This window comes from Loxodonta africana, chromosome 9, assembly GCF_030014295.1.
Source record: "Loxodonta africana isolate mLoxAfr1 chromosome 9, mLoxAfr1.hap2, whole genome shotgun sequence".
NCBI classification, from domain to species: Eukaryota; Metazoa; Chordata; class Mammalia; order Proboscidea; family Elephantidae; genus Loxodonta; species Loxodonta africana.
The window spans coordinates 17,102,122-17,242,390 of record NC_087350.1 but is presented as its reverse complement, the minus strand read 5'-3'; the positions used below and the strand labels follow the sequence as shown (position 1 = coordinate 17,242,390).

The 140,269-nt window shown below is 39.8% G+C and overlaps 2 protein-coding genes across 20 annotated transcripts; both read left to right on the top strand.

The window, feature by feature from the left end:
• Window positions 1–51,977: 51,977 nt before the first annotated feature.
• Window positions 51,978–72,847, top strand: LOC100668705 (zinc finger protein 883-like). Its single transcript, XM_064291095.1, is given in 6 exon segments — window positions 51,978–52,601; window positions 54,242–54,300; window positions 59,345–59,471; window positions 59,744–59,839; window positions 65,966–67,578; window positions 67,580–72,847. Coding segments are annotated over 6 exon segments (2,088 nt in total). The 5' UTR covers window positions 51,978–52,597; the 3' UTR covers window positions 67,769–72,847.
• A 15,835-nt stretch (window positions 72,848–88,682) lies between these two features.
• On the top strand, window positions 88,683–118,468 carry LOC100668985 (zinc finger protein 658B). 19 transcript variants are annotated; one of them, XM_064291086.1, is made up of 8 exons: window positions 88,684–88,833; window positions 89,772–89,863; window positions 93,311–93,368; window positions 94,597–94,810; window positions 95,198–95,293; window positions 99,412–99,453; window positions 107,048–107,221; window positions 107,858–118,195. In XM_064291086.1, the coding sequence occupies exons 4-8, from the start codon at window positions 94,633–94,635 to the stop codon at window positions 110,038–110,040; spliced, it is 2,673 nt and encodes an 890-aa protein (XP_064147156.1). In that variant the 5' UTR covers window positions 88,684–88,833; window positions 89,772–89,863; window positions 93,311–93,368; window positions 94,597–94,632; the 3' UTR covers window positions 110,041–118,195. The 19 variants fall into 19 exon arrangements, with proteins under 19 accessions (XP_064147163.1, XP_064147164.1, XP_064147156.1 ...); XM_064291085.1 differs by having other exon boundaries at window positions 89,772–93,368; XM_064291087.1 differs by lacking the exon at window positions 89,772–89,863 and having other exon boundaries at window positions 88,684–88,839.
• Window positions 118,469–140,269: the final 21,801 nt, after the last annotated feature.

Genomic DNA, 140,269 nt, shown 5'->3' with positions numbered 1-140,269 from the left:
CAGAACTCCATTCTAAGTCAGTGACTACCTGTATTTTTAATGTAAAATAGTTTAACAAATCAGAGAAAGCAACTATGGAAAAATGTTAAAAATGATTAAATCTGTGTAATATGTGTATCTGATGCTAATTTTACTATTTTCTACTATTCTGAAGATTTGATTTTTTTTTTTAAATACACAATAAAAACCATAGGGTATGAAGGAGGACTGTTCTGTTTGTCCAGAAGTGTGCCTTTTAAACTCCAAGTTGCCCAGAAAAGTAAAAGTATATATAAATATATCAATAAGGCTGTAAAATGTAACAAATACTAGAAAATAGAGCCATGGTTAACCAGAAACAAAACAAAAGGCTGACATCTGTGACCACTAGTTTATCTCTTCAGGGAAAACAAAACAAGCTAGTTGTTTAAAATTACACAAGTAATATATGAAAATACATACTACTCAAAATAAGAAAATGGTTGTTATAGAAATCTTTCATTTCCTTGAGATGACCTTTCTTAAAATGTGTGCACACACCTGGTTTTGTTTTGTTCCGTTTTTACAGATTAGGACTAACTTTAGGTTAGTTAGGACACAATAACATCAATTGTTTTTATGTGGTATGAAAAGAAATTTCAAAGGATAGCAAGACTTCATCTCTTGTATTGGATATGTCATCAGGAGGAATCAGTTCCTGGAGAAGGACATCATGTTTCATAAAGTAGAGGGTCTGCAAAAAAAAAAGACCCTCAATGAGACAGATTGACACAGTGGCTGCAACAATGGGCTCAAACATAACGAGACTGTGAGGATGGTGCAGGACCAGGCAGTGTTTCTTTCTGTTGTACATAGGGTTGCTTTAAGTTGAAACTGACTTGATGGCGCCTAACAACAACAACAATAAAAACAAATTAGAAAATAAGTTTTGTTCTCTTGACACTGAAGAAAACTTTAATAAATACCTATTTCCTAGATAAGGAGTGTAAAATATTTTTGATAAAATTCCAATCAGAATGTAAAAAGGTTTTTAATGTGTGTAAAGATATGAGTCGGAATCGACTCAATGGCAATGGGTTTTTGGTTTTTTAAAAAGGTTTTTAATGTGTTTTCTTTTTGGAATTTTTATTTTTTGTTTGCTTATCTTTAGGACCTATTCCAAATTTCATTTGAATAAAAATGTGTGTCAATGATTTGAAGAAAATTAGAAATGCACAACCCTGCCTCCATGTTAACATGTATTGCTAAAATACTTTTTAAAATGGTCCTGATGCAGTAAGAGTGCAGGGCTAGGAATAAGAGAACGTCAGAATGTAGTGTGTGACAGATATGCCCTTTCTCAGTGGTGAAAAAGAGAAGTTTCAATAACCTCTTAGGACTAGAAGAAAGTAAAGACCTATACACAGTTTTCAAATAAAATAACTTTCAAGTTTTAAATGTTTCAAGGAACTTTTCTCATTTATTCAGGAAAACATACATTTTATTAAAAATCAAAAAACTAAATCTGTTGCCGTCTGAGTCGATTTTGACTCGCAGTGATGCTACAGGACAGAGTAGAACTGCCCCATAGGGTTTCCAAGGAGTGGCTGGTGGATCTGAACTGCTGGCCTTCTGGTTAGCTGCTAAATGCTTAACCGCTGCACCACCAGGGCTCATTTTTTTTAATGTTACGTTAAAAAAAAAAAAAAATCAGCTCCTTCCCCAGGAAAAGTTTGTCCCCCACCTGAGACCCACCTCAAGCCCTGTCCTAAAGTCTGGAGCCAGGCCTAGGAGTGCTGAAAGTGATGGGAGGAGCCTCAGACAGGGCATGCAGTGGGTGATTGGTATCTTCTGGGCTGGGTGCTGCCTGTGTACACACAATGGGCATGGGAGTAGATGGGCAAACAAAAGAAAGGGACCCTGGAGGTGGTGTGAAGCTCTCAAGGCAGCTCCCAAACTGCCTCTGCAACTTCCTGGGTGCCTCCCCCGAGCCCATTCTGTCGAGTCTGGGGGCATTGCACAGTCTTGGGGGGGACACTTTATTCTGCCTACAGTAACATCCAAGTGCGTGGCTAAATTTTTGTGTTTTATTCTCTTTATCGTGTTTCAAATTATATAGCTTTTAAGCAGTATGAAATGGTCTTTCTGAAGTATAGTCATACTTCACCAATGATGCTTACCTTGTGTGTGTTGCTGTAATAATTGAGGTTCCTTTTCTTAGCTTACCACATATGTTTTAAACAAAACTGTGAAGTAAGTGTATTACCATTTTATGTGAATTTCAATGTAGCTTCAACCTTTTGATGCTGTAACTGTTTCAGTAAGTGTTATTTCAAACTAATGGTAGAGAATTATTTGACCAAAAGAGCTGGTCTATGATGCCTTTTATCAAAAACGTAAATGCACAGAGGAATACCAGACATTAGTGTGAGTAGATACATTCAAGTCTGGCAGTGACAAACCAAATGTATCACTTGAAAGATAGTGAAAGCAGGTTATGCAGATGGAGGCATACCTAACGCACGGCAGGCACAGCCACTGAGCAGTCTCTGTTAAGCCTGCATGGCCCAACATCCTTCCTCAACCACAACAGACACAGAGGCTTAGCGAGGTGGAGCCAGAGGGGTCACCTGCCCCTGGGCACAAGTTCAAGGGGTGCCAGAAGGGGCACAGAATGACATTCAAAGGTGCCGCAAATATGAACAGTGCCTGACCCAGGCAGCTGGACAAGAGGGGAAGATGTTTCTGCTGACACATCATGGCTATCAACATCTATTCATCTTGAAATTGGGTGGGGGGGTGCACAACTTACCGATTGCCGGTGGGGGCTCCTTACCCTCACTAAACCCCTGCAAGGTGTGCAGTTTCAGTGCTTGTCACAGGCACTATTTTCCATAGATAAGCCTCTGTATACAGGTAACAGATTTTCACTGGGGGACCTTTGGATATAGAATTACAGCATTTGTTTGTCAGGAGTCAGTTGCGTTGATGCCTTCCACCCAGACACTCAGGGGCAGCTATCAACCCCCTGCCTTGCTCAGCACATGAACCCCTACTGCAGCCAGATACCTGTGCCTACACCAATCACCCCTATAAATGAGAACTTGGACCACACACTTGGTGATCAATGACCTGGACACTTGAGCCGAATCCACACAAGAAAAGTAAATGGACTCCCAGGTTCACATACCTAGTAATGGCTCTAACCACCTGGTGACAGGATGTGAAAGCTTCAAAGACACCAATAATCAAACTAGCTCACATGACCACCCTATCTGGGCATATCAAAACAAGAAGCTAAGATACAGTGAACAAACATAAAATAAATAAATATAATAACTGATTGATGGCTTGGAGACAACAGTCAATATCAAATCACATAAAGAGGCAGACCATGATGGCTTCAACAAGCCACTACAACAAATAACCAAGAAACCTTCCAGAGGAAGATAACTTCTTGGAATTACCTAAGGTAGAATACAACAGATTAATATACAGAACTCTTCAAGAGATCAGGAAGGAGATCAGACAAAATGCAGAGCAAGCCAAGGAACAGATAAAACAACAGAAGAACTTAAGAAGGTTAGACAAGAGAATAATGACAAATTTAACAGGCTGCAAGAATCCATAGAGCAACAGCAAACAGAAATCCAAAAGATTAACAACAAAATTTCAGAATTAGACAAATCAATAGAAAGTCATAGGAGCAGAATTGAGGCAATGGAAGTCAGAATTAGTGAGAGTGGAAATAAAGCACTTGACACCAACTTATTTGAGGAAAAATCAGAAAAGAATTAAAAAAAATAAAGAAACCCTAAGAATTACACTGTATGTTTTTGGGTATCAAGAGGCAATAACCTACGAGTGACTGGAGTACTAGAACCGGGGAGGGGGAGCGGGAGAAATAACAAAGAAAATACAGAGGGCATTGCTGAAGATTTGTTGGCAGGACATGTCTCTGATATCATGAAAGATTAGAAGACATCCACCCAACAAGCTCATCAAATTGCACACAAGGTAGATCCCAAAAGAAAGTCACCAAGACATATTATAATCAAACTTGCCAAAACAAAAGATAAAGAAAACATTTTAAGAGCAGCCAGGGATAATCGAAGAGTCATCTACAAAGAAGAGTCAATAAAACTAAGCTCTGACTACTTCGCAGAAACCAGGCAGGCAAGAAGGCAATGGAATGACGTATATAAAGCCTTGAAAGAAAAAAATAGCCAGCCAAGAATTATATATCCAGCAAAACCGTCTCAAATATGATGGCGAAATTAGGGAATTACCAGATAAACAGAAGATTAGGGAATTTTAAAAACCAAATCAAAACTACGAAAAATACTAACAGGAATCCTCCAGTTAGAAAATCAATAACATCAGATAACAACCCAAGATTAGAACACAGGACAGAGGAACCAGATATCAACCCAGATAGGGAAGTCACAAAAATAAATCAAAGCTAAAACACTGAAAATAAGGAAACAAAGACATCAATATGTAAAAGATGACAATATTAAAACAAAAAAGCGGGACTAAACAATGTAGTCATAGATCTTTCATATGGAGAGCAAGTCAAGGCGATATCGAGAAATAAAAGATTGGTTAAACTTAGAAAAATAGAGGTAAATATTAAGGTAACCACGAAGGAAACTAACAATCTTACACATCACAATAAAAAAACAAAGACTCAAAAAAAAAAAAGACTCAGCAAATACAAAATCAACAATGAAAAAGATGAAAAGAAAATAAATAAAGAAAAATTACTTGGCACAGAAAATTAAATGGAACAAAGAAACTGTCAACAACACACACGCAAAAAAAAAAAATCAAAATGACATCACTAAACTCATAAAAAAAAATTTTTTTTAAACTCATAAAAAAAAATTTTCTTAAAACTCATACCTACCAATAATTACGCTGAATGTAAATGGACTAAAAGCACCAATAAAGAGAAATGGAGTGGCAGAAGGGATAAAAAACATGATCCGTCTATATGCTGCCTACAAGAGACACACATTAGACTTAAAGACACAAAACAAACTAAAACTCAAAGAAAGAAAAAAAAATACATCAACAATCAAAAAAGAGCAGTAGTGGCAATATTAATCTCTGACAAAATAGACTTAAAAAAAATCCACCACAAAGATAAGGAAGAACACTATATAATGATTAAAGGGTCAGTACACTAAAAAAAAAAAAATTTTTTTTTTTTTACACTAGGAGGACATAACCATAATAAATATTTATGTATCCAACAATAGGGCTCCAAAATACATAAATCCTAACAGCATTGGAAAGAGAAATAGACAGTTTCCTCAATTATAACAGGAGACTTCAACACACTACTTTCAATGAAGGACAGGACATCCAGAAGTTCAATAAAGATACAGAAGATCTAAATGCCACAGTCAACCAACTTGATCTCATAGACATACATAGAACACTCCACCCAACAGAAGCCAAGTATACTTTCTTTTCAAATGCACATGAAACATTCTCTAGAATAGACAAATATTAGGCCACAAAGCAAGCCTTAACAGAATCGAAAACGCTGAAATATTGCAAAGCATCTTTTCTGACCATAAAGCCATAAAAGTAGAAATCAATAACAGAAAAAGCAAGGAAAAAAAAAATCAAACACATAGAAACCGAACAACACCTTGCTCAAAAACTACTGGGCTATAGAAGAAATTAAGTCCGGAATAAAGACATCCACAGAATCAAATGAGAATGAAAACATTTTTTGGGACCCAGCAAAAGCCGTGCTCAGAGGTCAATTTATAGCAATAAATGCACACATCCAAAAAGAACAAAGGGCCCAAATCAAAAGATTAACCCTACAACTTGAACAAATAGAAAGAGAGCAGTAAAAGAAGCCCAAAGGCACCAGAAGAAAGGAAATAATAAAAATAAAAGCAGAAATAAATGAAACAGAGAATAGAAAAACAATTGAAAGAGTTAACAAGACCGAAAGCTGGTTCTTTGAATAGATCAAAAAAATCGATAAACCATTGGCCAAACTGACACACACACACAAAAAAAAAAAAAAAAAAAAAAAACGAGAGGAGGCAAAGAACCTGAATAAGATGAGATGGGCAATATCACAACAGACCCAAATGAAATCAAAAGAATCATAACAGAATACTATGAAAAACTGTATTCCAACAAATTTGAAAACCTAGAGGAAATGGACAAATTCTAGAAACACACTACCTACCTAAACTAATACAGAGGTAGAACTAGTAAATAAACCTATAACAAAAGAAGAGATTGAAAAGATAATTTAAAAACTCCCAACAACAACAACAACAAAAAACCCTGGCCCTGATGGCTTCACTGGAGAATTCTACCAAACTTTCAGAAAAGAGATAACACCACTACTACTAAAGGTATGTCAGAGCATAGAAAAGGATTGAATACTCCCAAACTCATTCTATGAAGCCAGCATAACCTATAGCGACCCTATAGGACAGAGTAGAACTGCCCCACAGAATTTCCAAGGAGTGCCTGGTGGATTCGAACTGCCGACCCTTTGGTTAGCAGCCGTAGCACTTAACTACTACGCCACCAGGGTTTCCATAATGCATAACACAAAGCCAACAGCCAACATCATCCTAAATGGAATCAGACAAGGATACCCTTTACCACGACTTCTATTCAAGATTGTGCTGGAGGTCCTAACCAGAGCAACTGGACTTGAAAAAGAAATAAAGGGCATCCAAAATGGTAAGGAAGAAGTAAAAGTATCCCCATTTGCAGATGACATGATCTTAAACACAGAAAATTCCAAAGAATCCACAAGAAAACTACTGGAACTAATAGAAGATTTCAGCAAAATATAGGATACAAGATAAACAGAAAAAAAAATCTGTTGGATTCCTCTACACCAACAAGGAGAACTTCACAGAGGAAAACACCAAATCAATACCATTTACAATAGCCCCCAAGAAGATAAAATACTTAGGCATAAATCTAACCGGAGACATAAAAGACCTATACAAAGAAAACTACAAGACTACTGCAAGAAACCAAAAGAGACCTACATAAGTGGAAAAAAATGCTCTGATCATGGATAGGAAGACTCAACAGTGTAAAATGTGAAAATGTCAATTTTACCCAAAGTGATCTACAATGCAATTCCGATCCAAATTCCAGTGAGTTTTTTTTTTTTAAGTCAACACTCTCCCTTCTTGACCTTGGGTTCCTTATTACCAGCTTTCCTGACCCCTCCTGCATTCTAGTCCTTGCCCTGGTGCTGTTGTGCCCTTTTAGTCTCATTTCGTTTTATGGGCCTGTCTAATCTTTGGCTGGGGTGGGGGGGACTCAGGAGTGACTTCATTACTGAGCTAAAAGGGTGTCCAGGGGCCATACTCTTGGGGTTTTTCCAGTCTCTGTCAGGCCAGTAAATCTGGTCTTTTTTTGTGAGTTAGAATTTTGTTCTACATTTTTCTCCAGCTCTGTCTGGGACCCTATATTTTGATCCCTGTCAGGGCAGTCAGTGGTGGTAGCTGGACACCATCTAGCTGTATTGGACTCAGTCTGGTGGAGGCCATGGCAGATATGGTCCATTAGTCCTTTGGACTTAGCTGTCTTCATTCTTCCTTGCTCCCAAAGTGGGGAGACCAGTGGAGTACAGTAGATGGCCAGTCATGGTTTTGAAGACCCCAGATGCTACTTACCAAAGAAGAATGTAGAATATTTTCTTTATAAGTGATGTAATGCCAATTGAGCTAGTTGTTCCCAAGACCATGGTCCCCACAGTCCTCAGCCCAGCAATTCAGTCCCTCGTGAGTTTGGCTGTGTCTATGGAGTTTCCAGGATCTTGCCTTGTGCAAGTTGTGCCGGCTTCCCTAGTACTGTGTGCAGTCTTACCCTTCACCAAAGCTACCATGTATCTATTCTCTATTAAGTGTTTTTCCATCCCCACCTGTCCTCTCCCTTGTAACCATCAAAGATTGTTTCTCTTTGTGTGTTAACCTTTTCATGAGTTTTTACAGTAGTGGTCTCATACAATATTTATTCTTTTGTGATTGATTTATTTCACTCATCATAACGCCCTCCAGATTCATCTATGTTATGAGATGCTTCACAGATTCATTATTATTCTTTAATACTCCATTGTAGGTACCACAGTTTGTTTATCCATTAATCTGTTGATAGACATGTAGGTTTCCTTTTTTTGCTATTGTGAACAATGCTGCAATGAACATGGGTGTGCATATATCTGCTCGTGTGAAGGCTCTTATTTCTCTGGGATATATTCCTAGAAATGGGATTGCTGGATCACATGGTATTTAAATTGCTGGCTTTCTAAGGAAGTGCCGTATCGTTTTCCAAAATGGTTGTATCATTTTACATTCTCACCAGCAGTGCATAAGAATTCCGATCTCCCCATAGCCTCTCCAACATTTGTTATTGCCTGTTTTTTTTTTTTTTTTATTAGAGTCAGTAATGCTGGAGTGAGATGGAATCTCATTCTGGTTTTGGTTTGCATTTCTCTAATGGCTAGTGATCGTGACCATTTCCTCATGTGTCTGTTGGCCGCCTGAATGTTTGTCTTCTTGGTGAAATGTCTGTTCATTTCCTTTGCCCATTTTTGAAATGGGTTTTTTGTCTTTTTGTTGTATAGGTATTGGGTTTTCCTGTAGATTTTAGAGATTAGACCTTTGCCTGATTTGTAATAGCCAATTTTTTTTCCCCAGTCCGTAGGTTCTGTTTTTATTCTTTTGGTGAAGTCTTTTCATTAGCATAAGTGTTTCATTTTTAGAAGATCCCGGTTACCCAGCTTATCTTCTGTAGTTTGTGTGTTGTTATGGTTTGTATCCTGTTAATGCCATGTATTAGGGCCTCTAGAATTGATCCTATTTTTTCTTCTACAAACTTTATAGTTTTTGGCTTTATATTTAGGTCTTCGATTCATTTTTAATTAGTTTTTGTGTATGGTGTGAGGTATGGGTCTTGTTTCATTTTTTTTTGCAGATAGACATCCAGTTTTGCCAGCACTATTTGTTAAAAAGACTGTCTTTTCCCCATGTGATGGACTTTGGGCCCTTGTCAAAGATCAGGTGACCACAGGTGGATGGATTTACATTTGGGTTCTCAATTCTGTTCCATTGGTCAATGTATCTGTCATTGTACCAGCACCAGGCTGTTTTGAGTACTTTATCTGTATAGCAGGTTCTGAGATTAGGTAGTGCGAGTCCTCCTACTTTATTCTTCTTCTTCAATAGTGCTTTACTTATCCAGTGCTGCTTCTCTTCCCATATAAAGTTAATGATTATTTTTTCCATTTCTTAAAAGGATCTTGTTGGTATTTGGGTCAGAATTGCATTAGATTTGTCAATTGCTTTGGATAGATTTGTCATTTTCACAATGTTGAGTCTATCTGTCCACAAACATGGTATTTTTTTTTTTATGTCATTTCTTTTGGATTCTCGCAGTAGTGTTGTGTAGTTTTGTTTGTATAGGTCTTTTACATCCCTGGTTAGATTTATTCCTAAGTATTTTTTTTTTTTTTAGTGGCTATTATAAATGGTATTGTTTTCCTGATTTCCTTTTTATCATTCTCTTTATTGGTGTATAGGAATCCAACTGATTTTTGTACTTTTATCTTGTATTGTGCAACTTTGCTGAATCTTTTTATTAGTTCCAGTGGCTTTCTCATGGAGTCTTTTGGGTTTTCTGTGTATAGTATTGTATCATCTGCAGATAGGAACACTGTAACTTCTTCATTACCTCTTTGGATGCCCTTTATTTCTTTTTCTGGCGCCATTGCTCTAGCTAAGACTTCCAGCCCAATGTTAAACAAGAGTGGTGATAAATGGCATCCTTGTCTTGTTTCTGTTCTCAAGTGGACTGTTTTCAGCCTCTCTCCTTTAAGAATGATGTTGGCCGTTGGTTTTGCACAGATGCCCTTTATTATGTTGAGAAAGTTTCCTTCAATACCTATTTTATTTAGAGTTTTTATCAGAATGGGTGTTGGACTTTGATGCTTTTTCTGTGTCACTTGAGATGGTCATGTGATTCTTTTCTTTCCATTTATGTGGTAGATTACATTGATTGATTTTCTAATGTTGAACCATCCTTGCATTCCTTGTATGAATCCCACCTTGTCATAGTGTATTATTTTTTGATATGATACTGAATTTTATTGGCTAGAATTTTGTTGAGAATTTTTGCATCTATATTCATGAGAGATATTGGCCTGTAATTTTCTTTTTTGTGGTGTCTTTGCCTGGTTTTGGTATCAGGGTTATGCTGGCTTCATAGAATGAATTCGGAAGTATTGCTTCCTTTTCTATGTTCGAAATGGTTTGAGTAGTACTGGTGTATGCTCTTCTTTGAATGTTTGGTAGAATTCTCCAGTGAAGCCACCTGGGCCAGGGCTTTTTTATTGTTGTTGTTGGGAGTTTTTGTTTTTTTTTTTAATTACCCTTTCAATCTCTTGTTATGGGTCTGTTCTGATTTTCAACATCATTTTGCATTAGTTTGGGTGAATAGTCTATTTCAAGAAACTTGTCCATTTCCTCTAGGTTTTCAAATTTGTTGCAGTATAGTTTTTCATAATACTCTGTTCTGATCCTTTTTATTTCAGTTGGGTCTGTTGTAATGTCCCCCATTTCTTTTTTATTTGGGTTATTTACATGTTTTTCTTTTGTCAATTTTTTTCTCAAGTTTTTCTTTTATCAACTTGGCCAGTGGTTTGTTGATTTTGTTGAACATTTCAAAGAACCAACTTTTGGTTTTGCTGATTCTTCCTATTGTTTTTCTTCTCATTTATGTCTGCTCTGATCTTTATTTTTTCTTTCTTCTGGTGGTTGTGGGTTTTTTTTTTTTTTCTTTTGCTGTTCTCTTCCTATTTGTTCAAGTTGTGTAGCTAATGTTTTGATTTTGTCCCTTTCTTCTTTTTTGATGTGTGCATGCACTGCTATAAATTGACTTCTGAGGACTGCCTTTGCTGTGTCCCAAAGGTTTTGGTGTATGATGTATTTCCATTCTGGTTTGATTCTAGGAATTTTTTTAATTCTATCTCTTAGTTCTTCTATTACCAGTTTTTTTTTTTTTTTTTTTTTAAGCAGGGTGTTATTCAGTTTCCATGTAATTTTTTTTTCTTTTCCTGCTGTTAATTTCTACCTTGATGATATTGTGGTCGGAGAAGATACTTTGTATTATCTACATGTTTGAGATTTTGTTGAGGGCTGCTCTGTGGCATAAGATGTGGTTTATTCTGGAGAATGTCCCATGTGCATTGGAAAAGAATGTGTACTTTGCAGCTGCTGGGTGGAGTGTTGTATATGTGTCTGTGAGGTCAAGTTGCCTGGATATGCCCTTTAGGTCTTCTTTATCGAGTTTTTTCCTAGATGTTCTGTCCTTTACTGCGATTTGGGTTCTTGAAGGTTCCTAGTATTATTGCGGAACTGTCAATTTCTCTTTTCAGCGCTGTTAGAGTTTGTTTTATGTGTTTTGGAGCCTTGTCATTGGGTGTGTAGATGTTTATTACGGTTAAGACTTCTTGATGGATCATCCTTTAATCATTATTATAGTGCCCTTCTTTGTCTTTTATGGTGGATTTCGGTTTAAAATCTATTTTATCTGAGATTAGTATTGCCACTCCTGCTCTTTTTTGGTAGCTTTTTGCTTGATATGTATTTTTTCCATCCTTGATTTTTAATAAATGTACATTTTTGTTTCTAAGGCGTGTCTCTTGTAGACAGCATATTGATGGATCCTTTTTTTTTTTTTTTTTAAATCCATTCTGTCACTCTCTGTCTCTTTATGGGTGCATTTAGGCCATTTATATCCAGTGTAATTATTGATAGGTGTGAGTTTATCATTGTCATCTTGTAGTGCTTTTTTTTTTTTTTTTTTTGTGGTGCTGACTTTTTTTTGTTCCTCTTACTCTCCAGTGGTGAATTCTTTTTGTTTGTGTATTTTTTTCTTTTCCTTTTTTGTAGATTTTGTTTTTACTCAGACTTTATATTTTCCTTCTTTATTTAGATGACTAGGTTTGTTAACTGTCTTTGTGGTTACCTTGAAATTTATCCTTATCTTTCTTAGCTTGAAGCTTCTATTATTATTTGGTATCGCCTTGCCTTCCTCTCCATTAGAAAGTTCCATACCGACACCATTTATTCCCTCTTTTATTGTTCTGACGTTGTTGTCATTTACAGATTAACCTCTCTGGTTCCCTGTTGTAATTCTTTTGGTTTTGGAGAGTCCTTGAGAGTTCATTTCTTAGGTTGACATCTGGCTGGTATGATCTTGCATCCTAGATTCAGGCTGTGATCTGATGTTGTTTGTTCTCATACAATAGTTCTTGAAAATTTCGTTTCGTTTTTACATATTACCTTAATTTCTGTTTCTCTGGAAATGTCCTAACTTCACCATTATATTTTAATGAGAGTTTTGCAGGATATATTATTCTTGGTTGGCAATTTTTTTCTTTCAAGGTTTTATATATGTCTCCTATTGCCTTCTTGCCTGCATGGTTTCTGCTGAATAATCAGACCTTATTCTGAATTTTCCCCTCTGTATGTGGCTTTTCGTTTTTCTTGAGCTGTTCTCAGGATTCTTTGTTTGTCTTTGGTTTTAGTGAGTGTGATTATGACATGCCTTAGTTATTTTCTTTTGGGGTCTATCCTATATGGGGTTCACTGAGTTTCTTAGATGGTCAGCTTTTCATCTTCATGATATTAGAGAAGTTTTCTGTCTGCAATTCTTCAATGATCCTGTCTGTATTTTCTGCTTTCTTCCCCTCTTTCAGAGCTCTGATTACCTGGAAATTTTTGCTTTTGATTGTGTCCCACATAATTCTCAGGGTTTCTTTATTTTTCTTTTCTGATTTTTTTTCCCAAATAAAGTGGTATCTAAGTGTTTGTCCTCAACTTTGCTGATCCTGTCTTACATCATTTCAAACCTGCCCCTTAGCCCTTCTATGACACTGTCCATTTCTGAAAGCTTGTTGTTTTTCTTTTGGATTTCTAATTGTTGTTTTTGTATGATTTCTAGTTGTGAATTTATTTTGGCATTTTGTACCTGTATCGTTTTCCTGAATTTTTCCCATTTTTTGTCTGTATTTTCCATGACTTTGTCTGCCTTTTCCATGAATCTGTCTATTTTTTTTCCTCATTTTTGTCTGCTTTTTGCTTCAACTCTTGGATTGCTCTGAATATTAGAGATTTGAATTCCCTTTCAGGTAGTTCTAGTACCTTTTTTCTACTGGAAAGTCATCTGGTATTTTATTTGGATGCCTACTGGAACCATCCTGTCCTGTATTTTTTATATGTTTTGATATTGTCTCCTGTCTTTCAGACATTCAGTAGTTATTTTCTTTATTTTTTTTCATTCTGTTTTTTGTTTCATTCTGTGTTTTCATTGTATTTGGTTATGTCTGAGTAGGCAGGCTGTGCATTCTTTGTTGTTTGCTTGTCAGTGGGTATGATATTTTCACCTCCTTGTCCAATGGGCAGGGCCAGTCACTCGGCTGTGGTGAAGCAGGTTTGGTCCAGGTGAAGGAGCAGGGCTGGGATGGGTTGTTTTGGGCACATACTAGGGCCAACAGGGTTTTTTAGGAATCAGTGCAGGGCAGGTTCCTATAGGCCATGCTTATGCTGCTTGGAGGTGTGATGTTCAGCACATGGGGCAGGTAGGCAGGAGTGAGCAGGCAGTTTGTGATATGTGAAGCTAAGATACCTATGGTAAAGAAGAGAGGAGAGAGAAACAGGAGCAAAAAATAAACAAAAAAGAAACAACAACAACAAATAAAAGAATGCTAAGGGAGCTTGTTGGAGTGGAGAGACAAGAAACTGAGAAATGGAGAAAAACAAAAAGAAAAAGGAAAAAATAAAATAAATAAAAATTAGAAAAAGAAAAGAAAAGCCTCCAGGGATCCCACCCCGTGGCTGTGACAACCAGGGAAGTGGCTCCCAGGGCATGCAGTACAGCCTGGCTAGAAGGGGCTCCTGAGACACGAAGAGAAAAATAAAACAAACAAAACAAAATAAAAAAGCAAATGCCCCCAGGGGTCCCACCAGTGTGGCTGCACAGACCGGGGAACTGTTCCCAAGCTGGGCAGTACAGCCCGGCTAATAGGGGTTCCCAAGCTTCAAAAAGAAAAAGAAAACAAACAAACAAAATTAAACAAACAGCCTCGGTGATCCTACCAGCATGGCGGCACAGTCTGGGGAAGCGGTTCCCCAGCCAAGTGGTGGTTCACAGCCTTTCAGGAAGAAGCAAAGCTGGTACATGAAGCCAGGTGTTTCAGAGGAAGGAGAGGGAGCTGGTGAGAGGCAGGGAGGAAACCAAAAGAATTTGAAAAAAGCAACACTAGCAATATACAAATGGCACTGATGGTGCAGGCCAGTGTGGGTGGGGTGAATCCAAGCAGTACGGTGCCTCCTGGCCAAGAGACTGCAGTCAGCAGGAAGCAGTGGATGCCTGGTGAGAGGGGAAGGGTAAGGGTTGGGAAAGGGTATATTGCTGGTTACTGGGTGTTCTGTCTACTGCTGGGAGCTCCGTGAAGCTACTTCTCTGTGTTCCCTGTCTCCCAATCTCCGATGTGGGCAGGTTGAATCCAAGCAGCACAGACCCTACTGTTTCTGGCTGGCTGGCTGGCTGAGCAACCCCAGCCAGCTAGGAAGTGGTGGAGCCCAAGCAGCAGGGTGGAGAAGGATAGGGGGTGGGAAAGCATGTATCAGTGGTTACCAGTGTTCTGTCTTCTGCTGGTCGCTCTGTGAAGCTGCTTTCCCATACTCCCTGTCCGCCCACCTCCAACAGGAGTCCATGATGGCAAATCCATGCTGCGTTAGGTGATAGGGGACCTCTGCACGTATCTCTTCTCACTCTCTGTTTTCTGTCAGTTTGTTATTCCACTTGGTGGCTGGCTGAGTTCTTTAACTCTTCGTTTGACACTTAGGGTTCCAGGATTGACATTTGTCTCTGTTTTACTTAGTTTTTCAGGTCTTTGCTGTGGAAAGACAGCATAGTGCTTCTCTCTATAGTGCCATGTTGGCTCCGCCTCCCAATGACATTTTTAATGAGATAAAGAAACAAATCACCAACTTCATATGGAAAGGGAAGAGGCCCCAGATAAGTAAAGCATTACTAAAGAAGAAGAACAAAGTGCGAGGCCTCACACTGCCTGATTTTAGAACCTATTATACTGCTACAGTAGTCAAAACAGCCTGGTACTGGTACAAAAACAGATACATACATGAATGGAACAGAATTGAGAATCCAGACATCAATCCATCCACATATGAGCAGTTGATATTTGACAAAGGCCCCAAAACAGTTAAATGGGGAAAAGACAGTCTTTTTAACAAATGGTGCTGGCATAACTGGATATCCATCTGCAAAAAAATGAAACAAGACCCATACCTCACACCATGCACAAAAATGAACTCAAAATGGATCAAAAACCTAAATATAAAATCTAAAACAATAAAGATTATGGAACAAAAAATAGGGACAATGCTAGGAGCCCTAACACATAGCATAAACAGAACACAAAACATTACTTACAATGCACAAACACCAGAAGAGAAATTAGATAACTGAGAGCTCCTAAAAATTAAACACTTATGATCACCAAAAGAGTAAAAAGGAAAAAAAAATTGGCTATGACATATCTGATCAGGGTCTAATCCCTAAACCCTACAGATATTGTAAAATTTCAGCAAACAAAAAGACAAATGACCCAATTAAAAAATGGGTAAAGGATATGAACAGGCACTTCACCAAAGAAGGCATTCAGGCAGCTAACAGATACATAAATAAATGCTCACAATCATTAGCTGTAAGAGAAATGCAAATCAAAACTACAATGAGATAACATCTCACCCCCAAAAAGCTGGCATTACTTCAAAAAACACAAAATAATAAATGTTGAGAGGTTGTGGAGAGACTGGAACACTTATACACTGCTGGTGGGAATGTAAAATGGCACAACCACTTTGGAAATTGATTTGGCGCTTCCTTAAAAAGCTAGAACTAGAACTACCATATGATCCAGCAATCCCACTCATTGAAATATATCCTAGAGAAATAACAGCTGTCACACGAATAGATATATGGACATTCATGGTCATGGCAGCACTGTTCACAATAGCAAAAAGATGGAAACAACCTAGGTGCCCATCAGTGGACGAATGGATAAACAAATTATCGTATATTCACAAAATGGAATAGTAGCAATGATAAAGAACAACAATGAATCCTTGAAACATCTCATAACATGGATGAATCTGGAAGGCATTATGCTGAGTTAAATTAGTCACAAAAGGATAACTATTGTATGAGACCACTATTATAAGAACTCTAGAAAAGATTTAAACACATAAGAAAACATTCTTTGATGGTTACAAGGGTGGGAAGGGAAGGAGAGGGGAATTCACTAACTGGATATTAGACGAGAATTATCTTAGGTGAAAGGAAGGACAACACACAGTACAGGGAAGTCAGCACAACTGGACTGAACCAAAAGCTAAGAACTTTAGTGAACACAACCAAACACTTTGAGGGACAGAGTAGCAGGCGTGGGAGTCTGGGGACCGTGGTTTCAGGGAACATCTAGGTCAACTGGCATAATAAATTTTATTAAGACAATGTTCTGCATCCCACTTTGGCGTGTGGCATCTGAGGTCTTAAAACCTAGCGAGTGGCCATATAAGATGCATCAATTGGTCCCAACCCACTTGGAGCAAAAGAGAACGAAGACTACCAAGGACGCACAGAAAATATGAGTCCTATAGACAAAAAGGGCCACATAAAGCACAGACTCCATCAGCCTGAGACCAGAAGAACTAGATGGTGCCAGGGTACCACCAACGACTGCCCTCATAGGGAACATAACAAAGAGTCCCTGATAGAACAGGTGAAAAGTGGGGCACAGAACTCAAATTCTAGTAAAAAGACCAGACTAAATGCTTTGACTGAGACTGGAGAAACCCTAGAAGACACGGCCCCTGGACTCTCTTTAACCCAGATCTAAAACCGTTCCTGAAGCCAACTCTTCAGACAAAGTTTAGACTGGATTATAAGACAAAATGATACTCATGAAGAATGCATTTCTTAGTTCAAGTAGGTACACAAGACTAAACGGGTAGCTCCTGTCCAGAGGTAGGATGAGAAGGCAGAGAGGGATTGGACCTGGTTGAATGGACACGGGAAATTCGAGGTGGAAAGGAGGAGTGTGCTGTCACATTATAGGGATAGCAACTAGGATCACATAACAATGTGCATATAAATTTTTGTTTGAGAAACTAATTGAGCTATAAACTTTCACCTAAAGCACAATTAAAAAAAAAAAAAGAATCACATGTGTTGATCCTCAAGTTCTTAAGAATTTAAGGTATCAGGGTTTGGGCAGGGTAGTCTCCTGAAAGCCACTGTAAATTCCTTTTATGTTGATTACTCAGGAGACAGAGTCAGAGCCTGTGCAGGGCTTCAGGGTCAATCAGTTGTAAAAAGGGAGTCATTAAGGATATGCCATATATCAAAGAACTTCTGAAAATTTCATCATCAAGGAATTTTGCTTTAAGGGAGGTTTTATTGTTCCTGACCTGGAGTCAATGTCTTTAAGCTAGCCCAGCACAGCCTGTTTAGGATTTGGGGGTGTTTACACTTTTAAACAGTAATATAAGGCTGTTCATATGTGATCAATAACAATACTGAAGATTTTTTAATATGCAAATTGAGTGATATTACATGATTTTTTATCAGAATGGGTAAGGAAATGCAAGAAGAAGATAATGTTTTGTTGGAAACATATCCTCTGACCAGGGAAATTTTAATTGTGCAAATTGTGTCTAAGGCTGTATACTAAGTTACCTCTGATAGGTTGGTTGACTTAGCATATGTGGTGTATAATGCCGTGTGGTGTAATTTTTCCCTTTTTTACAGAGAAAAGGCTAACTTGATGGCTGTTTTCACTGTAGATAGCATAGGGGCTGGGGAGAAGGGAAAAGTGATTAAATATCTTGTCAGTGTTTGTCATGGATTGAATTGTGTCCCCCCAAAATAGGTGTCAACTTGGGTAGGCCATGATTCCCAGTATTGTGTGGTTGTCCTCCATGTTGTAATTTTAATTTTATATTAAAGAGCGTTAGGGTGGGATTGTAACACCCTTACTAAGGTCACATCCCTGATCCAATAAAAAGGGAGTTTCCCTGGGGTGTGGCCTGCACCACCTTTTATCTCTCAAGAAATAAAAAGGAAAGGGAAGTGAGCAGAGAGGGAGGACCTCATATCACCAAGAAAGCAGTTGCTGGGAGCAGAGCGCATCCTTTGGACCTGGGGTCCCTGCATGGAGAAGTTCTAGTCTAGGGGAAGATTGGTGGGAAGGCTGACAGAGATAGCCTTCTCCCGGAGCTGACACCCTGAATTTGGACTTTTAGCCTACTTTACTGTGAAGAAATAAATTTCTTTAAAGCCATTCACTTGTGGCATTTCTGTTATAGCAACACTAGATGACTAAGACACTGTTTTATGCTAATGATAGTGCTTTAGAATTAGAATTACATCCCAGAACTAGCAAACAGAAAAATGTTATGGCAAGATAATAGCAAAAGCAAAAATAAAGGATTTTTCTTCAAAAATAAACTAAAATATGAATTGACGCATAATGATTGGCTGCAGGGCCTCCTCTGGAGTCCCTGGGTGGTGCAAATGAGCTTGGCTGCTAAGTGAAAGGTTGGAGGTTTGAGTTCATCCAGGGGCACCTCAGAAGAAAGGTTTAGTGATCAATTTCTGAAAAATCAACCACTGAAAACCCTATGGAGCACAGTTCTATTCTGATACACATGGGGTTGCCATGAGTTGGAGTCAACTTGATGGCAGATGGTTTTGTTGGATTTTTTTTTTTTTTTTAACTAGGTCTCCTTTAGGTAAATTTTAAAAGAATTTTTTAAAGGTAACTGCAAGGACTAAAGTGCCAGGAAATGGCTTCGACCTTATCTCAGTGTCACATCTTGCATACTCTCTCTTTAGAACAATTAGAATGTTTATTTTTTTGTACCTTTTAATTTAGATTTACATTTTAATAAATGGACAGACAGACACACACAAATAAAGATCTGGATCCAAACTGCAAACTGTGTCAAAATTTGCATTATCAATACAAGTGTTAAATGTAAAGAAAAATCAATTCAGACACTCTGAAATTCCCAACTCAAAATTACTGGTATTTCTACTTCAGTAGTGTCTTAGTCATTGAGTTCTGCTATAACAGAAATACCAGAAGTGGATGGCCTTAACAAAGAGAAATTTATTACTTCACAGTAAAGTAGGCTAAAAGTCCAAATTCAGGGTGTCAGCTCCAGGGGAAAGCTTTCTCTCTCTGTTGGCCTTGTCATCAGTCTTCCCCCAGACTAGGAGCTTCTCTGCTCAGGGACCTCGGGTCCAAAGGATGCACTCTGTTCCCAGCACCGTTTTCTTGGTGGTATGAGGTCCCCTCCCTCTGTTCACTTCCCTTTCCTTTTTATTTCTTGAGAGATAAAAGGTGGTGCAGGCCAAACCCTAGGGAAACTCCATTTACATGGGATCAGGGATGTAACCTGAGCAAGGGTGTAACATCCCACCCTAATCCTCTTTAACCACAGGCAGAGATTATGATTTATAACACATAGGAAAATCACAAAATGGAGGACAACCACACAATACTGGGAATCATGGCCTACCCAAGTTGACACATACTTTGGGGGCACACAATTCAATCCATGACAAGTACTTAGTAGATAATTATTTATCATTAATGTTCTTTTAGTATAATACATGTGTTTTAAAACTATACTAAATTAAGGTGAATTTCAAAACCTGTACTTGTCTAGTCAGTGGTAGGTGATCACTTGTCTACCTCAAAAAATGAAAACAACACTGGATTGTATTAGCAGATTAGACACTGCAGAGTAATCAATTAGTGAATTTGAAAACATAGCAATAATAACTATCAAAAAGGGTACATGTACAGTTAAAAGGTTCAAGAAAAAAAAAAAAAAAAGTAACAGTAAACCAGTTACCAGAGAGGCAATATCGGTCAGTCTACAATAGGTGCAACGAGCATGCAGAGGGACAGGAAAGGGAGGCCAGAATTAATATGTCAAGTAATAATGGCCAAACATTTTTCAGATAATATGGAAACCATAAAGCCACATGTACAACAAGCTAAATGAACCCTAAGTAATTAATAGGCAAAGATAGTCTGACTGAAGAGAAAAGAAAGACCCAACTATAAGCTGTCTACAAGGAACCTACTTTAAATGTTTAGATACAGAGAGGTTAGAAGGATGCAAAAAATATAATATGCAAATAATAAACAAAAGGAAGCTGAAGTGGCTACATCGATGTAAAAAAAAAAGTAAAAAAACAGGCATAAAGAGAAACACTGCATAATGATAAAAGGGGGAATGCAGTAAGATTACATAACAATACCGAATATTTATGCACCAACTTACAAAGCTTCAAAATGCATTAAGGAAATCTAATAGTGTGGAAAGAAGAAACAGACAAATCCATAATTAAAGGTGAAGATTTCAACACTCTTTTTTCAATAACTGGTAGAACAAGTGGACAGAAAGGTGTAATAGAACAGCTCCACCGTACAGCCCTATGTGTCAATATCCACCTAGGACACAGAGGAAAGTCTTGAATCGCAGCTTATCTGAGTCTTCCCAGAACACCTCGTGATCCTCCTGGAAGACAAAAAGGATGGTAGGCTTGGGAGGAGCTACCACGAGGTCATCTCCAGCTCACCTCCCTGTCTCCCCTGGGAGGTTATCATGACATAGTTTTTCATCTGTGGTGGTTGATGTTATGTGTTAACTTGGCTAGGCTATAATTCTCAGTGTTTGACTGGTTAATGTTCCATGATATAATATAATGTAATCACTTTCTGTGATGTGATCTGATGTAATCAGCTGATCAGTTGAAAGCAGAGTTTCCTTGGGGGTATGGCCTGCAAATAGAATATAGATGGTTGTTCTGAGAAAGTTTGATTTCTCTTTTTGGACCCTGCATGTTTCCTACCTACAGATCTTGGGAAGTAAGCCTACAAAGTCTCTCTGGCCTGCCACCTGACCTGTGGATTTTGAACTTGCAGCCCCCACATTCCCATGAGCCAGCAGAGGTCTCCAGCCTGCCACCTGACCCTACTGATTTGGGACTTGCCCACCCCCACAATTGTATGAGCCATTTCCTTGAAGTAAACCTGCCTCTCTCTCTCTCTCTTTCTCTCTCTATATATGTCTCACTAGTTTTGCTCCATGATATCATCACTTCCTGGTTATGAGGTATGAGCGTTCTGCTCTGCCCCCAACTCAAAATTGAGTGTAGACTATAATCCTTCTTAGCTCCAGTCTAGAATTGTCTCCTCGGTCACTGGGTATCCCATAAGTTGTGTTGCAGTCATCTGATAATTTTTATTTCAGTGATGTCCTTTTCAGTGTGTGGGACAAGAGCTGGGAAGCTGGCACCTTTGGCTACTCTTCCTTTCACTGTCTGTATAAATAATTAATTGTCTGAATCTATAAGTGACTTGTATCTTTACAGACCGAATCAGTGAAGTATTGGTCTTGCATGCTGTGTGTGCTTGACAGATGTGATGGTGCCAACATGGATGGATAAAGTTTCACTTTAGAAGACATGGGGACATGCAGGCCAGGTTAGGCCATTAGAAAGATTCCCTGGGAACTGGTAGCCATGCTCTCACATACATGATGGTGGGGAGTGGGCATGGGATGGGGGTATGGCATGTAAGGGTCCTCCAGATAAGGGATTTGGCTGGCCAGGTTAGGAGAGAAAAGAATGGTAGTATACAGGATTGCGCGGGCCAGGTTAGGTGATAACAGAAAGGTTATTGGGCTCTGGTAATGCTTGGTCTGCCCTAAGTGATGGTGAGGTGGACAGGGAAGAGCAATGTTGCCCTACCTTTCCCCAGCCACCATCCAGCCTGTGCAGCCTCTACAGGGCCGAGTTAGGAGTTATGAGAGAACTCCTGGGATCTAGTAGCATAAGCTACCTGTTGAAACATGTTTGGAGGTCTAGCAGCTGAGGGTGCCTTAAGTTGCTGTTAAACGTGCTTTTGTTGAGGCCTAGCAAAGGGCCAATTTAGACTGAAAGAAAGGGCAAAGCTGTGCTTCCAGTGAAGCTGCTTCCTCTGCCTCCTCCCACCCCCTTCCCTGAGCTTCCAATGAGGAGGTGGGATGTTCTTCTGGCAGCTGGGAGTAGCTCCTGGGGTGCCAGTGTAAACTCTGTGGCCTATATTTCTGGTAAAAAACGCCCAATAATGTTTGGGCAAACTTGTAGTGAAGCGGGGACGGGGGCGAGAGTTAAAACGATGCTGTGAGTGAGGCTCTGAGCTCATTCCTTGTGTGTTCTGCTGTGAGAATGGGTAACTGGAATCGATGTATCTTTAAACCGTAAATATATTTAAAATGTTAAAAAGTCTTTTGATGCCCAAAGTTTTCACTGTACAAAAGATGATTTTTTTTTTTGTTTGGGAAGTAAAAAAAAAATCTGAGTTTTGGTGGCCTTGGCTGCCTACCAGCAGAGGAGATTGATAAGCCCCAACAAAATTCAAGGCCAGCCTAGACTCCACTTGTCAAGTGGTCGACTTCCAAGCTTGAATCCTAACAGTCAAAGAAAAAACTGCTAACTTTCACAAAGTTGCTGAAACAAGTGTAACTCTGCAAAAGTTAACCCATTTGTGCTGGAGTAAAAGCAGCCATACTACACTGGGCTTTGGCCACACCTGCTCCTGAAAGATTGACTACACCTGCTTTTTAACTCTTTCCCCCTAGAGGAATCATGCAATATCCCAACAACAGTGTCTTCCAGACAACAATTGCTCCAATGACCTCCAACAATGTTTGCTCAGTCCCCCTGGGTTGCAGGGATGTTTATGATGGGCTCTGTAATGTCAGAGAACCACCACCAGGCCTGAATACCTGTTGATCTTTACCGTACTTTATGACACACTTTACCAAAGGTGTATTTTGATAACTGGGGTGTTATTCTCCCTTTGTTTCTTGGTGAAATGTCTAGTGCTATCGTACAAACACTTTGCCAGCCAGTATGGATTCCAGAAAAACCAAACCCGTTGCTATCGAGTCGATTCTGACTCATTGCCACCCTATAGACCAAGGATAACCACCCCACAGGGTTTCCAAGGCTCTAATCTTTATGGAAGCAGACTGCCACATCTTTAGCAACCAAGTGCTTTACCTACTACGTCATCAGGGCTCCTAGTACGGGTACAATTAGTTCAAATTTCCCATCAAAACACAAAATAAAGTGCCGCACAGAAAAGCTACTGCAAAGCAAAAAATGTTTTTTCAGCACACTCTGGGGTGTGGATGGAGTGCCCATGATTCTGGGCTGGGCTAACGCTGGCCAGTGTCAGAGTCAGCCAGGCCTGCCTCATCTGCACTTGAACCATGCGGTGTGTGTGGAACTTTTAAATTCTGAGGGGCTGGTAGTTCCAACTGGGGGCATTTCAGAACTAAAATTAAGCACTGCAGTCTGTAATTAAACTGAGGTTTTAGATCTACACTCCTGATAACCATTTAGCTTCTGTTAAAGTTGCTGTTTGAGAGAGTCCCTAATGGAGCAGGAGAAAAGTGTGGAACAGGACCATGTAAAAAGACCAGACTTAATGGTCTGACTGAGACTGGAGGAACCCCCAAGACCATAGCCCCCAGACTCTCTGTTAACCCAGAACTAAAACCATTCCCGAAGCCCACTCTTCAGAAAAAGATTAGACTGGACTATAAAACATAAATAATATTCCTGAAGAGTGTGCTTCTTAGTTCAAGCAGATACACAAGACCAGATGGGCAGCTCCTGTCCACAGGCAGGATGAGAAGGCAGAAAGGGACAGGAGCTGGCTGGAGGGACACCGGAAACTCCGGGTGGAAAGGGGGACTGTGCTGTCACATTGTAGGAATTGCAACTAGTGTCACATAACAATATGTACATAAATTTTTGTATGAGAAATTAAGTCAAGCTGTAATCTTTAGTACAAAATTTTAAAAAGTTGCTGTTTTGAAAAACAAAGCTCAGTCAAGCCTGTTAAGAGGCTTCTTAAAGATGGCCTTAGAAAAACGTCATTGAGTTGTTAAAAATAAATTAGAGGCGGAGCCAAGATGGCGGACTAGGCAGACGCTACCTCGGATCCCTCTTACAACAAAGACACGGAAAAACAAGTGAATCGATCACATACATAACAATCTACGAACCCTGAACAACAAACACAGATTTAGAGACGGAGAACGAACTAATACGGGGAAGCAGCGATTGTTTCCAGAGCCTGCAGCCAGCGTACCAGTCAGGTACGGCACAAGCACAGAGAGCGGCTCCACCCCCCTGAACTAACCCCGGGAGGGGGACCAGCCGGTTCCACGGGCGGCATGGGACGCAGCCGGTAGGAGAAGTCCCCGGGAGGCAGTGACTGGTCTTGGAGCAGAAAGAGCAGCGTCCGAGCCGGGGAACCGTCCCGCAGGGATTTGGACTGGACGCAGGTACAGCATAAACACAGAGAGTTGCCCCACCCCCCTGAACTAACCCTGGGAAGGGGACCAGCTGGGTCGCGCGGGAGGTGTGGGACGCAGCCGGTAGGAGAAGTCCCTGGGAGGCAGCGACTGGTATTGGAGCAGGGAGAACAGCATCCCAGCCGGGACACTCGGTCACGGCACAAGCATGGGGACGTGCTCCACCCATCTGAACTAACCCCGGGAGGACGTTCAACTGGTTCTCGGGGGCGGCAAGGCCACGCAGCTGGAGGGACGAGAAGTCCCCAGGAGGCAGCGACTGATTTTGGAGTCGAGAGTGCACCGTCCCAGTAGGGGAGCCTTGACGCTGGGCGTGGGGCTGGAAGCAGAGGATCTGACCATGACTCCAGCGGGCCAGACCCCCCGGGGGCAATCTCCACACAGCCAGCACACATAGGCGACACGCCCGCGGGAATCTCAGATATAATAGTCATTCCAAGCAAGACAAGCAACTCTGGCTATATTCTGAGGTGCTACTCTCCTATCTCTCTGTTCCCTACCCCACCCTCCCCAGGCGGCTTCATTAACATCTGAATAGCCTGAGCCAGAGGGAGAACTCTGATAGGGATCTGACTGCATTTTTTTTTAGCGGATTTTCTGGAAAAACTAGTTTCCCAGTGATGGCTCGGAGACAACAATCCATATCAAACCACTTAAAGAAGCAGACCATGACAGCTTCTACAACCCCCCAAACAAAAGAATCAAAATCTTTCCCAAATGAAGATACAATCTTGGAATCATCAGATACAGAATATAAAAAACTAATTTACAGAATGCTTAATGATATCACAAATGAAATTAGGATAACTGCAGAAAAAGCCAAGGAACACACTGATAAAACTGTTGAAGAACTCAAAAAGATTATTCAAGAACATACTGGAAAAATTAATAAGTTGCAAGAATCCATAGAGAGACAACATGTAGAAATCCAAAAGATTAACAATAAAATAACAGAATTAGACAACGCACTAGGAAGTCAGAGGAGCAGACTTGAGCAATTAGAATGCAGACTGGGACATCTGGAGGACCAGGGAATTAACACCAACATAGCTGAAAAAAAATCAGATAAAAGAATTAAGAAAAATGAAGAAACCCTAAGAATTATGTGGGACTCTATCAAGAAGGATAACCTGCGGGTGATTGGAGTCCCAGAACAGGGAGGGGGGACAGAAAACACAGAGAAAATAGTTGAAGAACTCCTGACAGAAAACTTCCCTGACATCATGAAAGACGAAAGCATATCTATCCAAGATGCTCATCGAACCCCATTTAAGATTGATCCAAAAAGAAAAACAGCAAGACATATTATCATCAAACTCACCAAAACCAAAGATAAACAGAAAATTTTAAAAGCAGCCAGGGAGAAAAGAAAGGTTTCCTTCAAGGGAGAATCAGTAAGAATATGTTCTGACTACTCAGCAGAAACCATGCAGGCAAGAAGGGAATGGGACGACATATACAGAACACTGAAGGAGAAAAACTGCCAGCCAAGGATCATATATCCAGCAAAACTCTCTCTGAAATATGAAGGCGAAATTAAGATATTTACAGACAAACACAAGTTTAGAGAATTTGCAAAAACCAAACCAAAGCTACAAGAAATACTAAAGGATATTGTTTGGTCAGAGAACCAATAATATCAGATATCAGCACAACACAAGGTCACAAAACAGAACGTCCTGATATCAACTCAAATAGGGAAATCACAAAAACAAATTAAGATTAATTAAAAAAAAAAATACACATAACAGGGAATCATGGAAGTCAATAGGTAAAAGATCACAATAATCAAAAAGAGGGACTAAATACAGGAGGCATTGAACGGCCGTATGAAGAGTGATATAAGGCGATATAGAACAATACAAGTTAGGTTTTTACTTAGAAAAATAGGGGTAAATAATAAGGTAACCACAAAAAGGTATAACAACTCTAAAACTCAAGATAAAAACCAAGAAAAACGTAACGACTCAACTAACATAAAGTCAAGCACTATGAAAATGAGGATCTCACAATTTACTAAGAAAAATGCCTCAGCACAAAAAAGTATGAGGAAAAATGAAATTGTCAACAACACACATAAAAAGGCATCAAAATGACAGCACTAAAAACTTATTTATCTATAATTACCCTGAATGTAAATGGACTAAATGCACCAATAAAGAGACAGAGAGTCACAGACTGGATAAAGAAACACGATCCATCTGTATGCTGCCTACAAGAGACACACCTTAGACTTAGAGACACAAACAAACTAAAACTCAAAGGATGGAAAAAAGTATATCAAGCAAACAATAAGCAAAAAAGAAGAGTAGCAATATTAATTTCTGACAAAATAGACTTTAGACTTAAATCCACCACAAAGGATAAAGAAGGACACTATATAATGATAAAAGGGACAATTGATCAGGAAGACACAACCATATTAAATATTTATGCACCCAATGACAGGGCTGCAAGATACATAAATCAAATTTTAACAGAATTGAAAAGCGAGATAGATACCTCCACAATTATAGTAGGAGACTTCAACACACCACTTTCGGGGAAGGACAGGACATCCAGTAAGAAGCTCAACAGAGACACGGAAGATCTAATTACAACAATCAACCAACTTGACCTCATTGACTTATACAGAACTCTCCACCCAACTGCTGCAAAGTATACTTTTTTTTCTAGCGCACATGGAACATTCTCTAGAATAGACCACATATTAGGTCATAAAACAAACCTTTGCAGAGTCCAAAACTTCGAAATATTACAAAGCATCTTCTCAGACCACAAGGCAATAAAACTAGAGATCAATAACAGAAAAACTAGGGAAAAGAAATCAAATACTTGGACAAGGAACAACACCCTTCTGAAAAAAGACTGGGTTATAGAAGACATTAAGGAGGGAATAAGGAAATTCATAGAAAGCAACGAGAATGAAAATACTTCCTATCAAAACCTCTGGGACACAGCAAAAGCAGTGCTCAGAGGCCAATTTATATCAATAAATGCACACATACAAAAAGAAGAAAGAGCCAAAAGCAGAGAACTGTCCCTACAACTTGAACAAATAGAAACTGAGCAACAAAAGAATCCATCAGGCACCAGATGAAAACAAATAATAAAAATTAGAGCTGAACTAAATGAATTAGAGAACAGAAAAACAATTGAAAGAATTAACAAAGCCAAAAGCTGGTTCTTTGAAAAAATTAACAAAATTGATAAACCATTGGCTAGACTGACTAAAGAAATACAAGAAAGGAAGCAAATAACCCGAATAAGAAATGAGAAGGACCACATCACAACAGAACCAAATGAAATTAAAAGAATCATTTCAGATTATTATGAAAAATTGTACTCTAACAAATTTGAAAACCTAGAAGAAATGGATGAATTCCTGGAAAAACACTACCTACCTAAACTAACACATTCAGAAGTAGAACAACTAAATAGACACATAACAAAAAAAGAGATTGAAACGGTAATCAAAAAACTCCCAACAAAAAAAAAGCCCTGGCCCGGATGGCTTCACTGCAGAGTTCTACCAAACTTTCAGAGAAGAGTTAACACCACTACTACTAAAGGTATTCCAAAGCATAGAAAATGACGGAATACTACCCAACTCATTCTATGAAGCCACCATCTCCCTGATACCAAAACCAGGTAAAGACATTACAAAAAAAGAAAATTATAGACCTATATCCCTCATGAACATTGATGCAAAAATCCTCAACAAAATTCTAGCCAATAGAATCCGACAACACATCAAAAAAATAATTCACCCTGATCAAGTGGGATTTATACCAGGTATGCAAGGCTGGTTTAATATCAGAAAAACCATTAATGTAATCCATCACATAAATAAAACAAAAGACAAAAACCACATGATCTTATCAATTGATGCAGAAAAGGCATTTGACAAAGTCCAACACCCATTCATGATAAAAACTCTTACCAAAATAGGAATTGAAGGTAAATTCCTCAACATAATAAAGGGCATCTATTTTTATGCAAAGCCAACAGCCAATATCACTCTAAATGGAGAGAACCTGAAAGCATTTCCCTTGAGAACGGGAACCAGACAAGGATGCCCTTTATCACCACTCTTATTCAACATCGTGTTGGAAGTCTTAGCCAGGGCAATTAGGCTAGACAAAGAAATAAAAGGTATCCGGATTGGCAAGGAAGAAGTAAAGTTATCACTATTTGCAGATGACATGATTATATACACAGAAAACCCTAAGGAATCCTCCAGAAAACTACTGAAACTAATAGAAGAGTTTGGCAGAGTCTCAGGTTATAAAATAAACATACAAAAATCACTTGGATTCCTCTACATCAACAAAAAGAACACCGAAGAGGAAATAACCAAATCAATACCATTCACAGTAGCCCCCAAGAAGATAAGATACTTAGGAATAAATCTTACCAAGGATGTAAAAGACCTATACAAAGAAAACTACAAAGCTCTACTACAAGAAATTCAAAAGGACATACTTAAGTGGAAAAACATACCCTGCTCATGGATAGGAAGACTTAACATAGTAAAAATGTCTATTCTACCAAAAGCCATCTATACATTTAACGCACTTCCTATCCAAATTCCAATGTCATATTTTAAGGGGATAGAGAAACAAATCACCAATTTCATATGGAAGGGAAAGAAGCCCCGGATAAGCAAAGCACTACTGAAAAAGAAGAAGAAAGTGGGAGGCCTCACCTTACCTGACTTCAGAACCTATTATACAGCCACAGTAGTCAAAACAGCCTGGTATTGGTACAACAACAGACACATAGACCAATGGAACAGAATTGAGAACCCAGACATAGATCCATCCATGTATGAGCAGGTGATATTTGACAAAGGACCAGTGTCAATTAACTGGGGAAAAGATAGCCTTTTTAACAAATGGTGCTGGCATAACTGGATATCCCTTTGCAAAAAAATGAAACAGGACCCATACCTCACACCATGCACAAAAACTAACTCCAAGTGGATCAAAGACCTAAACATAAAGACTAAAACGATAAAGATCATGGAAGAAAAAATTGGGACAACCCTAGGAGCCCTAATACAAGGTATAAACAGAATACAAAACATTACCAAAAACGATGAAGAGAAACCAGATAACTGGGAGCTCCTAAAAATCAAACACCTATGCTCATCTAAAGACTTCTCCAAAAGAGTAAAAAGACCACCTACAGACTGGGAAAGAATTTTCAGCTATGACATCTCCGACCAGCACCTGATCTCTAAAATCTACATGATTCTGTCAAAACTCAACCACAAAAAGACAAACAACCCAATCAAGAAGTGGGCAAAGGATATGAACACACATTTCACTAAAGAAGATATTCAGGCAGCCAACAGATACATGAGAAAATGCTCTCGATCATTAGCCATTAGAGAAATGCAAATTAAAACTACGATGAGATTCCATCTCACACCAGCAAGGCTGGCATTAATCCAAAAAACACAAAATAATAAATGTTGGAGAGGCTGCGGAGAGATTGGAACTCTCATACACTGCTGGTGGGAATGTAAAATGGTACAACCACTTTGGAAATCTATCTGGCGTTATCTTAAACAGTTAGAAATAGAACTACCATACAACCCAGAAATCCCACTCCTAGGAATATACCCTAGAGATACAAGAGCCTTCATACAAACAGATACATGCACACCCATGTTTATTGCAGCTCTGTATACAATAGCAAAAAGTTGGAAGCAACCAAGGTGTCCATCAACGGATGAATGGGTAAATAAATTGTGGTATATTCACACAATGGAATACTACGCATCGATAAAGAACAGTGACGAATCTCTGAAACATTTCATAACATGGAGGAACCTGGAAGGCATTATGCTGAGCGAAATGAGTCAGAGGCAAAAGGACAAATATTGTATAAGACCACTATTATAAGATCTTGAGAAATAGTAAACCTGAGAAGAACACAAAAAAAAATAATAATAAAAATAAATTAGAGGCTATAGATAGTCAAAAAAACAAACAAACAAAAAACCATTGCCATCAAGTTGATTCCAACTCATAACGAGCCTACATGACAGACTAGAATTGCCCCATAGGGTTTCGAACTGGTGGATTAGAACCGCTGACCTTCTGGTGAGCAGCCGCAGCCCTTAACCTCTATAAATAAACATGTTGTTTTAACTCCCTTAAAGAAGTTCCTCAGCAAGCGCCTAGGCCTTACCTCTTCTTCTCTCAGCTAAATAAAACCAAACCAAACCCATTGCCGTGGAGTTGATTCCAACTCATAGCGACCCTATGGACAGAGTAGAGCTGCCCCATAGGGTTTCCAAGGAGCACCCGATGGATTTGAACTGCTGACCTTTTGATTAGCAGCCACAGCTCTTAACCACTACACCATCAGAGTTTCCATCTCAGCTAAATAAGCACAGTTTATTGACACTTTCTTAACTGATGTAAAGAAAGTTTCAAAGTTAATTGCCACCCTTGTAAATCTCACCTCCTTTCTTGCCGTTGCTTTGATGTGAAACTGTTATCTGTACTCACTCTACTTCGTAAATCTCTGTTTTGCCTGTAAGGCAGAGCATACCATTACCGACAAACTGAACGGCATACTCTCGCAGTTCATTCCTTCAATAAATTTTATTTGTTTTTAATATCAAATTAGAATGTTGGTCCAGTGACTTCAGTAGAATAGTGGAAAGTGGATATTAACAGTGAAATTATAATGTGTTAGTCTCCACATGTTTGGTTTTGGGTTTTGTTTTTAAATATTTCATGAAAAATGTCATAAACATCAGCACCTGATGGTGTTCTCTCAAAGGATCAGTGGAAACTGCCTTAGGAGCCAATCTCCGGCAGCTACAGTCTGAAGAGAGTCAGAAAATGTGTGAATGGCATTCCTTTACTTTTGTGCCAAATCAGCCCCTACACACATGCACCAATTGTTGTTTTCTGTGGTAATTCATTCTTAATTTTGAAGAAATAATAAAAAATATGTCATAGCTTACAGGATATTTTCACATTTCACTAACTCCAAATATGGCACTATGACCACAAAAAATTCATGCTTCCTATAAGGTAGCTATGAGTCGGAATCGACTCGACGGCACCAGGTTTGGTTTTGGTTGGTATGTAGGTGTTGATAGGAAAGCGTTGCCCACACAGGGACTACATGTCACACCTTCTTTTGTACCTAGATGGAATTGTGTAAAAAACCCTTGCCAATGGAATAGAAGTGAAAGTGATGTGGGTTACTTCTTGGCTGAATGGATAAATATTGGCTGCTCAATCCTCCATCCTTTCTCTTTACTCAACTGGCTGAATGAAGAGGAACCAGAGTAGGACCCTGAGGATCCTAAGAGATGATAAGCAAAATGTTAGCATTCTAAGCCCTTAAGTGACTACTTAGAAGAGAGCCACTCAGGAAAGATACTTGACATACTTCAGTCTATGAAATGAGTAAGAAATAAACTTCAGTTGTCTTATATCACTGATACTTTTGGACTTGTTTCTGGCAGTGTCTAGAGCAAAATCTGTTCTGACCAACTTAATGACCATGAATCCAACCTTCAGTGCCTGGTACATTGAGAACATTCAAAAAAGTTGAATAAATAGATGAGTGGATGGATGGAAAATTGGATACATGAATGACAATAGTCTTATATCCTGAGGTTTTAAATCTGGAGAATATAATCTGCCATAAACAATGCACAAGTTGGCAGTTGTCAATTTATCCAATTCATGGGCACTACAAGAAAAAAGGTTTTTGAAAGAACTGTGAATGCCATTGAAGATGGTAATGCACAACTATTGAGGGACCATCTGCCACGGCTTCTTTACCTCCCATTTGGGTGGCCCAAGTAAAGGCTGCGGGCCCAGAACATCTCTGATAAGGAGGCTGGAGATTGAGTCTCTCACTCTTTTCCAGTGTCTTCTCCATATCAGAGAAGCCTTCTCCCTGTTCTGGTTGCACAGCAACTTTCTCTGTCTCTTGCACATGTGTGGCCACTATGGCACCTGGCCAATCCCATTTCTATATTTGTTTGTGACAAGGAGGGAACGGGGTCTTTGTCGTGTACCAGCCATACACAGGGATGATCTTGTGGCCATGGGAGACCACCAGAGAAGCTGCTCTCACTGTCTCTTCTCTGTGTGAGTAATTGATAGACTGTATGCAGTCTGGTCTGTTGTTGGCAACCTCAAACCTTGGTACAACTACTGGTAAATTCCCTCCAGGAATACTAGAAATATCGAAAGTGTTATTAAGTAGAAACTAAAGAGAAGATATAAATTTATTCTCTAACAATATTCTTCATAATTTTAAGCGTAATTTCTCTTATACATCACACAACTAAGGCAGTTTTGAAGTTCTTGCTAGAGGTTGGTCTATTCCCTTTCCTGAGCAGCTGATTAAGTTCACTTTCCAATCACTCCCCCTGTGTGGTTCTCACTCCTGGGCCAGCATGCACCAGTCCTAATTTACCTGAGGCAGGTACTCAACAACAAGGGACAGCCACTATGGCCCCTGAGCCTACAGAATTATTCAAAATGTCCAATCCTCAGGAAGCCCATGAAACCTAGCTAACCCTACCCTGCTAGCCATACATAAACCCTCTCCTACAATTCCAGCTTATTGTCACCTCTTTCTTGGGCGTAGCCCCTTTGTGGCCCTGCGTTGAGGTATGCTGTGGCTTCCTCTCTGGGACCTGTGAGTAATACATTCTATTTGTGTTCTACCCTTCCTGCATGAGTCTCACTTCCTTATGCCTCACCTGACAGACCATCCAAAATATCCACAAGCCCCTTTGGGTCAAACTGATATGCATGGTTATATGAGCCATTCGTTTTATAAAGAGACATTTGTAAGTGTTTAGAGGGTTATATTACAAATTGGTACTAGTATTTACGGGTGGAATTAATGAGATTTTTAGCTGTCAACATTTGTTTGAAATTTTAGAGTGTGTATTCCTTTTACAGTTGTTTAAAAAAACCTCAATAAAGCTATTCTTAATTTATAAGGACTAAGGGACCCTACTGGTGCAGTGGTTAAAGCAATCAATTTGAAACCACCAGCGGCTCTGCAGGAGAAAGGTGGGTGGCAGTCTGCTGACACAGAGATTTACAACCTTGGAAACCCTTTAGAGTTGCTATAAGTCGGAATCAACTTGACGGCATTGGGTTTTTGGTGTTAAGTGTGTAGTCCGCGTCTGTTGTTGGCAACCTCAAACCTTGGTATGACAACTACTCGTAAATTTCCTCACAAGAATATCAGTAATATATAAAAAGGAATGTAAAAAAATGTACTCTGTTTAATAATGAGATTATTTTTTACTCTAAGATTAGATTCTTTCCTGGACAACTTATTCCTCCCAAGAGAATCTTTTAATAGTGATTTACATTAGTGCATTTGTATTTCATCAAAGATCATGTCTTTCTTGACTAAGAGTCCTAGGAGAAGACAACTCAAGATTACCATAGTGTCCACAGTGCTGCAATAGAAATAAATGTAAATTGTCTCTGAAACTGTACTATGTTAATGCAATGATGACACACTTTAAACTCATCTCTTACAAGGCAGCACCTAGTTTTCTCAAAGCATCAAGTTCTGCTGCACTGAAGCTCGTTAAGTGCCATGTGGGTCTCCTCGGAACATTAGGCTCAGCAGTCCTTGGAGTCCAGATTAGCATGGAATATCTTTAGGTGAATGACCATTTGTACACAATAAAGAGAAGTCCCTGGAACGTGCAAACAGGATAATATGCTTGGCTGTCTACTGAAAAGCTGAGGTTAGAGTCCACCCAGAGGCACCTTGGAAGAGCGGCTTGGTGATCTACTTCCAAAGAATCAGCCACAGAAAACTCTGTGGAACAATTCTCCCCCGACACATATGGGGTTGCTGTATGAATTGAGGTCAACTTGATGGCAACTGGATACACCAAAAAGAAGCTGTATGAAGAGGATATGTGGTACTAGGTAAGAAGGGCAGCAGGCACAGGAGAGAATTAGAGCAGCAAGACTGCTGGCTGATTACGCATGGTCTTTTGTGATATTTCATCATTTAATAGTTCTTTATATTTTCAAAAGTCTTTGGCATCTTCTGGATAAACTGTCACAGCTGCCAATTTTGCTCAATGAAAGCTAAGCACATGAATAATGGGGTATGTGTCATGGATTGAATTGTGTCCTCCAAAAATATCTGTCAATTTGGCTAGGTCATGATTCCCAGTACTGTGTGATTATCCACCGCTTTGTCATCTGATGTGATTTTCCTTCGTGTTGTAAATCCTATCTCTATGATGTTGATGAGATGGGATTAGCAGCAATTACGTTGATGAGGGAGACCTCCTACTACCAAGAAAAAACAGCCTGTAGTGAGCGAGTCCTTTGGACCCAGGGTTCCTGTGCTGAGAAGGTGCTAGTCCGGGGCAGATTAATGACAAGGACCTTCCTCTAGAGCCAACAGAGTGAGAAAGCCTTCCCCTGGAGGTGACAACCTGAATTCGGACTTCTAGCCTACTGGCCTGTCACAAAATAACCTTGTTCGCTAAAGCCATCCACTTGTGGTATTTCTGTTATAGTAGCACTAGATGACTAAGACAGTATGTAATGGAGAGACTGAAATCAAACATATAATTTTTAACAGCTCACAAAACAAACTGATTTTCATGTCCTTGGAAACACCTTGTTATTCCTGAAAGTGAAGAATTCCCTGAAACAGGAATCTGATCGCAGAGCAAAAAACGTTTCCTTTGACTGTATTTTACTTTCCATGAAGGACTGGAGAATTTCCCATTCCTATCCCAATCAGAGACCAATTTAAAAACAGTGTTTCTATATTGCAGTCATACTATTGGGATTCAGCCCCAAACTTTGAAAGTCATGGCCATGTTTTCTCTTTGTCCATGTAGAAACTAGTCTTGAGGCTCTCTGGCTAAGCCTGCTGCTCTAAAAACAAAAAGAGAAGACAAACACCATGTTTTCACACAGCCCAACCTGCCAGTTCATTCCTAGAGCAGTGAAGTGGTAATGCCCCAGCTGGGCCATGGTGAGATCCAAGTCCATCAGGGCACTTCAGCCTATGAACCCCAGGATGTTCTCCCACCATTCCTGAAGCCATGCAAGGGCTGTCCGATGCCCACATAAAGGGTGCATCATGTATGGAATGTCCTGGGGATGAGACTTTGGGATGAGGCTGGGAATTTCTGTTAGAACTCCAGGATTGGGGTCAGGGGACTCCACTGTCTTCCAGCATCTGCCAACAGGGAAACAGAACCTTGGGTAACTCACTCCATTGGGTGGTGCCCCGTGTTGTTAGATGTTTCCGAATCTGCTAGAGGCTCCTACTGTCTAACCAAACCAAACCCACTGCCAACTCATAGTGACCCTATAAGACAGAGTAGAACTGCCCTGTAGAGTTTCCAAGGAGCACCTGGTGGATTCAAACTGCCAACCTCTTGGTTAACAGCCATAGCACTTAACCACTACATCACCAGGGTTCCTACTGTCTAGAGACTCTAAAAGCGGAGGGTTAAGATTGCACAAGCCCCTCTGTCTTGATGCTGGACTGCAACAGCAGCTTGCCAGTCTTCTTGAGGCTCCCAGTGACTGGACATGTCTATGTGAACAAACCAAAGGCCAAGCACAAAGCAGTGGCTTTCTTTTCACTGTGACACTCTTCACATTGATTCCAAAAGGCTGACCTTACATGACATGTGGGCAATGGCAAGGCCACTTAAAAGGCTGAGAAGAAATTCAGTACAGTTCACTGGCTCTTTTAATTTATACAGATGTTCATAGGTTTTCAAATGTCCACTAAGGACAGTAGTTATGTCAAGACAACATCTTCACGTGAAGCCTCATCATAAGTAGGTTCATTGTTCTTGTCAGTGTGACCTGACAGGCTAGTATACTTAATAACACAGCGAATTTTGATATAACAGTAATTTCAGCATGTGAGAATCCTTCACATGCAAAAGCAAAATAGAAAGATTGTTTAATATATTGTCTATTTGAGATAACAATCTAGAACATCAAGCTCGAGGCAATCCACAAGGGAATGAAGTGAAATAAAAGTTTTTTGCTAGTGTTCATTTTTCTAATATTCCAGATCCGCATATTTAAAAACAGCTCAGATCCTCTAATTCAAAGATATACTGTATTTACCTCATTTAACTTAAGGAAAAGAACAGACCCAGCACAGGAGACATTTATCAACTTGGGGCATATTCATCTCTTCAATGTACCCTTTCAATTGATCAATCCCTGAAAATAAAATGAAGGCCATCAAACAGAAAACACAAGAAAAAACATTTTTAAAAGGTTTTTAAACTGTATGATTCACACAACAATTTTCACACTAAGTGAGGATAAAGCTATCTGAAACTCAAAGAATGAAAATTAAATATACCATTAAAACTTAGTACTATCTCATTTGGCCCAGATCATCAATTAAATCTAAATATTTCACTAAATTAAGTTTTGGAGAGTATTTCAAAATGGACATCACTTCAATCGTGATTGTCGCTTTACGAACAAGTATGTGTCTTTGATTTTGAATTTTATAAGATGAAATGTCTACCTTAAATAGTTTACCAGAAAGCAGCATATGTAACCAGCTTAAGGTGTGTTCCCTGGGATCTTTATTTAAAATGCTTATCTAAAGTCCTCACTACAAGATGACTTAACCCTAATGGCATATGCTCCAGGAACTACTTAGAAAGTCAGTGTATTTTATTCAGGTCTGATTCTGTTTTGATTGGTGCCTGGTTGAGAGAAAGGAGGGAGAGCACCCTGGAATGGTGCAACACGGACCTGCTGTGCACAGGGGTTTCAGGTGTTTCATCTTTATGACCACATTCCACACTCCTCAAGTCCAATCACTCTGAACTAACTGCAGTTCCCCCACAGAAGCCATGCTTCTTGCACCTCCCTGTCCTTGCCCGTGACTTTCCCTCTGTCTGGGATGCCCACAACAGCTCCACCCTCCCACACTCACCTATTCCAGGTCATATTTGGGAAAGTCCTTAGTTATCCTTGATGGTTCAAATCAAAATCTCATCCCCTTTGAAACCTCTGTGACTACTATAATCCAACCTGCAAATTTAGATCCATGTCTTCTTTGCTCCCACAACACCCTCAAACACTTCAATTACAGTACCTTCTGCATTCTAATTATTTGGTTACTGTCTGTCTGCCTTAGTCAACTCTGAGTTGATGTACTGTATTATTCATGTCTGCATCTGCAGAGTCTCACACAGGGCTCCCTCCATAGTGGGGGAATAGTCAGAGGTGCAGTAATGGACCCTTCAGTGCTAAGATTCTACGGTCTCTACCAAAACTTGCCTTGATGGTCTTCAAGATTTAGTTTTAAATGCTATTTAATAAGCAAAAAATTGGTTGTGTTTCACTTTGAACTAGGTTAATCCTTCTCATGAAATAATAAATTACTTGGAGGCTGTTTAAATGATCTGTATAAACAGGGCTCAGGAAAATGGATATAAATGGCTTATAGGTGCCATTAAGTTTTTCTCTTTCATAGAATTTTTTACTTATGTTACTGTCTTAAATACTCTTGTTTGAAAGAGACAGACACCGATTATAGGTGACTTAATCCAAAACAGGAGAGATTATTCTAATGGTAGGGATATGAAAGCTTCAAGAAGAGCTAGACAGGATGCTGGAAAGAGCCCAGCATCTGGTCCAACCACTCTCAGAAGATCTCTCCCCGGGCCCTCTCATCTGTTCTTCCAGTTTTACTTTCCACATTACTTCACTTTTTCTTTTACAGACTGGATCTATCTGCTTTTCTAAGCCGTTGGCCAATTACGGTAGCACCAGAGTTCCCAAATTTAAATACTGTTTAAGTTACATGACCTGTAAAGACAGACTAACATCTCTGAATCTCAATTATAGATCTTTCAAGAGGAAATGCAGTTGGCCCAGTTTGGGTCATCTGTCCACTTTTAAATAATCAGCTCAGACAATAATAATGATTAGATAACAAAAGTTCACCACAAGGCTAGGTCATCCTTTGAGTCCTAAGCCCCTCACCGAGTGTGCCTGCTCATATCCAATTTACTTAGTCCTCTGATAGGTCCCTTATGTATTTTATCCAGGAGTTTTAGTTGTAATCAGTAGAAGAGATGAGGAGTGTGTTTCCTCCTTTACCAAAACTGAAATTCTCCAACTGGAATATGTGGAGCTGTGTGTGTTCAATATGCCCTTGTTAAAATTCTGCAAAATCTTAGAAATATGACCAAAAAAGCATCAAAACAGTAATTCTAATGATACCACTTAGTATTCTTTTTTTGTCAGTGCTTAAAATTTCAACTTCAATTTTGATATATACATATAATACATATACATGTATTATTATATAAAAATTATAATAAGAGAATGCAGTGTTACCTAAAATCAAAGAATATATATGTGCAGCTCTTACAGTTTTAACTACCAAAAAATAATGACCTCTTCCGTCACAAAGAGCATTTGAAGTTTTCATATATTTTTTCTCTTCTGCTTGGTGACAGAAAAAGTAGGAAGCAAGCCCCAAAATTTACTTAGTAGAAGTTTGTGATGCAACTAATTGCTTATTATACAATTTAGAGTTTCAAATATCAGGAAAGATGATCACATGTCCAAATTGACTGTGAAATCTAAAGTTTTTGGTCCGAATAAGTATTTATAGAATCTACTTATTTGTATTTTTACTTTAAAAACAACCAAAAAATCGGACACATTTTCCTTTGTGAGGTTAACTTCTAAAGACAGCTTAATTATCTGTAACATCTGGAATTCCATGCAAGTATTTTATTCATAAAATTTTTAAAAGCCAGAATTTTCACTGGATGTAGGTAGACACTGATAACATTGCTATGATACTCATCTTTGGCACAACAATGAAAAGATCTGATAAATACGTGGAAAAGGAGTGAGCCAGCAGTCTTTCAAAAATTAACTAGGCTATTCCCACTCTGTTGGTGGATGAATGGAGGGAAGATCAAGGCCCTGATGGAAGTCTCTGCGATTGGTTAGAAAAGATGGGGACCTATCTTAGTTATCTAGTGCTGCTATAACAAAAATACCACAAATGGATGTCTTTAACAAACAGAAATTTTTTCTCTCAGTCTAGGAGGCTATAAGTCTGAATCCAGGGCACCAGCTGCAGAGAAAGGCTTTCTCTCTCTGTCAGTTCTGGAGGAAGGTCCTTATCAAATCTTTCCCTGGTCAAGAAGCTTCTCAGCACAGGGACCCTGGGTCAAAGGATGTGCTCTGCTCTCAGCTCTTCATGCCTAGTGGTAATGAGGACCCACTTCTCTCTGCTCGATTCTCTCTTTTATATTTCAAAAGAGACTGACTCAAGAAACAACCTAATCTTGTAGATTGAGTCCTGCATCATTAACATAACTGTTTCTAATTCTGCCTCATTAATATCATAGAAGTTAGGATTTATAACATATAGCCTAATCACATCAGATCGCAGAATGGTGGACAATCAGACAATACTGGGAGTCATAGCCTAGCCAAGGTGACATACATTTTTGGTGGATACAATTCAATTCAGAATAAGAATGAAAGATGAGGCATCACTATTAATCCATAGACATTAAAAGGATAATAAGGGAATACTGCAAAGTAACTCTATGCACATAAATTGAAAATCTTAGAGGGAAAAGACCAATTCCCTGAAACACACTAACTATAAAAACTCACTCAAGAATAGCCTAAATAGCCCCTTCTATTAAAGAAATCTAATTAGTAGATAAATTTACAACAAAACCTATGAAAGCTGGAAACTCTGTAAGGTGGAAACTTAACAGAGAAAGAAAACTCAAATATTTTTCACTAAATAGAGAGTGATAAAAAAGTGGTGACTGCACCTGGTCAAAGGCAGAAAGCTTACGCGACCTGGAAAAACAAGGTAGTCCCATTGAGTTCTAGCTTTCACAGGTTTCTCTGCAAACCACACACACACAAAAAAAACTCCAGGTCCAGATAGTTTCACTGACGAATTCTATAAACATACACAAAAGACTACCTTGTTCTATGTAATCTTTTCAGAAAATAGAAGAGAGTCCTTCCCAAATCATTTTATAAGGCCAGCATTACCCTGATATCAAAACCAGGCTGACAGTAGAAGAAACTTACAAACCAATACGCTTTATGAACTAAGACACTAAAACATACACCAAAAAAATTAACAAATCAAATCTACCAACATATAAAAGAAATAACACATCACTAATACATCAAATGGAGTTTCTCACCCAAAAGCAAGGCTAGTTTAACATTCAAAAAAAGCAATCAGTATAAAGCACCACACTGACAAAAGAAACAAGGAAACAAATGAGCATCTCGACAAATGTAGAAAAACTATCTGACAAAATCCAAAATCCATTCAAGATAAAAACTCAGAGCAAATTATGAACGCATAGAAATTTCCTCAATCAGACAAATGACATCTACGATAAATCTATAGGCTCCATCATACTTAATGGTGAAAAACTGAGTATTTTCCCCCTAAGATCAGAAACGAGGCAAGAATTTCTACTCTCAACATGTCTATTCACTATCAAAGTGGAAATTCCAGCAAGTGCAATAAAAAGAAATAAAATGCAAGGCATACAGATTGGAAAGGAAGAAATAAAATCATTACTATTTGCAGGTAACACAATGACTATGCAGAAAATTCCAAGGAATCTACAACAGAAAAATGCTCTCCGAAATAATAAATCAGTTTAGTACTGTCACAAAGAGGTCAACAGACAAATATTAATCAGATTTTTATATACCAGCAGTGAACAACTAGAAGCAGTTTTTTTTAAAGTACAATTTATAATAATATGCACCCCCAAAAGTAAAATATTAGGTATAAAACTAACAAAATACGTACAGGGTAAGTTTGCTGTAAGCTATAAACACTGATGAAACAAAAAAAGACATAAGAACCTGAGAGACATATTACATTCATAGATTGATAGACTCTTTTATTCTCCCCGTATTCACCTATAGGTTAAACAATCTTAACCAAAATTCCAGCAGAATTCTTGGTAGATATAAAACCAAACCAAACCCATTGCCATTAAGTTGATTCTGACTCATGGTGACCCTACAGGACAAGGTAAAACTGCATCATACAGTTTCCAAGGAGTGGCTGGTGGATTTGAACTGCTGACCTTTTGGTTAGCAGCTGAGCTCTTAACCACTGCACCACCAGGGCTCCTTGTATAATTGTAAGTTGATAGTTTTATTTCTTTCAGTTTGTTAGGTTCACAACCCTCTGGGATTAATGTCCTTTGTGTCTTGATGTCCAATGTATTGAAAACCATACTTTCACATATTTTAACTCTTTAGCTGAGTCGAGCAGGAGCATAAACCAAGTCTATTACTCCCTATTTCTTAGAATATAACACTTCTCATAGCTTACATTTAATTATTGACATAATTGTGTTTAATTTTATCATCTTACTATATTTTTATATTTCTCCCCTGTGTACTATTTTCCTTCTTGCATTCTTTCCTTCAGATTAATCAATTATTTTTAGTATTCATTTTATCCTTTTATCAGTATTTATGTATTACTTTTTTTTTTAAGTGGATGCTCTGGGAATTAGCATGCTTAATTTCACACATTTTACTTGAAATTAGTATCAAATCTTAGAGTAGCTGGTATATCTGAGTGTTATTGTTATTTGTTGGATTTTTAAAAATCGAAGATAATAATGGCAGCAGATCAACACAGCCTCTGGAAAGTGATAGAACTCTCAGGTATATGAGGTTGAGCTGCTCTCATGTATTCAAGCATGTAAATGTATGTATTCATGCAACATTTAATAGGAATGTATACATTTTTTACACATAGCATCAAAGACATTCTGTATTAGTATGCTGACCAAAAGGTTGGAGGTTTGAACCCACCCAGTGGCAGTGAGGGACAAAGAATGGCACCTAAAAAGAATATAATTATTTGCCCAGAGAAAATATCTTCCAAATCTTGAAAGTGAAATAAAGACATTTTCATTCACACAAAAGGTGAAAGAATGGATCTTCCACAGACCTTCTTTATAAGACATGTTACAGAATGTCCTTTGGGCAGAAGGAAAATGATACAAGATGGAAATCCAGGTCTACAAAAAAAGGAATAAAGAGCATCGGAAAGGTAACTACATGAATACATACATGTTTTTCTTATTATTTAAATCTTTTTAAAAAATTGACTGCTCAAACAGAAGTAATAACAATGAAATGTTGGGTTAGTAACACAGGTAAAAATAAAATGTATAAAAGCAATAGCACAACGGTTAGAAGGGAGAAATGGAAGTATTCTTTTGTAAGGTTCTTATGCATGAAGTAAAACAATATCACTGCAGGTAGACTATGATAAGTTAAATGTGTACACTACAAATGTAAATGTAATCACCAAACACACACACGTGCACACAGTCACAGAGTTACAGCTAATAAGACAGTAAGTTAAAAAGTAATCATTACAAATACTCAATTAATCCCCAAGAAGGCAGAAAAAGAGGAAAAGGGAAACAAGAGATAGTACAAATAAAAAACAAACAGTGGAATGATAGAATTAAACATTTCCATACCAATAAACATATTAAATTTAAATTGTTTAAAAAAAGCACCTATTAAATGTAAAGATTGTCAAATGCATTAAAAAGCAAGACCCAAATATGTGCTACCTATTTTTTTTTATACCAAATAATACCAAATAAACCAATGTGAAACCTGAACTATGAACTTAAAGGATGGCACCATGTGGAAATCCAATATTTTTGGCACTGTTTATTGAATAGATTTTTCTTTCACCATTGAATGGACTTAGCACCTTTGTCAAAATTGGTTGACCACAGATGTATGGATTTATTTCTGGACTCTGAATTCTATTTCATTGTTCTATATGTCTATCAAACCCTGGAGGCATAGTGGTTAAGAGTGTGGCTGCTAACCAAAAGGTTGGCAGTTCAAATCCATCAGGCGCTCCTTGGAAATCCTATGGGGGCAGTTCTACTCTGTCCTATAGGGTCGCTATGAGTTGCAATTGACTCAACGGCAATTTTTTTTTTTTTTTTTTGGATATGTTTATCATTATACCAGTAGCAGGCTGTTTTTCCCCATGCATCTGTCACTTGGTTGTACTGTGGTGGCTTGCCTGTTGGTGTGATGCTGGAAGCTATGCCATGGGTATTTGGTCGCCCATGGTTGACAAGTTTCAGCAGAGATTCCAGACTAAGACAGACAAGGAAGAAGGACCTGGCAATCTATTTCTGAAAGAATAGGCCAGTAAAAACCTTAAAAATAGCAGAGGAACATTGTCTGGTATTGTGCTGGAAGATGAGCCCCTCAGGTTGGAAGGCACTCAGAATGCGGCTGGCAAAGAGCTGACTCCTCAAAGTAGAGTCAGCCTTAACAATGTGGATGGAGTCAAGCTTTCCGGACTTTCATTTGCTGATGTGAAATGACTCAAAATGGGAAGAAACAGCTGCAATCATCCAGAAATAACTGGAACATGGAATGTATGAAGTATGAATCTAGGAAAATTGGGAATTGTCAAAAATGAAATGGAACACATAAAGATCTATATCCTAGGGATTAGTGAGCTGAAATAGACTGGTTTTGGGCATTTTGAATCAGACAACCATAAGGTCTACTATGCCAGGAATGACAAATTGAAGAGGAATGGTGTCACATTCACTGTCAAAAACATTTCAAGATCTATCCTGAAGAACAATGCTGTCAGTGATAGGATAATGTCTATAGGCCTACAAGGAAAACTAGTTAATATGACTATCATTAAAATTTATGCACCAACTACTAAGGCCAAAGATGAAGAAACTGAAGATTTTTACCAACTTCTGCAGTCTGAAATTGACCAAACATGCAATCAAGGTGCACTAATAATTACCGGTGACTGGAATGTGAACGCTGGAAAAAAAGAAGGGTCGGTAGTTGGAAAATATGGCGCTGGTGATAGAAACGACATATGATACAATTTTGCATGGCCAACGACTTACTCACTGCAAATACCTTTTTTCAACCACATAAACAGTGACTAGAGTCGGAATCAACTCGATGGCACTGGGGGTTATACATGTGGACCTCACCAGATGGAAAACACAAGAAACAAATCGACTCCAAGTGTGGAAAGAGATGATGGAAAAGCTCAGTATCATCAGTCAGAACAAGGCCAGGGGCTGACTACAGAACAGACCACCAACTGCTCATACGCAAGTTCAAGGTGAAGTTGAAGGAAATTTTAGACCAAGTTCACAAGAGCCAAAATACAATCTTGAGTATATCCTACCTGAATTTAGAGACCATCTCAAGAACACATTTGATGCACTGAACACTAATGACAGAACACCAGATGAGTTGTGTGATGACGTCAAGGACATCATACACGAAAAAAGCGAAAGGTCATTAAAAAGACAGGAAAGAAAGAAAAGGCCAAAATGTATGTCAGAAGAGACTCTGAAACTTGTTCTTGAATGCAGAGTAGCTAAAGTGAATGAAAGAAATAAAGAAGTAAAAGAGTGGAACAGAAGATTTCAAGGGGTGACTTCAGAAGACAAATTAAAGTGTTGTAATGACATGTGCAAAGACCTGGAGTTAGAAAACCAAAAGGGAAAACTATGCTCTGCATTTCTCAAGCTGAAGGAACTGAAGTAAAAATTCAACCCTCAAGTTGCTTTTTTGAAGGAGTCTGTGCGCAAAATATTAAATGAAGCAGGAAGCATCAAAAAAGATGGAAGGACTACACAGTCACTATACCAAAAACAGCTGGTTGATATTCAACGATTTCGGGAGGTAGCATATGGTCAAGAACTGATGGTATTGAAGGAAGAAGTCCAAGCTTCACAGAAGGCATTGGGGAAAAATGATGTTCCAGGAATTGACGGGACACCAATTGAGATGTTTCAACAAACAGATGCAGTGCTGGAGATGCTCACTCAGCTATGCCAAGAAATTTGGAAGACAACTACCTGGCTAACTGACTGGAAGACATTCATATTGTGGCCATTCCAAAGAAAGGTAATCCAACAGAATGTGGAAATGATTCAACAATATCATTAATATCACATGCAAGTAAAATTTTGCTGAAGATAATCAAAAAACGATTGCAGCAGTACATTGACATGGCAAAACATGAAATGAGGGATATTATTGCTGGTGTCAGATGGATCTTTGCTGAAAAGCAGAGAGTACTAGAAAGATATTTACCTGTACATAGAACAAGATAAAATAAAAAATTTTACCTGTACATAGAACAAGATACAGCTGTTCAAATAGAACAAGTGAATACTGCATGATTTAACGTCAGGAAAGGTGTGCGTCAGGGTTGTATCGTTTCACCATACTTACTCAATCTGTATGTTGACAAATAATCCAAGAAGCTGGACTATATGAAGAAGAATTCAGCATCAGGATTGGAGGAAGCCTCACTAACAACGTGCAATATGCGGATGACAAATCTTGCTTGCTGAAAGTGAAGGAACTTGAAGCACTTAACTGATGAAGTTCAAAGATTACACCCTTCAGTATGGAATACACCTCAACATAAAGAAAACAAAAATCCTCACAACCAGACCAATAAGCAACGTCATGATAAACAGAGAAAACACTGAAGTTGTGAAGGATTTCATTTAAGTTGGATCCACAATCAACACCCATGGGAACAGCAGTCAAGAAATCAAATGAAGTATTGTATTCAGCAAATCTGTTGCAAAAGACCCTTTTAAAATATTGAAAGACAAAGATGTCACTTGGAGGACTAAGGTGCACCTGACCCAAGACACGATATTTTCAAATGCCTCACAGACATGCAAAAGCTGGACAATGAATAAGGAAGGCTGAGGAAGAATTGATGTCTTTGAATTATGACGTTGTCCAAGAATACTGAATATTCCATGGACTGCCAGAAGAACGAACAAATCTGTCTTGGAAGAAATACAGCTAGAGTGTTCCTTGGAAGTGATAATGGCGACTTTGTCTCCCATACTTTGGATGTGTTAACCGGAGGGGCCACTTCCTGAAGAAAGACATCATGATTGGTAGGGTAGAGGGTCAGCAAAAAAGAGGAAGGCCCTTAAAGAGACGGACTGACACAGTGGCTGCAACAATAGGCTCAAACATAGTAATGATTGTGAGGATGGTGCAGGACCGAACAGTGTTTCATTCTCTTGTACATAAGGCTGCAATGAGTCAGAACTGACTTGATGGAATCTAACAACAGCCAGGCCATTTTAATTAGTGTGGCTTTATAGTGTGCTTTGAAATTAGAAAGTGTGAGTCCTCGTACTTTATTCTTCTTCTAAGATTGCTTTAGGTATTCAAGGTCCCTTACACTTTCATATAAATTTGAGGATTGGCTCTGCAAAGCAATCTTAACAGTCAACTGGAAAAGTTATGATTGGTCCATGACCTTTAAAAATTTTTGTCAAAATTTTAAAAACTTTGTTACTGTCAGTTGTATATGTATAGGAAAGAGGAAAAAAATATTAAAACCAATGTTCATTAAATAGAGTATAATTTAGAATGTTAGAAACATCAAGAATTAAAGGTTTTATTTATTTGAGAAAGGAACCCTGGAGGTGCCATGGTTGAAGTGCTAGGCTGCTAACCAAAAGTTTGAACCCACCAGTTGCTCCGCAGGAGAAAGATGTGGCGATCTTAAACCTATGGGGCAGTTCTACTTTTTCCTGTAACGTTGCTATGAGTCAGAAACAACTCAAAGGCAAAGGGTTTGGTATTTATTTATGAACAGAAGAAAAAAAAAAAACCCATTATAAAGAGTAGCTCAAACAGGGCTTGCTTCCTCTTTGTCATATAATATACAATAGATAGGAAGCATTTTTTTTCTGTTTTGGTAAATTGTCATACTCCTTTCTAAGTTTGGACCAGCATCCAACATTTTATCCTTTGAACTTTTAATCATGAAATATCTACAAGAGTTCCTTTAATATGAAGTTTTTTTTTGCCAGCATCATTTCTTCTGGGGCATCTTCATTATTTTTGTCACTATCACATTCCTCATTTATGCCATGATGTTCACCTTCACTAAGTTCTGCTGGCTGCACATCCAGAGTCTCTTCAAAAGTAACACTATTGACATTCCCACCTCCAGCTATTTCCTCTACAACTTCATTTATGTTTGATACAAATTTCACTTCTAGCATTATCACTTTTCATTTCTTTGCTGAATTTTAATCTTTGTTGAACAATTCCCTCTTTTGATTACTCACTTTTGTAAAATACCATGTGGCTCATCAACGCACTATATGTTTTGCTGTCTGTGCATGAACTGAATAAAAGATACACAGTCACCAGCTACTGACAGACTTAGAAAGAAGCGATGTTATTGGTCAGTGATTATAATGAGCAACTGTGTTTACATAGCAGTTTGTGGACTGAACAGTTATCAGTGAAGTTTCTATTCTGTGAATTTACTAGCAGTTAATCTACCACACGAAGTGAAATGTGAACTATGCTATTGTGGAACTGGCGTTATTTAACTAAATTGTGGTAACTGAAATTCATAAATATTGGAACCATGTGATGCAAAGGGTGCCAGTATATAAATGACACTGAAAACTTAATAATAAGAACATAAACAATCCAATAAAAAAATCAAGCAACTGATTTATACAAACACTTCAATAATGATGATATACTAATGGCAAATAAAGCTATGTAAAGAGTCTCAACATCATTAGACATGGAAATGGGAATTAAAACCACAACGAGAAACTACTACACACCTATTACAATGATAAAATTTTAAAAAGTGATCAAACAAAGTGTTTGTGAAGATGTGGATGAGCTGGAAATATTATAAACTGCTATTAGGATTGAGAAATAGTTAAACCAATTTGAAAAACAAATTGGTGGTTACTCAAAAATTAAACATACACCTACCATTTGATGCAGCCATTCCACTCCTAGGTATTTGTCAAAAAGAAATGAAAGCATATGTGCACATGAAGACTTGTACAGGAATGTTTATAGCAGGGTATTTGAGATTGCTGTTGTTGCTGTTAGGTGCCGTAGAGTCGGTTCCGACTCATAGAGACCCCATGCACAACAGAACGAAACACTGCCTGGTCCTCAGCCATCCTTACAATCATCGTTATGCTTGAGCTCACTGCTGCAGCCACTGTGTCAATCCACTTCGTTGAGGGTCTTCCTCTTTTCCACTGACTCTGTATTCTGCCAAGCGTAATGTCCTTCTCCAGGGACTGATCCCTCCTGACAACATGTCCAAAGTATGTAAGACACAGTCTCACCATCCTTACTTCTAAGGAGCATTCTGGTTGTACTTCTAAGGCAGATCTGTTCTTTTCTTTTGGCAGTCCATGGTATATTCAGTATTCTTCACCAACACCATAATTCAAAGGCGACAACTCTTCTTCAGTCTTCCTTATCCATTGTCCAGCTTTCACATGCATATGATGCGACTGAAAATACCATGGCTTGGGTCAGGCGCATCTTAGTCTTCAAGGTGACATCTTTGCCCTTCAACACTTTAAAGAGGTCCTTTGCAGCAGATTTACCTAATGCAATGCGTCTTTTGATTTCTTGACTGCTGCTTCCATGGCTGTTGATTGTGGGTCCAAGTAAAATGCAATCCTTGACAACTTCAGTCTTTTCTCTGTTTATCATGATATTGCTCATTGGTTCAGTTGTGAGGATTTTTGTTTTCTTTATGTTGAGGTGCAGTCCACACTGAGGGCTGTGGTCTTTGATCTTCATTAGTAAGTGCTTCAAGTCCTCTACATTCAGCAAGCAAGGTTGTGTCATCTGCATAATGGAGGTTGTTAATGAGTCTTTCTCCAATCCTGATGCCCCGTTCTTCTTCATATAGTCCAGCTATATTGAGATAGTTAAAAACAGAAAATAACCCAAATGTCCATCAACAGTTGAATGGATAAACACACTGATATATTCATATAGTGGAATACTACTTAACAATAAAGTAAAGCATGAACTATTGTTATATATTACGATGCAGACGAATCTCAAAATAATAATGCTGAGTGAACACAGACAAAAACCCAGTACATACTGTATGATTCCATTTGTATAAAAATCTACAGAATGCAAATTAATCAATAGTGACAAAAACAGAAGATCAACCATGGCCTAGGAATGGGGCAGTGGCAGGAATAAAGGGATTAAAAAGGGGCTCCAGAAAACTTTGAGGTCTGATGTTTATATTCATTATCTTGATTCTCGCTATAGTTTCATAAGTTTATAAATAGTTCAGATCTCATCAATGTGTACATTTTAAATGCGTGCAATTTATTGCATGTCAATTGTACGCTAATGAAGTTCTTTTAAAAAACTTCAAAGCTGGTTAAAAAAAGTGATCAAAGCACTTCATTTAAAAGCTATATTAGATTTAAAAACAACTATTAAAGGAACACACTAGTTATAAGAGAGCTAGTGTGCAGCTATATTAATAACATACAGTAGAGATTTAAAGATATTTAAAGATTTTCTAGAGACAACGAGAAACATTACATACTAGTAAAAAAAATTAATCAAGTATACAGAATAATCCTAAATTTGTAAGCACTAGTAAGATTCAAAATCCATACAGCAAAAATTGACCAACTAGAAGGAAAGAGACAAATCCATAATGCTAATCCATTCTCTCAGTTACTAATGCAACAAGCGGACAAAAAAGAAAACATAACTAAGGAAAAGAAAACCGTAAGAAAACATAAGATGTCAACGATTCTATCAACCACCTTCAGCAAACTGACATTTATAGAACACTACAAACAACAGGTAAGGAGTCCCCTAGGCTGCGCGAAGGGTTAATTCCTTGACACTTGCCCAAAGATTGGTGGTTGGAACCCACCAAGAGTTGCCTCTGAAGATAGGCCAGATAATCTGCTTCTGAAAGGTCACAGCCTTGTGTTAAAAATATAATCATGTATTAATTCAAAAGTATAGCACAATATTTGATTGCTCTATGCTTTAATAACCAATCTGCAAATTGGAGAAATGTTTCCTCATGGAAGAGGAAACCCCTTCTAGTGAATGAAGAATTCATAGAGACTTTAACTTTTACTTAAAAGTTAAAGGTGATGAAGTATTTAATGGTTAGTGAGTTAACATTAAAAAGGTAACTTCATGAAAGATTTGCCCCCTACCTACCCGCCTGCAGTCCCAAGACCTCCAGAAATTTAAATTAAAATCCTTTCTAAGACCCAGTTATTTTCTGCTTTGAATTTTTTGTTGATACCATGTGTTATCATTAGCGGAAGCATGCTGAATCATTGCATGTGTCTGAATTTTCGGTAGCCAGTACGGATTTTTTTTTCTTGCCCCCTCCCACAAGCCTACCTCAGACTGCAGTGCAACAAATGTCCCACTAATTCTATCCCGAGTATGTCTCAAATAAAATTTTTCAAAATTTATATTTTTCCTACCAAAAATTCAGACACCTCATACAATTTCCTATAAAAATAGTAATTTGCGGTACACGCAAGCCCATTTCTTCAGTTTTAAAGTCATAAAAGATTCCCCCCCTCCCCAGGTTTGAGGCAGCTGGCACTGTCACTGGGAAGCACCTTCCCAATAAACCTAAGAAGTCAAAAACGTTGGTAGGCAACCATATATTCCATAGGTCAAGAATGAGTTAAAGAAGCAGGTTCTTTCTCATTTAATCACAGGTTAATGATTTTTGTTTTGCTCTGCTTTCGGAACGGCATTTTGGATGAAAAAAAAACTGCTGGCTGGTTAATTTTGGGTCAGGAATTTCTACGCCTGTGGGTAAGAAAATCCCTCTTGAAATAAAAATAGGATATCTATTTTAAAAACAAATTTGATTTCACACTTGAAAACCCTATGGAGCAGTTCCACTCCAACGGACTCCACTGGCAACAAACAAATCAGTTACAGAGAACACCTTTTCTGGTGCTTCCCTTTCAAAACAGATTCTGTGCCATGAAACGAGTTGTAATAAAATAAACGGATTTAAATCATGCAGAGTACGGCTGCTGAGGTTATTAGAAAACCCCAGGAAGTGTTTCTTGGGCGGGAGATAGAGTTCCGGGTTGGGGGGCGGAGTAAGGAGTTGGGGAGCGCTTTTCCTAAGAAAGGATATGATTATGTTATATTTGTATATTTTCATTTATAAAACGTACGTTTTCTTGAAGAGGTAGAATTTTTCTCTGAAAATTTAAAGCTTGAAAGTTATTCGTTTTACTTCAGAGGACCCACACACACTCACTGTATCTCCTACATCACCAACGGAAGCGGAAGCACTTAAAAAAAAAGTCAGTTCTAGTGAATGCGCAGGCTCACAGGAAATGCAGTCTTGAATATGAGTAGTTCACTGCCTGCACTCCGGGAACGGGTCTTCTCGTCCACTCTGCGCATGTGCACCCTCAACCCCGCCTCTTCATTTCCGCCAGCTTCTTCCCGAGGAAGACACGGTCTCGCAGTTCTTGGTTAAGCCGCTCGGAAGGTGAGAGCGCGGGGGCTCCGGGGCTCGGGGACTTCGTTGGGCCTCGGAATTTTCCCAGAAAGTGTAGTTTGTGCCCCGGCAGGCGGGAGCAGGAAGTGCCCCGAGGGCCTGTTTACGAGCCTTACACCTCAATCACTTGTAACTAGTGCAGAAGTAAGTAACCTAGATACTTACTTGCTTAGGTTAGCCATCCGAAAAGGGGGATATTGATAGTAATTCATGGTATTAGTGTGAGAATAAATTGTTACCTGTAAGATCTTTTCTCAAATGCTTGTTAACTACAGCGTGACTGTCAAGAGTATAGTGTATTTATAACCCATTATAATTAGCACTTTATTCCAATCCTTTGTTGTCTCATTTGACCCTGATAACCACCCTCTTTCTCTGTGTCATAAATATACCTTTAAAAACGAGAACGCAGGCAGAGAGGGGTGAAAGGATATACCCAGCGTCACAAATCAGTGGGCAAAGAAGCTAGGATGCAGATGCAGGTATTATTTGCTCCCAGTCTCTTGCTGGTCCTAATATCTCCTTTGCCTAAAACCCAGCTTTGCAGCCTTCACAGCACTTAGCACAGGCTCCTGCGCCCAAGTCCACAGGGATGTGACTGTGAACGGAATCTCACTATGTGTAAGTATATTCTGGGATTTCTGGCTTCTCTCAGGCCTTGGGTCATACTGAGGCTCCTGGCCTTTCTGCACTGTCGAGAATCTCTCTTTCCTTAAAGGCACAGTCTGATATTTTTGTGTAGTGTGCTCCAAAATCAAAAATTAAACCCATTACCATCCAGTCGATCCCGACTCACAGCAGCCCTACAGGACAGAGTAGGACTGCCCCGTAAGGGTTTCCAAGGAGCACCTGGTGGATTCGAACTGCCAACCTTTTGTTTAGCAGCCAAACTCTTAACTACTTCGACACCAGTGTTTTCATAGTGCACTCCAGTAGGATATGCAAGCCACATAGTAATTTTAAATTTGCCACTAGCCACAATGAAAGCAGTACACAAAAAGGAACAGGTGAGGTGGTGTGGTATGGTTTTCACAAAAGACGTAACTAGCCAATTCTGTGGAAAACCTAAACAGCCTCCTGTCTTTTTTTCCAGATCTAAGCTGCTGTCACACTGTCCATCTCCACATGTGGCATCTAGAAATAATCTGAGCTCCCTCTAATCTAAGCATATACAATCACAGCGCGATCGTACTGGAAGAGATTTCTGATTCTAATTGAGCCTGAAATTAATGACTCTTCTAGGGTTACCCAGGGCAGAACCAGGAACAAACCCTAGTACTGTTTATCGTGTCACAGCAAAGTTGCTAGAGGCACCGTATCGAAAAGTCTTTTGGGGAAACTGTAACCAGTTTATAATAAAAACTTAAACATAGTTTCCATGTCACAAAGCATGCTGTTATGTTTTTAAGAGTTTACTCTGTATGTTTAACTCAGGGCTTGTTTTCTACATGTTATTAATAGGAACTGAATTAACAACTTAGCCTGAGTACTTTTTGGATAACATTGATTTTGATGAAGGTATAGGGTTTCCTCTCTAGTAAGATGTGACCTGTAAGATATTTTCCCAAGTGCCTGTTAACTAAAGTGTAACTGTAAAATGAATTATGTATTTGTAACCTGCTATCATAATTAGACTCTGTCCTGTAGGGTCGTTATGAGTCAGAATCGACTCGATGGCAACGGGTTCGGTTTTGGATTTATCATAATTAGAGAGTACTTTCTTCCAAGGAAACCGTGGTGGTGTAGTGGTCAAGTGCTGTGGCTGCTAACCAAAAGGTCAGCAGTTCGAATCCACCAGGCACTCCTTGGAAACCTATGGGGGCAGTTCTACTCTGTCCTATAGGGTCTCTGTGAGTCAGAATCGACTTGATGGCAATGTATTTTATTCCAAACCTTTATCTCATTTGATCCTCGTAACTACCCTTTTTCTCTGTGTAAACCTGAATTTGTCTAACCAGTCCTCTGTTGTTTTCACTTTTTGTTAATTAGGAGGAAGGGGATGTAATTATTAATATACCAATAAAAATCAGGCTTTATTCATTCAGTGAAAACGCAAGGATAAACCCACGTGGTCATATCAAAGATACACATATTCAGGTCGTGCTGCCCCTGTGTGGTGCCTCCTGCCTGTCCCAGGGATCAAAGGGACATTCTTACACAGAGAGGCCTTTTCTGTAGCTGGTGTGATGAAATTTTTAGGCAAGTGAGTGTGGGAGTTAACCAAGTCTCTCATTGCACCATTCCTTTTTTCTTCTCCACAGCTGAATCTTCACAGTTCTCTACAGTGTGTCAAGAACAGCAGAAAATGAACAAATCTTCGGTGAGTTATTACAACCACTTTGCTTTAGAATGGTTTTTATAGATCTTTAAGGGACCACACATTAACACAGGAAAATGGAAATGGATCAGAGTCATTCAGGGAGGATAGAGAAGAGCAGATGAATAGCAGAGCAACGTTGGCATGTGGATCGATGGAGGTCTTCTGATGTTACAGGTTTTCCAGGGTGTAGCTGTGAGATTATTTCTGAGCTGTCTGTTAGCCACGGTGGAAAGTCAGACAGATGATAATATTTTAAAGATTTGCATTGATGAAAAGAACGGACCAACTGATTCTTCAGGGGATGTAAATATAATTGACAGTAAGAATATATCTTTGTTGATTTTCTAGTAGGTGATTTAGTGAACAGCCTTCCAGTAATAACCCTGAATAATGCAGTCGTTGCCTTTACTTGTTGTTCAGTGGAAGTAGAGCGCTGTGTGCCAAAATAGAACTTGGACAGTACTGTGCCCAGGAAATGAGAACACAAGGGTTGAATGAGACACCTTTCCAAGGAATTGAGTGCACATCTGTGGTGCAGTGAATTACTTAATATGGCCCTTCTCGCCACAGATTTTGTAACTCCTACCAAATGACTAGGTAGCACTATGCGTATAAGGTGCTTGTGGCCCACCAAGGGGATTGGATAGCTTGCTAATGATGTAGATATGGTGTGTGGTACTCTTACGGCAGTGAGACCATGCAAATGAAGTATTCAGAACCCTAATGAGGGGATTGGTCACTTTTGCCATCCCACTAGGCTTAAAAGCCAATTCCAGAGCAGAGAGAGGATCTCACCACCACCAAGAAAGAAGAGGCGGGGGTGGAGTGCGTCCTTTGGGCCTGGGATCCCTGCTGTAAGAAGCTCCTGGAACCAGGAGACTGAGAGAGCTGTAACACCAAAGACAGCAAGAAGCTGCAGCAAAGGCAGTAGACTGTGCAGTGAGTTTCCTGGCCCACAGAGCAAGAAAGCTGAGCACCTTCGGGTAGCAGGCTTGTTGGCCCAGTAGGGTCCCTCTGGGTGCTTGGTGGAGCTAGGTTTGCCCATCTACAAAGCTTGAGCTGAGTGCCTTCGGGCCAGGGCTTACTGGTGCAGTGTGGTGCCTCTGAGTACTTATCAGCAGAGCTGTAAGAGTTCTGTAACCCTTGCCCAAGCAGGGCAGAAGCCAGGCTGAGGGGCTCAGGACCAGCAAGGTACCTGCCTGTGGGCATGGCTGAGAAGAGGTTGTCCTGATTAAAGAGCTATATTCTGAGCATTCCTGTAACCTGTTACTTCCTTAATAAACCCCATAACTGTGAGTATGGTCTTCTAGTTTTGTGTGGCCATCGCAGTAAATTATGGAACCCAGCAGATGAGTAGAGAGTACTGTGGTAGGGACACACGGTGTCAGAATTGGTAAAAAGGGCTGGTGAGAGGAGATACAGGCATACTAGTTTTATTGCTCTCCACTTCATTGTGCTTCGCAGATAATGCATTTTTTACAAATTGAAGGTTTGTGGCAACCCTGCATCGAGCATGTGTCTGGGTGTCGTTTTTCCCAACAGCATGTGCTCACTTCATGTCTCTGTCACATTTTGGTAATTCTCACAATATTTCAAACTTTTTCATAATTATGGTGATCTGTGATCAGTGATCTTTGATGTTACTATCGTGATTGTTTTGGGGCACCACAAACGACACTTCTTAATAAGTTCATCTCTGAATGAAAGATCATACTTCCTGAATAAGGAGCTGGGACACCAAAGAATTCTGTTTCCATTTCTCTTAAATGCCACCTCATTTCTGTGCACTGTTTTCATCATCATTCCTATAGAGACCAGTGCACCGTTTTTATACCCACTAAGACTAAACCTGTTCTGAATGAAAGAAGCCCAGGGCACATTTTCTTCTCTCCTTAACGCTTCCCCTAATTTTGTAATGCTCATTCTCATAGTCATAAAGTCCTAATCTCTTCAGCACTGTACATACCTTTGTGAGATCCACTAAGCTTCTTGTGGGTAAGTAAAGTCTCCTTGGAGGGGATAAAATATAGAAAATATTAGGAATTATGAGAAGATGGCTTGCTCATACATGGGAAACATGTAGTGAGAGAAAGAAGTAGCAGATTGATTGACCAATGAATTGAATCAGATCAGGAATTTAACCCATTTACATGTCTTTTTATACTTGGATTTATTTTTTCCATCTTAGTTCATTATTAATTTTGGTATGAGATGTTTGTATCTTTCAGAACTATATATCTTGTTTTACAGACTAGTACACTTATGTGACCATTGTATTTGAAGCCTTAGCTGGTGAAATATGTCAAGAAAGAGCTATAAAACACATAAAGATTGAAAAGCAAGGAATAAAGGTCTCATGTTTTATAGATTATGTTATGTACATAGAAACTTCAAAGTACTCTACAGATAATGGATAATGTGTATTTAGAAGTATTTTTGAACATGTCAATCTGCACGCTGAGCAAATAATCCAAGAGGTTAGACTATATGAAGAAGAATATGACGTCAGGATTGCGGGAAGACTCATTAACCTATGATATGCAGATGACACAACCTTGTTTGCTGAAAGTGAAGAGGGCTTGAAGCACTTACTGATGAAGATCAAAGACCACAGCTTTTCGTATGGATTGCATCGCAACATAAAAAAAACAAATACAAAAGGACCAATAAGCAACATGATGATAAATGGAGAAAAGATTGAAGTGGTCAAGGATTTCATTTTGTTTGGATTTACAATCAATGCCAGTGGAAGCAGCAGTCAAGAAATTAAATGATGTATTGCATTGGGCAGATCTACTGCAAAAGATCTCCCTGAAGTGTTGAAAAACAAAAGTTGAAAGGACTGAGGTATGCTGCTCCAAGCCATATTTTCAGTTGCCTAATGCATGCGAAAGCTGGACAATGAATAAGGAAGACCAAAGAAGAATTGACATCTTTGAATTATGGTGTTGACGAAGAATATTGAATATACCATGGACTGCCAGAAGAAGAAACAAGTCTGTCTTGGAAGAGGAAGCCCTGGTGGCAAAGTGGTTAAGTGCTACAACTGCTAACCAAAGGGTCAGCAGTTCGAATCCGCCAGGCGCTCCTTGGAAACTCTATAGGGCAGTTCTACTCTGTCCTATAGGGTCACTGTGAGTCGGAATCGACTCAGCGTCACTGGGTTTGGTTTTTGGTTTGGTCTTGGAAGAAATACAGCCAGAATGCTCCTTGGAAGCAAGACTTTGTCTCACATGCTTTGGACATGTTATCAAAAGGGACCAGTCCTTGGAGGGTATCATGCTTGATAAGGTGGAGGGTCAGCAAAAAAGAGGAAGACCCTCATTGAGACAGATTAACACAGTGGCTGCAGCAATGGGCTCAAATATAGCAGTGATTGTGAGAATGATGCAGGACTGGGCAGTGATTCGTTCTGTTGAACATATGAGTTGGAACCAACTTGATAGCACCTAAAAACAACATTAGACATGAGGTCAAAATTAAGAAATGTATGTTTATGTTTTGGCTACAGACAATGGGAAATGAGCTTTTAAGAAGTGATACTATTTACAAAAGCATTGTCAAAATCAGATACCAAGGGATAAGCTCTTGCTGCTCTCTTTGGCTGCATCCATTAAGTCATGGCTTTGAATCTTTCTCCCATTCCACGTGGAAAACTCTTACCACCACCTTTTCCTCCAGCCATTTCCAGTATTTACACAATGAGGAGCACCCAGGACACTGGTTGTCTTTCCGTTGATTGCTCTACCACTCATTTGCCCATTGCCCACTTATAAGTTCTAGCTTTTATTGAATTTGAACTGGGAGGCCTTTCTAACTCTGTTAGGAATCTTGCTCCCTCAAGTCTACTTTGTATGAAGCTTTAGGAAACATGTCCTTGTTTTTTCTTTTTTTCCCCCCTTAGTTTTCAAGGTTCTGCCCTCTCCTGGTTTTCTGTTACCACTGAGGAAATTTCTTCTCAGTGTTTATGTCATAGTGTTTTTCAGCCATCCTTTTTAAGGTTGGTGTTCCCTCATGGTACTTTAAAATGACTGGTTGCCTTTGTTGAATTCAGTCACGATCTGATTTACTGATGACTACTAAATGTTTGTCTCCATCCTATACTGTCTTTCTGTACTCTAAAATCATATGTCTACCTGTTCAGGGGACAGTTCTTCCTTTGTGTTCCCCAGAGCCTTCATTAGCTGCATGAATATGCCTCGCTCTAACATTTTTTTTCTTCTGATCTGTATCTCGGTATATTTTTGAAAAGTTATCTAGCTGCTAGTACAATTAGAATGTTCAGTTGTACAAGAAATTAGCGAGCAAATTCTGTTGCTGCATCTGGTATGGGAATAGTTTCCTATTCTTATGTTGATTACTATTACACTAATAAAGGTTTTCATCTGTTACACTTCTCTGATTCTAAATTCTTTTTAAGCTGTTCTTCACCCTTCTAGGGCATTCATCCTAGAGTACAAATCCAGTAATATTTAACATCTCCAGAGCTTACATGTATTGAATTTCTTGACTCACCATTATTTACGGTTGTGATCTTAACGGAGGATGTGAACACTCAAATACTGGAGTAATCTGTTGGAATATGGAAAAAGAGTTGTAGGAAGTCTTACTTATATTTGATATTTTTAAAAGTCTTTAATTCATAAATATGTATATATAACAATCCGTGGTCTAGGTCCCTGGGTGGCACAAATGGTTTGCTCTTGGCTACTAATTGAAAGCTTGGCTGTTTGAATCCACCCAGTGGTGCCTCAGAAGAAAAGCCTGGTGGTCTGCTTCTGTAAGGTTAACAACCAAGAAAACTCTGTGGAGTGTGGTTTTACTGTGAAGCCCATGGGGTTGCTGTGATTTGGAATTGACTCAACAACATGCTAAATCTTTTTATTAAGTAATTCTAAAGTATAATATGATATTGGGTCCAAAACTGATATCCTTTTTAGCCATTTGTTTTAAGAGTAAACTTGATAAGAATTAGATCCAAAATGTATTTTCCATGCCGTTTGTTTCTGAACTCTTCAGATTGATCAGAGATGTGCTGTTACAGGCTTCAGTGTCATTCAAGGACGTGGCTGTGGAGCTGACCCAGGAGGAGTGGCAGCACATGGGCCCTGCTCAGAGGACCCTGTACAGAGACGTGATGCTGGAGAACTACAGCCACCTCGTCTCATTGGGTGAGCAGACCTTACCATGTGACTGTCTGGGGTGCGTTGCCTTTTTTCCTTTAAGTATCAAAACACATGAACTCTTTATAGAAGTTAATGTTAATCAGTCAGCCTTTTGATCTAGGAGTCTAAGGCACTGAACCTTTTTGAGCAATAGAAACAACATTTCTGTCATCATCTCCCTGCTGAAAAGTTCAAAAGAGCGCTTTCATTTGCCTCTTCTGGAGCTATCTTCCTCTGCCTTCATTTGGTCTAAACTCTCTGTTTTTCCCTGTTTACAGGGTATTGCATTACCAAACCAGAGGTGATCTTCAAGTTGGAACAAGGAGGAGAGCCCTGGCCCTTAGAGGAAGAATTCCCAAACAGTGGCTACCCAGGTGAGTTTCTGAACACTGACAGATGGAATCCTGGGATAATTAGACCTTAAGGTTAAATATCTTTGAAAAATTTTTTCAGACACTTTTTTTTCCCACGTGAATTTTATTTTATTTATTTATTTTTTAAAATAATTTTCATGGTGTTTTAAGTGAAAGTTTACAAATCAAGTCAGTCTCTCACATATAAACTTACATACACTTTACTGCATATTCCCATTTACTCTCCCCCTGATGAGTCAGCCTGCTCCTTCCTTCCAATCTCTCCTTTCATGACCATTTTGCCAGTTTCTAACCCTCTCTACCCTCCCATCTCCCTTCCAGACAGGAGATGCCAACACAGTCTCAAGTGTCCACCTGATACAAATATCTCACTCCTCATCAGCATCTCTCTCCAACCCGTTGTCCAGTCCATTCCATGTCTGATGAGTTGTCTTTGGGAATGGTTCCTATCCTGGGCCAACAGAAGGTTTGGGGACCATGACTGCTGGGATTCTTCTAGTCTCATTAAGACCAGTAAGTCTGGTCTTTTTATGAGAATTTGCGGTCTGCATCCCACTGTTCTGCTCTCTCAGGGGTTCTGTGTTGTGCTCCCTGTCAGGGCAGTCATCGGTTGTGGCCGGGCACCATCTAGTTCTTCTGGTCTCAGGATGATGTAAGTCTCTAGTTCATGTGGCCCTTTCTGTCTCTTGGGCTCATAATTATCTTGTGACCTTGGTGTTCTTCATTCTCCATTGATCCAGATGGGTTGAGACCAATTGATGAATCTTAGATGGCCACTTGTTAGCATTTAAGACCCCAGACGCCACACTTCAAAGTGGGATGCGGCATGTTTTCTTAATAGAATTTATTTTGCCAATTGACTTAGATGTCCCCTGAAGGCATAGTCCCCAAACCTCCGCCCCTGCTGCACCGACCTTCAAAGCATTCAGTTTATCCAGGAAACTTCTTTGCTTTTGGTCCAGTCAGACACTTTTTAAGAGGCCTAATGTCTTCATGAGTTTAGAAAGGATATAGTCAATAAAATATATAAAGGGGAGTTGTAACTTAGAGGAAGAAATGTACGCATGATGAAATCTTTCGTCTTGAAAAGCTGATGTTTCAAAGATAAATTTTAAAACTCAGAAATCAAGTAATAGAGTTATAAGTATGTTTAATAGTCCAAGGATCCAAACTAACACATTATAAAGTCAACACAAATTGTTTTTGTGTTGGAGGAGGCAAAAGTAGACAGGAAACATAGTAATTTCATTATTACCGTTAAAACAAAACCATTGCCATCGAGTCGATTCCGACTCATAGCAACCCTGTAGGAGGTTATATCTAGACGTTGCCAAAACTAATAGACAGTTTCAGGAATTTTTAAAAGTTGTAGTTTTCAATGTAATCCCTAGAGAAAGAATAAAATCATTTTAATTAACAGAAGTAATACATATTTAAATATATTTTGTGAAGTGCTACAAACCGTATAACATAAAAATTGACATAATTTTCATAAGCATGTCTGGCCATCGAAAGTATAGATGACTGGATGAAATTGACTGAATTAAATAGAAAGAGATCCCTAAATAAGTAACTTAGATTGCAGTTGAAGAATTGTGAAGTTGCTTAGTCAATGAAAACAAAGTCTTGCAGGGTTTCATGATGTCTTTATGTTTGAGGTTTGAAGTCAGGGAATAAAGGCTTTAAATAGAAAGAAGGGACTTGAAGCTAAAGAGCATAATTTACATAAGCATTTTGATTATATATCAAATAACAAAATTACTGTTTATAACAAAAAATGTTGATACTGTTACAAGATGTAAGAATTCATTAGAAGTAGCCCATTGTAGTCTAGTTGATTTGCAACTCATGGGAGCTGCATGTGTTACAGGTGCAACAATTCCATAAGGTTTTCTTGGCTGTAATTTTTACAGAAGCAGGTGGCCAGGCCTTTCTTCTGGTGGGCTTGAACCACCAACCTTCAGTTAATAGTCATGCACAAAGCATTTAAGCCACTCAGAGAACTTTCATTAGAACTAGTAAATCAAAACATACCTCATCTAATTATATGTATATAAAAAAAAAAAACCCAAATCCATTAATGTCAAGTTGATTCCAGCTTATGCCACCCCATGTCTTAGAGAGTAAAACTCTTCCATAGGGTTTCCTTATCTGTAATCTTAAAGAAGCAGATTGCCAGACTTTTGAAATGCCCTTGGAATAACCAAAAGAAAGTAAAAATATATTACTTCTCCAAAAAGGAAACTAATAAGTTCAACAAATCAGAATTATCACAAACAGTAGTCTGTGGTCAGAGTTTGACTAATCTAGAAATTGATGGTAAAATGAATAAATAAAAAACACCTTCCAGATGAATATTTAGAAAATGACCTGTTTTAACCAATGTGGGTGAAAAAGGAAATCAAATCCAAAATTGTAGAATATTTTTAAAATGATGAAAATGATAACCATGTATATCTGAAACGGAAACCCTGGTGGCGTAGTGGTTAAGTGCTTTGGCTGCTAACCAAAGGGTCAGCAGTTCAAATCCACCAGGCGCTCCTTGGAAACTCTATGGGGCAGTTCTACTTTGTCATATAGGGTCGCTATGAGTCAGAATCGACTCGATGGCACTGTTTTTTTTTTTTTTATATTGGAAACTTAAGGATAGAGTTGAAGTCATGATCAGAGATAAAACTTTATATTAATAATGCCTTTACCCTAAATCACATTGTTAGCATAAACTTCCTGGTGTGGTTCAAGGCCATGGGTACACATAGACACTTTTATCAGGCAGGATATTCCGAGGGCCTAGAGGTTATTATCTCCCAGGTCTGGTCAACGGCCAGTCTTTTCTTTGGAATGTGCAGAGTTTGAGTATCCCAAGACTGCTGAGTCAGCCCTTCACTGCATAATAACAGAGATACATCTGAGTTTGAGAAGGGAGACAGGAGGCTTGTTAGATGAGGAATATCCAGGTAAATTCAAATGTGTTGTTAATGATTCTAAACAGGTGTTGATGTGGGTGTTCTTTTGATTATAGGCAGTCCCTACATCATGACCATCCGACATGTACGACCAGTAGTTATGAACAGACCCCTGTAAAGCCTATTATGTTAAAAATTTGAGGTGCATACAATGGTCCATGATAACAAATGGGTGCTGCTTTGCAGTGCACATCAGAGCGTTATTATTATTACTGTATTATTATGGTAAAGATGGTTTTGTGTATCTGGAAGTGTTTCTTTAATGTTTTTTAGGCATAGGAAGGCACACTATATACTAAAGGCAAACATTTGACTAATGTTAGATGTGAACCGTACCTAACTCTTCCAACTTACATACCAATTTGACTAAAGGACAGACTTAAGAACAGAATATGTTCATGAACCAGGGACTGCCTATATTAAGTTTTTTGGTTTTATATAAGAATATAAGAGAAGCGAAGACAGCATAGGTAAGTATTTAAAGATAGGTCTGTTCATATTTTTAAAAAGTTTACATAAAACTGTATAACTTACGTTCCTTCACTTTTTCCTTAATTTGTTGTGAGGTCTTCTCAGACTTGTTTTCATTCTCTCCTTAAACTTGAAATTGTATTCCAAAAGCTCCAATAATCTGCCAGACGTTTTGATGCCCTAAATGGTGTTGATCATTTACCTGCAATTCATATCATTTTGATTTCTTGACAAAACCCTAATTTGGATTTGTCCTACTTCCTTGAGTATGTACCTACATTTGGTCTGCCCCCCCCCCCCGCCCCTTTTTTTGTTTTAACAATTATATCTTATCCTTAATGCCTGGAACAAAACCAGACACTGTCAAAGTAATGGGTGTAGAGCTGCTCCTAGTGTTCCCTTATTATCCCTGTAAGTTTGCTCTGTCTGTAGCTATGTACCTGCTTGAATTCTTATAGTGGTAATTTGTTTCTTCTCTTTATTTCTTGGTCAGTCAACCTGGGGATTTATTAATTTTTCATCTTTACAAATAATTGTTGGGCTTCCTGTATATTCTTGCCCTCCCCCTTGGGTCTGTACTTTTTTGTTTGTTTTTTTCTCCCATCTGAAATGGTTTGCCCCAGTGCCCTAAAGCAATGGTTTTGTCACTGTTTTCCCTTACTGTTTAAGGATTTTCTTCCATAGCATAGTTCAGGGAGATGGTTATAGGTTGAGTTTTGTCAGTGGCTGCTGTTTCTAATCCCTAGCTTATGCCATAAGGGAAGCTTTCTCAGGATTCTCCTTGAATTTCCCTGGGAGTGCCTGATGTCACTGATGTAGGAAAGATTTTGCAAGAGGCTACAAACCTGCAGCCCTTGAGGTCTTTACACTTTCATAGTATCCCATACTTGCCCTTTAGCAGTTTATTAAAACCTTGGTTTTCTGGTGGGTTCATGAAAAGTTGATGATTATGAGATTACCAACCTTTTTTTTGTTTGTTTTAAGGGTGAAAGTGACACTATTTCTAGCTTTCTATCTATCCAAGGTGAAACCAAAAGTGAAATCATTTTAGAATGAAACAAAATATCTGAAATTAAAAACTTGTTAGAGGACTTTAACCATTGATTAACAACAAAAAAAAAAACCATTGCTGTCAAGTCGATTTTGACTCATAGCGATCCTATATTTAGACACCATGTAGTATAGAATTACTAAACTGAAGAGAGGTCAGTGCAATAGAAACCGTAAGCATAAAGAGGAAATTGAAAGGAAACACATAATGAATCATGACTTCATGAGATATCATAAAAAAAATTCTATCATGTATTTTTCCAGCAAGGAGAGGAAAAAGTGCAAAAGCAATATTAAAAGAATTTTAAGTGAGGAAGGATATCAAGCTGGAGATTCTAAAAGTTCTGCAAAACCCAAAACAGGACAAGCACAAAGAAAATCACACATAGACATATTAGAGTAAAACTTCTGACATCAGAGACAAAGGGAAAATATTCAAAGTAACCAGCGAGAAAAGACCTATTAGAAAAAAAAACAAAAAGCAAAACTGACAAATCCCTTCCCAACATAAACACTAAAAGCCAGAATGATATATTTAAAGGGCTGAAAGTAAGTGACTACCAAAAAGAAGTTTGTATTCAACAAAAATACCTTTCAAAACTGTAATTGGCAATAAAAATTATTTCAGACTGAAAAAAATTTAGAAATTTATTAGCAACAGTCCTGCCTTAAAATAAATATTAAAAAGGGGTTCTTCACACATAACAAGGCTGAGGAGAAGTAACTGGAATTCTCAGACGTACTTGTTTGAAATATAAATTAGTCCAGCCATTGTTTGGCAGTACGTATAAAAGCTTCGCCTTTGCGTACCTTATCACTCAGCAAATCTCTTTTTGTAGGATTACAGTGTAAATGCACACAACATGTTTGCCTAGACATGTACTAGAATGTTCATGGTTTTATCTGATTTAGCCAGAAGCAGGAAACTACAAAACGTACAACAATTGAATGGATAAATTATGGCAGATTCATCCAAGGGAATATACAGCAGTAAAAATATGAAGAGTGTTCTACTACATAAAAAGTATGAATGTGACTCAACAAAACTAATTTTTAGAAAGCTAGATATAAAAACATCTATCCATCCATCCTTCTGCCTGCCCACCCACCCATCCATCGAAAATACAAAGGAAATACAAATTACTCTATGCCATTAGAAGTCATGGTAGTGTTTATCCTTGCTAGAGGGTAGTGATTGCAGGGGTACTCAGGAGGAGCTTCCGTTATGCTCATAGATGTTTGTGCCATCAACTGGGTTCTTGTTTCATGGGTTTGTTTAAGTTTTATACTTATGTGTGTAGTTTTCTGTGTTATCATGATTATGTTTCATTTAAAGGGGGTCCTTGGGTGGTACAAATGGCTAACTTGCTCAGCTGCTAACCATATAGTGGTTGGAGTCTACCTAGGGTCACCTTGGAATAAAGACCTGGTGAACTACTGCTAAGAAATCTACCATTGAAAATCCTATGGAGGGACAGTTGTACTCTGACTTAAAAGAGTCGACTTCATGGCAATTAGTTTTTTATTTAAAAAGTTGTAAATGAACGATACAGGCAGGAACTAGTTTTAGAATTTGAGTATGTAAAAGGATGCAAGAAGGCCATTATTGTAAAGATTTTTTTTTTTTTTTTTTGAACAGTACATCAGGAAACTCACCTAGAAGAGAAATTCTACAAATATGGTGAATTTGATAAGTTTTTCTGCGAGAATTCATTCTTCAGTATACATCAGCAAAGTGACACAGGACAGAGGTCCTTTGAATGTGATGAACGCAGGAAATCCATTTATCAGAAAGCACACCTCATAAAGCATCAGAGAACCCAATTAGGGAAGAAGCCCTATGAGTGTAAGGAATGTCGGGAATCCTTTGGTTGGAAGTCACACTTAATTGAACACAGTGGAACTCATATCGGGGTCAAATTCTATGAATGTAATGAATGTGGGAAAGCTTTCTGCCAGAAGTCAAACCTCAGTGAACATCTGGGAACTCACACAAGAGAGAAACATTATGAACATAATAAAGGTAGAAAATCTTACAAGAGCTTATTAGCTCACAAAGAGCACCAGAAAGGAGACACAGAGAAGAGACTCTGTAAATGTAATGAATGTAGAAAAGTGCTCTCCCAGAATTCAACCTTCAGAGCACATCAGCGAATTCACACAGAGGAGAAACCCTACAAATGTAGTGAATGTGGGAAGACCTTCTCCCAGAAGGCACATCTCATTACACACCAGAGGATTCACACAAGGGAGAAACCCTACAAATGTAATGACTGTGGGAGGTCTTTCTCCCAGAAGATACACCTCAGTGCACATCAGAGAATTCACACAGGGGAGAAACCCTACAAATGTAATGACTGTGGGAGGTCGTTCTCCCAGAAGAAACACGTCAGTACACATCAAAGAATTCACACAGGGGAAAAACCCTATGAATGTAAGGAATGTGGGAAAACTTTCTCCCAAAAGACACACCTCATTATACATCAGAGAATACATACAGGGGAAAAGCCATATGAATGTAAGGGATGTGGGAAAACATTTGCTGACAATTCAAGCCTCAGAGTACATCAGAGAATTCACAAAGGGGAGAGACCCTATGAATGTAACGAATGTGGGAAAACTTTCTATATGAAGGGGAATCTCATTACACACCTACGACTTCATACAGGGGAAAAACCCTTTGAATGTAATGAATGTGGGAAATCTTTCTCCCGTAAGGACCACTTCACTGCACATCAGAGAATTCATACAGGGGAGAAACCCTACAAATGTAATGAATGTGGGAGATCTTTCTCCAGTGAGACATACCTCAGTAACCATCATAGAATTCACACAGGGGAAAAACCCTATGAATGTAATGAATGTGGGAGATCTTTCTCCCATAGGGCAAACCTCAGCACACATCAAAGAATTCACACAGGTGAGAAACCGTATGAATGTAATGAATGTGGGAAAGCTTTTGCCCGAAATGACAGTCTCATAGCACACCAGAGAATTCACACAGGAGAGAAACCCTATGAATGTAATGAATGTGGAAGAGCTTTCTCTGTAAAGTCGTACCTCATTTCACATCAGAGAATTCACACAGGAGAGAAGCCTTATGAATGTAAAATATGTGGGAAAGCTTTTGCCCAAAATTCAAATCTCAGAGTACACCAGAGAATTCACACAGGAGAGAAATCCTATGAATGTAATGAGTGCGGGAAGACCTTCTGTCAGAAGCCAGGACTCAGAGTACATCAGAGAATTCACACGTGGGAAAAACCTTACAAGTGTAATGGATGTGGGAAAACTTTTGCTGATACCTGTACCCTCAGAAGTCATTGGTGAATTCACATGGGATGAACCCTGTGTATGCAACAAATGTGGGAAAGCTTTTGTGTGGAAGGCGTCCCTTAGAATTCATCAGAATTTATGCAAGAGAGAAACCTTTTCCATGTAAGTCACCTTATTAGATAACTGCCGACACCCACAGAAGCAGCAGTCAAGAAATCAAACGACATACTGCACTGGGCAAATCTGCAAAAGACCTTTTTCAAGGGTTTTTAAAAAGCAAAGATGTCACTTTGAGGACTAAGGTGTGTGTGATCCAAGCCATGGTATTTACAGTCACCTCAGATGTATGTGAAAGCTGGACAATGAGTAAGGTTAAAGACCAAAAAAGAATTGATGCCTTTGAATTATGTGTTGGCAAAGAATATTGAATATACCATGGACTGCCAGAATAATAAACAAATCTGTCTTGGAAGAAGTACAGTCTGAAAGTAAGGGTGGCAAGGCTTCATCTTGTGTGCTTTGGACATGTTAGCAGGATCAGTCCCTGGAGAAGGACATCTTGTTTGGCAAAGTAGGTCAGTGAAAAAGAGGAAGGCCCTTGATGAAATGGATTGACACAGTGGCTGCAACAGTGGGCTCAAACATAGCAACGTTTGTGAGGATGGTGCAGGGTCGGGCAGTGTTTCATTCTGTTGTACGTAGGGTCACTGTGTGTCGGAAGCAGCTTGACAGTACCTAACAAAAACAATTAGATAATTCCCGGAAGGAAGAAACTCAGGTCATGTAGTCCAACAACTTGTTGACCTGTAACCATGTTCTTTCACACTAGGCACATGTTCTTTCACATAGCTATTCTAAAATTCTCAATTCATCTATGTCCAGGTGACGGCTATTGTGCATATTAATTGTATATACCGCATTCAAGTCTGGCCCATTAAAGATTTACCTCACAGTCTCCCTGACACTGTTAAAATGGAAGGGAGATAATTTCCATAGCAAACTTGGATGTCATACATTAAACATGGCAGAACACAGGGTGAAAGAAGCTGGAGTCCCTGAATAAGTGGACTGAGCAGAATTCTTCCCTACTAGATCTTCACCAGTTGACTTTTGACTTTTTTAAAGCAAAATATAAATTCGTGTTGTATATAGGTCTTGCAAATTTGACTCTTCTGCACATTGTTTAGACATCTCCCTGTTTGGGAGAGATTAAACCCTGTGACTATATTGAATGTGACTTGAATTGTAGGAATTTCGCCAATCATTGTATATCGAAAAACTCCCTCAAGAATGATGTCTTAGTTACCCATCGTTGCTATATCAGAAATATCGCAAGTAGGTGGCTTAAAGAACAGGAATGTATTGGTTCTCATAGCCCTGGAGGCTAATAGTCTGAATTCAGGGTGTAGTACTAGTAGGAGACTCTTGTCAGTACCTCTTGGCATTCTTTGGTATTTGTTTTTTGTGGTGTCTGCAACAATATGTAACATAAGTAATTAGGTTTAGGACCCACCTTCCTTTGGCATGACCTCAATAACATAACAAAGGAAACCTGTTTCCAAAGAGGGTCATAGTTACAGGTACAGGGGTTAGAATTTCAACACATACATTGGGAGTACACAGTTCAGTCCATTACAGAAGAAAATGCTTGTGAACATCTTGAATGATCAGAAACTTTCATCTGCAAGTCAAGTTCAGTAAAACTTAGAGAAACCTGGGGAAAACCCAAGGACTGCTATAAACAAAACATTTACCAAGATATTAATCCTCTTGTACATCAAATAAGATTACCCTGACATCATAAATAGTTTGAATAAATGTATGAATGTTTTTGACAAATACTGAGCATTTATTTTTCAGCATATATTTTTTCTGGGACAGAATTCTCTTTAAGAATACTGGATAAAATCTTCACCCAGAACTGATGTCCCACAGTTTATGTTTAATATGTGGTACTAAAGATTTTATACAAAATACATAACAAAATATTTACCTATGAAATGTGCTGTTTTAAAAATGAAGATATTATGGGAAACACTACTAAACATGTTAGTGAACAGCCTGAGCAATGTGGTGCTTTGGTACATGGGGCTATGTAACTTTCTGTTTATGGGAACATGACATTATAGGAAATATTTACCTTTAATAAACTTCGATTTTCCACCCTATTGTCTCTTTATATCATTAATCATGATAAATGGAGAAAATATTGAAGATGTCAGGGAGTTCATTTTACTTGGATTCACAATCAGTGCCCATGGAGCAGCTGTCAAGAAATCAAATGACATATTGCATTGGGCAGATCTGCAAAAGACTCCTTTAAAGTGTTCAAAAGCAAAGGTGTCACTTTGAGGACTAAAGTGTGTCTGGCTCAAGCCATGATATTTTCAGTTGCCTCATGCATGTGAATGCTGGACAATGAATAAGGAAGACTGAAAAATTGATGCCTTTGAATTATGGTGTTGGTGAAGAATGTTGAATATACCGTGGAGTGCCAAAAGAATGAGTAAATCTGTCTTGGAAGAAGTACAGCCAGAATGGTCCATGGAAGTGAGGATGGTGAGACTTCATCTCATGTGCTTTGGACATGTTATCAGGAAGCACCAGTTCCTGGAGAAGGACATCATGCTTGGTAAGGTAGAGGGTCAGCGAAAGAGAGGAAGGCCCTCAACGAGATGGGTTGACACAGTGGCTGCAACAGTGGGCTCAAACAGCAATGATTGTGAGGATGGCACAGGGCTAGGGAGTGTTTTGTTATGTATGTAGGGTTGCTATGAGTTGGAACCGACTTGATGGCACCTAATAACGTTTATACTATTGATACATTAAAGGATTTTCTTGCGAATTAAAATAACTACGTAGCCTTTCTTATACTGTTTCCCTGCCTGTGTAAAAGTCAGATATTGGCTGTATGCTGTGTACAAGAGTCTCTCTTTAGATCCGAAGATACAGGCTGAAAGTGAAAGGGTGGAAAAAATATGCAAATAGCAGAATTCAGCTGAAGTGGCTATGTTAATATCAGACAGTAAGACTTTATGTCAAGCTATTACAAGAGGGTAAGGAAGGATATTGTGTAGTAATAGGTCAGTTGCTCAAGAAAATATAACGATTATAAACGTGCATAACAATAAAAAAGGAAGGATATTGTGTAGTAATAGGTCAGTTGCTCAAGAAAATATAACGATTATAAACATGTGCATAACAATAAAAAAGAGCCCTAAAATATGTGACTGAAATATTGACAGAATTGAAGGGAGAAACAGTTAAAAAATAATAATTGGAAACTTCAGTACACCACCTTCAGTAACGGATAGAACATCTAAACAGCAGATCAGTAAGGAAATAGAGGACTTGGACACTATAAACCAACTAGACCTCAGACATAGAAAACTACCCAGCAACAGCAGAATACACTTTCTCCAGGCTCCTACCCAGTATAAATTATATCTTAGGTCACAAAACAAGTCTCATTTTTTTAAAATTCAAGTTATACAAAGTATCTTCTCTGACCACAATGGAATAAAACAGAAAACTAATAACAAGAAAAACTGGAAAATCCACGAATATATTGTAATTGAAAATGACAGTTTTTTAAAGTGCTGTGTTGCTTGTGGCACCTGTTACTAAGCCATTGTTGCTAAAGTTATTGTTGGTAAGAGAATTGCAGCTAAAGCATTGTAGGTAAGGACGTTTTGTTAAAGATGTTGCTGCTAAGTGAAGGAGAAAACTGGCTTTGCCAGGCCAAACATGGCAGCCTCATGCTTCCTGTTAGCTCACTGCTGTTTTCTAAGCCCCTGTTATATGACCTTGCTGAGGCAGTCTTGTAATTCCCTGGCGTGTAGCCGCATTTGTCTTTGACCACTGTAAAACCTCTGCCCGTCTGCCTCCCACCTTTGGGTGTGGAGGTCTACTTTGGGCCTGCTGCTGTAAGGGACCGCCGCTTTGTGTGTAAGTCTCCCTAATGAAACTCCTTTGTTGTCACGTTGGAATTGACTGCCTCTTTCCCTCTCTCGGCACCGTCCAACTTCGGAGGCAAATTTCAAGTTACTGGTCCATATCTGGGCAATTGGCAGGTCATCCAGGAGACTGAAGAAATGGCAAGTGGGAGTGAGGCACCCATACGGGAAACCCCAGGTTGGCCAGCAACCTCCATGTGAGCGGGTCTAGCCTGTATGTTTGATGCGTGTGGTCTGCTGTGTAAGTATAAGGACTGGCCCAAAACACCAAGCAGCATAGTACAGTAGTGGGAAGACATGTGCCTTCGTAACTGTGGAAAGGAAGCTAGAGCAGTAGAGGCTGTGGGGTAGCCATTGCTTTTGGCAGTGTGGCTGGCCACCAATGCCCAGCTAGCTGCCGAAGTGTGCATAAGAGCCCAGAAGGAAGCGCTGCAATTAGAAATGTGCGCCAGTCCTGTGTGGCAACAACTGGTGTATTAAGTAGCTGCATCCGAGAGCAGGATGAGCAGTCGAAGATGCTTACCTGTGGGTTTATTAAGATGGGGGGAAGGAAGGTGCCAAAGGCAAGGATTAGGACAGTGTTGATGAGAGGTGATTGGCATGCCAAAAGTGGAATCTGTGGGAGAGTGGATTGAGTAGCGAATTGGATGTGGAAGTGATAGTGGAGGAGGAGTCTGATGCAGAGCTCTCCCCCTCTGTACAGCTGCTCGTTACTCATAAGATGAACCTGATGACCCCAGATAATTCCCACCAGCCTGTTCCAGGACAATGCAGAAATACACCCCCACTGAGCTGATGGAGTTGTGTGGGAAATTCCAGCAGAAAGGAAAGGAAACTTGCAGTTTGGTTACTACATCTGTGGCTTATTGGGGAAGATGGTGTCTCTTTAAATGAAGCCAGGGTAGAAAAAATGAGCAGCATAATCCCCCACTCCACAATCCGTCAGCATTTACATGCAGCTCGGAACGCAGAGGGCACATAGCATGCTGTGTTAGATCTGGCCAATGTGTTCTTTACCATCCTTCAATCTCCATCCACCCAGGATTGGTTTGCCTTCACCTGGGAGGGGCAGCAATGGAAGTGCACCGCCAGGAATATGTACCTAGTCCCACTATTAGCCATGGTATGGTGGCTAGAGATCTCTTTTCTGCTCCCTCCTTCCTTCCCATGGCATCATGTTAACTGCTGAAGGTGTTTTTTGTTACAGGAATGTGTAGAGGCCCTAATCATCCACCTATAGGGAAGAGAATAGGCTGTGAATCCCCATAACATGCCAGGGCCAGGAACATTGGTAAAATTCCTGGGGGTCACCTGGTCAGGTAAGACCTGTGTGTTGCCTGAAGCCATAGTTGATAATATACAAGTTTACCCCATCCCTAGGACGTAAAAGGAAGTGCAGGCCTTCGAGAGTCTTTTGGGGTATTGGAGAGTATTCCCCACTTGGCCCAGTGTTTGAGACCACTCTATCAACTGGTTTAAAAAAAAAAAAAAAAAGGTACAGCTTGGGATTGGAGTAATGAACAGCAGCACATTTTTGAGAAAGTAAAGGTGTTCGTTGCACAACTGAAAGCACTGTGCACAATACGGGAAGGGTTCCCCTCCTGGCTAGGTGTGAGCAGCATCGAGGATGGCTTTCGCTGGGTCTTGTGGCAAGATCAGGATGGAACTAAAGTCTCTCTAGGGTTTTGGTCACAGCTGTGGAGGAGGGCAGAAAATTGATACAGTCCCATGGAGAAACAATTGTTAACAGCCGGTAATGCTCTCCACTAGGTAGAGCTGTTAATAGGGACAGAGCTGTAACCCTTCGCACTGCTTTGTCCATAAATGGGTGGGTCAACAGGTTTTCTCCAAGGCGTCATCAGCTATCACCCAGACAGCTACGCTGACCAAATGGCATGCATACCTGCAACAGTACAGTGACATTTCTGCCAGTCCACTGTCACAAGAGTTACAGGCTATACTTGGTCTAGTGACATATCAAGATGGGCCCCCAGCACAGGCTAGTGGACCACCGGAGCCACTTCCATCTCCTCCAAGAGAGGGGAAGGCACCCTGCCAGCAGCCTCCTGGTACACAAATGGCTCTAGCTGAGTTACGCCACCACCGTGGATGGTGTTAGCTGCACAAGCCTCCACAGATACCATTTGGTTTGAAACCGGCTCAGGGCAAAGCAGTCAGTGGGCCAAATTAAGGGCCATGTGGATGGTCAACCCATGAACTTTGGCCCTTAATCCTGTGTATGAACAGCTGGGCTGTAGCTTGTGGGCTGACTAAGTGGATAGGCTAATGGTGTAGGGAGCAGTGGACAATAATGTGTGAAGTCCTCCAGGGGAAAGCCTGGTGGCAAGACATCTGGGATCACCTCCAAATCCCAGATGTTGACATGTTCATAGTGCTTTAAGTGAAAGTTTACAAATCAAGTTGGTCTCTCGTACAAAAACTTACATACACCTTGTTTTGTAATCCTAGCTGCTGTTCCCCTAATGAGACAGCACACTCCTCCCTACCCTATATTCCCTGTGTCCATTCAGTCAGCTCCTGTCCCCCTCTGCCCTCTCCTCTCGCCTCCATACAGGAGCTGCCTACATAGTCTCATGTGTCTGCTTGAGCCAAGAAGCTCACTCCTTACCAGTATCATTTTCTGTCTTATAGGCCAATCCAATCCCTGTCTAAAGAGTTGGCTTTGGGAATGGTTCCAGTCTTGGCATAACAGAAAGTCTGGGGACTGTGACCCTCTGTGACCTGTTTTTCATGTAGCAGCTAATTTAGCCCTTTCCCTGCCGAGAAACCAAGGAGCAGACACTATAACACAAGTTAGAATGGTGCATTCTGAGGGAGACGCTGCCCAGTGGATTCACCAGAAAAGCAGACACCATAGTGCCTCTGTTGGTTGGAAAATAGCCAAGGAGGCAGGCATATCAGTGAAACATAGTGATCTGGTGGGTGCTGTGCAAAATTACCCTGTGTGCTCATGTCAACAGCCAAGGCATCGGCCCATGATCCTAGAAAGATACATAAGGGAACACAGCCAATGACAGACTGGCAGGTAGTTTATATAGGGCCTCTGTCCCCTAGTGAAGAAATGAAGTATGTTGTTGCTTGTGTGGACACTGTCACTGTCTTGACACAGGCGTTCCAGTGTAAATGAGCAAACCAGGCTACTATAATAAAGGGGTTACAAAAATTGAGCGTTACGTACAGGATACCCTGAAGAGTTGATAGTGACCAGTGGACACATTTTACAAGCCATGATGTACACAAATGGGTGGCTGAGAATGAGGTACAATGGCATAACCACTTGCCCTATAATCCCCAGTCCGCAGGCCTGTGGTAAAGAATGGTGTCCTAAAATAACAAATACAAATGCTTACAAAGCTTCCCTGGCAGGGTGGACCACAGTGCTGCTTGAGGCTTTGAAGTTGATAAGTTTGGCTTCCACTGGGGTCTTTAGTCTCTTATGCCAGACCAGGAGCCCTGAGTGTGTCCAGCAATGATCCAAGTGATGTTGCAAGCTCCTGAAGTGTATCCACCAAGGTTTTTGCCAGAACAAAATAGCATGGTCCTCCAGACACTCCAGGACCTGGCGCCAGGAAGTGGAACCATCTATTGCCACTTGTCATAGGTCACCCCACCAGGGTGGTTTGGTTAGTTCATCCCCGTGGAGACAGAGGAACCAATCAACCTAACATGGGAGCTCACCATTCTACTGCACGGAGGGCCGCAGCAGTCACACGTCACATGAAAGGGAACAACGACTATACCGCTAGAGACAGAAGTGGGTCTCCTTTTCTGGCATAGAGCAAAATGGGGAACTTTACTCACAAGCTGTCAGGTGTGACCTCCCTGAGGCAGACACTTATGGTACACTCAGCCAGAAAAAGTGCCTAGAGCAGCCACTGTTGTCATCACCTGAGGGGAAGCCATTAGTGTGATCGTAATAGAAGGGGAAGATTTACCCCTCTTAGTACCTACAAAACACCTATCTTTCTGACCGTAGGTATGGCCTACTTTGCATCCTTGCCTTTGGGGCTGCCAGTCTCTTCCTAGAGTGAACTCACAGCTTTGCTGTAGTTCACAACAAAAGCAGCTACTGGGTCTGTGGACAACTCTCCTCAAGCACTAGAGGCATGCCTTGGAGTGTGGAGCCTTGACCGGAACAGATTGGGCAGCTGTGAGAGAGATGTGTGGGTATGAAAGCCTTTTTAACTAATTGGGGAGTAACAGGAGAGGGGGACTCAGCATCACCTTTTCCTGGACTCCGACTGTCGTGGATACCCACATCTTGGTAAGAGACCGCAACTCCTCTTGCATGTGGCCATGAGAGCATGTTTACCACCTCTAGGGTGGTTTAGTTTTGTTGGTACCTGATTGGGGTGTACTAGGCAAACCAGCTTCTGTCTGTTTTGAACCAAGGAAGACCCCATGGGTTCCCCTGTCTCCCCCTAACTCCCCCTACCCCCGGCTCCCTCCAAGTCCTCCACCCGCATAGTGGGCTGGACTTGTGTGTCCTACTGCAAACAGGTGATAATACTGAATACCACTGACTGGTTGCAGTATAAACGCCCCAGCTGGAAGGCAGGAGAGTAGTTTGCTTCTAATGGCACTCAGGGGCTGTGTGGCCACTACCTGTGGCCCTGGTTGCCCTGTGGTGGATAGGGCACTGCACTTTGGGGTTACCTCTGCTGTAGGGACTGTCATGGAGTTTATAACAAAACCTCTGAATTACCCCATGATGAAAGCCCGGTGGACCAAACATGGTCTTTTCCATTGGTATGGTTACCTTTTAACTGTCCCCCCTCCCCTCACCGCCCATGGGCTCCTTAGAAGTAATGGGACAAATTGAAACTTTAACTGATTTTACTGAACATGCCCTGGATGACAGCAGAGAAAGTTTGCAGCTATTAACTGCTGAAACCACCCAAATGAGGAAGGTGGTCCTTCAGAACCAGAATACCCTGGACATTCTAACAGCTGCTGAACGTGGGACATGTGCCATAGTAAAGACTGAATGTTGTACCTTCATACCAGACTACCACCAGAACACAACTGATCTATTAGGCCACTTGAAGAAGCAAATAGAAGCCCTGGATACATCTGATGGATGATCTGCTGTGGCCACCTGGTTTTCCTCTTTCTCCTCTAGTTGTCATGGTGTTTTGATGGGTCTTGGTCTTTTCCTGGGTGTAGGGATTGTCTGCTGTGTCTGTATTGCTGGTGTGGTCTGTGCCTCCAATTGCAACAATGCTGTTTATTCCTACAGTGACACCTCCTCTCCGAGCCCTCAGGGAGTTTGTGGAAGAGGGGGAATGCATCAGATTATAAGAACCAGCCTTGAGGGGTGGACTGAAGGGGAAAACAGGCTTTGTGAGGCCAAACATGCCTGCCTCACACATTCTGTTAGTTCACTGCTGTTTCTATTAGCTCACTGCTGTTTCCCAAGCCCTTGTTATGTAACATTATTGAGGCAGTCTTAAGTAACTCCCTGGTGTGTAGCCACTTTTGTCCTTAACCATTGTAAAACCTCCACCCACCCTCTACTGCTGGTTGTGGAGATCTCCTTACGTACCACAGCCAGGTACGTAAGTCACTAATAAAACTCCACTGCCATGCTGGAGTTGCCTGCCTCTTTCTTCATTCTCTCAGCACCTTCCTATTTTCAAAGCAAATTTCAAGTTACTGGTCCATGTCTGGACACTAAGGTCTATTGTTATTAAGGGTAAGGCTGCCAGAGGATGTTGTTAGTAAAGGTACTGTTGACTAGGGTGCTTTCTGAAGGGTCTTGTTGATATTGGCAGTGTTGATAAAATGTTTTTGGAAAGGGTGTTCTTATTAAGGGTGTTACGTTCAGGATGTTGTGACTAAGATAGTGTTACTACAGGCATTATTGCTAAGAATGTTGGTGCTAATAGAATTCTTTTTGCTCAGGTCATTTTAAGAGCTTTGATTCTAAAGGCATTAATGCTAAGGACATAATGCTAAGGGAATTAATGCTATGGGCATTGTTACTAATGGCACTATTGCTAAGGAGGTTGTTTTAAGGGCATTGTTTCTCAGGGCCGTTATTTCTAAGCATTGGTAAGTGTGTTGTGGCTAACGGGCATTATGTTGGGCCATTTTTTAAGGGACATTTTGCTCAGATGTTATTCAGTTTTGCTAAGTGTTTAGCCAGAGGCATGGTTTTTAATAGTATTTTTGCTAAGGACATTGATGCAAAGAACATTGATGTTAGGGGCATGATGTGACTTGCATTGATGCTAAGCATGTTATCATTAAGGGTTTGTTTGTTTTTAAAGGTGTTGTTGCTAAGGACATTGTTTCTAAGGGCCATTGTTGTTAAGGCTATTTTGAGGAAAGATACTACTATTTAGAGTGTTTTTGCCAGGGTCACTGTTGCTACAGGTGCAGATACTTAGAACATCTCTTATAATGGCATTGTTGTTAAAAATCTTAGTTGATTAATATTGTTGCTATGGACCATTGTTCCGAGTGTCATTGATGTTAAGGGCCATTGTTGTTAAGAGCTATGGTTATTAAGGGGTAGTAGTTAAAAGTGTTATTGCTAAGGGAATTGTTTCAGTTAGATATTTGCTAAGGGAAATTGTTGCTACAGGCTTTTATTGCTAATAAAGTTGTTGGCAAGGCTGTTGTTGCTATTTAAACTGATGCTAAAAGCACTGTTGATATAAGAACTGTTGCTTAGTCTGTTGTTGCTGAGGGCTGGCCATTTTTGGTAAGAGCATTGTTGCTAAGCACCATTGTTTCTAAGGGTGTTGTTGCTAAAAGGAGTGTTAATAAGGGCACCGTTGCAGAGGGCCTTGTTGCTAAGGAGGTTGTTAGTAAAAGTGTTGATGTTCAGCTCATTGTTAATAAGGTCACTGGTTTAAGTGAGATGTTAAGGGAAACTTGCTGTTTCTAGTGTGGTTGCTACTTGTCTTTTACTAAGGCCGTTCTTGCTAAGAGTTCTGTCATTGTTGCTAAGGGCATTAGTGTTAATGACATTTGCTAAAGGCCTTGTTCCTAAGGTCATTGCCTATAAAGGTATCGTTGCTAGGAGTGTTCTTGCTAGAGATGTTGATGTTAAGTTTGCTTTTGCTAAGGGCATCATTACCAATGACAGGGTTGCCATGAACATTGTTAAAAACAATTCTTGCTAGGCTCCATTGTTGTTAAGGGCATTGTTTCACAGAGTGTTTTTACTCAGAGCATTTTTTGCTGAGAGTCATTGTGCTAAGGGCGTTGTTGATAAAGATGTTGCCATAAAGGTTGTTGTTATTAAGGGTGTTGTTGCTAATGGCCATTGTTGCTAAGTATATTGTTACCAAGGGTGTCTTTATCCGGGGAGTTTAAGGGCATTATCACTAATGGCCATTGTTACTAGGGCATTGATGTTAAGGACTTTGTTGCTAAAGGGACGTAGTTATTTAGGGTGCAGTTTTTAATGGCATTATGTTAAGGGAATTATTGGTAAAGATGTTGTTGATAAGGGCTATTGTTGTCAGTGGTGATGTTATAAGGCCAATGTTGTGAAGGCTGTGGTTGGTAAAAGCCATTTTGCTACAGACATTGTTGCTATGGATTTTAGGGTGATCCATGCTAAGGGTAATTTTTAATAAAGGAATTGTTTAAAACATTGTTGATAATGGTATGGATGCCATTGTTTCCATGGGGCGTTTTTGATAATAACCTTATTTCAAAGAGTATTGTTCCTAAGGGGATTGTTTCTAAGTGCATTGTTGCTAAGAACATTGTTTCTAAGTGTGTTGCTCCTTAGCGACATTTTTGCTAAAAGCACTGTTGCTGGTGTGTCAGTGCTAGTGGCAATTTTGCTAAACTGACTGCTAATCTGGACATTATTGTTTGAGTGTTGTTGCTAAGGTGGTTGTTGCTGTGGACATTTTTACTCTTTGCCACTAAGGGCATTGTTGCTAGGGGATTGCTGTTAAGGTCATTCTTGCTAATGTTGTTGTTACTAAGGGTGATATTTGTAAAGACAATTAGGTTTAAGAGTCTTTGTTCACTTAGGTGTTGGTTGCATGTAGTTCTAAGTGTCTTGTTGCTAATGTCATTGAGGTCAAGAACGTTTTTGTTAAAGGCATTGTTGGTAGGGGTAGTGTCAGTAGCACCATAATTTCTTCATCTTCTCTCTCTCTTTTTTTTTTTTGCCTCTCAAGAAGATTGTATAATTTTATTGTATTATATTCACACTATCGGCATATGAAACATTATCACTAATGGCCATTCTACTCATTCTTTCTACCACATTTTATTTTTTCATCATTGAAGTTAGCCTGATTTTTTTTTAATAATTTGTTTTACTTTTTGATGTTGCTGAGAATATATGTAGCAGAACATACACCAACTCAACAATTTCTGTATGTATAATTCAGTGACATTATTTACATTCTTCAAGTTGTGCAATCATTATCACCATCCTTTTCTGAGTTGTTCATCCTCCGTTAACATAAACTCACTGCCCCATAAGTTTCTTATCTGATCTTTTGAGTTGCTGTTGTCAATTCAATTCCATATCGATGTTGTTGTTGTTAGGTGCCATCAAGTCGGTTCTGATTCATAGTGACCTTATGTACAACAGAATGAAACACTGCTGATCCTGTGCCATCCTCACAGTCATTGTTATGTTTGAGCCCATAGTTGCAGCCACTGTGTCAATCCGTCTAGTTGAGGGCCTTCCTCTTTTTCACTGATCCTCTACTTTACCAAGCATGGTGTCCTCCAGTGACTGATCCTCCCTGAGAACATGTCCAAAGAACTTGAGACGAAGTCTCGCCATCCTCACTTCCAAGGAGCACTCTGACTGTATTTCTTCCAAGACAGACTTGTTTGTTCTTCTGGTAGTCCATGGTATATTCAGTATTCTTCACCAACACCATAATTCAATAGCATCAATTCTATTGTCCAGCTTTCCCATGCATAGGAGACAATATAAAATATCATGGCTTCAGTAAGAAGCATCTTAGTCCTCATAGTGACATCTTTGCTTTTTAACACTTTAAAGAGGTCTTTTGCAGCAGATTTACCCAATGCAATGCGTCGTTCGATTTCCTGACTACTGCTTCCATGGGCATTGATTGTGGATCCAAGTAAAATGAAATCTTTGACAACTTCAATCTTTTCTCCATTTATCATGCTGTTGCTTATTGGTCCAGCTGTGAGGATTTTTGTTTTCTTTATGTTGAGTTGTAATCCATACTGAAGGCTGTAGTCTTTGGTCTTCATCAATAAATGCTTCAAGTCCTCTTCACTTTCAACAAGCAAGGTTGTGTCATCAGCATATCGAAGGTTGTTAATGAGTGTTCCACCAATCCTGATGCCACATTCTTCTTCATATAGTCCAGCTTCTTGGATTATTTGCTCAACATACAGATTGAATAAATATGGTGAATGAATGCAGCCCTGATGCACCCCTTTCTTGATTTTAAACCATGCAGTATCCCCTGATACTTCCCTGAAATGGTTGAACACTGACCAATTCTTTCTGCTACCAAAAAATCCAAATCCAAATCCATTGTCATCGAGTTGATTCCAACTTATAGCTCTGTATTTCTTCCATCTTCTTCGGATGCATCCTGCCTCATTCAGTATTTTGCCCATATAATCCTTCAAATTGCAACTTGAAGTTTGAATTTTTTCGTCAATTCTTTCATCTTGAGAAATGCTGAGTGTGTTCTTCCCTTTTGGTTTTCTAACCCCAGGTCTTTGCACATTTCATTATAATATTTTATTTTGTCTTCTTGAGTTATACTTTGAAATCTGTCCATCTCTTTTACTTCATTTTTTCCATTCACTTTAGCTGCTGTGTTCAAAAGCAAGTTTCAGAGTCTCTTCTGACATCTATTTTGTCCTTTCCTTTCTTTGCTGTCTTTATATATGATGTGCTGGATGTCTTCCCACAACTTGTCTGGTCTTCAGTCATTAGTGTTCAATGCATCAAATCTATTCTTGAGAAGATCTCCAAATTCAGGTGGGGTATATGCAAGGTCATATTTTGGCCCTTGTGGACTTGTTTTTAATTTCTTCAGCTTCAACTTGAACTTGCATATGAGCAACTGATGGTCTGTTCCACAGTCAGCCCCTGGCCTTTTCCTGACTGATGATATTGAGCTTTTCCACCATCTTTTTCCACAGATATAGTTGATTTGATTCCTGTGTTTTCCATCCAGTGAAGTCCACATGTATAAAACCCAGCCCAGCAACAGGGTTGAGTTTTATACGTGTGGACTTCACCGGATGGAAAACACAGGATTGCCATTTATGTTGGTGAAAAAAGATATTTGCAATGAAGAAGTCATTGGTCTTGCAAAGTTTTATCACACGACCTCTGGCATCATTTCTATCACCAAGACCATATTTTCCAACTACCAATCCTTCTTCATTTCAAACTTTCATATTCCAATTACTGGTAGCTGTCAATGCATCTCAATTGCATGTTCGATCAAATTCAGACTGCAGAAGTTGGTAAAAATCTTCAATTTCCTCACCTTTGGCATTATGAGAGATCTATCTGTGAATAGATTCTTTACTAGTTAAGCTAAACTATTGCTTGGTTTTAAGAAGACATCAGGGGATATTTTTGGTTAAAGGTTTAAGGATTATCTTAGGGCAATAGTTTTGGAGGTTCATTGAAGGAAATGGCTCATGCTGTTGTAGAAGTTGACAAGTCCCATGTCTGTGGAACAGACATCAGGCCGGAGGCTTCTCTTGACTCGTGTAGCTCTGGGGGCTGATGAGCCCAAGTTCGGCAGGTTAGATGGCAGGCCACTGGCTCATGGGCTGTGGGGGCTGATGAATACATGATTGGCAGGTAAGACAGGAGGTTTCTAGCTCACAGGCTGCCTGTTAGATGGCAGGCCATTGGCTCATGGGCTGTGGGGGCTGATGAATAGATGATTGGCAGGTAAGACAGCAGGTTCCTGGCTCACAGGCTGCCAATGCCAGTGAATCTCAGGATTGGCAGACAGTATGGCAGGAGACTGGCTCAAGTTCCAAGAACTGGTGATTAGATAATGACAAGCTGGATGCAGGATCCATAGTGCAGAAAAGCCAGCAAGCTTTGCGAGAACATCCATATATGTTGGATGCAGGCCAGACTACCAAGGAAATTGCCCTTACAACTAAGTGACTGATCACATCAAATCATTTCATGGTAGTGATTACATTATATCACAAAATGGAGGGTAACTGCATCATTACAGAACTGCCGAACCACTGAGAATCATGGCCCAGCACAAACTGAACCATCACAGCCCACCCCTTCCCAACTTGGCATCTGTACACATCTTAAAATATACACAATCTCTAAATAAAGACAATTGCAAAGTCATACTTGCGCCTAATATGATACAACTAACATCCATATAACCAAAGATGCACTGGCTCCGTTTATGTCTTATATTTTATAAGTGAAGAAAACACAAATATTTGATGCACACATAAAAGGAAGGAATAACAATTACTGTCCCCATTTCTGCAACTGGTCATGTGGTTGTAACTAGTATTTAGAACTATTTTCTTCCACCACCCATTCTGTATTCCCTTTACCCTCAGCAAGCACCTCAGCTGATCATGCTTTTGCTTGGTGGGGTGACTGAACCTTCACTCCCGAAGGATCTGGGCCACTAGTAGTCATGGTGGAATTGGGTTGCTCTAGTTTTCCATTGACTTTAATCATAGGGCATGGTAGTACTAAGAGACACTCTAAGGGATCTCCTATATTCCAGACATACTCTTTTTTACCTATGTTATGCAACATCAATCTGATTTTTATTTAATCAGGATCTGTCACACCAGGCAATACAGTAACTCCCTTCTTTGCCTGTTGATCCAGAGGTATGAGGACCCCAAAGTGGCTGGGTGGCATTCTTAAGTTTCAGCTCAGTGGAATGAATCAGTGTTGTGTCTTCTGGTGGGAGCATTCCTGCCTTTGGACATATGACCTCTAGACCCACAGAGCATACAGTTGCAGGTACAGGAAGCAAACATTTTATGAGTCGGTCACTAGGGGTAATAGTGAATGGTGCCACTCCCATTTCTATCCCTTGATTCCTGGACTCATGAATCCTGGCTATGGGAGAAACAGCACCATATTGGACTCTGGTTTAGAGCATATACAGCCTCCTAGAGAATATTGCCCCAACCCTGCATGGTGTTACCACTTAGCTGACGTAATTAATTGCGTCTTTAGAAGGCCATTCCATCGTTTTATCAAGCAGCTGCATCAGGAATACAGGGAACATAGTAAGACCTGTGAATTCCATAAGTGTGGTCTTATTACCACACTTTACTTGCTATGAACTGAGTTCCTTGACTCAAGGCAATGCTGTGTGGATTATTATGACAGTGGACAAAGCATTCTGTAAGTCCATGGATGGTAGTTTTGGAAGAAGTATTATGTGCAGGGAAGGCAAATCCCTATCCAGAGTAAGTATCTATTCCAGTAAGAACAAAACGTTGCCCTTTCCGTGATGGAAGTGGTCCAATGTAATCAACCTGCCAGTAGGTTGCTGGCTGATCACCTCGAGAAATCGTGCCACATTGGGGACTCAGTGTTGGTTTCTGCTGCTGGCAAATTGGGCACTTAGCAGCAGCTGTAGCCTTGTTGGCCTTGGTGAGTGGAAGTCCATGTTGCTGAGCCATGCATAACCTCTATCCTTGCTACCATGGCCACTTTGTTCATGAGCCCATTGTGCAAAGATGTGAGTGACTGGGGAAAGAGGATGACCGGTTTCCACAGAACACATTGTCAGTTCCACTTTATTGTTAAAATCCTCCTCTGGCAAGGTGAGCATTCACATGAGACACAAATATCCTCACTTCTTTGGCCCATCCAGAGAGATCTATCCACATACCTCTTCCCCATACCTCCTTGTCTCCAATTTTCCAATCATGTACCTTCCAAGTCTCTGATCATCCAGCCAAACTATTGGCCACAGCCCATGAATCAGTATACAGTCACACATCTGGGCATTTCTCTTTCCAAGCAAAGTGAACAACCAGATGCACCACTGGATGTTCTGCCCATTGGAAGGATTTCCCTTCACCTCTGTCCTTAGAGAGGTCCTGGAAAGGGGCTGTAGTGCTGCCACTTTCCACTTTCAAGTGGTGCCTGCATATCACATGTAACCATCTGTAAACCAAGCACGAGTTTTCTCTTCCTCAGTCCAATAAGGAGCATCCCATAAAGCCATAGATGCAGATTGGGAGAAGGTAGGTAATGTTATAGGAGTGGAGCATTTTGGGCCACTTTCTCATGCAACTTACTTGTGCCTTCAGGTCCTGCTCGGGCATGATCTCATATATACCACTTCCATTTAATGATGGAGTGCTGCTGTGTGTGTCTGATTTACGGCTCTGTGAGTCAGCCAACATTCAGTTCATGCCACATGGTGACTTGGTGTCACATGGTTAAGTGTTCTGTCTCTACTAAGGCCCAGTAACACGCTAAAAGCTGTTTTTCAAAAGGAGAGTAGTTATCTGCAGAGGATGGCAGGGCTTTGCTCCAAAATCGTAAGGGTCTGTGCTGTGATTCACCAATAGGTGTTTGCCAGAGACTCCAGACAGCATCTGTATTTGCAGCTGGCACTTCAAGCACCAGGGGGTCAGCCAGATCATTTGATCCAAGTAGCAAAGCAGATGCACAGCAGCCTGAACCTGTTGTAGAGGCTTCTCTTCTGGGCCCACTCAAAACTAGCAAGTTTTCAAGTTGCTTGATAAATAGACCGTAGTAGCACACCCAAAAGAGGGAGGGACATGTTGCCTTCAAAATCCAGAGGCCCACCAAGCATTGTACCTTCTTTTTAGTTGTGGGAGGGGCCAGATGAAATCATATAATCCTTTTTTTTAGAAGGAATATCTTGACATGTCCCATGCCACTGGACCCCTAGAAATTTCACTGAGGTAGTAGGTGCCTGATTTTTCGTAATAATTTCCCACCCTCTAGCATGCAAATGTTTTACCAATAAGGCCAGAGTTACTGACAGTTCTTCCTTACCAGGTCCAATCATATATCATCATCAATATAATGGGACAGTGTGATGTCTTGTGTAAGGGAAAGGTGATAAGTTCCTTGTGGACCAAGTTATAACATAGGGCTGGAGAGCTGATATACCCTTGAGGTAGGACAGAGTCGGGTAGGGGGAGGCACCCAGGAAGTTGCAGAGGCAGTTTGGGAGCTGCCTTGAGAGCTTCACACCACCTCCAGGGTCCCTTTCTTTTGTTTGCCCATCTACTCCCATGCCCATTGTGTGTACACAGGCAGCACCCAGCCCAGAAGATACCAATCACCCACTGCATGCCCTGTCTGAGGCTCCTCCCATCACTTTCAGCACTCCTAGGCCTGGCTCCAGACTTTAGGACAGGGCTTGAGGTGGGTCTCAGGTGGGTGACAAACTTTTCCTGGGGAAGGAGCTGATTTTTTTTTTTTTTTAACATACATTAAAAAAAATGAGCCCTGGTGGTGCAGCGGTTAAGCATTTAGCAGCTAACCAGAAGGCCAGCAGTTCAGATCCACCAGCCACTCCTTGGAAACCCTATGGGGCAGTTCTACTCTGTCCTGTAGCATCACTGCGAGTCAAAATCGACTCAGACGGCAACAGATTTAGTTTTTTGATTTTTAATAAAATGTATGTTTTCCTGAATAAATGAGAAAAGTTCCTTGAAACATTTAAAACTTGAAAGTTATTTTATTTGAAAACTGTGTATAGGTCTTTACTTTCTTCTAGTCCTAAGAGGTTATTGAAACTTCTCTTTTTCACCACTGAGAAAGGGCATATCTGTCACACACTACATTCTGACGTTCTCTTATTCCTAGCCCTGCACTCTTACTGCATCAGGACCATTTTAAAAAGTATTTTAGCAATACATGTTAACATGGAGGCAGGGTTGTGCATTTCTAATTTTCTTCAAATCATTGACACACATTTTTATTCAAATGAAATTTGGAATAGGTCCTAAAGATAAGCAAACAAAAAATAAAAATTCCAAAAAGAAAACACATTAAAAACCTTTTAAAAAAACCAAAAACCCATTGCCATTGAGTCGATTCCGACTCATATCTTTACACACATTAAAAACCTTTTTACATTCTGATTGGAATTTTATCAAAAATATTTTACACTCCTTATCTAGGAAATAGGTATTTATTAAAGTTTTCTTCAGTGTCAAGAGAACAAAACTTATTTTCTAATTTGTTTTTGTTATTGTTGTTGTTAGGCGCCATCAAGTCAGTTCCAACTTAAAGCAACCCTATGTACAACAGAAAGAAACACTGCCTGGTCCTGCGCCATCCTCACAGTCTCGTTATGTTTGAGCCCATTGTTGCAGCCACTGTGTCAATCTGTCTCACTAAGGGTCTTTTTTTTCCCAGACCCTCTACTTTATGAAACATGATGTCCTTCTCCAGGACCTGATTCCTCCTGATAACATATCCAAAATACGAGAGATGAAGTCTTGCTATCCTTTGAAATTTCTTTTCATACCACATGAAAACAATTGATGTTATTGTGTCCTAACTAACCTAAAAAAAAAAAAAAAAAAAAATTTTTTTTTTTTAAGTTAGTCCTAATTTGTAAAAACGGAACAAAACAAAACCAGGTGTGTGCACACATTTTAAGAAAGGTCATCTCAAGGAAATGAAAGATTTCTATAACAACCATTTTCTTATTTTGAGTAGTATGTATTTTCATATATTACTTGTGTAATTTTAAACAACTAGCTTGTTTTGTTTTCCCTGAAGAGATAAACTAGTGGTCACAGATGTCAGCCTTTTGTTTTGTTTCGTTTTGTTTTTGGTTAACCATGGCTCTATTTTCTAGTATTTGTTACATTTTACAGCCTTATTCATATATTTATATATACTTTTACTTTTCTGGGCAACTTGGAGTTTAAAAGGCACACTTCTGGACAAACAGAACAGTCCTCCTTCATACCCTATGGTTTTTATTGTGTATTTAAAAAAAAAAATCAAATCTTCAGAATAGTAGAAAATAGTAAAATTAGCATCAGATACACATATTACACAGATTTAATCATTTTTAACATTTTTCCATAGTTGCTTTCTCTGATTTGTTAAACTATTTTACATTAAAAATACAGGTAGTGACTGACTTAGAATGGAGTTCTGTTCCAACGTCTCTGCTGTACTGTTGGTTCTGACATAAGTCACATACCTCTTTTTCTAGTTTTCATTTTTATTGTCTTTTACTATCATTATCTTTATAAATCCTATCTTTGAACATCTGAGAATAACATCAGCAAACTACACACTGCAACACTGTATGTACGTAGTACATTACTAACACTAAGATACAAAAAACAGACTGTTCTAAGTGCAGTTGTCTATCTCGAATTCATCTCATAGTTCCCAACTTTAAGATAGGGTTCCATTCCAGTGACTCTGCCATACGTCGGTTCTGACATGTGTAATGCCTCTTTTTTTTTTTTTTTTAATCAGTATTTTTAAAAATCTGATCTTTGTCTTTGAGGGTTGGAAACATGACATATAAATGTACAGATAACCTTGTATGTAGTGCATGTTACTAAAAATAATATGTACCAATAAAAGAAACAAACCCACGGTGGTAAGTGCGGTTTGTCTTAATACCTGGTAAGTTCGGGACTACCTGTACATAATTTCATAATTGTAAATGTTTTAGTGTGTAGATCTAAAATAGAAGAAAAATTTCCTACACTGTCCAAATATTATCATACTAACAAAAAACCCAACCCATTGCCATTGAGTCGGTAACGGTAATTTCCCTTAATGTTTCTAAGTTCCAGTCCATGTTCACGTTTCCCTATAATTAATGTCTCTTGTTTTTTGTAGTTTTCTCCAGCCAGGATGCCATTGAGAACCACACACTGCAGTGCGTTGTTATCTCCTAGAGTTAAAGTCTAGCCCAAAACTTGGGCATTTAAGGAGAAACTGGGCTAGAGGCGTCAGGGCCTACACTCACCTACCTTTTCTAACCTAAGGAAGCCAGAAACTAATTGAGGGCACACAAGGACAAGGAAGCCAAACACTTCAAAAAGCTTGTCCCGCGGGAACAGAGGCTCACGGGAAATGTAGTCTTCAACTCGCCTGGCTCGCCGCACAGCACTCTGGGAACGGGACTGCTGGGTTTCTTCTGCGCATGTGCAGACCCGGATCCGCCGCCTCAGGCCACGTTGCCTGACTTGAACCGGAGGGGATCTCTAAGCCTTCCGATCTACGCGGAACCCCAGGTTATACGGTTGGGGAGAGAGCGCTGGTGACCTGCTGGTACTGGTAAACCTGTGTCTGCGGGACGGGGAGAGATGGTCACGGGAACTCCCAGGCGGCTCACCCCTCTTCCCGAGCCCTTTGGGCTCCGGAGGCGCTGGTGGGACCGAGGCCGTCAGGAGAAGGTGCTTGGTGCGGCCGGGCGTGCAGGACGGTGTGCCTGCCCAGCCTGCAGCCGCATTGGAGAAAGGCCAATGCCGGTGTCGGGAGGGGCTTGTGCATTTATAAGGCCGACTGCGAATGTGCCTTAAACCGGGAGCAGTGAATATGCGGGGTCTGGGAGTTTTGAGACCAGAAGTAAACAAAAAACAAACCAGTTGCGATGGAGTGGACTCCGAATTGATGGCAACCCCATGTGTGTCAGAGTAGAACCGTGCTCCACAGGGTTTTCAGCGGCAAACTTTTCAGAAGTGGATTGCGAAGGCTTTCTTTCGAGGTACCTCTGGGTGGGCTGAACCTCCAATATTTTGGTTATAAGCCAAGTGGTTAACTGAGCCAGAAAAAAAAAAAGAAATATGTTTTTTTTTTTTTTCTGGAGACCAGGTAAATTCCAGCTCTGTCACCTGTAAGCAAGGGCTAGATAGTAACCTGGGTAAGAGGCCACTCGTTTGCAAATGAGGATATTAATTGTAACTGCTGCTATTCTGAGAAATAAATTGACATGATAAAACATTTTGTCAAGTGCCTGCAGTAATCACCATGTAAATGTAAGCGTTATCGACTAAGAGACACTTTGTTCCTTTCAGTTGGTATCTCATTTAATCCTCACAGCAATCCTATTTGTTATAAACCTGCCATTAAAAAAAAAAAAGTTCCAGAGGGTAAAATTATATATCACAGGTCACAAAAGAATGGGTGAGGGAACTAGAATGAAAATACCGTTTTGCTTCACTTCCAGTCTCCTGCTGTTCTTAATAGTCTACCTGTTTAAACCCCAGAGTTGCCACTTTCAGAGCACTAGCAGAGTGTCCTGGCCCAAATCCTCAGAGATATGATTGTCAAGGGAATATGGACAGAATCTCACCATGTGGTAAATATATTCTGGGATTTTGGGGGTTTCTCCAGAGCCGCGAGATCAGATTGAGGCTCTTGAATCTTCCTGCACTGTCCAGGCTCTCTGTCCTCAAAGGCACGTTCTGATACGCTAGTGCAGTGCTGTCCGATTGAAAGGTCATGTAAAGCACCAATGTAATTTATCAGCTTTTGACGTGTGGTTAGTTGCAGTTGAGTCAGCTCTGACTCATGGTGACCTTATGTATAACAGAATGAAATGTTGACCTGTCCTGTGCCATGTTTATGACCGCTGGAATGTTTGAGTCCGTTTTTTTGTGGCTATTGTGTTACTCTCACGAAGGGTTTCCCGTGTCTTCGCTGACCCTCTTTTTAAGTAAACATGTCGTCCCTTTCTAGTGATTTTTCTTTCCTAATGACCAAAGTAAGCAAGTGGAAGTTTTGCCATCCTTGCTTCTAAGGAGCAGTCTGATTGTACTTCTTCTGACTGATAGGTTTGTTCTTCTGGCAGTCCACGGTCACAGTATAGTCAATATTTTTCACCACCGGAAAGTGGGTGAAGTTAATTTTACTGATGTATTTTATTTAAGTCAGTACATCTAAAATATTATTTCAGCTTGTGGCCCTAGCTACATTTTAGGGGCTCAGTAGTTTCATGTGGCTGAGGGCTACAGTACTGAATGGCACAGTTCGACTGAATTCCAAAAGAGTTCAGGGTCTTAAACGAAGGTTTCAAATAAGATGAATTTGTTTCCGGGGTCCAGGTCACAGCCCCTGTGGAACAAAGCAGCTCTTTTATGGGGAGCCCCAGGGACAGAGCTCCCACCGGGTAGAATACCCTTTTGACATAGAATCCTCATGAAAGCTGCAGAGCAGAGATAGAAGAACCCAGGAAGGAGCAGGTCCTGATTTGGTTCACCAGAAGACATTCTGTTTTTATTCTAAATTTTATTTAATTGTGTTGTTGTTATTAAAAATATTCACAGCAAAACATACATCAGTTGAACAATTTCTACATGTACAATTCAGTGACACTGATTACATTCTCTGAGCTGTACAACCATTCTCACCCTCCTTTTCTGAGTTGTTCCTCCCTTGTTAACATAAACTCACTGCCCCTCAAGGTTCCTATCTAATCTTTTGAGTTGCTGTTTTCGATTTGGTCCCATAAAGATAGTTCTTAAAAGAGCATAATGCTGAAGGAAGACCTTTTTTGCTCCTTAAGCTACACTCTTTAAGGTGACTTCAGGGTATAACTTTGGTTTAAGGTTTAAAGATTATCTCAGAGCAGTAGTTTCTTGGGTTCATCCACCCTTCGTGGCTCCAGAAAGTCTAGCATACATGAGAATTTGAAATTTTGTTCAGCACTTTCCCCCCTTTGATCAGGTTCTTCTACAGAATCTTTGATCAAAATGTAGAGTGATGGTAGCTGGACACCATCCAGTTCTTCTCGTCTCATGGCAAAGGAGGTAGTTGTTCATGGAGGCAATTAGCCACACCTTCCATATGCTCCTCCTAGTCCTGACTCCCCGCTTCCTGTGTTGCTGCAGGTGAATAGAGACCAATTGTTGTGCCTTGGATGGCTGCTTGCAAGCTTTTAAGACCCCAGGCACTATGCAGTGAACTTGGAGGTAAAAGAGAAGCACGAAACATATTATTAGGCCAATTAACTGGAACGTCCCATGAAACCCCATAGCCGTAAACCTCCAAACCAAGGAACCAACTCTCATGAGGTATTTGGTTGTACATAAGCAGCCTCAGCAGCTACCCTTTTTTTGTCATTGTTGTAAATATAGCTATCACACAACTTTTGCCAATTCAACTTTTTGCAGGTATACAACTTGTTGATAGCAAGTGTGATAATCAGCTGTGCAGCCCTACCCTTCTTAATCAATGCAGTATTTCCATTACCGTTAACCCCTCTTTTCCTCCTCCCTTCCACCCCAGGAAACCACTAATAAACTTTGGTCCCTATACATTTGCCTTTCCTTGTCTTTGTATGTAAGTGAGGTCATGCGATATTTGTCCTTTTGTGATTGGTTTATTTCACTCAGCATAATGTCTTGAAACTGCCATCCATACCGTAGATGTATCAAGACTTCAATACCCCTACTGACTGAGTAGTGTTCCATTGTACGTATGTACCACATTTCGTTTATCGGTTCATCTGTTGCTGGGCATTTAGGTTGTTTCCACCTTTTGGCTATTGTGAATAGTGCTGTAGTGAACAATTCTGTACAAGTCTCTTTTTGAGTCTCTACTTTCAGATCTTTTGGGTATGTAGCTAGGAGTGGAAGTGCTGGGTCATATGGTAGCTCTATTCTTAGTTTTTTGGGGGAACCGCCACTTTGTTTTCCACAGCAGCTGTACCATTTTGCATTGCCGCCATCAATGGATAAGGGTTCCAGTTTCCCCACGCAGAAGCCATTCTTGATCCCCTTGCATAGTATGAGTCTGACTTGATGATGTTACTACATTCAGAAACCAGCACAGATTGTGTGGTAGTGGACACTGGACCAACTTGCAGAAGGTTGACCTGAGGTTAAGAGGGATGGGTGACTGTCAGGCAACACAGGAAAAGCCACTTCACTGGAGAGGTGGTAAGGGCATGATCTCCAGGGAAGGCAGAATCCGCCAGAGATGATGAAATCCTAAGCAGCCCCCATTGTCTTCCTTCTCTCTTTGGCTTCTGAGCTGCCCTCATACCACGTCCATCACCATATGTGGCATTTGGAGAGATCCTGGTGCTCCCTCTTTTCTGAGTATATAGAAGGATGAAATGATAGCACTGGAAGAGTTTCCTATGTTGGAAGCTGAGAAATATTGGGCTTCAGATGAATGACCTATAGAGTTCCCCAGGGCAGAGTTAGGAACAAAGCATAGTGCTTTTCGCTGACACAGGTGAATTTCCTAAGTATCTTATCGAAAGGTTGTTTTGAGGAAACTGCAACCAATTTAGAACAAAAAGGTAAAAAATACAGTCAGTACATAAAGTACCTCATCTATATTTCAGAGTTTCTGTTTTGTGGCTTCTGTAACTCAAGGTGTAAAGACAAACTTAATAGGAACTTGATGAACAGTCCGGCCTGAGTAGTTTTTCAACATTAGTTTTAATGAAGGTAGGGGGTTTCATCTTCAGTGTACCCAAATTTGTTTAACCTACCCTCTGTTTTTTTTTTTTTCTTTAATTGGAAGGGTATATAAGTTGCTAATACATCAGTAGAAAACAGTTTACCTTCGCCCATGGAAAATGCCAGGTTAAGTCCACATGATCATGTCTGAGATCCATGTGTTCTGGTGGTGCTACTTCTGTGTGGTACTTTTAGCCTCTACTCAAGGGTTAACGGGAAATCCTCCCATAGGAAGGCTTTTCCTCCCGCTGCTGTGATGAGATCCTGAAGCTGTCAGTGTAGCAGCTGTAAGACAGATCAGGTCTCTCCTGACCCCATTCCTCTTTCCTTCCTAGCTGAAGCTTCACAGTTTTCTACCCTCTTCTAGGAGAGCAGAAAATGAGTGTATCTCAGGTGAGTTTTCAATAAACCTCTTGTTTTACAAGGGCGATTATAAGGGATTATGGGTGGGTCTACCATTAATATGGAAAAGTGGAACTAGAAATGGCTCAGAACCGCTCAGAGAAAATACAGAAATACAGATCAATGGGAAGGCAAAGTTGGCACGTGGGCAGATGCAGTTCCTCTGATATTAACAGATTTACCAAACTGGAGCTGCAGATTTACTTTCGAGATTGTTTTTTGATATTTTAATATGTATGGTCTCTCAAATGATCTTTCGTACGTTTACTTCCTCCTGTATGTGCCCAAGGAGCTGTCTAATTGCCTCCGATGTCTTCAGTTACCACCTGAGTTACTGATGACCCTTAAATGATTGTCTTCATCCTGTCTTTCCCATCTGTACTCTTGAAATCATGCGTTTACTAGTTCAGGGACAGTTTCAGCTTTGTGTTGCAAAGGTAGCAACACAAGGAGATCTGTCTCACTAAAACTTCTAGCACAGTTTTGTCTTTTGTTTCCCAGTTATCATTTTAGGGCACCTGCATTTAACCAGTGTAGCTGCCCAGGAAAGTAGTTATCAAATCTGTCCCTGCTTCTGCCGTGTGAATTGGTCCCTACTCTTATATATGTTGCTCTTATTTCAGTGTAGGTGATGTTCTCTTACACCGGTCTTTTTGATTCCAACTGCCTGTTCAGCTAACTCTTCTAGAGATCGAGAAGATCTGTACATCTTTATATGTTTATTTATCTATAAATCTGATCAGGTGTAATACTTCGGGTGTTTATCTGTATGTCTTTCTTGGCTTCCATTATAGAAGTAATCTCCAAGAAGGATGTGAGCATCGTAGGGAATGCCAAGAAATATATTGGGATGTGGGAAAGATCGTAGGAAGACTATTTACATTTAATTTTTCATCTTAAGGAAATCTATAATTCATAAATATAAATAAATAAATTATGGTATGTTAAAAGCATCTTTAAATAATTGAGTAACTCCAAAGTTTAAGAAAAAATTAGGGGTATAATAAGAAAAAAAAAAAAGACCCATTGCCGTCGAGTTGATTCTGACTCATAGCAATCCTGCAGGAAAGAGTAGAACTGTCCTATAGGATTTCCAAGGAGCAGCTAGTGGATTCAGGCTGTTGACCTTTTGGTTAGCAGCCAAGCTCTTAACCAGTGTGCCACCAGGGCTCCAGGGCCATAGTAGGCATCCTTTATAACATTTTGTTTTAAACTTCAGCAGTAAACATGATACAAGTTTCCAAAAGCATTTTCCATGTCACCTGATTCTGGACTCCTCAGATTGATCAGAGATGTGCTGTTACAGGCTTCAGTGTCATTCAAGGACGTGGCTGTGGAGCTGACCCAGGAGGAGTGGCAGCACATGGGCCCCGTTCAGAGGACCCTGTACAGAGACGTGATGCTGGAGAACTACAGCCACCTCGTCTCAGTGGGTGAGCAGACCTCACCATGTGACTCCATCTAGAATGCATTTCCTTTTTTTTAAGTTGTTAAAACACTTGAACCACTTTATAGAGGTTAATGTTGTTCGGGCTTTTGATTAAGAGGTCTAAGGTCATTGAAATCTTTAGAGCAACAGAAGCAATGATTCTGTTGTTACCTTCCCATTGAAAACTTCAAGCCAGTACCTTTATTGTGTTGCTTCTGCTGCTATATCTTTCTCCACCTGCAAAACCCAAAATCTCCATGGATCTGGTCTATATGTGTGTATATACATATATATACATATATATATATATGTGTATATATATATATGTAAAAATATATATATAAAAATATATATATATATGTATATATCCTCAGTTGTTCCTTGTTTACAGGGTATTGCCTTACCAAACCCGAGGTGATCTTTCAGTTGGAGCAGGGAGAAGACCCCTGGTCCTCAGAGGAAAAATTTCCAAACCAGAGCCACCCAGGTGAGTTTCTGCGCGTGGCAGAAGGAAACATGGGGTGGTTAGACCTTAGGGGGGAACAACATTGAAAAGTTCTTATTTTTTTTTAAGAGCTTTATTAATAGAATTCTCATACTGTACAATTCATCCATTTGAAGTGTATAATTCAGTGGTTTTTAGTATATTCACAGATGTGTGCAGCCATCACCACAGTCAATTTTAGAATATTTTCATTACCTCAAAAAGAAACCCTATATCCTTTAGCTATTACCGCCCACCCACCTTAGGCCCCCATTACCCCCAGCCTTAACTCTGTAGATTTACCTATTCTGGAAATACATAAAAATATGAAATATAAATGGAACCATATGATACGTGATCTTTTATGACTGGCTTCTTTCATGTGGCATACTGTTCACAAGGTTCATCTTGTAGCATGTTCTTCATTCCTTTTTATGGCCAAATAATATTCTATTACATGGATATATACATTTGTTTATTATTTATCCATTCATCAGTTGATAGACATGTGGCATTCCACCTTTTGGCTATTGTGAATAACGCTGTTGGAATTGACTTGATGGCGACAGGTTTGGTTTTTGTTTTTTTTTAATACATTCATGTGCAAGTTTTTGTATGGATATGTGTTTTCGTTTCTGTTGAGTGTATACCTACAAGTGAAATTGCTGGGTCACGTAACTCTGTTTATCCATTTGAGGAACTGCCAGACCATTTTTCAAGCTAACTGTACCATTTTACGGTTGAACCTGTGAGAGCCGGTTATCAGTGGAACTGCCTTGTTTTTCAAGTTTTCTGCCTGTGACAGGGTGCAGTCTTACCACTTTTGTATCACTTGGTTTAGTGGAAAATATTTGCGTTTTCTTTCTCTGACAGGTTTGTGCCTTACACAGATTCTGGCTTTCTCAGGCTTGACTGTGCATTCTTACTAGCAGCGTATCAGTGTTCTGATTTCTCCATGTCCTTGCCAGTACTTGTTATTGTCTGACTCTTCGACTCATCGTTGTGGTTTTGATTTCCCTGATGACGACCCTGAACATCATCTCATGTGCCTTTTGGCCTTTTCCTAAACTAATAGACATTTCCGGGAATTTCAAAAAGTTAATAATTTTCAGTATAATTCCTAGAACAAAATAGTGAAGTCGTTTTAGTTATTGGAAGTTAAAACATACTTACTGAAATTTTCTTTTTTTTTTTTTTTTTTTGTGGAGCCCTATAAACAGCATAACTGTATTAGTTTCCTAGGACTGCCGTAACAGAGCCACAAACTGGGTGCCTTAAAACAACAGAAATTGATTCTGCCACAATTCTGGAAGCTAGAAGTCTGAAGTTGAGGTGTGGGCGGGCCATACTCTCTCTGAGTGCCCTAGGGGAGGAATCCTTCCTTCCCTCATTCAGCCTTAGGTGGCTCCAGGTGGTCCTTGGCTCACAGATGCGTCACTCTAGCCTCTGTCTCCGCTGGCTCACGTGTTCTTCCCTATGTGTTTCTCTGTGTCTCTTCTCCACGCCAGTCAGATTAGGTTAGGGCCCACCTACTCCAGTGTGACCTCATGTGAATTTCACTAATTACATCTGCAAAGACCCTGTTTTCAAGCAAGGTCACATTCTTAGGTATGGACAGTTAGGACTTCAACATATGTTTTTGGGGGACATAGTTCAACCCATAACAGTAACATAAATACTGACATAATTTTGATCAAACGTCTGCCAATCACTAACTGTAAATAATTGCATTGATTGTTAAGAAAGATAGACCTAACTAAATAACCTAGAAAAATTGTGGTAAAAAGAATGGTAAAGTTATGTCAAAAATAAAACAGTTTAGGGTTTCCTGTTTTATTAATCAGGTTTGAATTTAGGCAATGAATATGCTAAATGACGACACTGTAGTTAAAGAGCACTATTTAAAGTAAGCATATAAGCCTTTTGAATGACCTCATCAAATAACCTGATGTCAGTGTTCCTTAAACAAAGAATACCTCAGCTCTAAGAAGTTAAGATATATTAGAATTAAAAAGTTGTACTACATCTCATCTGATTAAATAGTAATAAATAGTACCAAAAACTCATTGCCTTCGAGTTGATTCTGACTTATAGCAACCCTATAAGACAGAGTAGAACTGCCCCACAGGGTTTCCAGCAGGGCTGTAAATGTTTACGGAAGCAGATTGCCACATCTTTTCCTGAAATAATAGGTACATTTGACATTAAATAAGACCTATTGAGAATATAAATGACATTTATATTAACTTGAACCATACATTTGTGCATGTATATGTTTAAAGCAAAGAACAAGCGTTTCAGGTTCCCATGAAATAACTGTGAGATCATGAAAGCATACTAGTCTCAGAAGAAAACTCTAATAAATCTTGGAAATCAATTATCATAAAAAATATTCCAAACTTAGTTTGATAAATCTAGCAATCAGTGATAAACAAGAAAGTCCCCATGGAAATGTAAAAAAAATTGTCTTTTAGACAATGTATGAGAAACAAAATCAAATCCAGAATTGCACAATATTTAGAACATAATGTAACTGTGTATTAGAAACCTTAGGATATAGCTAAATTAATGGACACAGGTAAATTTGTAGTCTCTTGTTTATATTGATGAACTAAGCAAGAGCAAGACCAAAAATATAGTCAGTAAAACAGGAACATTTAATAAAAATTAGAAATTAACGTACTAGAAAATAGAAATGGTAGACTATTTCTTAGAATAAAAAGCAATAAAATGGATGAAACTTTAACCAACCCTAACGAAGACAAAAGAGAGGAAGCATCTATTTAAAAGAAGATGGGGATATATTAGTATAGATTTAATATAATACCAAAAAAATCTCTCATTCATAGACAACAATTTGGGAAGACTTGTTCTACTGGATATCAAGGCTTCATGTAAAGCTCTAAGTAATCAAATAATATGGTGCTGAGGGTGGGAAAAATAGATCAATGAAACAGAATAAAGTGTTTGATGAAGAATGTTCTCTTTATAGACAATTGGTTTTTGATTGACAGAATACTGCAGAACCGTGGGCAAAGGAACCTGACCTATCCATATGGGCCAAAACAAAAAATCTTTTTGAGTGGCTTAAAGAACTAATTATTAAATCTACATTGGAAATATTCTAGAAGATGATATAGGAAAATAGGTTCATGACTCTGCTTAGGGAAGTTTTTAATAAGATTTAAAAAGCACTAAACAGGGACAAAAAAAAATAAATAAATTCGTTGCCATCAAGTTGATTCTGGCTCATAGTGACCCTATAGGACAGCATAGAACTGCCCCATACGTTTTCCAAGGAGTGCCTGTCGGATTCGAACTGCCATTTTGGTTAGCAGCCATAGCTCTTAACCATTACGCCACCAGGACGAGATGAAGTACTTGTGCTTCTCTCTCTTCTTTCCAGGCTACAGATAAATATGTATTTTCACATACATGTATGTATACGTATGTGCATATGTATGTATATATGTACCAAACCAAAACCCATTGCTGTCGAGTTGATTCTTACTCATAGGAACCCCACTGGACAAAGCAGAACTGCCCCGTAGGCTTTCTAAGGCTGTAATCTTTACGGAAGCAGACGGCCACAACTTTCTCCCATGGAGTGGCCGGTGGGTTCAAACTACTGCCTTGAATCCAAGCTCTTAACCACTGCACCACCAGGGCTCCTAACTTAAAAAACAACTTACGTGCGCATATATAACAAACTGAAGATTCTGAAAGGTAGAAAAAGAAGGCAGACAAGTTAGGGACTTGGGACCTGAGGAAGTACAAAGTGGACTATGTCAAGGTAGAACTTGATTTCCCACCCCTACCTGCTGCCGTGAAGTCGATTCCAACTTAGAGCGACCCTATAGGATGGAGTAGAGCTGCCCTGTGGGGTTTTGGTCGGCAGCTGAGCTGTTGAGCGCTGCACCACCAGAGCTCCGACCCACCCAGTACTAATGCAGCAGCCTTTGTCTCCAGGTCCTGGGGAGTCAGCAGAAGTTACGTGGAGAACCAGGACTTCCTTCCCCACTTGACAGTAGTGATGCGTCTGTTGATACGATCTCAGGGAAATCGTGCTAAAACTGAACATGAATTATGATAAAGTTCAATTTATTCATTTTCTCTTATAGATTATGCTTTTGGTGTCCTGTCTAGAAACTTCCAAACACAAGGTAACACAGATTGATTCCTATATTTTCTTTTAGAAGTTTTATAGTTTCATGTCTTAAACTTAGTTTTTTTTGGTAATTTTCATAGAAACTATGAGGTGTATTCAAGTTCTTTTTTTTTTGTAAAAGAAAGTCCAATAATTCCAGCATCATTTATTTTCCCCATTGAATAGCATTTACACCTTTGTCCAAAAGTGGTTGACTGTATTTGTGTGAGTTTATTTCTGGCCTTTCTGTTCTTTTTTTTGGTCTACATGTCGCTTCTTCTTCAAATACTACATTGTCTCAATTACTGTAGATTTATATTAAATCATGAAATCAGGTAGCATGAATCCTTCAGTTTTCTTCTTCTGTATGAGCTTCGTGATATTTACGAAAAAACATGCAGTCATTTCATTTGGGATTACCTTGAATCTATAAATTAAATTGGAAGAATTGACTTCTCAGCAGAACAGAATCATCCACTCCATAAAAACAATATGCCTCTCCATTTATTTAGGATTTCTTTGACTTTTTTCACCAGTGTTTTGTAGTTTTCAGCATCTGAATGCTAAGTTTTTGTCTGCTTTTTCTTGTTTGTTTTGTTTGTCTAATTTCAAATTTTATTTGATCACTGTTGGCGCATAGCTGCGGCCGGGGTGGCTCAGTGGTTAAGCATTTGGCTGCTAACCCAAAGGTCAGCAATTCAAATCCATCAGCCAGTCGCTCCTTGAAAACCTTATGGGGCAGTTCTACTTGGTCCTATAGGGTCGCTCTGAGTTGGAATCGACTTAATGGCAACTGGTTTGATTTGGTTTTTTTTTCGGTACGTAGCTATATGATTTACTTTTGTAGGTTGACCTTGCATTCTACCTTTGCTGGAAGCACTAATCCAGAGAGGTTTATTGTAGATATTTTTGGAGACTTTCTGTATAGACTTCACATCTTTCATTTTTATCCTTGCCTTATTTCAATGACTGCAACTTCTAGTATGATCTTGAGTAGAAGTGATGAGAGAGGAGGCCCTTCTCTTTTTCCAGATCTTAGGAGAAGAGTATTCAGTCTCAAACCCTTAAGTACAATGTTAGCTGTAGGTTTTTTTGTAGAGGGCCTTTATTAAGTTAAAGGATTTTGAAAAATTTTGTCAAATATTTTATGCATCAATTGATGTGATTATGTGGTTTTAATTCTTTATACTGTTAATATGGTATGTTACATTGATTTTTTAGTGTTGCAAGACTTTTGCAGTCCTCACATGAACCTCACTTGCTCATAATGTATTTTTTTAATATGTACATATTGCTGTATTCTTTTTGCTTTTTTTTTTAGGACTTTTGTGTGTATCATAGGGGATACTGGTCTGTAGTTTTCTTTTCTAGAATTTTCTTTGTCTCATTTTGTTTTGAAGGTAATGCAGGTCTCATAAAATTATTTGGGACATGTTCCCTCATCTTGCGGTTTCTGGAAGGGATTATGTAGAATAGGTGTTATTTTTTCTTTATATCTTCAGTGGAATTCACTAATGAAACCTTCTGGGCATAGAGCTGTTTTTTCAGAATGTTTTGACTACATATTTCTTGTTTTAATATAGCTGTGTATTCAGGTTATCTATTTTGTCTTGAGTAGTTTTATTATTTTTTTGAAGTCTATTGTGCCGGTAGTTATGTTCCAGCTTGCATTGCTAATACTGGTAATTTGTGTTTTCTTTTTCTTTCCTCCGTTGGTTTTAATCATTTAAAATTTTTATTTTCAGAGAACTCAGCTTTGGTTTGATTGATTTTTCTCTCTGTAGTTTCCTGTTTTCAGTTGCATTGTTTTCTGCTATAATTTTATTATCTCCTCCTTTCTGCCTGCTTTGGATTTAATATCCTCTCTTTGTCAAGGTACTTTTTTTTAATATATACATTTCATGGTGTTTAAGGTGAAAGTTTACACAGCAAATTAAGTTCTCATTTAACAATTTCTAAACAATTATTCAGTGGTATTGGTTACATTTTTCATACTATGTCATTATTCTCATTCATTTCATTCTGGTTGTACCATTTTCAGTATTCTAGTTTCCTGCCACCTTACCTTCTCGTCTTCATTTTAGAGTAACTTTGACTATTACTCGCAGGTGATATTCTTTATTTTATGAGCCAATCTGTTATTCAGCTAAAAGGGGACCTCAAGGGGTAATTTCAGTTTAAGGTTTAAAGCATTACCTCAGGGTGATAGTCTCAGGGAGTCCTCTAGTCTCAAACAGTTCCATAAGAGTGGACTTACTAAGAATTTGAATTCTGCTCCACATTTCTTTCCCGTTCTGTAGGATCCATCTGTTGTGGCCCTGATCAGAACTGTCAGTAATGGTAGCCAAGCGCCATCTAATTTTTTTGGTCTCAGGGTAGATGAGGCCATGGTTAGTGTAGACTATGAGTCTTGAAGACTACTTTCTTCTCTGAGTCTTTGGCTTCCATCTTTCTCTTGTTCCAGATGAGTAGAGACAAATAGTTACATCTTAGAAGGCTGCTCGCAAGCTTTTAAGATCCCAGACACTACTCACTACGTTGAGATGTAGAACTTATACTTTACGAACAATATTATGCCAAATTCGTGAATTGTTCCATAAGACTATGGTCCTAAACTTTTAAACCTGGAAAAGCAATCTTGGAAGGTACTTGATTATATCTAAAAAGTATCTTTACCTGTGTCCCCTGGGTGGTTTATTATGTATATGTACATACATGCATGTACACACATACCTATATGTACCAATGCCTTTAGGTACTTCTGTCTGTGCATACATACATAGGTACCCACATATTCATATACTTGTATGCCTGTATACATATTTGTGTAACCACACACATATTTTATTTTGTTGTTGGCATTGTTGCAAAATTATATTTGTGACATCCTTTACCAAAGACATTTTTCTCTTGTGCATTTCTTAGTGACGTTGTTTACTTTGATCAAGCATGTACACTTTACCCACGTTTGATACTACCTTTCCCATCACCAAAAATAACAAGTGCCTACTGTCTCAATAGTACTTCTCCCTTGCCTCCCCCCACCATTCCTGGTAACCACTAAAGAGCTTTGGTCTCTGTGTATATATCTATTCTTGTCTTATAAAAGTGAGATCATATAATACTTGTCCTTTTGTGATTGACTTATTTCACTCAGCATAGTGTCCTACAGATTCATCCATATTATGTTTATTCTTTATATGGTCATGTACTCTTTGATTGTGTTACATGTACATTTTGTTTATCCATTCATCGTGAATGGGCACTTAGGTTATTTCCATCTTTTTGCTGTTGTGAGTAGTGCTGTGATGAGCATAGGTATGCATATGTCTATTCATGTCACTGCTATTAGACCACTAGGGTATACCTAGGAATGGGATTGCTGGATCATAAGGTATTCCCATTTCTAGCTTTTTGAGGAAACCCAGTGCTGTCAAGTCGATTCCGACTCATAGCAACCCTATGAGGAAGCACCGTATAATTTTCCATAGTGGCTATATGTCAGGGTTCTTAAAGTAGATGCTTAGATAACTGATTGGATTCCTTTCTTGTTTTCTGATATAAATGTTTTAGGTTATAAATTTATCTCTAAGCACTACTTTAGTGTCTTCCCTCAAATTTCTATGTATATATATTTTTTTTATTTTCACTTCAAAATATCTTTCATTTTCTGTGGCACTTCCTCTTTGACCCATGGAAGTTTGTTGACTTCCAAGTATTTTTTAATTCTCCAGATAACCCTGTGTTACAGATTTCTAGTATAATTTGGCTGTGGCTTAAGCTCATACTTGGTATGATTTCTGTCCTTTTGTATTTGTGAAGGTTTGTCTTAGAGCCCAGAATGTGGCCTGTCTAGATGGATGTTTCATGTGCATTTGGGAAGAATGTGAAATCTACTGTTGTTGAATGAATTGAGTCCTTGAGTTTGGGAATTTTGATAATCACCAGTGCTAGCTGTAATATTAGGCCTACCATGTATTCATGCCTCTCCTCAGGGGTCTGTGCTTTTTTTTTTCTTCTTACTTTCCTTCCACTAACTGCTGTGAGTTGCCATTATTGCCCTATAGTAACAGATTTTGTTTTTGCCCTTGCAGATAAAGACTTTTGTTCCCAAATATAGAGAGATATGGTTCCCGGCGAAATTTTGTAAGTGCTGCTGTTACCATCCCCAGCATGTCCTATGAATGAAATATCCTCAGAATTCTTCATGGTCTTTTATGTGAGCTCCTGGTTTGACTCACGGAGGGAAATTTTGTAGTAGTGTGCAGACCTCTTATCTGCTGCCTGTAGGGGCTTTGTACTCTCATACAGTTCCACCCTTGGCTGTTAACAATTCATTAATATGTTTAGTTGTCTCTTCTTTCCAGCTTATATTGGATTTGTAGCATCTGTCCTATGTAAACAAATACTCAGGCCCTGTCTTGCCTGGCAGGCATCTGTCTCTCGCCATATTTTTGGTTACTTGGTTACCCTGCAACCTCAGTTTTCTATTGAGTTCATGAAAAGTTTTTGATAATGCAGTTTTCCAGCTTTGTTCTTGTAAGGTTAAAAGAAATGTTATTTCTAGCTCTTTACATACCTGAGCTTAAACTGAAAGGGAAGTGGTCATTTTAGAACTAAAAAAATATCTGAAATGAACAATTTATTGAATGGGTTTAAGAATTGATTGAACATAGTGGAACACAAAAATATTGAGCTGGAATAGTGGACTACCAGAAACATAGCAAGAAGAAGGCAAGGAAAAATAATTACATAATTTTAGTGGGTCATGGTACAAAACATTTCTGTTATATATCATTGAAGTCCCCAGTGGAAAGAAAAAAGAAAGGTCGGAAACAATATTCAAAGAGATTTTACAAAATTTAGAAAAGACATCAAACTGGAGATTCCAGAAGTTCTGCAAAACCCATAGGGGACAAAGAAAACACACATCAGCACATTAAAAGTAAAACTGCTGAAACCAACGTCAGAGGTAAAATGTTGAAAGCAGCCCATGAGAAAAGACACCTTAGAACACCTTGCAAAAATAAATCTGACAACTGACATCTCAGTAGAAACATTGAAAGTCAGAAGAGAATGGAATGATCTATTTTTATAGTACTGAAGGAAAATAATTGCCAGCAAAATTATCCTTCACAACTAAAACTGAAATTAAATTATTTGGGATGGTAAAAAATGAAATGAGTTTATTGGCAACAGTCCTGAACTAAAAGGAAAACTTAAGAGAGTTCTTCAAGCAGAAGGAAAATATCCATGATAGCAATATAAAAATACAGAAGGAATAAAGATAATAGGGAATGACGCACAAAGGAAAGGGTAAAATTGTGGGTAAAAATAACTTAATATTTATCCTGCAAAACAATAATTTTGAAGTCTTAAGAACTTTAAAATATACACATAAGCAAAGTACATGAGAACACAAAATGCAGTTTAGAAGTAGAGTTAAAAGACTCCAAGACACTATCAGTAAAAGGGAAAGTAATAAAAGTAATGGTTTACTGTAATTCAGTGATTTATGACTTACTCTCTTGAATGTCCAATGAAAGGTTAAAAAAAAAAAAGGAATACCCAACTAAAAACTACCAGCCAGAAAAATTCAGATTGAAAAAGAAGTTTGACTATATTAAAAGTGGCAAGAAAGGAAGAAAAAAGAACACGAAACAGTGTAATTGGAAAATGAATAATAGGATGGTGGACATAAACCTAAATATATTAATTGCAATATATACAAACGGACTACGTAAGTAAAGGAATAAAATGCAAGGAATGGACGAGTACTAAATAGGTCTACCTTGTGCCACCTTTTTGGTGCCAAGTGGGAATGGACACTTAATCCCCTCCTGGGCACCCCTGATACCAGGTGTGATGGGGAACAAAATGCTGACAAACCTAACCTCTCATCATCACATTGACGCTAGGTGGGGTTTGAGGCTCAGCCCCTCACTGGGTCTTACTAACACTGGTTGTGTGAGTGGGAGAACTGGAATGCTGACTAGACAGCCTTGCACCATTTTGTTCAGTCTTGTTGCTGCCAAGTGTGGTGGAGGATCAGCTCCAGACTGGCCCTGCTGCTTCCAATACCTAGTTGTGGTAATTGGAGCATCACCTGCTTCTTCTAAGTGGAGGATGGAAGATTAGCTCCATTCTTGGTGTTGCCAATACCACTGAGCAGAAGAATCATAACACCACTACCTACTTTTGTTAGGCAGAGGAGAGTGGGGAAAAAGGGGATGGGGGTCGAAGATTTAATTCCTTGTACAGCCCCACTAGAACCCCAAGGAGGGGTATTCCATTTTTGTTTGGCTCAAATGCTGCTGTATCAGAGTACCACAAACTGAATGGCTTAAAACAACAGAAATGTATTCTCCCTCAGATGTGGAAGTCTGAAATCAAGGTGTTGGCAAGGTTGGTTCCTTAGGGAGACTCTGAGGAAAAATCTGTTTCATGCTTCTTGTTAGCTTCTGGTGGTTGCTGGCATCCTTAGCACTCCCTGGCTTGTAGCTACGTCACTCCAGTCTCTGCCTTTGCCTTCTCACGGCTGTCTCCTGTGTGTCTCCGTGTTACTTATAAAGACACCAGTGACTGGATGTACAGCCTATTGTAATCCTGTATGACTTCATCTTAACTTACGTATTACTTCTGCAAAGACCCTATTTCCGAATAAGGTCACATTCACAGTTATCTGGGGATAGGACTTGAAGATGTCCTTGTGCAGGACAAAATTCATCCCATTACATTTGGGTACATTCCCTCAGTGGTACAAAAGGTTAACATGCTCGGCTGCTAACAGAAAGGTTGGAGGTTCAAGTCCACTCACAGGTGCCTTGGAAGAAAGGCCTGGCAATGTAGTTCTGCAAACTCAGCCTTTGAAAACCACATGAGCATAGCTTTACTCTGACACGTAATGGGTTGTCATGAGTTGGAGCTGACTCGACGGCAACTGGTTGGTTGGTTGGTGTTGTCAGAAAGGTTTTTTGTTGCATTAGCTGCCCCCCCCACCCCAATGCCCCTTTCCTGGACCTTTGGCTAGAAGGACCAGTCTCTTCGTGGAGTTCTATCTGTGCCCCTTGTTGGCCCAAAATTACAGATTTTTCCAGTGCCTAGTCTAGGGTCCATGTGAAGGAGAATGAAAGGCCTAAGAATTTTCTGCACTGTCATTGCTCAAGTCCTGAAGGCTATCCTTTTTTTATATTTTAGTGTATTTTTATGGAGCCCTGGTGGTATAGTGGTTAAGACCAAGAGATCAACTGCTCCTTGGAAACCCTGTGGGGCCACTCTGTCCCGTAGGGTCACTATGATTCAGAATCAACTCGAGGCAATAGGTTTTTGTATGTTTCATTTTTTTAATTGTAAGAGGGAGAACTTGGGAGGAATGGGCTACTTCATATTGGCCAGCACTGAGAGTAATACCTGTTTTTGTACAACATGGATGAAGAAACGAGAGAGAGAGAGTGTGTGTGTGTGTGTGTGTGTGTTTACATATGAATTATTTAACCTTTGGAAATATGACCAGAAACCATAGAATAAAACACATAATTAATATGTCTGTAAACCTCTCTCCGTAAGAAATGTTAAGATTCACAAGATGTTTTCGATTTTTCTTATTTTAGGGTATTGCAAGGTTAATGTCCACATTAAGGAGAATCATCAAAAAAAAAAGAAACATCAGGGGCAATTAATCTTCATCAGTGACAAAACATTGAATAAAGAAGGACAGAAAGTTTTACAAAAACCATTTAATTTCAGCATAGCTCCACTTTTTTCAGGAAAAATACCCTGTAAAGGTGAGTCATGTAGAATGAGTTTGCCAGTTGTTTCTGAATTAATTATTAGTGATAGAAACTATTCCAGAAACAAGACCGATTATGTGAATATATGTGAAAACTGGCAGTTTGATATTAAGCATAAGAAAACCAATAATCGAGAAAAATCTTCCAAGTAGAAAGAAAATATGATAGCCCTCAATTTATAAGACAGACCAGCGTCAGGAATTTCAAACTTCTGAACGATCTTTTCAGTGTAATCAGTTTGGAAAAGGTTTCCACGGTAAGATTGTTTGTTCACCTGTGTGTTCTCACACAGGAGAGAAATCCTGTAGATATGATGAATTTCAGAAAAACTATGATAAGCCACCTCTATTTAACCACATGAGAACTGGCACAAGGGAGAAATTCTCTGATCTTAATGAATGTAGAAAATCCTTTGAGAAAACAACCATTGTGGAATATAATAAAGTTCACATGGCTGTGACACCCTCTGAATGTAATGAAAGTAGAACTGATTTCAGCAGGAAGTCACACCTCACTCAGACTCAGAGAACTGTCACAGGACAGAGTGCCTTTGAAAAAAATAAATGTGAAGAAAATTTTAGGCAGAGATCAGCCCTTATAAAAAAAAGTCTTTTTTTTTTTTCTCATAAGGACTTATAATACCTCAGAAATCACAGATTGAGGATAAATGCTGTAAATATAACGAATGTACAAGTGCTGTCTACCAGAAACTAGACCCACCACTACATCAGGGAAATCATACAGAAGAGAACTCCTGCAAATGTGGTGAATATGGGAAATCGTTTTGTCAGAACACAGCCCTCGATGTATATCAGCAAAGTGACACAGGAGAGAAGTCATTTAAATGTAATGAAAGCAGGAAATCCTTCTACCAGGAAGTACACCTCATTCAGGAGCAGAGAACCCACTCAGGGGAGAAGCCTTATGAATGTGAGAAATCCCTTTGTTCAAAGTCACACCCTGTTCAACATCCTGGAATTCATGTGGTGAAGCTCAATAAATGGAGTGAAGGCGGGAGAAATTTCTGTCGGAAGTCAGACCTCAGTGAACATCTGAGAATGCACACAAAGGAAAAACATTATTTATACAGTGAATGTGGGAAATCTTATAAGAAGTCAGCTCTCAAGATACACCATAGAATGCACACAGAGATGAAACTCTATCAAGGTAGAGAATGTGGGAAAATATTTGCCAAGACATCACATTTCAGAGAATATCAGAGAGTTCACACAGGGGAAAAACCCTATGAATGTGATAAATGTGGGAAAACTTTCTCTCAAAAGACACACCTCATTGTACATCAGAGAGTTCATACAGGGGAGAAACCCTATGAATGTAATGAATGTGGGAAAACATTCGCTGATAATTCAACCCTCAGAGCACATCAGAAAATTCACACAGGAGAAAAACCTTATGAATGTAATGAATGTGGGAAAACCTTCTCTCACAAGACACAGCTCATTGCACATCAGAGAGTTCATACAGGAGAGAAACCCTATGAATGTAATGAATGTGCAAAAACATTTGCTGATTATTCAGCACTCAGAGCACATCATAGAATTCACACAGGGGAGAGACCCTATGAATGTAACGAATGTGGGAAAGCTTTTGCCCAAAATTCAACTCTCAGGGTACACCAGAGAATTCACACAGGAGAGAAACCCTATAATTGTAATGTCTGTGGGAGATATTTTGCCCATAGTTCAGCCCTCAGAGTACATAAGAGGATTCACACAGGTGAGAAACCATATGAATGTAATGACTGTGAGAAAACTTTTTCCCATAATTCAGCCCTCAGAGCACATCAGAAAATGCACACCGGGGAGAAACTCTATCAGTGTAATAAATGTGGGAAAACTTTTTCCCAGAAGACACACCTCAATACCCATTATAGAATTCACACAGGGGAGAAACCCTATGAATGTAATGAATGTGGGAAAACTTTCTCTCAGAAATCATACCTCAGTGGACATGAGAGAATTCATACAGGGGAAAAACCCTATGAATGTAGTGAATGTGGGAAAACTTTTGTCTATAAGGCAACCCTCATAGTGCATCAAAGGATTCACACAGGTGAGAAACCCTATGGATGTAATGAGTGTGGGAGAACTTTCTCTCAAAGGACACACCTCTGTGCACATCAGAGAATTCACACAGGAGAAAAACCTTATGGATGTAATGAATGTGGGAAAACTTTCGCTGACAATTCAGCCCTCAGAGCACATCAGAGAACTCACACAGGGGAGAAACCTTATGAATGCAATGAATGTGGGAAAACTTTCTCAAAGACATCACACCTTACAGCACATCTGAGAATTCGCACAGGGGAGAAACCCTATAAATGTAATGAATGTGGGAAAACTTTCTCCCAGAAGTCATACATTAGTGCACATCAGAGAATTCATACAGGGGAAAAACCGTATGAATGCAATATATGTGGAAAACCTTTTGGCCATAATTCAGCCCTCAGAGTACATCAGAGAATTCACACAGGAGTGAAATCTTATGAATGTAATCAGTGTGGAAAAACTTTTTCCCAGAAGTCACACCTTGGTGCGCACCTGAGAATTCACACAGGGGAAAAACCCTATGAATGTAATGAATGTGGGAAAGCTTTTGCCCAAAATTCAACTCTCAGAGTACACCAGAAAATTCACACAGGAGAAAAACCGTATGAATGTAGTGAATGTGGGAAAACTTTTCTCCGGAAGGCGGCTCTCAGAATACATCACACCAGAATTCACACCAGAGAGAAAACGCTTACATGTCATGAACTTGGGGAAGGTCTTATGAAGGAAATTCTTCCTTATTAGATAACTCACACAGTGGAGAAATCCATGTTACATAGGCTGGGAAATAGTCCCCTTAACCATTTTTCTTTCCATTAGACAAATAACTTGTCTTAATTTCCCAATCTGTTGTTCACTGAAGTCAGGCTGGTCATGAAATGTGAATACTACTTGTGTATATTACGCTCCACACTGGCCCTTAAAAAATTACCTCACATTCATACTGGCCTCTATTAAACTGTAATGGGGATGATTTCTCCCACAAACATGGGTGCTGTGTATTTAACATGATGGGGCAAAAGGAAAAAGAAGCTAAAGCCTCTTAGCTGAGTGGAACGGAATTCTCCACTTCTAGACCTTCACCAGGTGGCTCCCCTATTCCCCCCACCCCCAGGAAGATTTAAGCTTGTATTCTGTCAAGATCTTACCAGTTTTAGTCTCTTTGTCAGATGTTCAAAGCTTAGTCAACTCTCTGATAAAGTAGGATGAAACTCTCTGAGTATAATGAACGTGTGAAGGTTTGTGAGAACTGAACCAGTCATAGTATATCAGAAACTCCACACAGAAAAGTCAACATCCTAAAAGATCAGAAGCCTTTGTTGAAAATCGGAAATCTTAGGGGAAAACAGGAAAGCCTTATTTACCATAAAGTGAATCCCATTAAACATCACATAACTAAGATTATTCTAAAATCTTATAAATATTTTGAATACATGTCATTTTAAATATCGGAAGTTTGTTTTACGTCAGATAAGTTTTTCTGAGGAAGTGTATCAGTTTCAGAATTGTAGATAAAATGTTCACTTGAAACTGGTATACCGAAACTCATGTTTGGTTTGTAATATTATGAAGTTTTATAGAAAATATATAAGGAAAAGTTTATAGGCAAGCTCACTGAGGAATGTGCAATTTTTAAATGGAGGAATAACTTGAGTTCTGTGAACAGCACCAATAAATGTGTTTGTGAACTGTGTCTGAGCTGTGTTGTGCCTCTCTCTGAGTCCATATGCAGATGATTCATTACTACTGGTGAGTTCTAGTAAGAAGCAGCAGTTAGTCCTGCTCTGGATCTGCCCACTTCTCTCTCCTGAATGACTCTTTATGTAACTTCTCTTGGCTTTTCTCACCTTGATGCTGTTAGATTTTGGCCAGCCTGCTATGTCTGAATATTAATCTGCCTCTGTTTTTCTACAGAGGTAGAGATCCATATATTTCTCAGTAACCTTATACATGTTTATCTGTGTGGTGGATGTTCATTCTCACGTATTTTTTGACCTCCGTTTTATCCCAGTCTGCTGGTTCATGTTGAACTGAGTCACTGTAAAACGAGGTATCTCCCCGGCCCCCTAGTGGGCATATGGCCTCAGCATCCCATCTAGGATCTCCAGCATCATGATGCCAGCTCACACTGTGCAGCGTGGTATTTTTACCCTGTTAGGACAGCTGGTTTTGGAATGGCAAGGAAAAGAGTTACTTCATGCCAGAAACAAAGCACTGATACTGAAAACAGTATAGTGCAGTATAGCCTTAGCCAAGAAAACATTTGGCCACTTTGTTCTCATTTCAGGGTACTAGATGCAGTCAGCTCAGAGAACAAAGTAAGCAAAATCCTTATTTAAAACCCCGGAACTATTAATTTTTTCCAACTCTGAGCTTGTTGATTTCTGCATGCTTTATCTGCCCTGCGCTTACAGGGCAAACATCCACCCTGAACTCTGGAAGGAAAGGCACATTACAGACATATCACCAAGGTCTTCTTACCTAGAAGAGAGATTACTTGAGCCATAAGCTGGTAGAAACACTTCAGTGGTAATCTTGATTAATTACTGGAAGCTGAATGTGAACTAGTTTAAGAGAGAGGAACTTCGGGGGAGTATATCTATAGCGAGGCCCCCACACTTTAATATGCTTTGTTTCCAGGAACCCCACGAGGGCTTGACTGTGGAGAGCTGACACGGATCTCCTTTTGGCTCTGATAGGAAGAGGCAAAGAGTAATCATTGTGAAATAAACCCAGAGTTTTCTCCTTAGCAAAGGCCTACTGTTGAGGAAAAAGATTGCCAAAGCCTTTCGCTAGCTAGGAGAAGGGGATTCTTCCCACTCCAGCCCCCCTTCAGCCTTCCTATATCACCTAAGGGGGAGAAAAACATAGTCAACAGGGGTGAAGGTTTCATAGAAGGAGATAGTGAATGCTACAGCCCATGAAGTTAATAACGGAAAAAGGGGGAAAAGGTGTTTCCCTGGAGAAGGGTCAGGGACACTTGGAAAGTCAGTCTGAGACACAGGTAAACTATTAGACTGAGATTTAATTGGTAGATTAGGGAGCACTCTTCTTCTCCCACACCTTAACCACTATACCAACAGGAATTCTATATAATGCCCGAGAATTTTACCCATAAGATAACAGACTGTCTCTGATTAGTAGTAATTAGGGAAGCCCAATGTCAAGAAGAGACAAAGATAGGGACACTAGAAGAATTTGAAGCCCCTGATATCTATAGTTACAACAAAACATACCTCCCAGCTCATAGCCATAAATCTTCACACTACAGGCCTATGTACTTCAGTTCCTGTTACCTGATACAACATGTCTGGCCTTCAGCAAAACATTACAAAACATGCCAAAGGCAAGAAAAATAGTTTGAAGAGACAAAGCAATCATTAGAAGCAGACACAGGTATGACACAGATGTTGGAATTATCAGAGAATTAAAAGTAACTATGGTTAATATGTTAAGGATGCTACTGGAAAAAACAGATGGCATGCAAGAACAGGTGGGTAATATAAACAGAGAGAAGGAAACTAAGAAAGAAAGGAAATACTGCAAATAAAAAATACAGCAATAGAAATGAACACCTTTAATGAGCCTATCAGTACACTTGAGACTGCCAAAGGAAGAATCAGTGAAGTTGAATACAGGCCAATACCATGTTTTTATGAAAATAATGTGCGCCTTCTACATTTGTTTGCCGACCACTACCCACCACGAGGTATTTTTGTAAGTGTGCTATGCTAATTTTTTTTACAGCAGCATGTGAAAAATTAGCATAGCAGCACTGTCTTAGCAGTCTAATGCTGTTATAACAGAAATACCACAGCTGAATGGCTTTAAGAAAGCAAAATTTATTCTCTCACAGTCTGCTAGGCTACAAGTCCAAATTTCAGGGCATCAGCTCCAGGGGAAGGCTTTCTCTGTTGGCTCTGGAGGGAAGTTCCTTCTCGTCAGTCTTCCCCTGGAGTAGGAGCTTCTCTGTGCAGGAACCCTGAGTCTAAAGGACATGCTCTGCTCCCAGTGCTTCTTTTTTGGTGGTATAAGATCCCCACTCTATGCTTGTTTCCCTTTCTGTTTGATCCTTGAGAGAGAAAAGTTGGTGCAGACCACACCCCAGGGAAACCCCCTTTACATTGGGTCAGGAATATGACCTGGGTAAGGGGGTCACAGACGCACCCTAATCCTCTTTAACCACAGATTATGATCTATAACACATAGGAAAATCACAAAACGGAAGATAGCCACACATGGCCTAGCCAAGTTGACACATACTTTGGGGGGACGCAATTCAATCTATTAGAGGCACTTGTGAAAATATCTCACAGGGGAAGGGAGCGCTTGGCAAACAAATGTAGAAGGCACGTATCATTTGCTTTAAAATACTGTAAAAGTTTCTGAAACTAAAATGACAACAGAAAAAAAAAACAAACTCACTATGTACTAAAACGAACAGTATCAAAAGGTGTAATATACACATAATTGGAATACTAGGAAGAGAACAAGAATAAAACGGAAGAAAGATTTGAAGTAATGGCTGAGGACATTTTTAAATTAATGACAGACACCAAATCAATGATACAAGAGTCTCGGGGACATGAAGCAGGATAAATGACAAATAAAACCAAATCCAGGCATATATTCGAACTGCAGAAACCCAATGACAGAAAATCTTCAAAGAAGCTAAAGGAAAAACACACCTTCCCTATAGAGGAAAAAGGATAAGAATTACAGCCAACTTCTTGTCAGGAATCATGCAAGCAAGAAGAGAGCGGAGTGAAATTAGGTGTTGAAAGACAAAAACCACGAAACCTTAAATTCTCTATCCCCCCCCCCAGAAAAAATCTTTTAAAGGAGAAATAAAGACTTTATTTGACAAATAAACCTGAAAGAATTCATTATGTATAGACCTGTTTTGAGTAAGTGTTAAAAGAAGTTCTTTAGGCAAAAAGAGCATGGTATAGGTCAGAAACATGTATCTAAGTAAAGAAAGTGTAAGAGAAGGAATAAATGAAGGTAAGATAAAATGCTTTACTTTTCTTAATCTAAGAGATAACTGATTAAACCAATAATAGTAATAATGTATTGGGTAATTGTAGCATAGAAGTGAAGCGAATTACAGCAGCGTCACAAGGAATGGGATGGAAGACTTAGACATCCTCTGTTGTAAGGTACCAGCACTACACATAAGGTGATACAGTGTTATATGAAGGCGGATTTACATTTGTTAGAAATGTATATTGTGAAATGTGGGGTAATGATTTAAAATTTCCATAAGTATAATTAATGTGCTTAAACAAATAAAAATGAATCATAAAAAGATCAATTAAAACCAAAGAAGGCAGAAAATGAATGGGAAATGAAGAACAAATGCAATGAGTAGAAAAGAGCTACAAACATGGCAGACATCTCTCTGTATAAATCATCACTTTATATGTGAACGGTCTAAAAAATGATACTGTAACTGTGTTGCACACATAGAATGCCTCAGAGTTCTAAGCAACAACAAGATGCTAGAATGAGGATTCCACCCAGTGGCAATGGCCACTGTAAGGGTGCTGTGTCCATCTAATCTGATCAAGCAGTACTTAGGAGACAGTCACTATGTTGGCAAATTGAAAGCCTTTTTAATTACCCACAGACAGCCATTAGCATATGACAGCAATAGTTCCACAATGAGCGGTCCCCTGGCTAAAAGCTGTACTGGTGGGGAGGGAAAACTTCTCTACGCATGCCCCCACACTAAACACTGTAGTCAGGAGACCCAAGGAAGAGTTTTACAATGAATTGGTCCCCTTGTCTTCTGGAAACTGCCCCTGTAGAGAGGTGCCTCCACTTGCATTGTAGGTGAGGAACTCTAAGGGCCTTCCTTAATCCAATCCGCCCTGGCTGGGTAGGCTAGCTCTGTGAGATGGAGAGGTCTGCTATGTGTGCACCAACCTGGCGCCAGAGGTACTCTGAAGTCCCTCCCCCCAGCTATTTTTATACCTCAACATCAGTGTCAACTCGTTAAACGGAATGCAATATAGATTTTCCAGGCTGACCACCCGAGGTGGGGGGTATGGTCAGACACTTTGGCACCAGCCTGGAATGATATCTCTGACTCTGCTGAAAAAGAGCAGGCTCAGAATGGGGGTGCAGTGGTTTGTCCCGAGCCCTAAAGATGCTAACTGGGTGAGAAACAGGGAAGACATACCCACCAGCCATGGCTGCCAGGCTTGTCAGAAGGACTGCCTCCTTACAAACTATTCCATATATTCGGGAAGGTAGAGAAAGCCTAGGTAGGATAAAGAGAGACATGGAAGCTGTAAAATACTAAAATACCAAAATCAGACTTATAGACATGAAAATACAGTATCTGATAAGAAAAATGGAAACCCTGGTGGTATAGTGGTCAAGAGCTACGGCTGCTAACCAAAAAGTCGGCAGTTCAAATTCACCAGCAGGTATTTGGAAACTCTATGGGGCAGTTCTCTGTCCTATAGGGTCACTACGAGTCGGAATGAACTCGATGGCAGTGGATGGTGGGATAAGAAAAATACACTGGATGAGTCCACCTCTCAGCTCTTACCTGTTCTCATTAAGCATGGTTAATTTTATAAGCCCACTACCCTCCTTGGATATTGCGGCAGAGGGTGGATAACAACCCAAATGAAAAGGGTGTGTGTACAACACCTGGACACTGTATTTGTAACTACCACAAGCCGGGTTCTCAGACATTCCTGTATCATTGACTTCAGCCAGGATCTCCTTTCAGCGGGTAACCAAGTATTTAACAGGTCAAACACAGAAGAGCCAAGTGGGTTCCCTGTCTATAGCCAGTGAACTTGCTTTTGTATCTAAACACGTAAGCCAAACATTTAAGGGCCCAGTCTAGCCAGAGTTCAGGCTGGGTATAATTGTATAAATCTTGGCAACAGTTAACAACATAGGTGGCTCCATTTGGTCCAGGCACTTCCCACAGTCGAATCACCATTACGATACTGGGTTCTGCCTCTTGACAGCGGTGAAGTTGTGAACTGTGACTTTTAGGACCAGAAGTGCCAAAGGATCACTTGATTCAGAGGTGGAGTGGGGTTCTGGATGGCAGATCCAACAGTTTGTGAGATTTCCTGCTGGGCCTTGTCTTGCCAGGCTACTGTCCCGCCTTTGTCAAACTCATAGAATCATGAATGGCCCTCCTCAACCCCTACCCCTCAGTTGTCATGGGGAAGGAGCAGCTCCCTCACTATCTAGGGAGAAATGTTTTTTGTTTTTGGTCTATGGCCACCCAGTCTGACGTTTTCTCATTACCGCTGCCTCCCCCTTTTCTCTCCTGTCTGTGGTGTGTACCCACACCTTTTTGCCATTTTCCTCCATAGAGAGTTCAGTGGAAACAACTGAAACACCTCTCAGGTACCCTAAGATATGGCCCATATAAACAGGGGGCCCATAAACAGGCATCTTGAAAACTCCTCAGTGGAGTCTCTTGGCCCAGAAGGCCCTGCACACTAGACTAGGTACTCAAAAGAAGTCAAGACTTTGATGTCTTATTGATGTCATCTTCATCACGTCCCAGGGCCTTCAGTCAAGCATCATTTACCACCTTATTCCATGGGTGCTCAGTCCTGCAAGGCCCTTTGCTATGGGCATCGACATAGGTGACAAACAAGTCAGACCGCTCATCAGCTTGACCCAGGTGTCGACATCCTACACCTGGGAGTGTTTAATTGTCCGAGAGTCTTCTCCAGGCTCCAGACCTCAGAGCCAGTCCATTGGTGGCTGCCCATGAGTCAGTACCAATTAAGTGTAATAAACACTTACTCTGTTAAAGTAAAGCAAGGAGATGTACTGCAGGTTCATTCACAGTGTGGACTGGTGAAAACGTCTAATTTTAAAGAAGAAATGCTTCCAAAATGGTGAAGCTGCAGAGGCCTTTTAAGGGATGAGAACAATGGACTTGAGCTGTGCTATTTGGAGTGGACATTACCAACTTAGATTAATACAAGGCAGGTTAGTGGAAGTAGCGCTAGGAGGTGGAAGGTTAGAGGACATTTCTGTCTTAGAAACAGCTTGCTCAAGTGAAATTTTTTGTCAGCAGTTGCCTAGGAGACCTAGATAAGCGTCAACATCAAGGTCTTCTTCCTGAGACATTGTTTCAGGAAGGGACTTGATAGCTCCTGCAAAACTATACATAATCAAAGGAAGGCAAGATGGAGTAGGGCCCCAAACTCTAAAGCAGCCATTTTACTTGAGTCAAGCGCTTCAGTTTACTTGCTCTTACTCAGTATAAATGCACGCCGGCCCATCGGAGGTCTGGACCACTGCAAGCCATACCACACAGAGCTCAGTCCATTGGGCGTCGTGCCCACATCCACCATCAGTTACCACAACTCCATTGCCAAGGCTGATGACAGCTGCTGATCTTCTCACATGCCCTGGTTTTAGCACAGCTGAACTGTCTGTGAACCAACGAGTGCCACGTGGCACGTCTTTAAGCTGCAGTCCTCATTGTGCACTGGGGGCTGGCAGGTTATCTGGAGCTGGTTGGCAATACAGCCCCTTGTTTCTGTAGGCAGTTGACTCACCTAGGCCAATGTAAAAACGAAGGAATCTAGTGGGGATCCTCCCTTGTCCCCCCTCTTTTTGGATATGAGCACACATCATGAAGATGTGCAACCCCGTGGCCGTAGAACTGATTTGCTAGGAGGGAGTAGAACTGCCCCATAGGGTTTCCACAGCTATAATCTTTATGGAAGCAGACTGCAACATCTGGTGGGTTCAAATCACCGACCTTTTGGTTTGCAGCCGAGCGCTTTAACCACTATGTCACCAGGGCTCCTGGAAGATGTGCAAGCCGGCCCTTAATGCCTATATTTCCCCCTGTTTTAGACAGCCAGTATTTTAGGTGCCCATTTTCTCTGGGAATAAAGCCATGGCCTCTAGTCTGAAGAATTATGCAGGATCTTATGTTTTGGCTTCTTTGCAAAACTCTCAGCATCCGCATCCTTAAGCAAAGTTCAGTTCAAAGTAAGTGTAGCCTCCATGTCTACCAGCATCAAGGCCTTCTCCCTGGGGAACGTGCCTGCGTAGTCTCTGGAATCTGTCTCCTCTTGGCATGCAGCACAGTTTTTACTGGCCTTTTATGCCTCAGATGAGGCAAGAGGACTATGCCAAGGTTTAGCCCATCCCCGCATCACTGCTCCTCTCCCACCTCTGTTCATCTCATGGACCCACCTGGTCTCCACAAGCAAGTATACATTTGCTTGCAGCCACAGCCAGCTTCCAGTCCTGGAAAAGGGGTTCTTCTCATGGGCACTGCCATGCCATGCCACAGTGGACCCTCTGATTTTCACAGGGCTGTGTCCCACGTAGGCATTCCCTTAATAGGCCAGGTTTTCATCACCTTTTTTTCCTGACTCTACAGCCAGGCCAGTGGTCGCTGCTCATGAGAAGGGAGGCGGGGGGACCTCAACACAGGCTGGCAAACCATTTGCACTGAATTCGCAAAGGCAAATGGAGTCTTTTCATCTGCAAGTAATAATATTCAAATTTCTTACTCTCAAGTTTAACGGTCTTGTCTGGGTGATGTTCACTTTGACCCAAGCCCCATTCTGTTCTTCACACAGGACTATTGTATTGAAATGAGCAGCCTTTAGCTTTTCCAGCAAATTTTAGTTCCTGAAATCCTTAGCATGTCCAGTCAAATCTGGCCTAAGATGGGCTTGCAAGTCTTCTGGACATTTACATACAATCCAAGCAAGCAAAAGTATCCCCGTTATATACTGTGGGGCAAAGAACCTGGTTTGGCCCTTTGACTCTGGTTTCTGAAAATAACCTGAGGGATCAAAATGCCCTTATTTTCCAAAATAGCCTGACAAGTAGAGGCTACACAGGCCCCACACAAGGTGAAGTATCTTCAGGAAGCCGGGGGGTGGGGGGGGGAGCTAATGAAGTCGTGCATATTCATCGATTGGATTGATCATAAGGCCCAAGTCATGCATATTCATTGAGGTTCCCAGGGATCTTGGAGCCATCTCTTTGAGGTCTCCTGGATCTGTAAGACACATCTGTCCCCAGGACAGGGAGTGGCATATCCCCAGGGACAATGGAGGCCACATGCTGGGAACTCTCCCTGACCTTGTGATGCATCTCTATGTTTATATCCTTTCTGGTTATAAGAAATGGGTAACTGTAAGTATAACTAACAGTCTCCATGAATTTTGTGAGCTGTTATAGAGAATTAATGAACCCACATGGGCAATAAGCCAGCAGGGGCTGGCAGTACAGAGTTGGTTTGTGTAGACCCAGCTCTGGGTGGCTGGAGGATAGGGAAAGGCTGTGTGGATAGTTGATGAAGAAGGATAGAGTCCTTCCAGCTTGTGACCTAGTCCCAGGGGAATAGAGAGAGTTATTGCCAAGCAAGTGGCTGGCAATGAGGAATGGAAATGTAGGAAGGTGAGGCCTGGATCCACTTTCCAGCTGGGAATTGGAATCATACTGCTCCTTGCCAAGCATTAGTGATAAAAGTAGGGTTTGCCTACCTCACCCCTTTTAAAGTAAAGTTTGTAGCAGCATTGTCTTCATTGTACAGTGTTTTTGCTCCTTCCAAAATTCATTTGGAAAACTTTTCTTTCTAAACATTTCACACAAAGCCTGTTTAAACCTTTTAGTTTTCATCCAAACCTCTCTTTTCCCTTACAGTCTAAATCTGAGGGTTTTTTTCTTACAGAGGCCCTTTTTGAGCTCACCCTATCTTTCCCCCAAATCTACAGCTACATAGCCTTTCAGGAGAGAGTAGCAGCCCAAGGTTTCACAGCGGGGCCCACTGGCAACGCGCACAGTGGCCATCCCACTAAAATCCTTTCGAACATCCCCAACACTAGTTGACAGGTGCCAGGCAGGGAGTGCCCACAAGTCCCCTCAGTGGACTCCTGCAGGCATACTTTTGCGGCCCCACATATCTAGAAGCTCAATGCTGCTTCAGTAATCTGACAGGCAATTGAATCTCCACATTCCTGGTGCTCAGCCCCGACCCACACAGCTGACCTGGACAGGTTAGTTAATGCCCTCATTCCAATTATTCCCATATCTTCCGCACAACTCCTCCAAAAATTCTGACCTTTTATCCCCCAGGCTCACATTTCCACCCTGGGACAAAGATTGAGGGGTATCCTCCCTTACTTTTCCAATGTGCCATGTTTTGGCTGTGTCAGAATCCTGTCAACCATATCACATCTGTGATACACTCATAGGTTGTCTCCCTGAAGATCCCAGGATCCTAAATAGGAAGAGGACACCAATCACTAATAGTGACCCCTTCATGAATACCGTATCCATTCTATCAAGACATGAATACAGAATATAGCATATAGAAAGTAGCTTTTCGTATTTACAAAAAGAGCCAGACAGTATACCAGAACAAATGCGGATCCATTTTTGAGCTGGTCCCCCTTAGCTTGAAAAGGCTGTCTGGGTGGAGATGATGATGCTTCTACAAGTTCCACATTTTGTACTGTAGGTGATCATCTCAAAGGGCCTTCCTTAAACTAATCTTACCTGGCTAGGTAGGCCAGTTAGGTGGGATGGAAAGCTCTGCTACCCATGCACCTGTTACTGGAGAATAGTCTCGGTTCTTTTCTTCGGTGTAGGAAAGAATTCAAACACTGAAACAAACGGTGACAAGCAAGCAGAGGTTTAGTAGCAAGCAGAGGGTTAGTAGAGAAAGTACACTTGACTAGGGAGTGTCAAGTGGGCTACTCAGGTAGAGAAAGAATCTGAGTGCCCTGATAGTCATTTTCTTAGGGTTTTATACCCTTTTTCTCTTATCCCTCCCTGTTAACGTTTAAGAGCCAAGTCAGGGACGCCTATAGAAAGTATTTCCTTGGCTTAACATTTAATTACCAAGCTAGGGACCTTATCAAGTTAGGGACTTATCAAGTTAGAGACCCCTATATGGACCATTTCCTTGGCTTAACGTTTAACTACGTAGGGGTCATATTATTAAGGAATGTCACCACCCCCTATCTCTTCCTGTATAGGGACTATCTTATTGAGAAATGTCAGTCACCACCCCTTGTCTCTTCCTACTCTGGAGAGCAAGCTCTCCCCCTCCCTCTTACACTCCCACCTGCCACTGTAGATGAGGGACTGTGAAGTCCCCCTTCAGCCATTTTATGTCTACTTAATTTGCTACATGGAGCGCAATGTAGGTTTTCCAACTTTACCACCCAAGGAGGCAGTATGGTCAGACACCTTGGCACCAGCCTAGAGTAGTATCTCTTTAACTCAGCTGAAAAACATCAGTCTAGAGGGGAGGGGCGGTGATTAGTTCCTAGCTCTAAAGAGGCTAGCAGGGGGAAGAACAAGAAAGACATGGCCACCAGCTTTGTCTGAAGAACTGCCTCCTTACAAATATATGCTGTATATTCAAGAAGGTAAAGGAAAGCATAAGTACGATAGACATCTTAAAAAAAAAAAAAAAACTATTGCCATTGAGTTGATTCCGACTCATAGCAACTCCATAGGACAAAGTAAAACTGCACGAATGGTTTTCAAGGCTGTCAATCTGTATGGAAGCAGACTGCCACACCTGGGGGTTTCAAACCACTGACCTTTTGGTTAGCAGCTGAGGACTTAACTACTGCACTACCAGGGCTCCTGAAAGAGAGACATGGAAGCTATAAAATATTAAAATACCAAAATGAAACTCCTAGAGTTGAAAATATAGTATATGATGTGAAAAACATACTGAATGAGAGTAACAGCAGATAAAACACCGCTAAAGAAAACACCAACTTTATATGGAAAAGAAAGAGTACCTGAATAGCCAAAGCAAAATCAGAGAAGAAGAACAGAGTATGAGGCCTCACACTCCCCAACCTCAAAACATACTCTACAGCTACAGTAATCAAAACTGCCTGGAACTAGTTCAGTGATAAATACATAGACCAGGGAGTAGAATTGAGAACGAAGAAATAAATCCATCCATCTGTAGACAACTGATTTTTGACAAGGGGTCAAAGGCTATTCAATGGGGAAGGACGATCTCTTTAACAAACAGTGCTGACAAAATTGAATATCCACATTCACGAAAATGAAACAGGACCTATACCTAACATCATATATAAAAACTAACTCAAAATATATTAAGGACCTAAATGTTAAAGCCAAAATCATGAAGTTCTTGGAAGAAAATATAGGGTCAAAACAATTGGGCTTTGTTTTTTTTTTTAAATGAAAGATTATCAAATAAAACTACAAATGAAAGAACAGCAGGAGACAAAATAGATAACTCGGACCTCATAAAAATTAAATACTTATGCTCTTCAAAAGATTTTATCCAAAGAACTAAAAGACAACGTACAGACTGGTAAAAAAATCTTTGGGAATGATATATCTTTTAAGGGTCTAATCTGTAAAATATATAGAAAACTTCAACTCAACAACAAAAAGAGAAACAACCCAGTTAAAAAATGGGCAGAAACATGAATACACACTTCACCAAAGAAGACATTTAAGCAGCCAACAAACACATGAAGAGATATTCATGATCTTCAACCATTAACCAAAAACTCAAACCCACTGTCATCGAGTCAATTCTGACTAACAGTGACCCTAGAGGACAGAGTAGAACTGCCCCATAGGATTACCAAGGCATTAATCTTTATGGAAGCAGACCCACATCTTTTTTCTGCAAAGTGGCTGGTAAGTTTGAACTGCCAGCGTGTCAGTTAGCACCTGAGCACTTAACCACTGCGCCACCAGGCATCCTCTGTAACCATTAAAACGCAAACCAACCTGTTGTTGTCTAGTTGATTCCAACTCATAGCAACCATATAGGACAGAGTGAAACTTCCCCATAGGGTTTCTCAGGAATGGCTGGTGGATTTGAACTGCCAACCTTTTGGTTAGCAGCAGAGCTCTTAACCACCGTGCCACCAGGGCTCACTTTAACCATTAGAGAGAGATGCAAATCGAAATGACAATGAGGTATCATCTCACCCTTGCCAAAATGGCACTGATCAAAAAGAACATAACAAATGCTGGAGAAGATGTGGGGAGATTGACACCCTTATCCACTGCTAGTAGGACTGTAAAATGCTATAACTAATGTGGAAAACAGTGTGGAAGTGTTATGGATTTAATTGTGTACCCTCAAAATGTGTGTCAACTTGGCTAGGCCATGATCCCTAGTATTGTGTGATTGCCCACCACTTTGTCATCTGATGTGATTTTTCTATGGGTTGTAAACCCTACCTCTTTGATGTTAATGAGGCAGGATTAGAGGCAGTTATATTAATGTGGCAGGACTCAAAGCGACCCTAGGTACAAAACAGTGCCCAGTCCTGTGCCATACTCACAATCATTGCTATGTTTGAGCCCATTGTTGCAGTCAGTGTCGATCCATCTCATTGAGGGTTTTCCTCTTTCTTGTTGACCCTCTACTTTACCAAGTATGATGTCCTTCTCCAGGAATGGTCCTTCCTAATAACATGACCAAAGTGTGTGAGATGAAGTCTTGCCATCCTTGCTTCTAAGGAGCACTCTGGCTGTAGTTTTTCCAAGACAGATATGTCTGTTCTTCTGGCAGTTCTTGGTATATTCAATATTCTTTGCCAATACCATAATTCAAAGGCATCAATTCTTGTTAGGTCTTTCTTATTCACTGTCCAGCTTTTGCATGCCTGTGAGGTGACTGAAAATGCCATGGCTTGAGTCAGGCACACTGTAGTCCTCAAAGTGACATCATGTATATTTTGCTGATGGGAAAGGTAGCACCAAATGTGGGTGAAGAGAACACAGCTTGTCCAAGATGAATGATGTTACTAAAAAGTACACAAGAGAAAAGGATGTTTTTGATAAAGGATATGGCTTATGTAATGTTGCAACAACATGAACAACAACAACAAAATTTTTGTGTATTTACGTATGTATGTATATATGCATATATGAGTATGGGTATGTATGTGTGTGTACATATGTGTGCACATATAGATGTATCTATATGTGCACATATATGCACATTGGTGAAAAACAAGGCTGCAGGAATTGACAGGATACCAAATGGGATGTTTCAAAAAACAGATGCAAAGCTGGAAACACTCTCTCGTCTGTGCCAAGGGCTTTGGAAGACAGCAACCTGGCCAACAAACTGGAAGAGATCCATATTTGTGCCCATTCCAAATAAAAGTGATCCAAAGGAATGCAGAAATTACCAAACAATATCATTAGTATCACACGCAAGTAAAATTTTGCGGAAGATAATTTAAAAACGGTTACAGCAGTACGTCCACAGGAAACCACCAGAAATTCAAGCTGGATTCAGAAGAGGATGTTGAACAAGGATATTGTTGCTGATGTCAGATGGATCTTGGTTGAATGCAGAGAATACCAGAAAGATGTTTACCTGTGTTTTGTTGACTGTGCAAAGACATTCGACTGTATGGATCATAACAAATTATGGATAACATTGCAAATAATGGGAATCCTCGAACACTTAATTGTTGTCATGCGGAACCTATGCATAGACTAAAAGGCAGTTGTTTGAACAGAACAAGGGGTTACTGCAGGGTTTTAAATCAGAGAAGGTGTGCATCAGGGTTATATTCTTTCACCATACTTATTCGATCTGTACTTTATCCAAAAGAAGATAAGAAATAACAAAAAGTAAAATTAGACTCAAATCTAACCACATCAATAATCACATTAAATTTAGATGGTTTATATACCACAATTGAAAGTCACAGATTGTCAGATGGTAAAAAAGCAAGACTAAAGGTATGCTGCTTACAAGACGTACACTTTATATATAAAGAAACAAATAGGTTAAAAGGAAAAAAATGGAAAAAGATATTCCATGCTAACAAAAACATTTAAAAAAAAAAAATTGCCATGGATATATGTATTAACATCAAAGTGGATTTCAGACCAAAGAATGTAACTAGGGAAAAAGATCATCGTGTCATACTCTGGGCCATGAAATAAGTCAGAAGAAATGAATTATCTAATTAAAATGAATTAAATAACTTAGATAATTAATTTGCTTAATTTAATTAATTAAAACTGTTCAAGTGATACAAGATTTGTCCTCTGACAACAACTGAATTACTTTAGAAAGCAATAACAGAAAGAGCTCAAGAATATCCACAAAAATTTGGATGTGAAATTATATACTACTAAATAACTCATGGACTAAAGAAGAAATTAACCAGGAAATTAGAAATTAGTTGAAAATAAATAAAAATGGAAACACAGTATATCAAAATGTGTGCAATGCTGCCAAAACAGTAGTAACTGGGAAAATTGAAGCAATTTACACATATAGTAAAGAAAGAAAAAAGGTCTCAAATTCATGAGAAACTTATACTAGAGAAAGAAGAACAAATGAAACCCAAGGTAAACATACAAAAATTATAAGGGCAGAAATTAAGGAAATAGAGCATTTGAAAACAATACGGAAAAATCATTGGAACCAAATTATGGTTCTTCCAGAAAAATTAGTAACATTGATAAACCTCTAGCAAGATTAATCAGAAATTAAAGACTAGGAAAAAAAATAAAAAGCCAATATCAGGAATGAGGGAGGTGAAGCAATTACAGATTTTACACATGTTAAAAGGACAACAAGGACTGTTGTAACAATGACATCCTATCAACAATGGCCTTCGGAACAATATCCTTAGCAACTGTGACTTAGGAACAACAAATGTCCTTAGTAAAACTGGCACTTGGAAAAAAAGGTCCTAGCAACAACATGCTTAACTTCAATACCCTTAGCAACAATACTCTTATTCACAATAACCCTATACAAGACCACCCTTAAAAACTAAAAAAACTAAGAAAAAATGTCCTTAGCAACAGTGACTTTAGTGACAACGCACCACATAACCGTGACCCTTTGCAAAATTTAACTCAGAATAAAAGACTTTAGGAACAGAGCTGTGAGCAACAGCAACTTTAACAACAATGTCATAGCAACAAAACTCACCAAAAATTGCCTTTAACCAAAAGATCTTCAGCAACAATGTCCCTAAAAACACCCTTAGTAATAACATCCTTATCATCCACGTCATTAGCAACAACACACTCACAAAAACACCCTAGCAACAATGCCCTTAAGAACAACGGAACTTAAGAAAAACTTTCTTAGCATCAGTGCCCTTGGTAACAGTGAACTTAGGAAAATTGGCCTTTAGAAACAACGGCTATAGTAACAACATTTGTAGTGACACCCTTAGTATCATTTCCTTTAGCAACCCTGTCCACAACACGCTTAACTTCTTAGTAATGACCTTACTAACAGTGGCCCATAGCAAAACACCCTTAGCAACAATGTTGTTAGTAAGACTATCTTAGGAAGAATCCCATTAGCAAGAATGCCCTTAACAGCAAAACCTGTAACTGCAATGCTCTTTTCAGAGATGTCCTTAACAAAACTGGCCCTTTGAAATAATGGCCTTATCAACAATGCTCTTAGTAATGATACCCTTAGTAATAGTGGCTCTGTGCAAAAAGAACTTTAGCAACAACACCCTTAGCAACAATGCCAATGGCAGCTGTGGGACAAACATGTCTGTTTGGCCTGTTGTCTCTGGTTTTTGAAAATAACCTAAGCAATTAAGGTACATTTTTTCTTTCTAAAACAGCCAGGCAACACTTGCAAGTAAGTTGGGAGGTCCCAACCCATCACCTTGGCAACAAGCCTCAGGAAAGGAGCATGATGCGGCCTCCACTGACCCCCACCCTCTGAGGCTGATTTGCCTGTGTAGATGGCCACCTTGGATTTGAGGTATAAAAATGGCTGGTGCTATGGTGCTAGGTTGAAGTACATGTAGCATAGTGTCCAGCCCACCTAACTAGGTCCACCTGTTCCTGGGGTACCAACAGAAGGTAGACCCTCCCCCCTTTTTGAGTCCCTCACCCATGCCACAAAGTGCAGTACACATGGAAGTGTTATCTCTACCTGTACATCCTTCCTGAGTTGGGGGAATGCTCAAAAATGGATCTGCATTTGTTCTGGTGTTCTGTCTGCTTCTGTTGTAAGTAATAAAAGCTCCTTTCCATGTGCTAATGCTCTGGGAGTGTCTGATGTGTTCACGCTCTGATTGGATGTGATACCCATGGACTAATCATTCTTAGCAATTGATACCCTTTTTCTAACGGTCTTCTGGCTATCTAGAAATTGGATACAAACTGTGAGTGTCTTGCATCAACAATGCTCTAAACAATCACGGCCTTTAATAGCACAATTAGAATAAATGCCATTAGCATCCTCCACTTAGCAAACTGCATCTTTATCTACAATATTTTCAAGAACAATGCCCTCAGCAACAAAGTCCATTGCAACAATGCCCCTGGAGAGCACCACCAGCAACAATAGCCTTAGTAACAATGGTACTTCGAAATCGTGTCCTTAACAGCAACGACAGCAACAATTAGTATCAATTCCTTTAGTAGCAATACCATGTAGCAACCATGGCCCTTACAAAAACACCCTTAGCCACAAGGCACTAACTACCATTGCCCTTGGCAACAAGGCACATAGTAACAACTTCATGAACAACATCTTTAGCAACAGAGTCCTTATAAATTGCACCCTTAACAAAACCTTTTATGACAATGCCATTAGCAACAATGTTAATTGGCAACAACCCCCTTAGCAAAAATGTCCTTAAGAACAATGCTTTTAACTTCAGTGCCCTTTGCGAGAATTCCCTTTGCAACAATATCCTTCGCAATAATGTTCTTAGCAGCTATGGCCTTAGCAACAATGCCCTTAGTAATTCTGTCCTGTATAACCACAGCTCTTAGCAGCAAGTAACATAGAAGAACTCCCTTACAAGAGGACACCAAGTGTCAGCATACTTAGAAACAGAGCTATTAGCAACATCCACATAGCAAAAAAGCCCTTTAAAAAATTGCCCCTAGGAACAATGGTGCTCAGCAAACACCCTTTCCAACAATGCTCTTAACATCTATAACCTTAGCAACAACACACTTATTTACAGAACCCTTAGCAAACACGCCCCCTATCAACAATGCTCTTCACAGTAAAAAGCATCCTAGAGAAGGTGCCCTTAGCAAAACCAATAACCAATAACATTACCCTTAGCAACTTTATTCTTAGAAATGTATTTACCACAAATAACTTCCCCCATGTGTTTGTCAGTTTGTCATACTGTGGGGGCTTGCGTGTTGCTGTGACCCTGGAAGCTATGCCTCCAGTATTCAGATACCAGCAGGGTCACCCATGGAGGACAAGTTTCAGCTGAGCTTCCAGACTAAGACAGACTAGGAAGAAGGATCCGGCAGTCTACTTCTGAAAAGTATTAGCAAGTGAAACCTTATGGATAGCAGCAGAACGTTGTCTGATATGGTGCTGGAAGATGAGCCCCCCCAGGTTGGAAGGCATTCAAAAAAATGACTGGGGAAGAGCTACCTCCTCAAAGTAAAGTCGACCTTAATGATGTAGATGGAGTAAAGCTTTCGGGACCATCACTTGCTGATGTGGCACGACTCAAAATGAGAAGAAACAGCTGCAAACATCCATTAATAATTGGAACCTGGAATGTACAAACTATGAATCTAGGAAAATTAGAAATCATCAGAAATGAAATGGAGCGCATAAACGTCGATACCCTAGGCATTAGTGAGCTGAAATGGACTGGTATTGACCGTTTTGAATCAGTCAATCATATAGTCTACTATGCTGGGAATGACAACTTGAAGAGGAATGGTGTTGCGTTCATTATCAAAAACATTTCAAGATCTATTCTGAAGTACAATGCTGTCAGTGGTAGGATAATATCCATATGCCTACAAGGAAGACCAGTTAATACGACTATTATTCGAATATACGCACCAACACTAGGGCCAAAGATGAAAAATAGAAGATTTTTATCAGCTACTGCAGTCTGAAATTGATCAAACATGCAATCAAGATGCATTGGTAATTACTGGTGATTTGAATACGAAAGTTGGAAACAAAGAGGAAGGAACAGTAGTTGGAAAATATGGCCTTGGTAATAGAAACAATGCTGGAGATCGAATGATAGAATTTTGCAAGACCAACGACTTCTTCATTGCAAATACCTTCTTTCACCAATATAAACGACGACTATACACATGGACCTCGCCAGATGGAGCACGCAGAAATCAAATTGACTACATCTGTGGAAAGAGATGATGGAAAAGCTCAATATCATCAGTCAGAACAAGGCCAGGGTCCGACTGTGGAACAGACCATCAATTGCTCATATGCAAGTTCAAGCTGAAACTGAAGAAAATCAGAGCAAGTCCAAGAGAGCCAAAATATGACCTTGAGTATATCCCACCTGAATTTAGAGACCGTCTGAAGTATAGATTTGACGCATTGAACACTGGTGACTAAAGACCGGAAGAGTTGTGGAATGACATCCAGGACATCATCCATGAAGAAAGCAAGAGGTCACTGAAAAGACATGAAAGAAAGAAAAGACCAAGATGGATGTCAGAGGAGACTCTGAAACTTGCTCTCAAACGTCGAGCAGCTAAAGCAAAAGGAAGAATTGATGAAGTAAAAGAACTGATCAGAAGAGTTCAAAGGGCTGCTTGAGAAGACAAAGTAAAGTATTATAATGACATGTGCAAAGAGCTGGAAATGAAAAACCAAAAGGGAAGAACACGCTCAGTGTTTCTCAAGCTGAAAGAACTGATGTAAAAATTCAAGTCTCGAATCGCAATAATGAAGGATTCTATGGGGAAAATATTAAATGATGCAGGAAGCATCAAACGAAGATGGAAGGAATACGCAGAATCATTATACCAAAAAGAATTAGTCGATGTTCAACCATTTCAAGAGATGGCATATGATCAGGAACCGATGGTACTGAAGGAAGAAGTCCAAGCTGCTCTGAAGGCATTGGCGAAAAACAATACTCTGGGAATTGATGGAATATCAATGCAGATGTTTCAACAAACGGATGCAGCACTGGAGGTGCTCACTTGTCTATGCCAAGAAATATGGAAGACAGCTTCCTGGCCAGCTGACTGGAAGAGATCCATATTTATGCCTATTCCCAAGAATGGTGATCCAACCGAATGTGGAAATTATAGAACAATATCATTAATATCACACGCAAGCAAAATTTTGCTGAAGATCATTCAAAAACAGGGGCAGCAGTATATCGACAGGGAACTGCCAGAAATTCAGGCTGGTTTCAGAAGAGGACGTGGAACCAGGGATATCACTGCTGATGTCAGATGGATCCTGGCTGAAAGCAGAGAATACCAGAAGGATGTTTCCCTATGTTTTATTGACTATGCAAAGGCATTCAACTCTGGATCATAACAAATTATGGATAACATTGTGAAGAATGGGAATTCCAGAACACTTAATTGTGCTTGTGAGGAACCTTTACACAGATCAAGAGGCAGTTGTTCGGATGGAACAAGGGGATACTGATTGGTTTAAAGTCAGGAACGGTGTGCACCAGGGTTGTATTCTTTCACCATACCTATTCAATCCGTATGCTGAGCAAATAATCCAAGAAGCTGGACTATATGAAGAAGAATGGGGCATCAGGATTGGAGGAAGACCCATCAACAACCTGCGTTATGAACATGACACAACCTTGCTTGCTGAAAGTGAAGAGGACTTGAAGCACTTACTAATGAAGATCAAAGACCACAGCCTTCAGTATGGATTGCACCTCAACATAAAGAAAACAAAAATCCTCACAACTGGACCAGTGAGCAACATCATGATAAATGGAGAAAAGATTGAAGTTGTGAAGGATTTCATTTTACTTGGATCCACAATCAATAGCCATGCAAGCAGCAGTCAAGAAATCCAAAGACCCATTGCACTGGGTAAATCTGCTGCAAAAGACCTCTTTAAAGTGTTGAAGAGCAAAGATGTCACCTTGAAGACTAAGGTGCACCTGACCCAAGCCATGGTGTTTTCAATCGCATCATGTGCATGTGAAAGCTGGCAATGAATAAGGAAGACCAAAGAAGAACTGACGCCTTTGAATTGTGGTGTTGGTGGAGAATATTGAATATACCATGGACTGCCAAAAGAACGAACAAATCTGTCTTGGAAGAAGTGCGGCCAGAATTCTCCTTAGAGGCAAGGATGGCAAGACTGAGTCTTACATACTTTGGACATGTTGTCAGGAGGGATCAGTCCCTGGAGAAGGACATCATGCTTGGCAGAGTACAGGGTCAGTGGAAAAGAGGAAGACCCTCAACGAGGTGGATTGACACAGTGGCTACAACAATGGGCTCAAGCATAACAATCATTGTGAGGATGGCCCATGCAGGACCAGGCAGTGAACCGAAACAACAGCACCTAACAACAACAACACAAATGGGTTTAACATCAATGCTTTTAACCAACAAAAACAATGCCCTTAGCAGGAAAATCTTTAAGATCAACGTTACCAGCAATAATTTAGTTATCGACAAAACCCAAGTCTGAGGGAGAGAATAAATACTCTTGCAGTAAAAAATTTGATCTTTCATCCTGGTTCTTTCTACCCTTACCAATGTGCGAGGCTGATTACGATGGGCAAGACAAACCAAAAGGAACCACTCTCGGAGTCTGACCTCAGGAGGCGTGATGTAATCTCAGTAACACCTCATTTATAAGCAATGAGGCATAAGGCAGGAACAAAAGATGAGAACAATAAAAAGGCTCAGAGGACTGAGACTAAGGAGCTTCCTGGTTGGTGAGAGCAATCCCCCTGCCCCTGGGAGGTTTAAAACAACCCCTGGGGGCATACAAGCTTCACAGTGTGACCCCTCCCAAAACTTGCAGTGTGTGTTTGTATACTTTTCTTGCTGAATTAAAGCTAGCCCTTTCAGTATACATTCTATGAGTCATTTCAATGAATTGTCAAACCAAAAGGAGCTTGCAGCTGTGCCTGCTGAATGGAGAAGTGAAAAAGGGGCTGGCTGAGCTGAAGGGGGTCTGCTGACCTAGCCCTAGATGAATGGGGGAGAGAGGAGAGAATAGATGACCAGTATTTTTTTTTTTTATCAGAACTAGATGCCTGGCATAGTTGAAATATTGGTGTTACACTGACCAACGTCTTTAGCAACAATGGACAATGCCCTTAGCAAGAGTGCCCTTAAAAACACTCCAGTAAACAACACTTGTAGTAAGTACAGCCTTTAACAACAAACCTTTTATCACTGCCATTAGCAATGACCTTATCATAATATCACTGCCAGGAACACCCTTAATAACAATTCCGCTTAGCAACAACACACTTAGCAACTACATCCTTAGCAACAGGGCACTTAGCTATAGCAGCCTTCAAAAAAGCACCTATGGCAAAAACACATGTGGGAACAATGAATGCACTTAGCTGTAATGGCTCTTACAGTGTTGTAAGCAACATTACACTTACAAACAATACCCATAGCAACAACACCTTTAGCAACAGCATGCTAGTAACAAAGCTCTTAGCAACAAAGACCCTAAACTTCAACAGTCTTGGAAACAATGACCTTAGTAACTGTGGTCCTTTGCAACAATCCATTAGTCTCAACGCCTCTAACAACTACACTCCTACCAGCAGTGCCCTCAGCAACAGCTCCCTTAGAAACAGTACTCTAGACAACAGTCCTTTAGCAAAAGTGCCCATAGCAGCAATGCCATTAGTAACAATGGCCCTTAGCAAAAATTTCATTATGAACAATACCCTTAGAAACAATGCCTTTAACAAGAGTACCTTTAATAAATTCTGTAGCAAGAACTTCCTTAAAATTGATCTAAGCGACAAGGGCCATCAGCAACAACGTACTAACAGCTCCTTCAACGACTATACAAACTGCTAGAAACAATTGTGCTTAGCAAGAACACACATTGAAACCATGTTGTTGGCAAATATGCTTTTATCAAGAACAAATCTAACATTTTTACAAAGTTAACATTTTTAGCACCAATGAGCTTAGCAACAATGATCCTTAGCAACATCATTCATAGCATGACATCCTTAATATCAATGCACTTAGCAACAACAGCTCTTAGCACCAGTATCCTTAGTAACAACCAACAGCATCCTTTAGTGATGGAGCCCTTAGCCACAATGCCCTTAGAAATAATGCCTTGGCATCAATGCACTTATCAACAGTGACCTTAACATCAATACCTTCAGCAACAACATCCCTAACAAAAATAGCCCTTAAAACACCAAACATCAATGCCCTTAACAAAAGCACTCTTATAAACATCATCCTTAGAAACAGTGCCTTCAGTAAAAGCAGCCATAACAACATTGCTCTTTGCAACAACACCCTTAGAAAGATGCTCTTTTCAAAGTGGCCTTTAGAAACAATGGCTATACCAACATCACCCTAACAACAGTGCCATTAGCAACAATACTCTTAGCATCAATACCATTAGCAACAATTTCCTTTATACCCTGAGCCAAAATGAAGTGTAGCCATAATGGCCCTTAGGAACAGTTCCCCTAGCAACAATGGCCTAAATAAGAGTCTCTTATCAACCATCCCCTTAGTAATAACCCCTTACCAAAAATGGTCTTAAGAACAACTCCATTAGCAACAGTCCCACTAGAAAAAGCACTCGGCATCAATGCCCTTAGCAAAAATAACCTTAAGCAACAACTGCCCTAATCCACAATGCCCTTAAAGTTGAAGGCCCTCAGTAACCATCCTTTTGGCAACAACATCTTTAGCAACAATGTCCTTATTAACAATGCTGTTAACATCAACAATCTTCACAACAAAGCACTTAGCAACAGTGGCCCTTAACACAAATCTCTTAGCCAAAAACACCAATAAAAATGCCCTTCACAACAAAGACCAATATCAACAATGGCCCTTACCAACAAAGCCGTTAGCAGCAGCACCCTCAGCATTATTGCCTTTAACAAAAGCACCCTTAGAAAAAATGACACTCTTCATGAAGTCCCATAACAAAAAAGCCTTTAGCAAAAGTGGGTGGGGTGGGACCAATCTGGCAGAGTAGTCAGACACTTCCAGTGATCCCTCTTACAACAAAGACCCAAAAACAAGTGAAGCAATTATTTATATGACAAGGTAGGAGCACTGAACATCAAAGGCAAAGTTAGGAAATCGGACTGAGCAGTAGACGGAGGGAGAGACAGTTCAGAAGCGGCAAGAAGTTGTCAGACCTCACTCAGTGGGAAGTGGCGCCTCTCAGGCACGATCTCCTGGCACAACTGTGGCAGAACTGGTGGCTTTCGGGATGTGGGTTCCTCAGGGAGAGACAGGGAGCCAGCCACACAGTCTACTCATACCTCCGGAATCAGAAAACAGTGCTCTCAGCAAAACCTAAGTATTGCATCTAATTTACCACGTCCCCAGCCCCCAAGCCAGCTTCAGTAGCTGTTGATTTCCCTGGGCTTGAGATAGGTCCACCTGCTGTGCATCCTGAGCCATTCTCCTGGCTTTGGAGAAGGAATAAATTAACAATTGGGGGAAAAGATAATCTGTCGGCTCCCCTAAGCTGGGAACTCAAGGTAGAAGCGGTTCCTGTCCAGGCATAGATGGCCCATGGACTTTGAATACCTTTCATTCCTGCATGGACCTGTATGGGCCCATTTCAGGAGCTTAGGCAATTTTTGGCAGACTGTAACGTGGTATATGCTGGAGATCTGACCTCAACTGTTTCAGCTGTGTGATGGAGAAGCAGGTTTCTGATATATGACACCACTTTGCCTATTAAACAGGGTCCTCACCTACCCACATCAGGGGCCTGGTGGCTCTACCCACGGCACCTAGCCACCTGTGGCAGGGGTCCAAGGATAAGTGATGCCTCCCAGTCCTTACAACAAAAAGCACTGGGTTCCCATGGTCCAGCTGCAGAACCCACCCACCTGTGAACTCTAGGGAACAGGGATGCGCTTTCCTCACAGACACTCTGGGAATGGTTGTCAGTCCCCTGCCTTGCTCAGACCATGACCCCTGCTGTAACCAGATACCTGTGCCTACACCAGTCACCCCTGTCCCTCTAAGACTGCAGGACAGAGCCTGCACCACACACGTGGTGACCATCTACCTGGATACCTGAGCTGAATCCATACAAGAAAAGTGAATGGACTCATGGACTCCTAGGCTTGTATACCTGGTAAGAGCTATAGCCATCTAGTGACAGGATGTTACAGCTTCAAAGGTGCAAATAATAAAGCTAGCTCACTCAAGCAGCCTATTTGGGTATATTAAAACAAAATGAAACAAGAAGGTAGGATACACTAAGCAAATGTAAAATAAATTAATACAATAATTTATAGATGGCTTGAAGACAACAGTCAATATCAAATCACATGAAGAAGTAGACCATGATCACTTCAACAAGCTCTCAAAACAAAGAATCAAGGAACATTCCAGATGAAGATGTATTCCTGGAATTACCAGAGGTAGAATACAAAAGATTAATATACAAAACTCTTCAAGACATCAAGGAGATAAGACAAAGCACAGAACAAGCCAAGGAACACAGAGATAAAGAAGTCGAGGAAATTAAAAGGTTATTCAAAAGCATAATGAAAAATTTAATAGGCTGCAAGAATCCATAGAGAGACAGCAATCAGAAATTCAGAAGATTAACAATAAAATTGCAGAATTAGACAACTCAATAGAAAGAGGAGCAGAATTGAGGAACTGGAAGTCAGAATTAGTGAGGCGGAAGATAAAACACTTGGCACCAATATATTCGAAGAGAAATCAAATAAAAGAATTTTAAAAAATGAAGAAACCCTAAGAATCATGTGGGACACTATCAAGAGAAATAACCTATGAGTCATTGGAGTACGAGAACAGGGAGGGGTAGCAGAAAATACAGAGAGAGTTGTTGAAGATTTGTTGGCAGAAAATTTCCTGATATTGTGAAAGATGAAAAGATATCTATCCAAGATGCTCATCGAACCCCACATAAGGTAGATTCCAAAAGGAAGTCACCAAGGTATATTATAATCAAATTTGCCAACACTAAAGATGAAGAGAGAATTTTAAGAGCTGCTAGAGATAAATGAAAAGTCACCTACAAAGAAAAGTCAATAAGAACAAGCTCAGACTACTCAGCAGAAACCATGCAGGCAAGAAGTCAATGGGATGACATATGTAAAGCATTGAATAAAATTGCTAGCCAAGAATCATATATCCAGCAAAATTGTCTCTCAAATATAAAGGCGAAATGAGGACATTTCCACATAAACAGAAGTTTAGGGAATTTGCAAAAACAAAACCAAAACTACAAGGGAGTTCTCTGGTTGGAAAATCCATAACATCAGATATCAACCCAAGACTAGAACACAGGACAAAGCAACCAGATGTCAACCCAGATATGAAAACCACAACAATAAATCAAGATAAACGAAAATGCTCAAAATAGGGAAGTAGCGATGTCATTATGTAAAAGATGACAACATTAAAACAATAGAGAGGGACTAAAAACTGTTGTCATAGGTCTTTCATAGGGAGAGGAAGTCAAGGCAATAGAAAGAAATAAAAGTTAGGTTTCAACTTAGAAAAATAGGGTAAATATTAAGGTAACCACAAAGGACAATAACAATGCTACACATCAAAATAAAATACAAGAAAAACATAAGGACTCAGCAAAAACAGAATCAACAAAAACGAATAAGAGGAAAAGACATAAACTATCTGAGCAACAAAAAGTAAGTGGAATAAAGAACTGTCAACAACATACACAAAAAAGACATCAAAACGACAGCACTAAACTCATACCTATCCATAATTATGCTGACTGTAAATGGACTAAATGCACCAATAAAGAGACAGACAGTGGCAGAATGGATAAAAAAAAAAAAAACCACAATCCGTCTGTATGCTCCTTACAAAAGACACCTTAGACTTAAAGACACAAAAGGATAAAAAAAAAAAAAGCAAACAACAATCAAAAAAGAGCAGGAGTGGCAATATTAATTTCTGACCAAATAGACTTTAAAGTTAAATCCACAACAAAGGATAAGGAAGGACACTATATAATGATTAAAAGGACAATATACCAGGAGGATATGAGCATATTCAACATTTATGCACCCAACGACAGGGCAGCAAGATATATAAAACAAACTCTAACAGCATTGAAAAGTGAGATAGACAGCTCCACAATAATAGTAGGAGACTTTCAACAGACTACTTTCAGTGAGGGACAGAACATCCAGAAAGAAGCTCGATAAGGACACAGAAGATCTAAATGCGACAATCAACCAACTTGATCTCATAGACATATACAGAACACTCCACCCAACAGCAGTGAAGTATACTTTCTTTTCCAATGCACATGGAACGTTCTATAGAATAGACCATATATTAGGTCATAAAGCAAGCCTTAACAAAATCCAAAACATCAAAATATTACAAAGCATCTTCTCTGACCATCAAGCCATAACAGTAGAAATCAATAACAGAAAAAGCAGGGAAAAGAAATCAAGCACTTGGAAAATTAACAACACCCTGCTTAAAAATGACTGGGTTATAGAAGACATTAAGGATGGAATAAAGAAATTCATAGACTCCAATAAGAATGAAAACACTTCCTATCAGAATCTCTGGGAAACAGCAAAAGCAGTGGCCAGAGGTCAATTTCTAGCAATAAATGCACACATAGAAAAAGAAGGGCCAAAATGAAAAAATTATCCCTACAACTTGAACAAATAGAGAGCAACAAAAGAAACCCTCAGGTACAAGAAGAAAGCAAATAATAAGAATCAGAGCATAATTAAATGAAATAGAGAATAGAAAAACAATTGAAGGAGTTAACAAGACCAGTAGCTGGTTGTTCGAAAAAAATCAACAAAATTGATGAACCGCTGGAGAAACTGACAAAAGAAAAACAGGAGAGGAAGCAAATAACCCGAACAAGAAATGAGATGGGCGATATCACAACAGACCCAACTGAAATTAAAAGAATCATATCAGATTACTATGAAAAATTGTACTCTAACAAATTTGAAAACCAAGAAGAAATGGAGGAATTTCTAGAAACACACTACCTACCTAAACTAACACAAACAGAGGTAGAACAACTAAATAGACCCATAACAAGAGAAGAGTTTGAAAAGGTAATTAAAAACCTCCCAACAAAAGAAAAACCCTTCCCAGATGGCTTCACTTGCGAGCTCTACCAAACTTTCAGAGAAGGGTTAACGCCACTACTACTAAACATATTTCAGAGCATAGAAAAATACGGAATACTACCGAACTCATTCTATGAAACCAGCATATCCCTGATACCAAAATCAGGTAAAGACACCACAAAAAAGAAAATTACAGACTTATATCCTTCATGAACTTAGATGCAAAAATCCTCAACAAAATTCTAGCCAATAAAATTCAACAACATATCAAAAAAAGAATTCACCATGACCAAGTGAGATTCATACCATGTATGCAGGGATGGTTCAACATTAGAAAAACAATTAATGTAATCCATCATACAAATAAAACAAAAGACAAGAATTTCATGATTTTATCAACTGATGCAGAAAAGGCATTTGACAAAGTTCAACACCCATTCATGATAAAAACTCTCAGTAAAATAGGATAGAAGGGAAATTCCTCAACATAATAAAGGGCATTTTTACAAAGCGAACAGCCAACATCATCCTAAATGGAGAGAGTCTGAAATCATTCCACTTGAGATTGGGAACCAGACAAGGATGCCCTTTATCACCACTCTTATTCTACATTGTATTGGAGGTCCTAGCCAGAGCAGTTAGGCTAGGAAAAAAAAAAAAGTGTATCCAGATTGGTAAGGAAGAAGTAAACTTATCTCTGTTTGCAGATGACATGATCTTATACACAGAAAATCCTAATGAATCCTCAAGAAAACTACTGAAACTAATAGAAGAGTTCAGCAGAGAGTCAGGATACAAGATAAACATACAAAAATCGGTTTGATCCTCTACACCAAAAAAGAGAACATTGAAGAGGAAATCACCAAATCAATACCATTTACAGTAGCTCCAAAGAAGATAAAATACTTAAGAATAAACCTTACCAGAGACGTAAAAGTCCTATACAAAGAAAAGTACAAGACACTACTGCAAGAAACCAAAAGAGACCTACAGAAATGGAAAAACGTACCTTGCTCATGGATAGGAAGACTCAACATTCTAAAAATGTCTATTCTGTGGAAAGCGATCTATAGATACAATCTAATTATGAGCTAAATTCCAAGAACATTTTTTAATGAGATGGAGAAACAAATCACCAACTTCATATGGAAAGAGAAGAGGCCCCAGATAAATAAAGCATTACTGAAATAGAAGAAGGCCCCAGATAAATAAAGCATTACTGAAAAAGAAGAAGAAAGTAGGAGGCCTCACAGTACCTGATTACAGAACATATATTATATTGCCACAGTAGTCAAAACAGCCTGGTACTGGTACAACAGATACATAGACCAATGGAACAGAATTGAGGATCCAGACATAAATCCATCCACATATGAGCAGCTAATATTTGACAAAGTCCCAAAGTCTGTTAAATAGGGAAAAGACAGTCTCTTTAAGAAATGGTGCTAGCATGACTGGCTATCCATGTGCAAAAAAAATGAAACAAGACCCATACCTCACACCAAGCACAAAAACTAACTCGAAATGGACCAAAGACCTAAATATAAAATCAAAAACGACAAAGATCATGGAAGAAAAAATAGGGATAATGCTAGGAGCCCTAATACATGGCATAAACGGAGTACAAAACGTTACTAACAATGCACAAACACCAGAAGAGAAACTAGATAACTGGGAGCTCATTCAATGACTTCACCAAGAGAGTAAAAAGATTACCTACAGACTGGGAAAAAGTTTTTAGCTATGACATTTCTGACCAGTGCCTGATCTCTAATATCTATATGATACTGCAAAAACTCAACAACAAAAAGACAAATAACCCAATTAAAAATGGGCTGAGGATATAAACAGGCATTCTGCAAAGAAGATATTCAGGCAGCCAACACATACATGGGGAAATGCTCACAGTCATTAGCCATTGGAGAAAT

What these genes read in the sequence shown, in the direction of transcription:
- LOC100668985 (XM_064291086.1), top strand. Translation starts at nt 94,633, where the DNA reads ATGTCACCTGATTCTGGACTCCTCAGATTGATCAGAGATGTGCTGTTA. An exon ending in CAGCCACCTCGTCTCAGTGG is followed by an intron (nt 94,811 to 95,197) that starts GTGAGCAGACCT and finishes CCTTGTTTACAG; the next exon opens with GGTATTGCCTTACCAAACCC. An exon ending in TCCAAACCAGAGCCACCCAG is followed by an intron (nt 95,294 to 99,411) that starts GTGAGTTTCTGC and finishes TTTCTCTTATAG; the next exon opens with ATTATGCTTTTGGTGTCCTG.